A 144,179-nucleotide genomic window follows, 5' to 3' on the forward strand; every position below is an offset into this window, starting at 1 on the left:
TTGAGGACATGCCATATGTCATGAATATTTGTAATTTTTGGGCACAAGTTGGACCAGTAGAAATGTGGTATGTGGCACCCCTAGAGCATGCCATGTGAGATCACCAGGTTAAGCCATGTGTCCTCACCATACAAGTCCAATTGGAAAGTTATGTGGACCAATTGGGGTTGCCACATGGAAACGCCTACTTGGCTATTAAATTTGGGCACGTGACAATTTTTTTTGCATTATATCTCATGTCAATAATGGTCCGCTTAAATAATGAATATATATGTATTAAAAACAACAAACATGTTTTTTTAATGAGAATTGAGGGCCCGTAGGGTTTGACACCATGACCCATGAACCATGAAGTCTTAACATAGTCATGCTAACTAGTGATCTAGCCGACAAACTTTGAAAATTATACTAACCATAAAAATTTAAATCCTCCATTCAACCATCTAAGGGGGGGAGCCCATAGTCTAACCATGGAGAGAAATGAAGCCACAATAGTGCGAATGGAGAATCTGGCAGGTGGCTAAGTTGGTACAAGCTAAGGGGAAATTTGAAAGGAGATAGCATGTTAAGTTTTATGACAATTTTCAAGATAGGAATGCAATTAATAAGAGATGGTCCATCTATGTGGCACAATATACGAGGCAATGCAACCCTGAGAGATTCAATTCTGATGGTGACAAAACCATATGTTCTTCTAATCATGCTTCACATTTTTGTGAGATGAGTCCAATGATATAGACATAATATACATTTGAGAAATAGATCTTAGGGATCATCGAAGAAACCCATGTGTGTCATTAATTCTTGGCACTAATTTTGAGACAAAGATGCACTTTTAAAAAGTTGGTCATGTTTACAATCAAAAGTTGTAGAATGATTAGATAGACCTGCTCGTGTTGTGTTTGATTGGTTTTGAGCATTCAATGGAGATTTTTTGTACATAATCTAATGGAGGTCTCATGTATTATTGATTTTCCCCTTTTTGAAGGGAAGAACATGTATTTGCAGCTATTCTTCAGTTTGAGTAACAAATTCAAAGAGGAGCTTTGCAACTTGTGAAATTCCAACACCTTTAACCTGGAAATAGGTAGAACAACTATGCCACTTTATATGAGTGAGTTCAACCGCTTTAAAGGGTGAACAATTTATGCCATTTGTTTGTGAGAGTTCATTCCCTTTTTATTATCAAATGAGAATATACTCATTATAGGAGAGAAACTACCACATGAATGAGACTTTAGTCTTTGTATCAACAATGAAGAGCCTTATTGAAGTGAAGCTAATGAAGCAAATACGTAGTTGGGGAGGAGCCCAAAGATGTAGCTCTCACATTGAATTTGTGCATTTGTCCATATTTTCATTTATTCATGTGTCGCACCTTTAGTTATTTCATGCTCTTTATCCAATTCATTTTAAAGTCATTAAAGTAAAGATGCTAGATCAGGTTGCAAGTTGTGGCTTAGGCTTGCTTGATATGACTTCAAAGCTATTAATTGGCTATCAACTCCCCCCTTTCATATACAAGGTGAGAAGATGAAAATATCTCCACTACAAGGCATGACAATTGATTTGGTATTCCAATGGTACCACTGTTATCCAAGATCTTTTCTTCGTTTGTTTTGTCACTACTACAACACCCTCCAAAATTTTGGCCTGCATCCAAGTTTTAGAGCCTACTTTGACCTTGAAAACTATCCTTTCTACTAGTAGGAGACATTCCATGTATATCCTCTAAGTTTTCTGGTCCCTCTGGGAATAAAAATTAAGTGTCATATTTTTTCATGGGAAGTGTCACACATTGTAAAGTTAGATTTATGCTTCATTTCAAGAGGGAAATTTGGTACCAATGGATCTTATTTATCATATAGACATGTACTAGATGCATTCCCAAAGATTTACACACTATCATACTAGTGTCATCACTATCGTCAGAAAGTGCATCTTACATATCACACTTGGAAGAGAATGTTGCTTTATCGTTGCACTAAGGGAATCATGTTGATTCTAAGTGATGAGGGTTTATTATTGTGTTGTTGATTATTCTGAGTGTGTGATCATGTTCAATTCCAACCTTGGATTCATCTCTGCCTTACTGATCCCACACTTAGTCAAGTTCCAGAAAGTATCATGCCCGACCAAATGGAGCTCTCTCTATCCTCTTGAAATGCGTATTGGGTAGATGCAAGCCTCAAGCATGCACCCTTTCCTCCTAGAACTATGCAATTCAAAGTATCTACCTCCAAGGTCTACTCATTACGTAGTCATAGTTCCCAAGAACTGCCTCCTGTCCTCCAAAACTGTGTAATCCTACCTCCCACCCAACATCCTTCTACGCATTACGCGGTTGCAAGAAAAAATATATCTCCATGCCTTCTTGAAATGTGCAATTGCATAATCCTCTAGCCCTCTCTCTCTCCTAAATTGTGCATTATGTAGTTATCATGAGCAAGATTTCCTCATTGTGACCCTCAACTATACAGTCTTATCTCCTAGGCATTTAGTATTGTGCATTGCATAGTCATAAGCATCAATACTGCACTCCTAGCCTCTACAACTGCACACTACATAATTCTTAAGTCTTCTTCCTTGTCCAGTACTTAGTTCCATTTGAATTATTGGTTTTCATGAAGAAATATAGACTAGGATATTTTTGGACTATTGTCATCTTGTCATGAAATATTTCTAGTTGCAAGTACTATATATTGACATGACAAGATGATCATCAAAGATAAGGAGAAGGAGACTATTCTAGAAGATACTCATGAAGCTCTAAAGAGAAGTTGATCATTGAACAATAATATAAAGGGGAACTAGTTTGTGATAGAAGTTGGAAGATCAAGATCATAGTGAAGACTCCCTATCTTCAAGCCTTATGGAGAAGTAAGAGGAGGATCATGTATCATCTTTCAATAAGTGTCAAAGATATAAGAAAAAAGAGTGTCCTGATGTTGCCACATCATCATCAAGTCCATGCCATCAATGTCAATTCATGTCTCGTCAAGGTGTCACTTCAAGGTGTCATATGAGTCATCATTGGCCACATCATTTGTAGATGTAATTATGTATTTTTCAATAAAATGAGAAATAAAATGTAAAGTGGAAGTCAAAGAAGCATCTATAGAATGTGAAAATTCATGTAGAAGTCAAAGAAAATGCTTTCATTCAACATTCCACAAGTTTTTTTCTTATTTTGTTTCTAACAATCTGTTGATTCTAATGTGGGGTAATGATGCTTTACCTATCATTTTGCACTACGTATTCCATATTTTCATGTCTCTTTACATCCAAGAGTATTTGACTTACTAAATTTTCTAATCATCCTTTGATGTCCATGGGGAGGAATGGTGCTTGACCTCTACCTCTACCACCATGGAACTGACACCTTAGCTAAAATGTGGCATCCATTTCATCATATCGTCCCACTAGTAAGAAAATTTTCAAAAAACTTTGTAAACAAATTTCTTTCATAACTTTCAAATTTTTTTATAACATCTTGTATGTTTCCATGAAACTTTGAAATTGATCTTCTTTGATTCCAATTTAATCTTGTGTGCTCAAGGTTCCCATTCTACACATAGAATTATACATGTATGATGCTCCTAGAGCACCAATTCGAGCACGTTCACCCTAGAATTTTGGGTTTTAATCCATTTTCCCTTCAAGAACTCATAGATTCAAAATACAACCCTTACAAACCTAAATTTTCCCAATAATAGTTGAAATTAGGTTGTTGAGTCCCTTGGACTCACTTTCTTAAATTTCCTCTTGAAATTGACCCAATTTTACCCAGGTAATTTTATGAACATATTGAAGGCATCCTTTGCAACATTTTCTCTATGAATGTTTCTATTTAGTTGCTAGTATGAACATTCTTAACAACTGTTGAAAAATTGGTTCACTTTGTTAGAGGCTAAATCTACCTCAGGCTGAGAAAGCTAGGATCTAAGACAACATCAAACCACACTTAACCTGGTAGCTAGCCCTACCAGGTCGGGAGAGGGCTCTCTCTGGGTCAATCTCAGCAAATTATGATCGATGAGGGCTTGATATGACTGATAGAAATACTGATCTTAGGCTAGGTATATGTGCAAGAGAGTTTGATTGAATAAAATGATGTTTTTGTTGGCTCAAATGGAGAAGCAGATTTTGGGTGCGGGGAATGACGCTCAGTCTTGTAGAGATTTCAATGGGGCGAGGTAGGCAAACTGATTTGGCACTTTAAATTGAATGAGATGGAGAGATTAGACAGGTGAGAAGTTGAAGAGGGCAAGAAAGCTTAGGGATCCTCTCCAAACAACTGAAAACATCAAAAACTAAAGCAAACCCTAGGTAGAGCACTGCACTTTCAGTGGATTCTACCTTTTCCCTTCTTGTTTTAGTTTAAGAAGAAATAAGATAGATAATGGCATAAATAAAACATAATTAAATTCACAGTTACGGAAAAAAGCACTATACCAAGACAAAATGCCACATGAATCCCAAAGAGTGTTGCAGTCCCCGGTCTCAATTCCTTAGCCAAAATGTTGATATGAATATACAATGAAACTCCTTGCTTTCTCAAAATTCCAACCACACTAATGACTGAAAAAACATAAGATATAGGAAAAAAACAACTCATCCTAGCCTCCAGGGGTTGAGCTCACAAGTTCAGGAGTTGTTCCAACTAATTCTAAACTGAGAACTAGAAACTAGGCATTGAAACAGCATGCCTCTAGAAACTAGGGAACTTGTTCATTCAGTTTCAAACAACTTTTTGATAGATGAATCTACCTCCTTAAGTAAAAATTTGAGATATTTACATCATGATCCATCCATTTACATCAAATTACATCACAAGTTTGACATTGAGAAGGAGAAAACGTCAAACTGTCAAAAGCTAGGTGAAAAACAGAGTATTCTTGGTGAAACTGAGCAAAATTTACCCAATGCGCCGCGCTGATTTCCCTATGCGTAGCACCTGTTTGGAGCCACTTTTGGAGGCCTTCTCGGTGTCCAAATTTGCTCCAATTATGATTGTTGGAAAGGTCAGCTAGTCTACTTTCCATCAGAGGTAGAATTGTGGAATTTGGCCTCCATATGCCCCTCCAAAATTTAGTTCTCCCAACATTGCTTCCTGTGTGTCAAAATAGGGGCAGTAAGGTCATTTTTTTTAGTGTTTTTGACCTTTTTGAGGGCTCAAAACTTGTCAAAATTTCTTGGCCATTCGTAGGCAAGCATATTTTTCCATGTCAAATCCAAAAATGCTGAGTTGTTTTCATTTGGAGGCTCCCATCAAAAGTGAGTGCCAGGTGGCATGGTGCATAGGGCAAAAAACTCTGTTTTTTGTGCCAAAAATTCCAAAAATGCAAAAAGTGTCCCAAATTTTTTGAAATTTGGGCCGAGTATTCTCCATCAAGTGATGTGATGGCCAAGGAAGCCTTAGCCAATATTTGAAGTCTATCATGCTCCTTTCACCTCCTTGATGCCCTCTTCAGCTTTGCCTTTAAGCTCCTGATTCTCGCCTTGTAGACTTTATTTCTCGCCATATAATGATAAGCCATATACCTCAACAATGTCTTCTCCCTATTGGCCTTCTCTAGCATCCTTTCCCAAGTGCAAGTTTGTTCTCTCAAGCCAAGATTCCCAGTCATGTTCAATCTCTTGCTTATACCCATGATCACTGTGTCTTTCCATTGTTTTCCTTTGGTTTTGAAAAATGTGGTTGTATATGGATGGTTTTGTGGATAACAGTGTGAAAATATGGTGGAGGAATGAAATGGGTAGAGTGTATGGAAGAGAGTGTAAAAATGTATGTGTGAACAGAGTTTAGGGATGGGAGTAAGAGTTTTAGGGATGTGAGTAGGGTTTAGGGATATGGATAGGGTTTGGGGAGTGTAGCATTTGGGAAATTATATGTGGAGAATGGGATTAAGGGGAAAATGTATGAGGGGAGTGGGATTAAGGGGATAGGGTATACAACCATTAGTGCAATGAAGAAAACTAGGGTTTCACCCTAGAAGCTAGGGTTTAGGATAATGGGAATTGGGGATAGGGGTGAATGAATTTAGGGATATGGGGGATAGTGAAATGGGTTAACAAAACTAGAAAAGAAGTGAGGGAATAAAAGGTGAGGGAGTGATGGAAACAAAAACAAATTTACAAACCCTAAGCAATCATGTTTTGAACAAAAATTGCAAGGAGGTAGGGTTTTGAATTTTTTTCACTAAATCATCATAAACATCTTAAGACACACTTTCATTAGCATTTGGAGAGTTGTTGACTTAATTTGGACCGGAGGAAACCAAGAAAATTGATAATATGGATGAATTTATGGTGAAAATGGCTTGCAGCTCTATGCGCCGTGCCACAAATCGAATGCACTATGCCACTAAACCCAATGAGTAGGGATTTTTGCAGGAGATTTTTGGAAGCCTTACTAGTGTCCAAATTGGGCACAAGATAACGTGTTGGAAAGCTTATTGAGTCTACTTTCTAACCCAACTACGATTTTTCAATTTGGAGTTCATATGCCCTATCAAAGGTCAAATCTTCCAAGACTCGTCAAAATGTGCCAAATGAGGCTGCCTCAAGGCAGAGTGCTATTGCAGTCAACTTTTGAAGGTCTTCCTCAACTCCAAATTGAGTTCACGATAGATCATTGGAAATATATTTGTGTCTAGTTATCATTGGAATCATGAAACAAGTCATTTGGCCAACCAAGCCAGGAGAAATCGTGAATTTCCCAAGGTCACTTTAGAGGTGCGCCAATTTTCCTGAGGCAACTGTATTTTTGACATTTCTCTAAAACCATGACACCTATGTAAAAATTGAAGGAATTTTTTCTTCCTTGGCCTATTGTGGATAGAAGCCTCTCTCATTTTTCCCAAATTCATCTTTTTTTGCTCAGAAAGATCATTGAAGTAAAACCTATCCCAATGTGTGGAACAAGGGATCTGTCGAAATGAAGCGAAATGAATGGGATAAGGGGCTTCTAAATTCTTGAGAAAATTTTTGGAAGTAGGGAGGGATGTTAGGAAGTAGGGGAAAGTTTAATTTCAAAGACTAAGTGAGGGGAAGGGGTCCAAAATGGAAAACACAGGTCTAGCCTAGAAAATTGCCAAGTTGTAGCAAGAAACTAGGGTTTGTGCAAAAATGACGAATTTGAGGGATTGTTGGGTTGTGTTATATTCTTTCCACGTAGTTAATAGGGGGTTGGAAGGGCACCCGTAACCCCACTTTATGGGGTCCGGGGCAGTGCCCTGGAAAATTTTGGTTTTGGACCATATGTTAGGTTGGGCGGACCCACCTATGGTTTTGTGCATGATTTTCGCACATGTTTTTTGGACGCGATGGTTTTCGGTCCGTGGTATTGGACACGATGGTTTTTGGTCCATGGTATTGGATGCTTCGGCATGTATAAATATGTATTATAACATTGAAAGGAATATAATGAAAAATCAAGCTGGTAGTCCCGGTTTTGGAATCCAGGGAAAAATCTCTGTGCATATGTGTTTTATGGGTTATGCTCTCGCATTGTTTATTTTCTTTGTTTAAGAATTCATATGCAAGTAATTTCTGTACAGGATTAAAACCTACAGGGATATCAATGATGGGAAGTGTTTAATAAGGTACATTAAGGATAGGGGAAGGTGTATGAACATCAGGATACAAGTTTTTTCTGATGATTTGACCATCCAAGAGAAATTACCTTCAAAATGCTAGGAGAGGGAAATGAACCTTACCTAGGCACAAATGAAGCACAAACAAGGTATAAAATGACCCATTGGAACTTGACATGATGATGATAACCCTTTGAATGATAGTACACTTTGCTGAATGGTGACATGGACTGACATTTGGACAACTTTTATAGGAGTAAAAGCAAACCCTAGACCTAATACCTAGTGACCAAATTTTACTTGAAGATTCACTGAAATGATAAAATTTGACCTTGACACTTTAAAATAACTTTGTAAGAGCATGTTTGATCACTGGAGGAAGGCTGCAAAGACTGACACTAACATTGGTTCCATTGGGGATGGTAGCTCCTTGGAGCTGCCAAGAACTATAGACCTTTGGAAAGCAGACAGTGCTTTCATCCATTGGGCAATGGAGTCAAAATCTCAAGCTAAAATGCATGACTGAACACTGATGAATCGATTACACAAATTGACTCTCACTCAACTAAAAACTAACTCGATACTTAAACTCAACTGACAAATTGGAAATGATGCTCAAAGTAGAGCTTATTCATCAAAACCTACTCTAACATTTTCATTCATCACCTGATCAAGTGAAAGGAAACAAACAATGCAACCATGTAAGTATTCTAGTTGTTGTTTGAATTATTAACAAGTGCTTGCTTATGAACAAAAAGAGAGAAATACTGAAAGGAAACTCCCATGAAAACTTGTGAACAGATCTGTTGAATACTATAGATTCTTTATCCGCATCCAAAAACACTGCATAAGGATCTCGAAACTCATGCACACTGGGACTTAGCTCATCCAATGGATTACTTCTCTTCTCCTCATACCATGAATACAAACTTTGTTTTGAGCTTTGTGATGAGACTCCTACTAAAAATGACAAAGAAACCAGCTGCCAGATCAAATTTATATTAGCACATGTTTCAAGCTCACATGTAGTCAATGTAGAAGGACTTGGACTACAGACATCATCCAACACATCAACTATTGGATCATGAAAAACTTGAAAAGACTGCTGCAACCGATTTTCTATTAGTTCTGATGAGATTCCATGATTTCCTATGGGCTACTCATTTGAAGATATACTATGCAATTTACCCTTCAAAAATTGAAATGATTCAAAACAAAATGGTGTGGAATCATCTTGTATCATTTGATCATATGTGTCAGCTTCCATGTCTTCATCTTCAACTTGACAATCAATGGCATTCATGAGCTGCAAATATGGATATGAGAAGTCTTGAATAAGGTTTTCATTTTTCTCAAGGTGGTCTAGATCGAGACTTTTTGACAATTGATTTCTGAGTGCATGAATGTTGTCTCTGATGAACTAAAATGAAGCAAAACGTAAAGGCAAAGATACTTCACTTAATTCAAAATTTGCTACACTTTCCTTGTCACTGTCATAGTTGATATGCATCGGTTGATCACTATATTCAAGTTGCTGTAAGTGAAATTCCTCCTCCCAAAAATTAGCTGTTGATTTTTCTGCAAGATTAGCTTCTCTTTGGAGAACATAATCATCATCATACTGATCAAACTGAGGCAAATTGTCAATATAAAACACATCATCAAGAATACATGTCATATCAACAGATCTCTCTTCTCCAAGATGATCTACAAAATAATCATTATCAGATCTATGACAACTGGGATGACAAACAAAATGTTTAAGATAAGTAACTTGTTCTTCTTCAATCAGCGAGCCATGTGCTTGAACATCATACTCATTCCTTGTGGTGATCCTTTGCATCATCTCTTCCACTGCACTTACGAAAATTTCAAGCTTTACCTCTAGAGATGTTCATTCCTCCAGATCTATGTTTTTCATCTCTTCTTCCTTCAACTTTGCCCTACGAATCAACAAATGAGCCTCCATGTCTACTGCATTGTTCTCCATCTCTTCAAGTGTTGCAATATTCCTTTCTCTCAACATGAACTCCATTTCTGGATCAAAGGCGCCTGGGTACTGCAAGAGAGCGGATCTAAGAGGAGGTCTTATATTAACCAGTATCGGAAAATAAACTTGGTTAAATCTGGCAAAAAATTGTTGTACTATCTCCCCTGGTAGTCTTTTTAGCTGGTTATACTCTTCTACAATCAAGAAAGGGTTTTGTCTAACCACCCACCTGTCGAGGAAAACTTTGACGAACTACTCAAGATCTGAGATGCTCGCATCAAGCAGGGTTTTGAACCAACTCTTGACTTTGCCTTGCAACGAAAGAGCAAAAAGCCTAATACTGACATCTTCTTCATCAACTTCAAAAAGGTAAAGAAAGGACTCAAAATTCAATACATGTATCTCAACAGTGATATTGTCGCATTCACCATCAAATCTTGGTAGATATAGGTCATGATTTTTAGGGAAAGCATGGGATATAGGAGGTAAAATCAGAGGCTTGTATCGATCTAGAATTTTACAAGGTGTAGGAGTAAATACAGAAGGTATAGAATCAGCCTTTGTCTCTTAGAGCTCACCAGTTTTAAGACAGTCATGACAAGATTCAGAAGAAAGGTCTTGATCATGCTCAAAGGCATGCAAATATTTGGTATTCACAATCTTCAAAGGGAAAGAATCAACTGCAGGCCTGGGATCTTTTCTCAAGCATAGTATACTTTGCAAAGCCTTCTTGACATTCTTAGGAAACGAGAACGAATAATTTAGAACAAAGAAAAAAATGTCTCGGATGAAATTACAACTTGAATATCTGATCTTTCCATATTGTCCTTTCATGTTTCTGTTGGTCAGGTTCATCCTCCAGTGGAGTCCTTAGATCTGATCTTGAAACTAATTTGGAATCGCCAGGTGAATTATTTCACCCTTTCCCATGTCTGATCATTGTCCAACATCAACAATCAGATCTGAACATGATACATGTTACTGGGGCAATTTGCAAGTCAAATGTTTAGCTCATAAGATTAGACCGAAGATTCACTGAAGTAGCTTTTATCTACTTATGCACTCCCAAAGCAATGTGCAGTTCGAAGGCTTCCTAGCATAACTTCAGGCTCCATATATAGTTTATAAAGCAAGAACACTAACAAAGAAATAATATTTCTTCCCAAGTATGGTCGCCACTATGTTAGAGCCTAAATCTACCCCAGGCTGAGAAAGGTAGGATCTAAGACAACATCAAACCACACTTAAACTGGTAGCTAGCCCTATCATGTCGGGAGAGGGCTCTCTCCGGGTCAATCTCAGCAAATTATGATCGATGAGGACTTGATATGACTGATAGAAATACTGATCTTAGGGTAGGCATATTTTCAAGAGATATTGATTGAATACAATGATGTTTTTGTTGGCTCAAATGGAAAAGCAGATTTTGGGTGTGGAGAATGAGGCTCAGTCTGGAAGAGATTTCAATGGGGCAAGGTAGGAAAATTGATTTGGATATTTAAATTGAATGATATGGAGAGATTAGATAGGTGAGAAGTTAAAGAGGGTAAGAAGGCTCAAGGATCCTCTCCGAACAACTGAAAAAATAAAAAACTAAAGCAAACCCTAGGTAGAGTACTCCACTTTCAATGGATTCTACCTTTTCCCTTGTTGTTTTAGTTTAAGAAGAAATAAGATAGATAATGGCATACATAACACATACGTAAATTCAAAATTACAAAAGAAAGCACTATACCAAGACAAAATGCCACATGAATCCAAAAGAGTGTTGTAATCCATGGTCTCAATTCCTTAGCCAAAATGTTGATATGAATATACAATGAAGCTCCTTGCTTTCTCAAAAGTCCAACCATGGTAATGACTGAAAAAACATAAGATATATGCAAACAACAGCTCATCCTAGCCTCCAGGGGTCTAGCTCACAATTTTAGGATCTATTCAACCTAATTCTAAACCGAGAACTAGAAACTAGGCAGTGGAACAACATGCCTCTAGAAACTAGGGAACTGATTCATTTAGTTTCAAACAACGTTTTGATAGATGAATCCACCTCCTTAAGTAAAAATTTGAAATATTTACATCATGATCCATCCATTTACATGAATTTATGTCACAAGTTTGACATTGAGAAGGAGAAAAAGTCAAACTGTCAAAAGCTAGGTGAAAAACAAAGTATTCTTGGTCAAACTGAGCAAAATTTACCTAATGCGTCGCATTGATTTCCCTATGTGTAGCGCCTATTTGGAGCCACCTTTGGAGGCCTTACCGATGTACAAATTTGCTCCAATTATCCTTGTTGGAAAGCTTTGCCTGTCTACTTTCCAACCCAAGTGGAATTGGGCCTCCATTTTCCCCTCCAAAATCCATTTCTCCCAACACTGCTTCTTGTGTGTCAAAATAGGGGTAATAAGGTCATTTTTTGAGTGTTTTTGACCTTTTTGAGGGCTCAAAACTTCTCAAACTTTCTTGGCCATTGGTAGGCAAGCATATTTTTCCATGCCAAATCCAAAAGTGCTGAGTTTTTTTCATTTGGAGGCTCCCATCAAAAGCGAGCACTAGGTAGTGCGGCGCATAGGGCAGAAAACTCTGTTTCTTGTGCCAAAAAATACAAAAATGCAAAAAGTGTCCCAAATTTTTTGAAATTTGGGCTGAGTCTTCTCCATCAAGTGCTGTGATGGGCCAAGGAAGCTTCATCCAATATCTGAAGTCTATCATTCTCCTTTCTCCTCCTTGATGCCCTCTTTAGCTTTGCCTTTAAGCTCATGATTCTCGCCTTGCAGACTTTGTTTCTCGCCATGTAATGATAAGCCATATGCCTCAACAATGTCTTCTCCCTATTGGCCTTCTCTAGCATCCTTTCCCAAGTGCAAGTTTGTTCTCTCAAGCCAAGATTCCCAGTCATGTTCAATCTATTGCTTATATCCATGATGACTGTGTCTTTCCATTATTCTCTTTTGGTTTTGAAAAATGTGGTTGTATATGGATGGTTTTGTGGATAACAGTGTGAAAATATGGTGGAGGAATGAAATGGGTAGAGTGTATGGAAGAGAGTGTAAAAATGTATATGTGAACAGAGTTTAGGGATGGGAGTAAGAGTTTTAGGGATGTGAGTATGGTTTAGGGATATGGATAGGGTTTGGGGAGTGTAGCGTTTCGGAAATTATATGTGGAGAATGGGATTTAAGGGGAAAATGTATGAGGGGAGTGGGATTAACGGGATAGGGTATACAACCATTAGCGCAATGAAGAAAATTAGGGTTTCACCCTAGAAGCTATGGTTTAGGATAATGGGAATTAGGGATAGGGGTGAATGAATTTAGGGATATGGGGGATAGTGAAATGGGTTGACGAAACTAGAAAATAAGTGAGGGAATAAAAGGTGAGGGAGTGATGGAAACAAAAACAACTTTCCAAACCCTAATCAATCATGTTTTGAACAAAAATCTCAAGGAGGTAGGGTTTTGAAATTTTTTCACTAAATCATCATAAACATATTAAGGCACACCTTCATTGGAATTTGGAGAGTTGTTGACTTACTTTGGACCAGAGGAAGCCAAGAAAATAGTGAATATGGATGAATTTGTGGTGAAAATGGCTTGCAGCTCTATACGCTGCGCCACAAACCCAATACGTCACGCCACTAAACCCAATCCGTAATGATTTTTACAAGAGACTTTGGAGGCCTTCCCGGTGTCCAAATTGGGCACATGATAGGTTGTTAGAAATTGTATTGAGTTGGCTTTCCAACTCAACTAGAATTTTTTAATTTGGACTTCATTTTCCCTGTCGAAAATCAAATCTTCCAAGACTAGTCAAAATGTGCAAAATGAGGCTGCCTCAAGGAAGAGTGTTGTTGTAGTCAACTTTTGAAGGTCTTCCTCACCTCCAAATTGAGCACATGATATCTCATTGGAAATATATTTGTGTCTAGTTATCATTTGACTCATCGAGAAAGTCATTTGGCCAACCAAGCTAGGAGAAATCTTGATTTTCCCAATGTCACTTTAGAGGTGCATCAATTCTCCTGAGGCAACTGTATTTTTGACATTTCTGTAAAACATTGACACCTGTGTAAAAAGTAAAGGAGGTTTTTCTTCCTTGGCCTACTTTGGACAAAAACCTCTCTCAGTATTTCCAAATTCATCTTTTCGTGCTCAGAAAGATCATTGAAGTAAAACCTATCCTGATGTGTGGAACAAGCGATTTGTTGAAATGAAGCGAAATGAAGGGGATAAGGGGCTTCTAAATTATTGAGAAAAAAATTTTAAGTAGGGAGGGATGTTAGGAAGCAAAGGAAAGTGGAATTTCAAAGATTGAGTGAGCGGAAGGGGTCCAAAAGGGCAAAACACTAGTCTTGCCTAGAAAATTGCGAAGTTGTAGCAAGAAACTAGGGTTTGTGCAAAAATGAGGAATTTGAGGGATATCAGTGATGGGAAGTGTTTAATAAGGTGCATTAGGAATAGGGGAAGGTGTATGAACATCAGGATACAAGTTTTTCTGATGATTTGATCATCCAAAAGAAATTACCTTCAAAACCTTGGGAGAGGGAAATGAACCTTACCTAAGCACAACTGAAGCATGAAAAAGGTATAAAATGACCCATTGGAACTTGACATGATCATGAAAACCCTTTGAATGATGGTACACTCAGTCGAATGGTGACATGGACCGAAATTTGGACAACTTTGACATGAGTAAAAGCAAACCCTAAACCTAGTACCTAGTGACCAAATTTTACTTGAAGACTCACTGAAATGAAAAAATTTGACCTTGACAACTTAAAATCACTTTGTAAGAGCATGTTTGATCACTAGAAAAAGGCTGCAAAGACTGTCACTAACATTGGCTCCAATGGGGATGGTAGCTCCTTGGAGGTGCTAAGAACTACAAATCTTTGGAAAGCAGACAGTGCCTTCATCCATTGGGAAATGGAGTCAAAAGATCAAGCTGAAATGCATGATTGAAAACTAATGACTCGATGACACAAATTGACTCTCACTCAACTAAAAACTGACTCGATACTTAAACACAACTAACAAACTAGAAATGATGCTTAAGGTAGAGCTTATTCATAAAAACCTACTCTAACAGTTTCATTCATCACCTGATCAAGTGAAATGAAACAACCAATGCAACCAACTAAGTATTCCAGCTGTTTTTTGAATTCTCCGCAAGTGCTTGCTTATGAACAAGAAGAGAGAACTACTAGAAGGCAACTCCCATGAAAACTTGTGAACAGATCCGTTGAATACTATATATTCTCTATCCACCTCCAAAAACACTGCATAAGGATCTCGAAATTCATGCACACTTGGACTTAGCTCATCCAATGGATTACTTCTCTTCTCCTCATACCATGAATACAAACTTTGTTTTGAGCTTTGTGATGAGTCTCCTGCTAAAAATACAAAGAAACCAGCTACGGGATCAAATTTATATCAGCACACGTTTCAAGCTCACATGTAGTCAATGGAGAAGGACCTGGACTGTAGAAATCATCCAACACATCAAGTATTGGATCATGAAAAACTTGAAAAGACTGTTGCAACCCATTTTCTATTGGTTCTGATGAGATTCCATGATTTCCTAGAGGCTGCTCATTTGAAGATATACTATGCAATTTACCCTTCAAAAACTAAAATGGTTCGAAACAAAAAAGGTACGGAATCATCTTGTATCATCTGATCATATGTGTCGGCTTCCATGTCTTCATCTACAACTTGACAATCAATGGAATTCAGGAGCTACAAATCTAGATATGAGAAGTCCTGAACAAGGTTTTCATTGCTCTCAAGGTAGTCCAGATGTAGACTTGTCGACAATTGATTTCTGAGTGCATGAATGTTGTCTCTGATGAAATGGAATGAAGCAAAACAAAAATGTAGAGATCCTTCACTTACTTCAAAATTTTCTACACTTTCCTCGTCACTGTCATAGCTGATATGCATTGGTTGATCACTGTATTCAAGTTGCTATAAGTGAACTTCCTGCTCCCACAAACTAGCTGCTGATTTGTCTGCAAGATTAGTTTATCTTTGGAGAACATAATCATCATCATACTGATCAAACAGGAAAATCGTCAGTATAAAACACATCATCAAGCATACATGTCATATCAATAGATCTCTCTTCTCCAAGATGATCTGCAAAACAATCATTATCAGATCTATGACAACTGGGAAAAGAAACAAAATGTTTTGGATTAGCAACTTGTTCTTCTTCAATCAGTGAGCCATGGGCTTGAACATCATACTTATTCCTTGTGGTGATCCTTTGCATCATCTCTTCCACTGCACTTACCAAAATGTCAAACTTTTCCTCTAGAGATGTTCATTCCTCTGGATCTATGTTTTTCATCTCTTCTTCCTTCAACTTTTCCCTTCGAATCAAAAAATGAGCCTCTACATCTACTACATTGTTCTGCATCTCTTCAAGTGTTGCAAGATTCCTTTCACTCAGCTGGAACTCCATTTTTGGATCAAACCCAGGTATTGCAAGAGAGTGGATCCAAGAGTAGGTCTTGTATTAACCAGCATCGAAAAATAAACTTGGTTAAATATGGAAGAAAATTGTTGTACTGTCTCCCCTGGTAGTCTTTTCAGCTAGTTATACTCTTCTATAATCAAGAAAGGGTTCTTTCTAACTACCCACCTGTCGAGGAAAACATTGAAGAACTAATAGAGATCTGAGATGCTTGCATCAGGCAAGGTTTTGAACCAACTCTTGACTTTGCCTTGCAACAAAAGAGTAAAAAGCCTAATACTAACATCTTCTTCATCAACTTCAAAAGGGTCAAGAAAGGACTCAAAATTTAATACATGTATCCAAACAATGATATTGTCGTGTTCACCATCAAATCATGGTAGATATAGGTCATGATTTTTAGAGAAAGCATGGGATATAGGAGGTAAAATCAGAGGCTTGTATCGATCTAGAATTTTACAAGGTGTAGGAGTAAATACAAAAGGTATAGAATTAGTCTTGCTCTCTTGGGGCTCATCAGTTTTAAGATGGTCATCACAAGATTTAGAAGAAAGGTTTGTATCAAGCTCAAAGGCATGCAAATCTTTGGTATTCACAATCTTCAAAGGGAAAGAATCAACTGCAGGCCTGGGATCTTTTCTCAAGCATAGTATACTTTGCAAAGCCTTCTTGACATTCTCAGGAAAAGAGAAGAAATAATTTAGAACAAAGAACAAAATGTCTTGGATGAAATTCCAACTTGAATACCTGATCTTTCCATATTGTCCTTTCATGTTTCTGCTGGTCAGGTTCATCCTCCAGTGGAGTCCTTGGATCTGATCTTGAAAGTGATCTGGAATCGCTAGGCGAATGATTTCAGCCTTTCCAGTGTCTGATCGTTGTCCACCATCAACAATCAGATCTGAACTTGATACATGTTACTGTGGAAATTTGTAAGTCAGATGTTCAGCTCATAAGACTAGACCGGAGATTCACTGAAGCAACGTTTATCTACTTATGCACTCGTAAAGCAATGTGAAGTTCGAAAGCTTCCTAGCATAACTTCAGGCTCCGTCTATAGTTTATAAAGCAACAACACTAACAAACAAATAAGATTTATTTCCCAGTATGGTCGCCACTATGTTAGAGCCTAAATCTACCTCAGGCTGAGAAAGGTAGGGTCTAGGACAACATCATACCATGCTTAACCTAGTAGCTAGCCCTATCAGGTCGGGAGAGGGATCTCTCTAGGTCAATCTCAACAAATTATGATGGATGAGGGCTTGAGATGACTTATAGAAATATTGATCTTACGCTAGGTATATGTGCAAGAGAGTTTGATTGAATAAAATGAGTTTTTGTTGGCTCAAATGGAAAGGTAGATTTTGGGTGCGGGGAATGAGACTCAGTCTTGCAAAAATTTCAATGGGGAAAGGTAGGCAAACTCATTTGGCACTTCAAATTGAATGAGATGGAGAGATTAGATAGGTGAGAAGTTGAAGAGGGCAAGAAATCTCAGGGATCCTCTTCAAACAGCTGAAACATCAAAAACTAAAGCAAACCCTAGGTAGAGCACTACACTTTCAATGGATTCTACCTTTTCCCTTGTTTTTTTAATTTAAGAAGAAATAAGATAGATAATGGCATACATAACACATAAGTAAATTCACAATTACAGAATAAATAACTATACCAAGACAAAATGCCACATGAATCCCAAAGAGCGCTGCAATCCTTGGTCTCAATTCCTTAGACAAAATGCTGATATGAATATACAATGAAGCTCCTTGCTTTCTCAAAAGTCCAACCATGATAATGACTGAAAAAACATAAGATATAGGAAAAAAACAACTCATCCTAGCCTCCAGGGGTCGAGCTCACAAGTTTAGGAGCTGTTCCAACCAATTTTAAAGTGAGAACTAGAAACTAGGCAGTGGAACAACATGCCTCTAGAAACTAGGGAACTGATTCATTCAGTTTCAAACAACTTTTTGATAGATGAATCTACCTCGTTAAGTAAAAATTTGACATATTTACATCATGATCCATCCATTTACAGGAAGTTACTTCACAACTTTGACATTGAGAAGGAGAAAAATTCAAACTGTCAAAAGCTAGGCGAAAGACAGAGTATTCTTGGTCAAACTGACCAAAATTTACCCAGTGCGCTGCGCAGATTTCCCTATGCGTAACGCCTATTTGGAGCCACTTTTGGAGGCCTTCTCAGTGTCAAAATTTTCTCTAATTATTCTTGTTGGAAAGGACTTCCTGTCTGCTTTCTAATTCAAGTGGAAATTTTAAATTTTGCCTCTCCAGAATTCAGTTCTCCCAACACTGCTTCTTGTGTGTGAAAATAAGTGTATTAGGGTCTTTTTTTTGAGTGTTTTTGACCTTTTTGAGGGCTCAAAACCTGTCAAAATTTCTTGGCCATTGGTAGGCAAGCATATTTTTCCATGCCAAATCCAAAAATGCTAAGTTTTTGTCATTTGAAGGCTCCCATCAAAAGAGAGCGCTAGGTGGTGCGGCGCATAGGGCAGAAAACTCTGTTTTTTGTGCCAAAATTCCAAAAGTGTGAAACGTGTCCCAAATTTTTTGAAACTTGGGCCGAGTCTTTTCCATCAAATGTTGTGATGGGCGAAGGAAGCCTCAACCAATATCTAAAGTCTATCATGCTCCTTTCACCTCCTTGATTCCCTCTTCAGCTTTGCCTTTAAGCTCCTGATTCTCGCCTTGCAGACTTTGTTTCTCACCATGTAATGATAAGCCATATGCCTCAATAGTGTCTTCTCTCTATTGGCCTTCTCTAGCATCCTTTCCCAAGTGCAATTTTGTTCTCTCAAGGCAAGATTCCCAGTCATGTCCAATCTCTTGCTTATACCCATGATCACTGTGTCTTTCCATTGTTTTCCTTTGAATTTGAAAAATGTGGCTGTATATGGATGGTTTTGTGGATAACAGTGTGAAAATGTGGTGGAGGAATGAAATGGGTAGAGTGTATGGAAGAGAGTGTAAAAATGTATGTGTGAACAGAGTTTATGGATGGGAGTAAGATTTTTAGGGATGTGAGTAGGGTTTAGAGATATGGATAGGGTTTGCAGAGTGTAGCATTTGGGAAATTATATGTGGAGAATGGGATTAAGGGGAAAATGTATGAGGGGAGTGGGATTAAGGGGATAGGGTATACAACCATTAGTGCAATGAAGAAAACTAGGGTTTCACCCTATAAGCAAGGGTTTAGGATAATGGGAATTGGGGAGAGGGGTGAATGAATTTAGGGATATGGGGGATAGTGAAATGGGTTAATGAAACTAGAAAATAAGTGAGGGAATAGAAGGTGATGGAGTGATGGAAACAAAAAAAAATTTACAATCCCTAAGCAATCAAGTTTTGAAAAAAAATTGCAAGGAGGTAGGGTTTCCAAATTTTTTCACTAAATCATCATAAACATCTTAAGACACACTTTCATTGGCATTTGGAGAGTTGACTTACTTTGGACCAGTGGAAACCAAGAAAATGGAGAATATGGATGAATTTGTGGTGAAAATGGCTTGCAGCTCTATGCGTCGTGCCACAAACCTAATGCGCTGCGCCACCAAACTTGATGCGTAGCTCTTTTTGCAGGAGACTTTTGGAGGCCTTCCTTGTGTCCACACTAGATTCAGGATAGCTCGTTGGAAAGACTATTGAGTCTACTTTCTAACCCCACTAGAATTTTGTAATTTGGAGTTCATTTTCCCTATCAAAAATCAAATCTCCCAAGGCTAGTCAAAATGTGCCAAATGAGGCTGCCTCAAGGCAGTGCGCTATTGCAGTCAACTTTTGGAGGTCTTCCTCAACTCCAAATTGAGCTCATGATAGCTCATTGGAAACATCTTTGTGTCTAGTTACCATTTGACTCATCAACCAAGTCATTTGGCCAACTAAGCTAGGATAAATCTTGATTTTTCCCAAGGTCACTTCAGAGGTGCATCAATTCTCCTAAGGCAACTGTATTTTTGACATTTCTCTAAAACCACGAAACCTGTGTAAAATGTGAAGGATATTTTTCTTCCTTGGCCTATTTTGGACAAAAACCTCTATCAGGTTTCAAAAATTCATCTTTTATTGCTCAGAAATATCATTGAAGTAAAACCTATCCCGATGTGTGAAATAGGGGATTTGTCGAAATGAAGCGAAATGAAGGGGATAAGGGGCTTCTAAATTCTTGAGAAAATTTTGGGAATTAGGGAGGGATGTTAGGAACTAGGGGAAAGTGGAATTTTAAAGAGTGAGTAAGGGGAATGGGTCCAAAAGGGTAAAACACACGTCTTGCCTAGAAATTTTCCAAGTTGTAGCAAGAAACTAGGGTTTGTGTGAAAACGAGGAATTCGAGGGATATCAGTGATGGGAAGTGTTTAATAAGGTACATTAAGGGTAGGGGAAGGTGTATGAACATCAGGATACAAGTTTTGCTGATGATTTTACCATCCAAGAGAAATTACCTTCAAAACCCTAGGAGAGGGAAATGAACCTTACCTAGGCGCAACTGAAGCATGTACAGGGTATAAAATGACCCATTGGAACCTGACATGGTGATGAAAACCCTCTGAATGATGGTACACTCATCTTAATGGTGACATGGACCGAGATTTGGACAACTTTGATAGGAGTAAAAGCAAACCCTAGACCTAATACCTAGTGACCAAATTTTACTTGAAGACTCACTGAAATGACAAAATTTGACCTTGACAACTTACGCTTCAAATATACGATGAAACACAAAAAAACACTTGCAACAAAAGCTAATATGCAAATAGAAACATATAGAAACATAAATAAAAGTGTAGTAACCCACATTAGTTGAATTTTGATGTCTAAAAAAGGGCTCCTATGAAAATTATAAAATAATAGTGGAAATAATAAATTAAGATTAGATTACATCATCAAATTTTAGAGAGAAAATAAAAAAACTATTTTTTCAACTCATATTTTAAACTTATCTCCTTATGGGTTTACTTAAATTTTCAGCGGGAACACTCATTGGATGTAGAATTTGATTCCTCATCCAAGGAGTAGCCATGTTGCATAGTTTTTATGGACCCTGTCACATGAAAAACGAGAAATACATGAAAAAATGTGATTGCAATCATGTTTTTAATTGTATTTCTCTTTTTCATGTAGAAGGTTTCATCGAAAGTATGCAACATGGGTACTCTTTGGATAAAGAATTGAAAATTTCATCCAACGAGTAATCCTACTTGAAATTTGAGTAAAACATTAGAGAGATAAGTTGAAAATATGAATTGAAAAACTAGTTTTATTATTTTATTTATTTTTTACCTTTTTACTTCAAAAATGGTTAATCATCCCCCATGGTTGACATCATCATATTCAATCCTATTGTTTCTTATCAAGTTTATTTTCGTTGTACATTTTTCTTAGGAGACCCATTTTAGACCTCAAAATTCCACTAATAATGGATAGTATGAATAAGCAATTTTATTAATGAAAACGATACACCTAGTGAGGAGAATTTATAAACTTGGGTTTATATATCCCCCTCTATCGGATGGGTCATTTTTGACATGGTGTTTCAACACTGTGCTTCTCTCTCTCTCAATATGCAACGGGAGGAAAAGAAGATAAAAGGTGTTCGAAGTCAAAAGGGAGCTCAAAGGCTATCAGACAATATTGGGGACATTAAAAATGGTCATGGTCAAGAATGGAGAGAAAAATCTATATTTATAACAAAATATTGGAATAGATTAAGAATTAGAAAATAATGAATATTATTGATTAAATCAAAATCTAATCGTTGTGGATATTTTGTTATATTATTTTAGAATGAAAATATATTAAAAAATGGTCAAATATCTTTATTTAGCAAGTGGTTGAAGTAATTAACAAATAAAAATTATTTATTAATCACTTTGTGAGAATTAAGAAATAAATTATTCTTAAAATAATGGTTTAATAATTATTTGATAAGAAAAATAGGGGATAAACACGGAATAATAAATAAATAATGATTTCTTTAATTAGTCCAAGGTGATTAAGTCAAAATTGATAAAAAAAATAATTATCAAATAATGATTTAATAAATATTTCTAGAGAATATTAAATAAATAAGGATTTATTTAAGTATTCTGATGTGGTTTTTAGGATTTAATGAAAAATAATTTCAAAAAAAGTATACTAAATTATTTCCTATGGTGAAAGTAGGTTTTACCATGGTAAAATTAATCTTACATGCTATATTTCTATCCACCTAGTAAGGAATGGCTAAGTGAACATTTTTTAGGTCATAATAGATTGTCTCCAATATAAGAGTGTCAGGAGAAAATCATATGACTGAAATACATTTTAGGTTGCACTTTCAAGAGACATTAAAGGGGGGAGAGAGAGAGAGAGTTGATGAAAGGAAATGAAGGACTGAGAATGGACGGGACAAGACCTACTTAGCTAATAAAAGTCTCATTTTATTGGTAAGTACATAAACTCAAATGAGGTGGGGGAGGCATACCCATACCCAACAAGATAAATAAGTACAAATAATAATGATGTTCCCAACAATGTGGGTCCAAGCAACAAAGTACATGATATGATGGCATGATTGGGCCAGATATTGATACAATGATACAACGAGTCTCATATACATAATGTTCCTAGAAAACAGAGGCTAGGACTAGATATAATAACATCTGCTGAGCTCAGTACATGAGACCTCAAACTGAGAGGAGGGGTGAGATCACCACAAGAGAATCCTTATTGAATAAGAAAGGGATCTAAAAATCTGAATGGACCATCTGAAGGAGACAAACATGATATGGGCTCTACAAGTGGCAGAAATTGGGTCAATCAAATCTACGGAACTACATTTGAGACTGAATCACAATCTGCTGCCATGTGGACATTTGAGGGGCTACATCAAGGGCCACCCCCTCATGAGGTGCAAAACATCTCACACATACCCAGGAAATGTTGATACAATATGTTGTATCACTGGACCAACAAGTGTACAATTCTTGATCATTAGAAGAAATTCCAGCCTAAAAGTGGCCTCTTAAGGAAAAATCAAGAAATTAATAAAAAATGTCATGTAGACCTATTTTAATATTATTTTAGTTTTATCTATTTTCCAAGATATTTATTAGAACAAGATTTAATAAAGTTTTTTAATATATTATTCCTATGTTTTTACTTTTATCAAAATCCCTTAATGTACAACACTTTTATTAAAATAACTGTGTGTATATATATATATTTAAACTTAATTGTCTATATTTATATTTTATATTTTACTTTATCTATATATTTTATATTTAAGTAATTTTTTCTGGTGTTTTTTTAATGACGTTGTCTATTAAAGCCACAATTTTGCCCCAAATATATTTTTTGGTTGGAATTTGGTAATCTTTCCTTTCTGGAATACATTTTTCTTAACTGTTTAACTATTTAACTATTTTATATTTAATTATATTTAAGCATTTAACTATTTCATATTTAAGTATATATTTTATAATTTTTGGCGAGAATATGGCAATTTGTCATTTTTGGAATACACTTTTTAACTAATTTATGTTTTACTATATATTCTATATTTTTTTCCATAAACAGGTAATTTGTCCTTTTGGAATAAATTATTTAACCATTTTATATTTAAATATATTTTATATTTTTGGTTGGAATTCGGTAATTTTTCCTTTCTTGAATATATTTTTAACTATTTTATATTTTATATTTAACTATAATTATATTTTATTTTTAACTATTTACCTATTTTATATTTAACTATCACTCTCTATATTTATATTCTCTATTTAGTTGTTTATATGTATTTTATATTTAACTATTTTTCGGTGTTTTTTGGGCATGGTTATTAATATCAAATGGGCTCGCATCTTTAATTTATATTTTTTCAATAATATCATAACCTTTTTGATATTCTAATTCATATGGGTAAGGTAGGTAAATAACATTAATAAAAAAATTCACGAATACCCAAATTTCACTCATATCCAAATTAATAATAAAATATTTCATGGATACCGAAATTAAACAATTTAAAATTATTTAGGACATGTACCTGTTTTTAAATTTAAATGATTTTGATTGGTTTACATATTGTGACATGAAATTTACGTGAAAAATTCATGGGCACTTTTACGGTGAAATTTCCTCTAATGCATGAAATAATGAGCTAGACTTGAGCATGCAAGAAACAACCAAGGCAAAGGGAAATGAAAATTCCGTTTGCCTGATCCAAGGATGAAGGACAGAACCAAAGTATACTACCCTCTAAACTACTCTCTTGGAATAAATGTGCTAAAGTTGATAGAATAGGGCCTGCCAAAATTGAGGCAATGAGGATTCCTCGTCAAAGGCACGATGATCATAGTAATGTGACTGATAGACTGGCACTAGGAATGATGATTTAGGAAGATGAATAGTGGTGGAATGATGATTTCCCTTGTCAGAGAATATTATGCATGGTTGACTTGGAAGCAACTGGCTCGATTCCAGAGGGGATGATCAATTACTCAGATGGAGGCTTTTCAAAGACATGTTAAAATAACTAGAAGTCATATATGAGTGAAATGGGATGAATGTGATGCAAAGATGGATTATGTACTATAAAAGGACTCGATAGGACTCTGAACATACTCCATGGATGCAACTGCAACTCATCTATGATTCTCTGAACAAGGGTGACCCTATGATGCTGCTAGGAAAATTGACACCTATGTCAAAAAGTACAAACAAAAAGTGGTGGTAGAGTACAACTGACTCATATGAAGAGCTTCAACTTTAATGTGTTGAAACATGAGACCTCATGGAAAAAATGGATCCCTAGAAAAGTTTCAAATTACCAAGAACGAAGAGAGACCCATTATAGAGCTTGGTGAGATATTTCCAATGTTACTAATGGTTCATCAAACAGAGCTATGATTGTCTCATAATGGCTGACAAAAGAAATAGGGTTTTCCATATAAAAGGGCTTCTTGCCCCAAAATCTAATTTATTTTCACATTGAACTATTGGAGAATTTGGAGAGGAGGAGGAGACCCTAAATATTGGTGAGCTCGTAACAGATAAACTGACTATCGGAATTCGAAACTGCAACTTTCTAGTAAGTGGCCTTACCTTTCTAAGGATGGCCTTAATGCTTATTGGAAGGATGGTTCCTAGTGAAGAATCAAGGTAAGAAAGGAACACGAGAATGAACTACTAGATAAGTTCTAGGATCGCCCTCACCCACCAAGTCAAACATGGGATGGGGTGGGTAGTGTGGTAGCAAATATAGTAGAATATTTGAAGATATAGTATCAAGTATCTATAATATGTGGTCGTTATATGGCTGGCTGGAGAGGCCGGTAGAATAAAATATCCAAGAAATGAAAGGATCATTGGCCATATCTATATTACTGGGGTCTTGGATGAGACTCTCAAAAAGGGATGCACCCTTACCCAAACATTGTTTGGCAATGTAATGGCCATAAGGTGAATGTGGTTCAAATTTTTGGGTTTGAAGTAAGAGTTGATTAAACTAATCATCATCATGGGAGACATGGTTCACAGGTGTTGAGTTACAAAATGGTTATGTATTTACTATTAATTTCATCACCTTTTTCCTCATTTCTTATCTTTTTCATATCTTAATGCGCTAATATATTGATGGACTATGATAAGAAATGGATGAACTACTCGCAGTTAATATTTGGCCATAGTAACTAACTTTTACTCTTCTTTATGTAGAAAAATGATGAAACGAATAGTTGTTGTTCCTAATGATGGAACAACATTAACCAACAAACAAAGGATGGAATGCGTCGGTTACGGACAGGGCTGAGGTCGAATCAGGAGGATCAAACGAAATAGGAAAGGTGTCTAAAGATAGCAATCAGTTGTGAATCCCTCAAGATCGGGAGATCCTGAGGGATCACATTTATCTTTTACCCCTTTCTGATTATAAAAGAAAATGATTGTAGGAAGAAGGGAGATCAATCTCTCTTATTTCAAATTGTAATTTTAATTTACGGACTCATGCTGTTGGATAACGCGACCATATTGTAATGCTATTTATGTTCAATGATTAATATATAACTGAAGTTGTTGTTGATTCGTATTCTCTGAAGTAGTTCAGTACTATTCGCTGGTGGCTAAGGGCCCGACCTCTGGTGGATTAAACTACTTCCTTGTGCTATATATTTCCAATTCTCGCAAGTTTGATTGGTTTGATAATTTTCCTATTTTTCGTGAGTTAATCTTATTCGCTAATGACCATTTTTCGATATTGAAGTAGTACGTTTCCTTTACATATTTTACATCACTGTCATTTGATTCGATTTACACTTATTCCAGATTCGATTACTTATATAGTGAATAGTATTGATTTAATCAATTGTAAGCGTTTGGTTATTGCTATCGAACTCTCAGATTGATATCATTTCAATTTGGATTGCTTTATAGAGATTGAGTATGATTTAGATTGAATCAGCTATGAAGAGATGAGTTATTTCTATTGTGCTCTCGGCTTATGCTATTGTTACTTGAATTGTTTATGTGAGATTTTATTATGATTTCTCCAGAGGTTTGAGTCCTGAATCTTAGATGTCATATTTCCTTTAATGATTTCAATTTGAGTTTATTAGGTGTATTCGTTTACTCTTGTATCAAAGGTCTATACTTCCTTTTAAGAAACATTACTCTCTGGATTCATAGCATGCACATATTGTGTACACTCTTGGAATAAAAGGACTTGCCCGGGTTGATGATTAATGTGAGGTAATTAGGAGTTTTAGAAGACACCTGTTATCAGCCAACATTTTGGCACCGTTGTTATGGAGAGTGTCGCCATTTTACAAAGAGTGATGTATATATGATAATTGCTCTCAAGAAAGAATTGGGTATTGAAAACGGAAGGTAAGAACCTACGGAACAAGAAAGTAAAGTGCTTGCTCCTCCGCTCGCTTTTCAGCACGATTATAGAAATGTGAAGTAGGTGTTTGATTTTTTTTCTGTTGAGAGAGAGATGGGTATAAAAAATGGAAGGTAAGAACCTACGTAAGGAGCAAGTAAAATGCTTGCTCTCCCGCCCTCTTTCCAACAGAATTACTAGGAACATAAGGTAGAAATAAACATTTGAATTTTTGCATGAATGACTAAGAAGAAAAGAGCAGAAAACAATACAATTCCACATCCTAAACCTAAAAAATCTAAGGGACCGATGACCCTTAAACGATCAATTTTTATTGACGACATCTTAAGAAAAGTTGAATCTCAACCATTAGTAGGTCCTCAAACCATTGCTTCCGGACAACCTACTATCTCCCTTCGGGCCACAGGCTCACCATCTATAGCATACGCTGAGGTCCACAGTAAAATTGAAGGGACTGAGCAGAGTTTTCAAGACATTGACAATGCGTGACCAATTCCCTCACAAGAAGGGAATTCCTGCAACATTCGTGAAGGAGGAGGAGAAACAGGGAAATAGAGGAACCTAGATCCCCTCAGATAGTAATTGAACAAAAGACACCCAGTGTCCCAGATCAAGGGAGTGTTGTTAAGATCATTCCTACATCTTTTAGACAACCCAGGGATAATTCTCTAGATCCAGAAATCCCGGAAGGGTACTGGAATATCTTTGATCAAATGGCCAATAGTCCATAAGCACCCCAGACCTCTACATCACATTATCCTATTGTTGACACAGTTGTCAAGGCACCCATGAAAGTTATCCCTCTACAAAATATTCCCACCTTTCATGGACTCTCGTCAAAAGATCCAGATGCATTTTTGTTTGAATTTGATGTCCTATGTCGGTTTATCATTACAGCATCGATCCCCAGAAACTGAAGTTGTTTCCCTCCACATTAAAGGGAGCAACCCTATGTTGGTTTATGGGACTAGGTGGGGGCACCATAAATGATTGAGACCAAATGAAAACTTCTTTCCTTAAAAAATATCAGGATTATTGTAGATCTGGGGAACTAAAAGATGAGATATTCCAAATGGTAGCAAGACCCAGTGAAACTTTGGAAGAGTATGTGGAGAATTTCCAATACAACCTCCAAAGGTCTCCCTACGCAAATCTGCCTCTACTTGATAATGTGCTAAAAACCACATTGATTAAGGGGATGAAAGACCGATGGATAGAGACATTAAATATTATGGGTAAAGGTGATATCTATCAGGAAGAATATGATAACATTATTAATTTGTGTATCAGGTGCTCGAGGGGTAGTACAAGACTAAAATCAGCTAAATGCATTATGATCACTAGGGACATCAAAATCTCTGGTGGAAGCATTACTCATACTGAAATCGGCAACCTGTTGGAAGATTTCAAAACAGATATCCCGGGAACTTTGACAACACAATTACACATCATGCAAGCCAAGCAGAAGTAGGCCAAACCAGAACATAACCTGGCAATTTTTTGCCCTCGATGCAGGAAGAAATATAGTCATAAAGAACTCCATTGGATAAGGTACAGACCTCTGCCATATGCACCAAAGAACATGCCAAAAAAAAATTCCCATTGCTCCCAAGATTAAAAGCAGTATTCAAAGAGACAGAGGAGGAAACGAAACCAGTCCACCTATTAAATCAACATCGCTAATGGAAAGCATGACAAACAATTATGCCTACCGACCCACCTTCATTCTTTCAACCCTCACAATATATTTCTCAGCAATACATAGGGGCTACATGATAGAACCAGCCACCTTTTCCTAATTGGTCACCACAAGCATTTTCTATGCCCCCTTGGTCCAATCAATGATGTCCAAACAATAGTTGGCCAAATTCCTCTTACTTTCCATCATTCTGGCAGAACAACCCATATCCATCTCAATGACCACCCTCCACTTCACAAAACCAAAATTGGCAGTCAAACTGGCAAAGACCTACAAACCAGCGAGTAGGAACAATCCCCCTACCTCAACCTACGCTACCAGAACCTTACACGTTGCAACAGAATCCTCAACCCAACTTACGACCACAACTCCCAGCCCAGCCCAACCTGAATCCCAACAATAGACCAGTCTAGTCGGTACAAATTATTGAAGGGTTGGATCCGGAAACTGAGTTGAGAGAATGTAATGAACTCAAATTGAGGTTTGGACAGAGAATTGAGTCAGAGGAGGATAAAAATATACAAATAGGAGAACCACTACTTGTAGAACAAGCACCTCAAACAGAGAATAAATTCAAACAAAAAAGCCACGACCAAACTATTACCTCTTCTCCACCATTCTCAGAAAGATTGATTATATCTCGCCTAATCGAATATCATGACTCCGATCTCTTGGGAGAATTAAAAAACCTTTGTGTAGAAATACCCCTCCTCCAGGCAATTCAAGAGATTCCAATCTATGAAAAACCATTAAGGAATTGTGTACCAAAAAGCCTACGAGGAAAATAAAAGCAACACTAGCTATCCATGTAGTCAGAACTTTGTCTGATTTATTATCAGGCAGAGAAACACTGGTGAAATATGAGGACCTAGGAAACCCTATAGTCAGAGTAGAAATAAATGTTCCTTCCCCAATGCATTAGTCGATCTACGGGCAACCATTAATATTCTCACAAAAACAACCTGTCAAAGACTTGGCATCACAGCCTTAGATCCAACTACAACCTTGCTGGAACATGCTGACCGATCAGTTGTCAAACCAGAAGGTACATTATAGGATGTAATGGTGTCTGTAGATTCTTGGGAATACCCAACATATTTCTTGATTATTAATCCTAGAATCCGACTAGATGGACATCCTCTAATACTAGGAAGACCTTGGCTACCGACTGCAGATGCTTATAAGCTGTCGAATAGGCAGTATGACTATAGAAAGAGGAAGAAATGTGAAGAACCTAGCTTTATATCCTCCAGTGCATCCAAGCGTAACTATAATAAAAACTAGGAAACAACCTATAACATATTTAACTGAAAATATTAAATCACCACTAACTGTAGCAAATGCTCTTGAATTTAAGAATCAAATAGAAGATGACTTATGAACACTTACATTAACCACCCAACTACCGTATCTAATCTAAAATGTCACATGATTGAAGCAGCCCTGGATAACGAACTTGAAGAAGATCCTTTAAAAGATATCAATGACCAAACAATACCAACAACAATTGTTTATAACAACAAACCCATTGAAATTGAGTGAGGGAAAGTCCTAAACGTTAACAAAAACCTGACTGATGACCAGCAGCAGAGGCTTATTCAACTCCTTAGAAAATATAAAGAGGCTTTCACTTGGGATTACCTATATATGAAAGGGATTGACCCCAAATTATGTATCCACCAAATCTATACTAAGAAAGATGCGAGACCCATTCGACAACCTCAACGAAGATTAAAACCTCACGTAAAGGATGTTGTTAAAGATGAACTATAGAAACTGTTATATGTAAATTTCATCTATCTGTATCTGATAGCAAATGGGTGTCTCAATTAGTTGTGGTTCCTAAAAAGAATGGGAAGTGGCGTATATGTGTCAACTACAGAGAGTTTAATAAAGCAATGCAAAAAGATCATTTTCCCCTCCCTTTTATCAACCAGGTTCTTGACACATTGGCAGGTAAAAAATTCTTCTCTTTCTTAGATGGCTTCAGTGGCTACAACCAAATCCAAATTGCCCCTGAAGACCAAGATAAGACTACCTTCACCTGCCCCTAGGGGACGTTTGCTTACAGGATATTACCTTTCAGACTATGCAATGCACCTGCCACATTCCAGAGAGCCATACTCAGCATTTTTGCAAATGATAAATGACGGACTCAAGGTGTACATGGATGATTTTACACCCTATGGAGACGACTTCGAGCCGGCATTATAGACATTGGAGAAAGTCCTACAAAGATGCATTGATACCAACCTCTACTTAAGCCACGAGAAATGCCACATGATGATGATCGAGGGCCTCATCCTGGGTCATTACATCTCTGCAGCTGGAATTCAAGTGGATCTAGCGAAAATTCAGATAATCCTCTTAATACCTACCTCATGCACTCAAACTGAGGTATGTAATTTTTTGGGATTGTCTGGATATTATCGAAGATTCATAGAGAACTTCTCCCAAATTGTTGCACCATTATATGCTTTGAGAGGAAATGTCGATTTTATATGGACTGACAAATGTGACATTGCCTTTAAAGAGTTAAAACAACTAGTATCAACAGCCCCAGTATTATGGGGCCCGAACTGGGATTTACCATTTCAGATTTCATCTGATGCATCAGATACGACCATTGGAGTACTTCTCGGCCAAGAGGAAGATAAGAAACCTTATGCAATATCCTACATCAGTAAAAATTTAACTCATGCCGATTTGAATTACACCGTGACCGACAAAGAGTTTCTAGCTGTAATCTATGCTATTAACAAATTCAGACACTCTATAACAGGATACCCTATGGTTTTGTATATTGATCACTCTGTTATCAAATATTTAGCTAATAAACCTATTACGAATGGAAGAGTGACACGATGGTTAATCCTTTTGCAGGAATTTGACATAACAATTAAGGATCAATTAGGAAAGGAAAATCGGGTGGTAGTCTTCCTCTCATGTGTGCCAAAAATAGATGACACAGTGGCAGTAGAAGACAAGTTTCCCGATGAGCACCTATTTTCTGTAACTGTGAAAACACCATGGTACATAGATGTCGCGAATTACCTAGAAGTGGGAAAATTACCCAAGCACCTGATGCCCAGAGAAGGAAAATTAATAATGCAACGCAGCAATTGGTTTTGTTGGATTAGAGGATACCTCTTTCACAGAGGAGCATATATGCATCTCTGTAGGTGTGTAAGGGAAGACGAAATCTATGACATCCTAAAAGCCTTCCACGATGGACCTTGCAGTGGACACTTTGCAGACCGCAGGATTGGACATAAAGTCTTACAGATGGGCTATTATTGGCCCACCATTTTTAAGGACGCTAAGAAATTTGTCCAGGCATGCGATAGCTACCAAAGAATGGGCCGCCCTAGCCAGTCTAACAAGATGCCCTTGCATCCACAGTTAGTCATCGAACCTTTTGAACACTGGGCGTTAGATTTCATTGGCCCAATAAACCCATCATCTAATCAAAATACATCTATACTAGTTGCATTGGAATATGTGACTAAATGGGTGGAGGTACGAACATTACCAAGGGCAACAGAGGACACAGTAATCCATTTTCTTTTCCAATTTTTTTTGCGGTATGGTTTGCCCAGAGAAATAATTACGGATGGAGTGCCACAATTTGTAGGCCATAAGATTGTTGCTACATTAAAAAATCATCACATCTTACATAGAATCAAATCTCCATACCACTCATACGCAAATGGCCAGGTAGAAAGTACCAACAAAGTAATCGAGGCCATACTAACAAAGACAGTTGCCTCACATAAATGTGACTGGGCTACCCAATTTCCAGAAGCCCTATGGGCATATCACATGGCTTGGAGGAATACCATAGGATACTCCCCATATCTGCTATTTTTTGGCAAAGAACCTATCTTCCGAATAGAATTTGAAATTTAGACATTAAGGATAGCCCAAGAAGTAGGCCTGGATCTTAATGAAGCACATGTTAACAAACTACATCAAATTAATGAATTGGATGAAATCTGACCATTATCTCTTCAACATACTACACTGATCCAACAACAAAGAGCAAAATGGCATGATTCCCTCATCAACAAAAATATATTTCATGAAGGTGATTGGGCACTTCTGTATGATTCTAGGTTCCAATATTTCCCGGGAAAACTCTAGACTAGATGGTTAGATCCCTATGAGATACAAGAGGTGCACGATAATGGCACCCTTACATTAGCCACCATTGATGGGTCTGGCTACTCTTTTAAAGCAAATGGACATCGAGTACGCCTCTACCACAAACTTCTTACGAGGGAATTCTTTTGCCAACAAATACGTGAAGATTCTACGATACAAATTCTTGCTGAAGAGGGAAACTCTTCGATAACACCAGTCCAGTGAAGAATTTATTTTTTGAAACATGTACATAAAATTGCTTTTCTGTTTTCTTTCTATTTGATTAGATTTGCTTAGAATAGTAGATTTTTTATTAGTTTTTTTTCAGCTGCTATTCCCCCCAGCGAACAACACTTTTTCATGTGAATTTTCCTTTGTTGTTCACTACAGGGAACAACTGTTGTTCCCTCTAGGGAACAACACTTTTTCATGAGTATTTTTCTTTGTTGTTCCCTATAAGGAACACCACTTCTCATGTTTATTTTTCTTTGTTGTTCCTTACAAGGAACAGCTGTTGTTCCCTCCAGGGAACAACACTCTTTGCATGCATTTTCTTTGTTGTTCCCTAGAGGGAACAGCTGCTGTTCCTAATAGGGAACAACAATTTTCATGTGTATTCTCTTGCTGTTGCCTACAAGGAACATCACATTTTTGCTTGTTTATTCTTTGATGTTACCTACAGGGAACAATTTCTATTCCCTACAGGGAAGATCTGCTGTTCCCTGTAGGGAACAACTACTATTCCCTGCGGGGAACAGCTGTTGTTCCCTACAGGGAACAACATTTTTCTGCGTGTATTTTTCTTTGGTATTCCCTACAGGGAACAACTGTTGTTCCCTATAAGGAACAACACTTTTTTTGTCTATTTTTCTTTGTTGTTCCCTACAAGGAACAACTATTGTTCCCTACAGGGAACAGTTGTTGTTCTCTATAGGGAACAACTATTGTTCCCTATAAGGAACAATACTTTTTTGTGTGGGTTTTTATTTTTCTATTCCCTTCAAGGAACAACACCTTGTGAATATTTTTGAGAACACCCTTTTTCTCTTCCTTGCATAATCATCCCTGGACCATCCTAGTTCACTCTCTATGATCCTCTTTATGGCACAAAAGTAGAAATACATATTTAGGGACAACAAGTATGGAGTTTACTGGAACAGGAGAATGTCTTGAATATTATCATCTTTAACAAGATTTCTTTCCATTGATCAAGAAAGAAAGGAAACTGTCCTCATTTCCACTATAAATAAAACTGATTGATTATCTGTACCATGATGGTTCTCCCCTGTCCCGTATAACTCTCTCTGTTTATTATCAATAAGATTATGGGCATAGTTTTTTGTATTGATATCTTCAAACTTCTTCTGCCATCGCTACTCTTAAGGAGTGTTGAGCCACCCTCTATATATAAATGGAAAGTGTTAAAAAAATGTAAATATATATATATATATATATATATATTCACTAACAATTGTATGACTTCTTTTTCCACAGATGGAGGATAGGCGGTCTCATAATAAGCTAGCCTGCCATGATCATAAGGAAGGAGAGAAGTGGCATTCCCACTATGGCCACCACACCAGGGATATGATCCAATGGATGCATCAAGAAATAAATTCCTTGGAACAGGAGGTCTCATTATGAGCCGGCCTGACCACCTTTCACTACTTCCTAGTGAATGGAAATATGTTCATCTGGTTAACATGCTAGCACATCGGTCTCTACTGTGGATATAATAATGCACTTCCCCAACTATACATAGAGGACCATGGTTCCAAAGGGTTAGAAAGGAACTCTGTCGAGGCTATAGATGCCTGCAGGAAATATAAACTCTACTGATGGTATTGAAGTTTTATTTTACATCAATAATTATTATAATGCCCTCTTATTATGCTTTCATCTCTCTAGAGAGAGACTATGCTCCTAATTTACGTGAACCTTTATGCATGAGTTAATATTATTAATCAATCACAATAGTTAACTGGAATAACGATAGTAAAGAATTACTTCCTGCGTACGCTGTCCTTTTTCTTTATCGCATCACCTCACGACATCTTATCACTTACTGATAATTCTCATTACACCCCTTGTTTTCATCACTCTAATATCCTTTATGATCCTTTCATTAATATGCATACCTAGCCACTTTCATTACCCAATCCATCACCCTTGTACTTCGCCGCTAGTGTATTATCCTTTCATTCATTTGATCGTAGGCAACCTATTATTTCGAAGGGGGGCGAGGACCTCCAGTATACTTACGCATGTGCTATCATCATTTCATTTGATTTTGCAGAAGAATATGACATCCCATGATCATAGAGCATGTGGCATCATAACAGTCCTCAATAACGGTATTTATGCTTATAAAGTATCACTTGATAGAGCCACAACAACCATTTGTTGTTCCACCACTTGGCTCTATTCATTTCTGTGCTATCTCCACTACACTAATCATTTGTAGAATTCAGGCATCATGGGAGGAAGAATAGTGTGCCAAGAACCTTTAACATTGGCTATCTCTGATGAAGTTAGGGAAATTATAGCTCGTGTATGATGGATAGCATATTTTATGAGATTTCAACCCCCCAATGAGGAAATTGCGATCGAACTTTTATGACATTTACAGAATGGACAATCCGTTGTAAGAGGTAGGAAAATCACTGTATCAGACGCTGTGATAGCAGAAGTGTCTGGGTTTCCGGCAAAAGGACTAGTATGGGCTGGCAAGCGATTGAAGCTACATGATGCTATCGAGGCTTTTAGGGATGAAGGAAAATAGCTAATCAAGAAGGGGAAAGGCATTCTAACATCTTCTCTTGGAGAGCAATGGGGATAATTGGCATGAACCATCTAGAACTGTATTGCCTGCGATGGGCGTAAAGACGTGGTAAGGCCACGACAACTCAAACTTTTGGTAGTTCTAAAATGAAAATGCTCTGTTAATTTACCTGCATTGTTTAATTCATTACTGCATGACACTGTCGAGAGGCTGAGATGGTCCCAACATATAGAAACAGTAGTTAGCCACCATTTTCTGATCAGGTTAATAGTTAGCTATAACCTTGCCTAGAAAAAATCAACCTGGGATGATCTAATATTAGCCCTCGAAGGAGGTATAGCCTTGCCAACACCTAACCCTGTTCCAAAAAGAAAGAGGACTACTCTCTTAGGGAGCATACCTCACAAGCACAGACGATCCACAAGGTTGAGATCGAAACAGTGGGCATCTGAAAATCCTCAAGGCAGTGCTAGTTAACCCATAGAATTATCCAGCCCAGTAAGTGAACAATACTTGTAGCTAGAGTTAGAAGGACAAGATAATCCTGTTTTAAACACACATGGATAGCAATAACGATATGAAAGATAAAACATGAGAGTACAATTTTATTAACAAATGATTTACATTTATAGTACAATATGTGACTGTTGGGTTCCACATCCCAAGGTCTCTTGGACTCCTTTTGTGCATTCGGCTACCACACTAACCCATTGAGGATTAGGTGTCCAACATTCCCCCCCTTAATCCGAAGGGTTATGTATGAGTCCAAGAAGAGAGATGTAATACAAAATGTGAAAAAATGCATGGCAGCACTAGGCTGAATGTGCTCTCTAAAATTTTGGTATAAATGGTGGTGGTTTAAGGATGACCACCAACACTGGAATGCTTAGTACAGTTCCCGGAACTCTTCCAAAACTGGCAAGAAGCTGAAGCCTTCTGCTAGAGGAAGTGCTCCTATTGTTTTGTAGACGGAAACCTTCAACTATAAAAGGGAGGTCTCACCTCGCATAAAAGGGAGAAATTTAACCTAAAAAAGGAAGTCTCAACCTGTGATGGTTTAAGGATGACCAACAACTCTAGAATGGTTAATGCAATTCCTGGAACTCTTCCAAAGTTGGCAAGAAGCTGGAGTCTTTTGCTAGAGGAAGTGTTCTCAATTTTGTTCCTGGAATTCTTCCGAAACTGGCAAGAAGGTGAAGTCTTCTACTAGGGGAAGTGTCCCAGATTACCAACTGAAGGCATGTTCATGGGCATCTTTGTCTATGGCTACAACTCTAAAACTGGTGTGGTAGGTTGTGGCTCAGTCTCACTTGATGTGGCTTTGAAGCTTGTAGATGACCATCATTTCCCCCGCTGTCAGATACAAGGTGAGATGATGGAGAAAACTCAACTGCAAGACTGTTCAATACTCTGGAACAAGTTCTAACATGTGATTGGAATATCTTCTTGGCTGTTGATGCCCATTGCCAAGAAGCAATACATCCAAGATGAATCTTTGTTCTTGCAAGACATTTATTTCTGAAGCATATTTGTGAAGAAGGACTGGTTTTATGACAGTGCTTACATGGATGAAGATCAAAACAATGATCTTTCAAATGGCCAACTCGGTCACAATGTTGGCATTTTAAAATCTGTTGTTGTTGTTGTTGCTATGGAAGAGGGGCAGAATCTGGAACAATTGGAAGTGAGCTTTCATGAATGAATCCAGCACTCTGAAACTACATGGTCTTTGAGTAGTCTGGAATATGAAAGGAAAAGTCCTTGTCATATCCAAGACTGGTTCTATGCTTGTTGTGGACAAGCTGTTCCCAAGGTTTAATGATGGGCTTCGGAAGTGCAGACTAAATTTCTGCATCTCCATGTACAACTGCTGCTTTATTGGGTACTAAATCTGGACCAACTGTAACATTATTGTCTCGCTGTTTATGGGAGTCTGTTTCAATCTTCTGAATAAAAATAGGTTCAGAATGATGACTCCACTGTTGTAATTCTTCCTGCTGTAGCTTTATCTCAAGCTACAAAAACTCAATATTATCATGTGCATTTTGTAGACATATTTTAATATTGAATAGAGAGGTTTTGTTGATCTTAATCATCTCATTAATAGTGGAATGTATAAGAGTATTTAACAACTCTAATGCATTATCAAGTCTAGTCATTGTCTCCATTATCTTATACGTTAAAGAAAGTGATCACAACTATTAACCAGTGAAGAAGAAGCAACAATCACTCACAATTCAATGTCACTACAATATCCTCCATAAATGTGCACCAAATAACTAGTGTGCAATAACTCTATTCAATGTACATACCAGGACTTCAACTCAAAGACTTATCCTCCAACCAACAAACAACAATGATTGTAATGTATTCACAATCCACTCCATATGCATAACAATTCACTCATGACCAGCATATAAAATTAAATAGAGCAACCACCATACATCCACAAGATCAGGACAAATCTTAAATCATGGTGACACAGGGTATTTTTTTTTTTCTTTGCAAGTCAAGCACAACCCCTTACCCTTAGTCGCGCTGCGGAAATCAGGCCCCTATTCTCAAATCCATCAGTCAACAAAAATATTGAACAACCTTAAACATAATGTGACAACAAGCTACTAAAGCAATTGGAAGAAGAACTCGGCTTCCGAGTGTCTGGATTGTGTATACCTCTTTGCTACTGGTGATGGATTAGCTCAAAGCACAGTAAAATGGCTGCAATATGAGGTCTATTGATGCACAGTTCTCAAGATTGTTTTTACGGCAGATTGTTGACTCCTCTATGTGGTGATGATTCAAAATTCTGATGAATCAATAAACACTTAGACCCCACTGTCTAATGCTTCTTCAGCACTCATGTGCAGAATAAGAACAAGGAACCAATCCTTTGTGAGAAGACTTGGTCACAAAAGCTAGAACAAATACAAAACGTTAACTCTTTCTTTTTGGGATGAAATCTTCATCCTTCACTGAAGTCAGCTGGAAGTTAGTTTCCTCTTGCAAAACAAATAATGCAAGTCTGAGTGACTTCCAATAGCTACAGCAATGATACCAACATATCAAATATGCTACCATACAGATACATCATTGAGCGTAATTTCATTTCCAGTTCTTAAAATGAGTAGCACAGAAAACTATGCGTGGTTTGAGTTATGATTGATTTCTATAAGCATTCTTTGAGAACTTTAAGGTTTGACTCTACTCAGAAAGAGACAATTACCATAAGCAAGACGTGCTAGCACAAAATGAAGAATTCTCTCCAACATATGTTGAAATGAGTTTACTGAACTCTATTGATCAAGAACCAAGCACATTCACTAAGCCATAACCTAGATGGAGACCATTACAGGAGATGAATGCGTATGAAGGGGCCTTAACCGAGCATGAAGAATTAATATATACCCGTATTTAGAGATCAACCAATAAGCTCAAGCCTTCAGCTCATGACCCATAATCTCAAGCCTTAAGCTCATGGATGCATATCATTAATCATCGGCATTTCCTTTGATTGAATGAATGTATACTAACCAGACTATCATCTTCCTCCTTCCTTCCCTATTGGATGCTGTGATTTTACAGGATTCGGGGAATCGGGGTCAAGTTCGATTCTTTGATGTATTGTATATTCAATGCAACATCAACAACTGTCTGCGGGAGATACTCCACACTTACAACTTCAAAACAGCATATACATCCAACGTATACAGTGTATATATGTGACAGGCCAATGTATATAGGGTATACAGCTTTCAAAAGAGTGTGTCTGCATTTCTGGAGCCAACATATATGCTTTTCTGGAGCCAATCGTTCAAAACTTCCATAGTACAGAGTGGCCAGAAACTCCTCCCATTCTCAACCATGCATCATGTGCAAGATGCCCAGTAGAGAAGATAGTTTTGTGCTGCAAAATCTGGGTGCGTCATAGATTTTCTTCACATTTCATCATGGAGAAAATTTCATTCTTTGAATCAGTCGAAAAACTTTATAGAGGAATTTCCTCAGGAATTATTGCAGGCTTCTATCATATATTGATCGCAGAAGAGATTTTAACAACACCACCGCTCATGGGGGAGATATTTTTAGTAGTATAAACAACAGATTTTGAGTCGAAGAGTGAAAAAACAGTTCCAGAAATCCGCCTATGGCAGATTCCAACTAACCCAAATGAACTTGGTGACCCAAAATAAAATGGTCTGCAGGTCCAAAATTTGCAGAATAGATATATGAGGTTAACCAACCAACAAAGCTACCAAAGACTGAGATCCCAAAATCCTCCCGCGAAGCAAAACCTCAGGGAATCCAACGAACAACAGGGCAGCCTGGAAAGGCACACACAGAGAAGAAGTGAAGGGAAGCGGGAAGTGAAGGAACATGTCAGACCACTGACACCAACGTTTATGGACAGTGAATTATAGACAAACGCACAGGCACTGGGTGGAGCAGGTTACTGCATGGAGCAGGTCATTCAGGCAAGTAGGGCGCAACTAATTGTAAGGAGGAGCAGCGCAGGTATATGAGAGTAGGTAACGCAAAAGAGAGTCTTAAAATAGACAAAGTCAGGTGTAGCGTATACAGTGCCAGAGGTCAGGTAGGAGAGGAAGTAGATTCTGGCAGATAATGAATTAATGGAGCATTATAGGTAATGGGTAGAACTGGCAGGTCTGCACACAGTAAAACGCTTTATAAGGTGGAAATTCTGCTCAATTTTGATTAGGAGAAAAGGCAGAACTGACATATATATAGAGACCACAAAACAAGTGGCTCAATTTGGAGCAGGACCAGCAATCGCCTGCTCTGATACCATGTTAAACACACATGGACAACAATAACAATATGAAAGATAAAACATGAGAGTACAATTTTGTTTAACAAATGATTTACATTTATAGTACAATATGTGACCATTGGGTTCCACATCCCAAGGTCTCTTGGACTTCTTTTGTCCATTTGGCTTCCACACTAACCCATTGAGGATTAGGTGTCCAACACCCTGAATCAAAACCTAAGGAAGGAATACAGCATTCTAGAGATGAACAAAGAAATGAATTGGGACTTCCCTCAACACTAAATATGAGTCTCCAAGGTGCTTTGTTGCACGATTTTGAGATGGCCCTAGTCCTGGCCAACATGAATGTCTACATGCAGCCTAAAGGGCTGTTGAATATTAACTTAGGAGAAACCCAATCTCCTGGGAATTCTGGCCATACCAGAATTCCATCTCCCTCAAAGGATGCAAGTCGCAAAGCGGAAATAAATGTAGAGGCCATTCAGGAAGAAGAGAACCAATCTGGTGACACGCTCCCAATGGAAAATAGCCAGGTAGGCCTAAGCATAGAAAACATAGGCCAAGAAGAAGAAGTAAAGACAGAGATAATTCAGGAAGCTTATAATCAATCTGGAGACACGGTCTTATTAGAATAGAGCCAGGGTGAGCAACCAGGCTCTTTAGAAGCAGAAGCTATTAATGAGATTGTTAGCAGAATAGTTACTCCTCTGAAAAGGTATAGAGCCAAATTGAAAAAGCTAAGAAAAGAACAGCAGAAGCTTCACAAAATGGTCAAAAGGCTCAGAAGAAAAATAAAAGAAATCACAGCGGGAAAGGTTCCGGACAATACCCCGGAGACAGTAAATGCGGTTGTACAAACAGAGTTATATGAAGGTAGGGCTACAGGGACTCAAACTGAGCCCATACCTACTCAACCAGTCATCACTCAAGAGGAACATCATGCAATTTTAGTAGACATAGCTACTCAGATAGAGGATGTACCCTCTTATAGCATGGCTACTTAGACGGAGGTTTGGACCTCCCATAATAAAGAAATTTAGACAAAAAACATCCTTTCTCATAGCATAAGCACTCAAAAAAGCATACAAGCCAAGGATGTCATGACACACAATGACCCCATTATACTGAATCTTCAGGAGGAATTAGCACAAGCTCGGCTCACATTAGAATGACTTGAACAAGAAACCGTTTCCGAGCAAAAATATCAAGAACTACAGAGATAGCTTCGGGAAATGAATGCAACAGAGAGCGAGACTTTCGTCATAAGCAAAAAGGCAGAAGAGAAAATAGAGTGGATCAAGCTCAAACTAGATAGGCTCAAAGGTCGGACAAACACCATCTGCTCACTATATACAGATGTCTTGGCATGTAGGTCTCCCACCGCCAATTATGCCTTGTTTTTGTTAGAATGATACCTATTGTTGAAAATTAAAGCCGTCAGAACTGGAAAACCAATTGAAATAAGAATAGTTGAAGATTTTATAAATTGCTGCAAACACCATGGTGTAAAGGTTCAAAGGCTTCTTTGTGAATTTTACCTGCACAATTTTGTATTAGAAAACGAGGTGGAAAAGAACCCTAACCGTTTTGTGAGAGATGTTCAATTCTAGGCCTTTATCTAATTTGCCGTTAACCAACTTAAATGGTTTAAAGCTCATAACGCATTCCAAAGACAAGAACATGGATTGGATCTTTGGGTAAGAAGTGAACCCAAGAACCCTTTGTAAACGCTTTCCAACCATAACAGTCTGATGACAAGGGAAGGGGTGATTAAAATTTTAGTGCCTACTCATAAGGAGATTGTAGAGAACGAAGTATCATATTTTCACTCCATTCAAGAAAGCTATCTGGCTGCATCCAAGCTCAGGTGGATGGCCTCGACTAGTGGTGTGCATGATAGGGAGCCATTTAATTACATAAATTTTAAAGCAGCTACAACCCGTTTTGTCACCTACAACAACCTTATTTTGAGAGAAGGACCTTATTGGTTAGGATGTCGGTTTTGTAGCCCGATCATTTAGTATCCTCCTTAAGGTTATCGAGCTATCTACGAATTTCTTGAAGGAAAGGAAGGGCCTGCCTTTGCGCTCTTGGCTCAACATCATGGTTTTATACCAATTTTTGATGCTCCTTCTCCAGCCTACTCTTTAACTGCATTGCATCAAAATTACTTACTTTTCATGAGGACATGAAATAGGGTAAGTAGGGGAGTATGTTGGGTTACGAAATGGGTATGTATTTACTATTAATTTCATCACCTTTTTCCTCCTTTCTTATCATTTTCATATCTTAATGTGCTAATATATTGATGGATTATGATAAGAAATGGATGAACTACTTGCAGTTAAGATTTAGCCATAGTAACTAACTTTTACTCTTCTTTATGTAGAAAAAAAAGATGAAAGGAACAGTTGTTGTTCCCTAATGATGGAACAACATAAACCAAGAAATGAAGGATGGAACACGTTGGTTGCAGATAGGGTTGATGGAAAATCAGGAGGATCAATGCGAAATAGGAAAGGTGTCTAAAGATAGAAATCAGTTGTGAATCCCTCAGGATCGAGATATCTTGAGGGATCGCATTTATCTTTTACCCCTTTCTGATTATAAAAGAAAATGATTATAGGAAGAAGGGAGATCGATCTCTATTATTTCAAATTGTAATTTTAATTTATAGACTCGTGCTGTTGGAGAACACGACCATATTGTAATACTATTTAAGTTCCATGATTAATATATAACTGAAGTTGTTGTTCATTCGTATTCTCTGAAGTAGCTCAGTAGTGTTCACTAGTGGCTAAGGGCCCAGCCTCTGGTGGATTAAATTGCTTCCTTGTGTTATATATTTCTGATTCTTGCAAGTTTGATTGGTTTGATAATTTTCTTGTTTTCCGTGAGTTAATCTTATTCGCTAATGACCGTTTTCCGATATTGAAGTAGTACATTTCCTTTACATATTTTACAGCACTGTCATTTGATTTGATTTACGCTTATTCCAGATTCAATTACTTAGATAGTGAATCATATTGATTTAATCAACTGTAAGCATTTGGTTATTGCTATCAAACTCTCAGATTGATATCATTTCCATTTGGATTGCTTTATAGAGATTGAGTATGATTTAGATTGAATCAGCTAAGAAGAGATGAGTTATTACTACTGTGCTCTTGGTTGATGCTATTGTTACTTGAATTGTTTATGTGAGATTTGATTAAGATTTTGGTTAGATGTCATATTTCCTTTAATGATTGCAATTTGAGTTTCTTAGATGTATTTGTTTACTCTTGTATCAAAGGTCTATACTTCCTTTTAATAAACATTACTCTTTGGATTCATAGCATGCACATATTGTGTATACTCCTGGAATAAAATGACTTGCCCGAGTTGATGATTAATGTGGGGTAATTAGGAGTTTTAGAAGAAACATGTTATCAGCCAACAACGGGCACATTGGAAGAAAGGTTGGACATATGACCAATATATGTGACATCTATGAATGTTGAGACCAAAGTGTCCTCTGAAGAAGGTTTTAAAGAAGTACAATAGGAAAATCCGAAAGAGTCTGAATAGATCGATCCCATTGATGATGACTGATAGAGAATAGGGGTTGAAATATCCATCATCTTGACATCAGGAGGGGGAATCACGATGGTGGGTTGAGAAACCTCCTATCTTAGAATAACAATGGGGATAGAACATGCAAGTAGAGGGGAAGTATATTCATTACGAGTGACATCTAACTCACAAGCCACTTGAGGTATGTCACGAATATATTTGAGACAAGGACATTGATGGGAATAATTCCCATACTTATCACACAAAGCACAAGGGTGGTTTGTGCATAATTTTTTTTCTTCTTGGTAGACTCAAGTAAGATAACATGGACCTAAAGAATGTTAGGGTTGGTAAAAGTATAAGAGACAACATTCTTAATATGAGTGAGCTCAAGATAATTATTGGTGGCATGCCCAAAAACATCACACAAAGCACATGGAGGAGAAGGCTTTGGTGGTTTAGGAGGAGTGGGAGTTTCTTGAGGTGACTTATCTTTATTTCCCTTTTCTAGGCTTTTCTCTCATCACCATATGCTTTCAGATAGGAGCAACTTCCTGTTGAGGTTTTTGTGGATTTGAAACAAAGGAAGGGGTGAGGAAAGGGTGGTAGGAATTGCTTGGACCAGGGTCAAACCTACATAATATTTGAGTTAGTTGAGAGGATTTTTTGTGGGAGGATCAATGTACCATATTGGGACCCCCAAGGTGATGTTAAGAAGACTCAACATAGTGATTATAGGAGTAAATAAGATTCCTAGTGGTAGGAATAAGAAAGGTATCTCAACATAGGGTTAATGACCTAGACAGATTTCCCCTAGATGGGAAAGGCCTGGAGGAATGTTTCTTGGTGGAAACAGACCAGGAGAGATACCCACAGAAGGGAAATGGTTTGGAGGAATTGTACCTAAAGGATGACTTGAGTATTGAATAGGGGTTGCAAAGGAGTCGACTACTAGGAATATGTATCAGATTTGTTGCAAGTAGACTATGATGGTCGAAGCATGCAAACAATCAAAGAGATAGGCTTAGAAGGAGTAGGAAATGGGCCAGAGTAAGCTTAAAGTAGTGTGGAATCTTTATAGACTCCAGGGGAAGCATCGGTAAGGGTAGGGGTGGTCGTATTTCCAGTCATTGATGAGATAGTGGTATGATGAGAGCTCTGAGACCAAGGGTCATGATAAGTCAACTGATCGATAGTGAAAATATTTTTTTTATGAGGGAAGCACATCTTGTGAAAGATAGAGGATGCGATAATTGAAATGGCATATGTGTAACTACCACACAACAAGATGTTATATCGAAAGGGACATTGATGACTTTGATATCAATCAAGATCATTATTTCACACATTAGAAGAAATTTCATCCTAAAAGTTCCCATGAAATTTTCACGTAATTTTCATGTCATAATATGTAAACAAATCAAAATCATTTAAATTTAAGAAGAGGTACATGTACTAAATAATTTTAAATTGTTTAATTTAGGTATCAATGACCACAACACAAAAATATTAAACTTACCCTAATGAAGAACCACAACCACATGTTGATTAAGGACATTTGTCCTAGCCTTAAGCATTGTTTTTCTCTGTATTTCAATAGAAATGCTACCCTTGATTTGGGGATATGATACTGTTGGAAATAATACTGAGAGGGGGGTGAATCAGTATTATCTAGCAATTTACCAAATCTTCCTTTTTTGATCTTTTGAAATATTCTTGCATATCAGTACCATAAAACAATGAGCATGAATAAAGAAAATAGACAGTCACACCAAAGAACACAAGATGTAAGGTGGAAACCCAATGCGGGAGAAAAACCACCTGCTGCAATAATGTCTCTATCTTCTTTCAAGAAATTCTTTTTACAATGATTTTGTACTGGTGCAGTCCTTTACCAGCACGCAGGCTGCAACCTGCAAAGAGTTACAACTCTTTCTCGTTTTCCAGACTTCTCCTGGAAGGGAGCTACAACCCCCTACTTCTTTTCATGAAGAATCAAATGATCAACAAGTATACAACAGATACAGTCTACTACAGATATCAGATCAGTAATTACAGAAACAACCCAGAACACCTTATGAACAGAAATATACAGTCAACAGATCATCTTAAGACAGGGACGCATATTTTCTTTCTGTGGCCTGCGACTGGACGCAGTATACCTTATGCTGTTCTGCGTGCAGACGCACTGTTCCTTTTTGCTTGTCTGTGACCGACGCACACATCAACACTATCGCGTCGCGTCTTTCACTTCAGAGACGCACCCAATACCACAGTCGCGCCGCGTCCTTCGCTTCAGAGACGCACCTGATCCTTTACTGTACTGCGTCCCGGCGCACTTTCCCTTCACTGAAACTGCGTCCCTTCAGATATAGAAGATAAGAGGACTTCAGAACCAACCCAAACACTCAGATCCACAGATCTGATCATGCGCCATATAGATCGTAGTCCATTAGAAGATTCGCCCTTATAGATTTGGACTAGATCTCACCAAGAGATTATTCAACCAAGATGATACTAAATCCAAATGAACTCCTTTGCTTTATATAGGCAAGCTTCTCCCCAAAACGTGGAACAATACCACGAGCCGACACCATAGAAACACAAAACCGTCGGCTAGATACCACACAAGAAACCCCCACGTGCTTTTCTCTGCCTTGAAATGAGTGCACTGGGCGGACGCACCTCCTGAACGGCTGGCCTGCGTTCCTGGACGCGGGTTCTGTAGGGTATACCTGCGGGGACGCACTTGCTGAACATATTTCCTGCGTCCTTCTTGATTTACCACCTGAATGAGTTTGCCATCAAGGACAACACCTGAATCATAATGCCAACAAACTCCCCCTTTGGACTTGATGGCAACCACATAATCTTCAGCTTCATCATTCTCCCCCTTTGACATCAAGGGCAAAGGGTATGCTCCCCCTATGCTCATGCTTCTCCAGATCTGTAACCAGAAATCCATCATGAAGGAGACAGAGACATATTGCAGCTTATTTCAAAGATCTCCTTTTCCATAATGCCAACAATGCATTATGTGCTCCCCCTGAGCCTATACCATCAATAGGAAGATGATCAACAGTGAGATGATGCATCAACAACCCCCAGCTTTTGCCTGAGGTATTCAAAAGTGTCCCTGGGCAATGGTTTGGTGAAAATATCAGCAACTTGTTCCTTAGAAGGAACATACTCCAACTTGACCTTCTGTTCAAGTACTTGTTCCCGGAGAAAATGGTACTTGATTGGTATGTGCTTGGTTTTTGAATGCATAACCGGATTCTTTGAGATGCTGATTGCACTTGTGTTGTCACATAAGATAGGAATAGGAGGTGTACAAGTGATTTGATAATCCTGCAAAGTCTGCATCATCCAAAGAAGTTGGGTGCAACAAGATGCAGCAGCAACATATTCCGCTTCAGCTGTAGACAAGGCAATTGAACTCTGTTTCTTGCTGAACCAAGATACCAGTCTGGGACCCATAAAGAATGCACCACCACTTGTGCTTTTCCTGTCATCCACGCTTCCGGCCCAATCTGCATCTGTATAAGCATGAAGAGTGAGATCTGTATCTCTAGGATACCATAGGCCATAATTTTGAGTCCCTTGAAGATATTTGAAGATTCTCTTCACTGCTTGAAGATGAGTCTCCTTTGGATTTGCCTGAAACCTTCCAACTATTCCAACTGCATGCATGATGTCTGGTCGGGTACCTGTCAAATATAGTAGACTTCCAATCATAGATCTGTAGGTTGGTTGATGTACTACTGCAGATTCATCATTTGCACTGAGACTACATCCTGTGACCATGGGTGTACATACTGGTTTTGCATCTTCCATGCCATATTTCTTCAAAATCTGCTTGAGATACTTGGTTTGAGATAAAAGGATTCCTCCTTGCTTTTGTTGGATTTGCAAACCAAGGAAGTATGTCAGTTCTCCTAGCAAGGACATCTCAAATTCTTTCTGCATGATCGAGGCAAAGCTTTGACTCATAGCTTCTTCATTACTGCCAAAAATAATGTCATCTACATACACAACAAGTATTAGTAATTTGTCATTTTCAACTTTTATATAAAGATTGCTATCTGCTGAACCTTTTGAAAAACCTTGTTGATGAAGATATTTGTCCAACCGGTAGTACCAAGCCCTTGGAGCTTGTTTGAGGCCATAGAGGGCCTTTTTTAATCGGCATACAAGATTTGGATCGTTTCCAAGAATGAAACCATCTGGCTGTTCAATGTACACTTCTTCATCCAAGTCTCCATTCAGAAAGGCTGATTTCACATCCATTTGAAATACTTTGAAGTTCTGACAACTTGAGAGAGCAAGAAACATTCGGATGGCCTCAAGTCTTACAACAGGAGCAAAAGTTTCTTCAAAGTCTATTCCTTCTTGCTGTGCATACCCTTTACAAACAAGTCTGGCTTTGTTTCTAATTACTTCTCCATTTTCATTCAATTTATTTTTGAAAACCCATTTTGTTCCGATAACATTCTTATCCTTTGGTCTAGGAACCAGCTCCCAAGTGTTGTTCTTTTCGATTTGCTCAAGTTCTTCATCCATTTCTTTCACCCAACATTCATCTTTGCATGCCTCTTTCACATTTTGTGGTTCAGTAGAGGAGAGTAATGCCAAATAACTTGAAGCTTCTGCAACTGTTCTTCTAGTTTGTATACCTGCTTCTTTTTGTCCCATGATCTGAGATTCTGGATGGTTCTTTTGAACATATCTGGATGGAGTCTTTTCTTCTATTCTTGTTCTTTCTTCTGCTTCTTCGTGAGGTCCTTCTTGAGATTGCTCTTGCGGTTCTTCTTCTTCATCATTCTGTCTTTGAGGGTAGCTTTCATCTTCTTCAATGTCTTCACGATGTATTTGCCTAGGAATGTATCCCTTCTCATCAACCACTACATCAATGCTGTCAACAATTCTGCCAAGTCTTTTATTGTAGCATTTGTATGCTTTGCTATGTGGAGAGTAGCCAAGAAGAATTCCTTCATCTGCTCTAGGATCAAGTTTGCCAAGCTGCTCCTCAGTATTCTTGATATAGCATTTGCTCCCAAAGATTTTGAAGTGCTTTACCGAAGGAGTTTTACCACTCCAGAGCTCATGAGGAGTTTGAGTGCTGTTCACTCGGACATTTGTCTTGTTAAGAATAATAACTGCCGCATGTGCAGCTTCGCCCCAGAAGGTTGCAGGAGTTCCTGATTCATCAAGCATAGCACGAGCCATTTGCTGGATTGTTCTGTTCATTCTTTCCACTACTCCATTTTGCTGGGGAGTTCTAGCTGTAGAAAATTCTCTCCTTATCCCATGTTCTTCACAGAAATCGAAAAATTCATTTGAAGTAAATTCTCCACCTCTGTCGGATCTGAGGCACTTAATCTTGTGACCTGATTCATTTTCAGCCAAGGCTTTGAAGGATTTGAATTTTTCGAAAGCTTCATCTTTGTGCTTCATAAGTCCTAACCAAACAAACCTGGAGAAATCGTCAATAAATAATATCAAGTATTCCTCTCCTCTAGGTGTTCTTTTTCTGAATGGTCCACATACATCTGTATGTACTAGCTCAAGAGGCATGCTGGCTGATCCTTCTTTCTCTGGAAAGTTAGTTCTGGTCTGTTTTCCAAACTGACATGATCTGCACATGGTGTTGTCAGGAATTTTGATATCTGGAAGATCGCGAACTGCCTGATATTTGCAAGCTTTCCTTATTTGTGAGAAGCTTAGATGTCCCAACCTTCGATGCCATAACCAGTGCTCTTCATCCTTGCTTAGATAGCATTGTTGTTGTTCTTCATCAAAAATGTATAGATTATTTGGAGTTCTTTTTCCTTTGAGAACTGTTTTACCTGTATCAAGATCACGAACAAGACATCCATTCGATCTGAATATAACCTCAGTTCTTTGATCACACATCTGGCTTACACTTAGAAGATTATGCTTTAGTCCATCAACAAACAAAACATTTCCAGCCTTAACATCTTCTTTTAAAGGAGCAATACCTTTTCCTTTTATAGTTGCAGGAGTATCATTTCCAAAAGAGACTTTCTTTCCTTTTTCTAAATTAGAATAAGATTCAAGTTTTTCTTTATCACCTGTCATATGCTTTGAACATCCACTGTCAATGTACCATAGATTTTCTTGTCCTTCTGCATAGAATGCTATCCCACATCTTTCTGTTTGAGGTTCCTTTATTTTCCATGTTTTGGTGCCTGAGGTTTGTTCCCTTTTTTGTTCTTGTACCTTTCTTTCAGGAAACCTGCTTCTGCATTCAAAATCTTCATGTCCAAAATTATTGCAAATAGAGCATTCAACTTCATTTTCAAGAGCTGAAAAATTGTTATAGGTCCTTTTTGTAATCTCTGTCATACTTCTTTGTTTTTGAGCTTCCCTAGTCATGATTGTTTTATACGCAACACATTGAGCTGCTTTGTGACCAAAGTTATGGCAAGAAAAGCATTGTCCATTGAAGAAGTTTCTGCGATTATTGAATCTACCAGCCAACTGATTGTAATTTCTATTTTCATCTATGCTTGAACCAAATTGAGAAGATTTTACCTGTGGCTGGTTGTGGCTTTTGTTCACCCTTAAGCTGGATTGCCCCTGATAGTTTCTGTTTGACGTTTGTCCCTGCTTTACCTGATGATCTTCCTTGTGCTCTTGCTCATTTCTTCTCGCTGCATCAAGATAACTTTTTGAAGTGGATGCTTGAGAAGTTTCTCCATTATAGCCCAGACCTGTCTTATTTAGAGGAGATCGTTGCACACTGATAATCTCATTCAACGTTTCAGATCCTTTGACAAACTTGAGATTAATAGTTTTTGTTTTCTCAATTTCTTTTCTAAGACCAACAATTTCACCTTCTAATTTTTCAAGATGTTTTTCCTTTTCATCAATCTGAAATTGTAGAGTATCAATAATCATGTTCTTTTCTTCTATACATCTCTTGAGTCTAGTAATTTCATCATAAAGGTTATCCACATCTACAGCATCCTCATAATCATCATCTTCAAATGCCATTAACAATCTATATTTGTTACCTTGTTCATCTTCATCACTGTTTGATAAGCCATCACTATCTTCATGGGTGTAGTAGCTTTTCTTATTTGTACCCTGTTTCTTGTTCCATCTAACTGGTTCCTTTCCTTTATCCTTATAAGAGCATTTTGCAGCATAATGACCTACTCTTCCACAAGCAAAACATTTGAAAGGTAGCTTACCTCTGAACCTTCCAGAACCCCTTTGAAGATTTCTGACAAAATTTTATTCTTCTTCCTCTTCTTCTGGAACATGACTTGCTTCATAGTGATCTTCTTTGCCTGATGCTTTAAAAGCAGCTTCCCTTCTGTCTGATGGACCTCCCTTTCTCATTTCATAAGCAGTTAGAATTCCATGCAGCTGAGACATAGTGAGAACACGGAGATTTTCCTTTTCTTCTACTGCAGATACTTTAGATTCAAACTTGGGAGATAAAGATCTTAGAATCTTTTGAACTACTATAGTCTCTTTTATTTCTTCACCCAAATTTTTCATACAATTAACAATCTCATCTACCCGAAGAAAATAATTAGCCACACTTTCATCATTATACATCTTGAGAGTCTCATATTGAATCCTGAGAGTTTGAAGTTTAGCTTCTTTTACCTGTTCATCTCCTTCATAGCTAGTGATCATTTTGTCCCATATCTCTTTTGCTGATTTGAAGTGCATGACCTTCATGAACTCTGTTTGAGATATACTTCCTAATAGAGTACTGACTGCTTTTGCATTTGTTTCATACTGCTTTTTCTCAGCTGGATCTGTAGGAGTAACTGAAGGAAAGGCATAGCCTGATTCTACAATGTTCCAAACTTCTGTACCAAGAGATTGAAGATATGCAGTAACTCTTACCTTCCAATAATTGAAGTTTGTCCCATCGAAGACGGGTGGCCTGATTGATGCTTCTCTCTCGTAGTTGCTCATGATGAACGATCTACCTTCAAGCGATCAAGCTGTTCTGAAGGACCTGCTCTGATACCAATTGTTGGAAATAATACTGAGAGGGGGGTGAATCAGTATTATCTAGCAATTTACCAAATCTTCCTTTTTTGATCTTTTGAAATATTCTTGCATATCAGTACCATAAAACAATGAGCATGAATAAAGAAAATAGACAGTCACACCAAAGAACACAAGATGTAAGGTGGAAACCCAATGCGGGAGAAAAACCACCTGCTGCAATAATGTCTCTATCTTCTTTCAAGAAATTCTTTTTACAATGATTTTGTACTGGTGCAGTCCTTTACCAGCACGCAGGCTGCAACCTACAAAGAGTTACAACTCTTTCTCGTTTTCCAGACTTCTCCTGGAAGGGAGCTACAACCCCCTACTTCTTTTCATGAAGAATCAAATGATCAACAAGTATACAACAGATACAGTCTACTACAGATATCAAATCAATAATTACAGAAACAACCCAGAACACCTTATGAACAGAAATATACAGTCAACAGATCATCTTAAGACAGGGACGCATATTTTCTTTCTGTGGCTTGCGACTGGACGCAGTATACCTTATGCTGTTCTGCGTGCAGACGCACTGTTCCTTTTTGCTTGTCTGCGACCAACGCACACATCAACACTATCGCGCCGCGTCTTTCACTTCAGAGACGCACCCAATACCACAGTCGCGCCGCGTCCTTCGCTTCAGAGACGCACCTGATCCTTTACTGTACTGCGTCCCGGCGCACTTTCCCTTCACTGAAACTGCGTCCCTTCAGATATAGAAGATAAGAGGACTTCAGAACCAACCCAAACACTCAGATCCACAGATCTGATCATGCGCCATATAGATCGTAGTCCATTAGAAGATTCGCCCTTATAGATTTGGACTAGATCTCACCAAGAGATTATTCAACCAAGATGATACTAAATCCAAATGAACTCCTTTGCTTTATATAGGCAAGCTTCTCCCCAAAACGTGGAACAATACCACGAGCCGACACCATAGAAACACAAAACCGTCGGCTAGATACCACACAAGAAACCCCCACGTGCTTTTCTCTGCCTTGAAATGAGTGCACTGGGCGGACGCACCTCCTGAACGGCTGGCCTACGTTCCTGGACGCGGGTTCTGTAGGGTATACCTGCGGGGACGCACTTGCTGAACATATTTCCTGCGTCCTTCTTGATTTACCACCTGAATGAGTTTGCCATCAAGGACAACACCTGAATCATAATGCCAACAGATACCACATTGGCTTGAAGACTCTCTTGATTCTATGGCTTTAGAGTTTCTTTCATAAGTGGTCTTCAAACATTCTCTAACTTCCTCTCTGACATTGCCTAATCCTGCATATCGAGGTAGTTCTACCACTTGGATGGGATTCACAATGCCTTGGCCATTAACTCCTAGGACTTTTCCTTTATATCCCATTTTCTTCACTAGCTTCAATCCAATTCTTGCAGTGTAGTTTTCAAAAGCAGCAAAATCATCATCACAATGTGAACATGAAACTAAAGAATATTTGATGTCATTTACCTCAATTGTGAGTTCTGGATTGGGTGAGGACGGATTTTCTATGGTTATATTACATTGTAACTTTACCAAGGTCCCTTCCATGGATTTTAACTGAAGTTGCAATCTATTTTTCTCCTATTCTTCTTCTTGTAGCGGTCTTCTCAATTTAGCATCCTTTGCTTGAATGCTTTAGTGGTGATGATTTGAATGATGAGAATGAGAGGAAGAAGAAGAAGAACTTGATCTTGAAGATTGAAATTGAGTCTCAAGAGGTTCTTGTTGTCAAAGTTATATGTATTCTAATTCCAACATTTAGTTATCAATTCGAGTTCGTAAGACTTAGAGATGCAATCACATGAAATGTATAATTAGAGCCTAAGATAATCTAACTGAGAATACAAAAAAACCTTAAAAGATTGAAATGAAACTTTACTCTAAATCTATTAAATAATAAATTAACCAAGCACTAGTCACATTCTTAGATGTAAAATAGTTTCAAAGGTAAATGCTTCAATCACAGTAGAAATTGAAATCTCCTTGTTCTATCCTTCACACACCCTTCAAAACTAAATAACACTACTCAAGGAAAGAAATTAAAATTAATAACATACAATCTAGAAACTATTTTGTTTTTGCAAATTAACTAAATTATTTCAAGACTTTCCATTTACTAGCACATGAAGTACCGAGGATGAAACCTTGAATTTTTCATGTAACAACACACTTGAAACATAAATCTCAAAGAAATTCTGCAAGGGATTGGAAGGGAAACAATTCTATAAATTCAATAAGAAAATCTCAATAAATCTATAAAACTATGCTAAAGGAGGCTACTCGTAATGGCCTAAGAAACTTGGTGCAGCACACACCTATTAAATTCACACAAGATCAATCATATAATAGAATCACTTAATCACATATATACAAATCTAATTAACCATACACATTCAGCAATCTGCTTACATTGTATGAACTTGACTGTAACATAGGTACCAAATCAGAAAACTATATTTGCATACACAATAAAACAAGTACAAAAACAAGAAATATAAACTAATCATGTACAATAACTTACCAAGCTGGATCAATGGGCCCTTTTTGATGCCAATAAGCTAATTAAGGACTCACATCCTTAAATGCTTCAGAAACCCAGCGAATCATCAACTGATACTTTTATTAACCTTAAAAAAAAATACAATTTACAAAGAATTTCAAACGATGATTTCTCTCCCTCGCAAAATATTCAATTACAAACTCATGATCCCTTTCATTATACCTATGTGGTATTATTTATACACTAAATCTAGAGGGTAAGGATAATATCCAATCCCATAAACTCAGAAAACAAATTTACAACTTTAGAGGAAAATCTCATAAATCTGTTTTTTTTTGTAATTTTGTACAAATTCGTGTTAAAGGAACAACCATATCTTCTCAACCATGATGTATTTTGGAAAGTTGTTTCTATGGACTATAATTTTAAAGATTATATAAAAAACTCTCTCTTCTAATTTCCATATTCGATTCTATCCCCTTAGAAATTGTGAATGAAGTGGATTGTTTATATATCTTTTCCAATCTAGGTTTTGCAGCGATTTTGTACAAAATTGCTTCAAAGAACCAACTGTAAATTTTAAACGGTATTGAATTTTGGGAAACAGTTTGAGATATAAGTAAATAGCTATATTTTTAAAAAACTGATTTCGTTGATTCTTGATATTCTCCACCATATGCATGTAAATCGAGGAAACATATGGTAGTTACAAAATTGTTACCTATTTTTTATTGTAGCTAAAATCATGTGCTAAGATCACACACGTGTGAGATGAGTGTATTCCAAGGATTTTAAAAGCATATCAGGCCCATGTGGCACCTAATTTACGATGCTAGAGAAAATAAAAACATATGTTATAGCTTTGAATTATTTTCCTTCTATTCATGCAACTGTAGAATTAAGTACTAAAATGATGAACTGAATTGATACAAAGAAATAAATTCTCATAGTGGAACATGTTACTTGGACACATAAACACATTATTAAACCATCATTGATGAAACCATGTTAAAAACATATTTAACCACTAAAAACATACGAAATCCGTCTTAATTAACCACAAGGTGAAAGAGGTACATTAGTGGAAGTTGGTGGTATATTTACTATGGAAAGTGTCATAAATGCGAGGATACGAATTATGAATGGGTACTTTATATACTAAATTATATGACATATTTATAGCCGAACATTTCCCCATGCCTAATATTTTGCATGCCCTCATGCAAAAAAAATCCCCACCTATGACATTGTTTCTTGGTGTAGGTGACTAAAGATGAACATACCATCATAGATTTGATATGTTTCACAACAAGGTAGCAAAAATTGAGGACAAAAAAAATATGGACTAGGAAGGGATGGTGGATGATATAAGGTAAGGATGAGGATAAGGGTTGGAAACTTTGTAAGACCATTATTCACTTTGCAGTTCTTTTCTTAGATAAACAACAATGACTTCATCCTCCTATTGAGAGCATTTAGATGATGATTTTGTGAATGCTTTATGATGTACAAGGAGAAGACACTATAGATGTAGCTTTATTCATGTACCATGATACTCTTTTCATTCTTATGGTCTTACTAGAATATGCATTGATGGATTTAGAAATGGGGGGTTTAATGGTGGTTTAAGAAAAGTAGATATTTATGGAATAGAAAGTGGTTAATCATCAATGTTCCTTAATGTTTAATGAGTTAAAGAGCATTTAAACGTGTTTTTGAAGGAAGTTGAAGAGAATGAATTAAAGATGTTGAAATGTCCAAAAAAACACTCACCCATGCCTGAGGTTTTGCATGTCCTCATGCAAATAAGGTGAGGTACTGAAGAAGTGAGGAAGGATGCTGAGATCGCTCTAGTACAAAGGAACCTGAAAAACAAAACAATGGAACTAATGAAATGAAAACTGAAAAAAAATAAGTCATCACAGATTTATTAAAATTATGGAAAACTAATAAAATCATAAAAGAAATTCCAAATCACTCATTACACATGATTTCATCAATTCTTAACAATTTTATGCTCAAGAAGATAATACTTTTATAAATTTAGTGGCTCTCATTCTTTGTAGGTAAAAAGAAAAAAAAGGAAAATCATTTCAACTCACTTTTTTCAGTATTTGGAATTTAGGTTTAAGGCTCATCTATGGTTAGGCAATGTTATTATAGAACTCGGAACCTTCAGGTGAGGATATAGACACTTGACCAATAGAGCTAAATTAGGTTTTGGGAAATCCATTAATTAGTTTATCATTTCCCGTATACATCGTAAATTTCAAAACTTAATCCAATACTTTCCTAATCGGTCAAGTGTCCATCTATGTATTTATCCAAGTACAAGGAAAATGAATGAATTTAGACTAGACCGCTCGACGAATTCCATGAGTCAAACATCTGTAAGAGAAATCCAACTTTAGTTGCACAGTCTAAGGTGAAGTCTTATGTTTCTTCACTTAATTTTAAATCTCCACATGCACTTTACATAGATGCAAGTCTCTATACTATAACGAAATGCATTGGAACCCTAAATTTTGACCTAGATGAAAGCTCTCTAGTGTACCAAAGTTCATTGGAACCTTAAATTTTGACCTCTTAAGATGATAGTAGTATAAAATTTGAAAAATATTCTTAGCTTCAATTGAATTTGAACACGTATATATATATATATATATATATATATATATATATATATATATATATATATATATGTTTTCCATTTTGAAAAGAAATTATAATTTAATTGCAGAGTAAGAGGTACACACTTCAAAATATATATATTTTAAATAAAAGGTGAACTAATTATATTTCAAATAAAATATATTTTCTAATACATATATTAAAAATTAAAAAAATAAATTTTATAAATAAGTTGAATTTTTTTATAAAGACTAATAATAAATATGTTTTATTAGTCAAAATTTCCGTAAAAATAATGATAATAAATATATTTTGTAATTTTCAAAGATAATATTTTGACCTGTTTATATGTATGTTAATAATAATAATAATTTATAATTATTGAGAATTTCAAAATTTTAATGATGACTATAAAATTTTAATCACGATTACAAAATCAAATCCTCTCACGAATATTGATATCAAATAGAATGTAATCTATGTAGGAGTTCTCTTTAATGTGAGTTTTTGGACATTCGGCGGTGGCATTTGGTGGAAAAAAATGAGATGAAATCCTCATTTGTGTTATTTAAACTGGTTTTTTGACATACCTGGGAAATATATCTTATGCTCATATTTTGAGCATGTGAGTTATATTCATTTTAGATCTTATTACCAAACAAGAAATTGTAGTAGATGTTGAAGCTTTTGTTTGAAGGTTAATAATATTATAACAATGTAAATGCAATAAAGAGACCCTATTTGCATTATAAGCCTTTACATCTATGATTTCATCCATTTCTTACTAATATCTTTATGATTTGGAACTTACCACTATTCATAAAAACAAAAAACTAAATGGAATTACTCCTTAAAACCAGCCATTATGTTAATTCTTATTGAGATATTTATTCTTGACTTTATCTCTTGAAAATGTATGAAATAGTGGGATGGGATGTTGGAGAATAATACTAATGCATAATTTTGATGAAAATAAAATTTATGTTACCTTCTTTCGATATTTCCCAGGAATCTTGTGTAGTTTCATAAATGTTGTTCCAAGCCTTAATATTACAAAGGATATGTATCCTTGATCTTGGGGTTGGGATGAGGTAGGGAAAAGAGAGCTATGGGCATTCGCAAAATAATTTCATAGTATTCTCATAGTAATATAAATGTTGTTAAAAGAAAGAGGAATATAACAAAGGAAATGTCATTGTGGAAAGTGTCGTGGGATTCAAAAACATGATGTAAACTAAATATGTTACCAACTCCAATATTGATGAGAATCAACAATGCTCATAACACATGATTCAAGTGGGCATTCATAAAGGCAAGGTGTCTAATATTCTTTAGTAAGATTTTATTAAGTATTATAAAAAATAATGTCTATTCAACATGGTGGTAAGATATTTATCTAGGTGTGAGCTATGTACTGGATTTAAAGTTCTGGAAGGTTACACTGTATAAGTCTACATCGTATCAAGGAATAGAGAAGAACCAAATAGAATAGAGGTGATTGTATTCTTTAGATTCTAAAGAAAAGTATTGTGTGATGAGCAAATGCTTGTTGACAAACTAAACAAAGAAAATAAGGACATTGATGGTTTCCTAAGAATGTTACCCTTCTTTTGACATTTTATAATATTTGTCGTCCTTCATAAATGACAAGTGATTTAAAATATTTACATTTTTTTAAGCATATTTTTTGAATTACCCTTCTAGGATTTATTGAAAGGGCTAGGAAGGGTTCAATTTTGATCATTGGATGACAACATCATAAATCGACAAGGTGCAAAGTTGTTGGTCCCTGACCCAACCTGTACTTGAATTTATTCCGCCGAGAGGTGCTCTACAACATAGTATGGGGGAGATGTGTAGGTGTTAGGTGTAATGTAAGAAAGATTGTCTCAACATTTTTAAATGTTGAATCTATAAGACATACAACATATTAATATTAAATCAACATATTAATATTAATAAGATAGAATGTTGGATTCAACAAATTAAATTTATTTATATATTAAATTAAGAAAATTAATATACAAACTCATCACTAAAAATGGAAAAAGTTAAGAAATGTAGTTTCACTTCAATAAAAGATATCCCCACATTTATTTTATATAATTTCAACAACAATGTGAACTTAAATTAAATTTTTATTAATAATTTTGTGATAACTCTAAAAGTCTGTGGTCATCTCCTCCATATATTAAATTTATATATATATTAGATCAACAAAATTGGTATACAAACTCAAATATGATGAAAATTTGGAAACACCTACGACTAAGATGGAAACAGTCAACAAATGCAGTTTCATATAAAATATTTCCCCACTCTATTATGAAAATTCTTAATTTATAAATAAGCTTTGTAATAATACCATAGGCTAATACCATGACTTACTAATACCACATGCTCAAAAAATTATATCTCATGTTTATATAACATTTTTCTTAATTAATTAATTAAAATAAAAGGGAAAATGAATATAACTACTTTTGAAATAAAATTTAACCTACTAATAAAAATATTTTAAAATATTATGTGGAAATTATTTGGTTATCATCCATCTAATAATTATTCATAATTAAATTACAAAATTAAAAACCTTATTAAGAAATAAACACAACCTCCACCATAAACTTTTCCTTCAAAAATTTAAACCCATTTAAAAACAACATTTCAACTTTTAAAAAATAACAAATAAAATAAATTACACTTTAAGCTCATCACATAGTATCTCAATGATTGCATTATCAATTTTTTTTAAATGAACTAAATGAGCCTAGATCCATCTTAACTCAGGATCTGCATGTTGAGAGGGATCAAATATCTTTTCACTCTAATTGAGGTCTTCATCTCAAGAGATTTTATCCTTCTCAGCACTCGATAAATCAGGAGTTAAGGTGGATCTAGGCTGGTTATTAATGATTCAATATAGATGAGATTAATTATTGTGAATTTTATTTATAATGCTTCAATTATATCTCCTAAATGTTGATTTTAAGAAGTACAACTCTGAATGCATGCATACAAAGCTAAGCAATGTGAAGATGTATTTAGAACATTATATCACAGTGGCCACTACTAATATCCTCAAATTGCTTCTATGATATGACAATTACAAATGAATACATATGGTGATTTGACACTAATGCCATGAATTATTTGTTTCACTTGGCATAGATTATGTCATGTTAAGGGAAAATTATACAAAAGCTTTCAAGGGTCTTAATTTTTTCATCATCGGTCAAAAAACCATAAAATTAATACTAGGTGATATGACTAGTTCAAATTATTCATAGTTAGCCGCCATATTATTCATTAATAATTAAAATGCATACATATATTGGATAAAAATAGATACATCTATTATAACCAAGATTCCAATTATCTTGACTTTGTAAGTACCAATAGTCTAACAACCTGCTAATTATTTACCTCTACAATTAATTCTATCATTCCCCCTTAATAGAGAAATGAAGTTTTCTACAAAACCTAGATTCTCTCTACATATTACAAATTTAACCTTTTTGTGGAGGCTTAATAAATAATACATTATATCAATTTATTTTGATTGGATTATTTCTTTCACAAAGTGACGCTAAGTTTCAAGGTGCCTTGATATTGCATGATAAACAAGATCATTTTCCAATTTGATTAAGCTTTGATTATCACATTTGATATATGTAGCTACTCCTCGACTTTCTTCCATCCCTTCAAAAACAAACCTTATCCAAATTGTTTTACATTCAACATTGTACAATCCCTTATACCTAGTTATAGTTGAAAACAAAAAAACAGTTGGCTTCTTCTTACTACTGTAAGACATAATTATAGATTATGTACTTATTGCATATCCAATGGTAGATTTTCTACCATGTGGATCTTTTTCCAAATCAAAATCTGAATAACTTATCATGTCAATATTCAAATGATCAATTCAATATAGATAAATATACAATCCCTTTCAAATATTGAATGATTATTATCTAATTTTCAATGATTGTCACCTGGTTTAGCTGTGAATTGGCTAAGTATACTAGCTAAATATCCAATATCAAATATGTTGTGGTTTAATAGTGTATACTTCTCACAAACTATTCCTAAAAAATACCATTTACTTATTTTATATCATCATCATAGTAAATATTAACATTTTCATTTAATGGAATGGACATTGGATTGCATTTGTTCATATTGAACCTTTTAATTAGTTCCTTTTAATTTGAATAATCAAAGCCTTATCATACTCTCTCCAAATTCCAATGCCTTAATAGTAATGCATCTATTTAAGATCCTTCCTCTCAAATTCCTACAATAAATTCCTTTCGATCTCATCATTCAATTTTTTAGCACTTCCTACTATGATTAAATAATCAACATACAATGAAATCAAAGAAAAATTCCATTTCTATCTTTCTTTATGTAAATATTTACATCAATCTTGCTTTTGTCGAAACCTTTTTCGAAGAGGAAAGTATGAATTGTCACATACCATGACCTGGGAGCTTATTCGAGACCATGAAAACACCCCATATTTTGTAATCTGATTATATATAACTGTTATATATGATGGTGAAATGGATGATATGCCCAATGGAAAAACTAAATATTGTAAACAATGATACGTCATAATGATAATAATATATAAATGTTGGTTACATGACAAAAGGAAAAAATAAATATGGGGGCGATGACTCCATGAGATGGGAGGAAGAGGTGAATAATGGGACACAAAAGGGAAAAAGTAAAAGTCAACATATAAAACAATATTTTTATTATATTCTAAAGTACCTTAACCTTGAAGTAGATCAAATTTGGGTAGTCATTCCAAGTAGTTTGGAAAATACTTCTTATTTTCTTAAGTGGTATGTTACGTGCATAGAAATGTGTTAGTTTTGGGAAAGGAGAGTTAGGAATTCATTGAGTCTTCCATACATTTCAGGGATAGGATATCATTCATTCTTACCATATCATAGGGATTTCCAATATTGGGGGGAAGACATTATAAAGGAGCTAAGTTACATAGAAAACTACTCTAAAATGACCATAGAAAAAACTACTCTAAAATGATCATAGAAGCCTAATTGGTCTCCCAACATAGATATTCTCCTTGCCAAACCCCATTGTAGCCCTAATATGAGGTGAAATAGCTTCAGGTACTACCTTGTAGAGAAGTAGGTCCCCTCTTGGGTTGTGTGAGGTAAGGAGACGAAGAGAGATGGTGAGTGGGATGAGCACTTGAGTAAATAAATTAGGTCCCCTCATGGGCTGTGTGAGTTAAGGAGAGGAAGAGAGACGGTGAGTGGGGCGAGTGCTTGAGTAAATAAATTATCTACCAAAGAGAATTGGGTTCAGAGTTAGAGTTATTTTGTTACCCAATGTGGTATCATATCCACAAATCAAGGGTAGCATTTCTATTGAAATACATAGAACAACAGTGCTTAAGGCTAGGACAAATGTCCTTAATCAACAGGTGGTTGTGGTTCTTCATTAGCATAAGTTTTATATTTTTGTGTTGTGGTTCTTGATACATAAATTAAACAAATTAAAATTATTTAGGACATGTACCTCTTTTTAAATTTAAACAATTTTGATTGGTTTACATATTATGACATGAAAATTACGTGAAAATTTCATGGGCACTTTTAGGCTAAAATTTCCTCTAATGCGTGAAATAATGAGCTAGAGTTGAGCATGTAAGAAAAAACCAAGTCACAGGGGAATGATAATTCCCTTTCTTTGATACAAGGATGAAGGCTAGAACCAAAGAACACTACCCTCTAAACCACTCTCCTGGAATAAATGTGTTAAAGTCGACAGAGGAGGGCCTGCCAAAATTGAGGCAATGAGGATTCCTCATTAAAGGCATGATGATCATAGTAATGTGATTGATAGACTGGCACTAGGAATGATGATGTAGGAATAGGACGACTGGTGGAATGACAAATTCCCTTGTAAGAACATATTATGCATGGTTGACTTTGTAGTGATTGACTCAATTCTAGAGGGGATGGTCATTTAATTAGATGAAAGATTTTTCAAATATAGGTCAAAATATCTTGAGGTCACATGTGAGAAAAATGGGATGAATTTGATGCAAATATGGATGATGTACTATAAAAGGAATCGATATGACTTTGAACGTACTCCACGGATGCAAGGGTGACTCATGTATGACTCTTTAAACAATGGTGACTCTATGATGTTGCTACGAAACTTGACACCTAAGTGAATAAGTGCAAATGAAAAGAGGTGGTAGAGTACAAGTGACTCATATGAAGAAATTCAACTTTAATAGGCAAAAAAGTGAGACCTCATGGAAAAAATGGCTCCATGGAAAAGTTTAAAACTACCAAGAACAAAGAGAGACCCATTACAGAGTTCGATGAGATATTTCTAGTGTTACTAATGGTTCGTCAAACTGAGCTATGATTTTGACATAATGGTTGACAAAAAAACTAGTGTTTTCCCATAAATGGGCTTGTTTCCCCCAAATATAATTTATTTGCACATTGAACTGTTGGAGGATTTGGAGAGGAGGAGGACACCCTAAATATTAGTGAGCTCATAATAGACAAACCAACCATTAGAATTTGAACTTTTGAATTTTTAGGTAGGTGGCCTTACTTTTCTAAGGATGGCCTTAATGCTTATTGGAAGGATGGTTCCTAATGAAGAATAAAGGTAAAAAAGGAACATGAGAATGAAATACTAGAGAAGTTCTAGGACCACCCCCACCCACCAAGTCAAACATGGGGATAGGGTGGGTAGTGTGGTATCACATATAGTAGAATATTTGAAGAAATGGTATCAAGTATCTATAATATGTGGTGCCTATATGGCTCGCTGGAGACGATGGTAGGATAAACTATCCAAGGAATGAAAGGATCATTGACAATACCTATATCATTGGGGTCTAGGATGAGAATCTAAAAAACGGATACCCCCTTACCCAAACATTATGTGGAAATGTAATAGTGATAAGGTGAATGTGGTTCAAATTTTTGGGTTCAAAGTAAGGTGTGATTGATCTAATCATCATCATGGGAGACATGGTTCACAGATGCATCGTAAGAAAGGTTGGAAAACTGACTAGTATATGTGACATATATCGATGTTGAGACCAAAGTGTCCTTTGAAGAAGGTTTGAAAGAAGCACAATAGTAAAATCCTAAAGAGTTTGAATAGATCGATCCCATGGATGATGACAAATAGAGAATAGGGGCTAAACTATCCATCATCTTAACATCAAGATGAGGAATCACGATGGTTGGTTGAGAAAACTACTATCCTGGAAAAACAGTGGGGCTAGAACTTGCAGGTAGAGGGGAACTAGATTCACTACAAGTGACATCTAACTCACAAACCACTGAGGTGTGTCACAAAAATCTTTGAGATTGGGATATTAACGGTAATAATGTCCATACTTATCACATGAAGCACAATTTTTTATTTTTATTAGTATAATGGGGTAAGATAACATGGATCTAAAGAATGTTAGGGTCAGGAAAAGTATAAGGGACAACATTCTTAGTATGAGTGAGCTCAGGCCAATTATTGATGGCATGCCAAAAAAAATCACACAAAGCACATGGAGGACAAGGGCTTGGAGGTTTAAGAGGATGGGGAGTTGCTTGAGGTGCCTGATTTCCCTTTTCTAGGATTTTCCCCCCTCACCATATGGTTTTGCATAGGAGAACCTCCTGTTGACGTTTTTGTGGACTTGAAGCAAAGGAAGGGGTGAGAAAGGGTGGTAGGAATTTTTTGGACTAGGGTCAAACCTGTACAATATTTGAGTTAGTCAGGAGGAGTTTTTGCAGGAGGATCAATGTACCATACTGGGACCCCCAAGGTGATGTTAAGAAGACTCAACGTATTGATTATAGGAGTAAAGAAGATTCCTAGTGGTGGGAATAAGAAAGGTATCTGAATAGAGGGTTAATGACTTGGACATATTGCTCTAGGATGGGAAAGGCCTGGCGGAACAATTCCTAGTGGAAAAGGACTACAAGAGATACCCACAAAAGGGAACTGGTCTGGAGGAATTGTACCTAAAGGATGTCTTGAGTCTTGAGTAGGGGTGGCAAAGGAGTTGGCTACTAGGAAGACGTACTAAACTACTTGCAAGTGGACTATGATGCTTGAATCATGAAAACACTTGAAGAGATAGGCTCAGAAGGAGTAGGAAATTGGCCATAGAAAGCTCCAAGCAACATGTACTCTTTATAGACTCCAGGGGAAACATCAGTAGGGGTAGGGGTGGTCTTATTTCCAGTCATTTATGAGATAGTAGTATGGTGAGAGGTCTAAGACTGAGGGTCATAGTAATTCAATTGATTGATAGTGACGATATTTCCACTATGAGGGAAGAACATATTGTGAAATATAGAGGATGTGATAATTGACATGGCATATGTGTAACTACCACCCAAGAATATGTTATCATATAAAGCGACATTGATGGCTTTGACATCAATCAAGATCGTCTTACCTACAATAGTGATGGCTAAATTCCCATAGAAACCGAGGGGTTGCAAGGGGTGTCTGTACAAAGCATGAAGAGTGATAGTGGATGGTGACAGGTCAATGGAACCAAGTTGCTTCCATATGATATCATCCATCACGTAGGTGGAGGCGCCTTCATCTATTATGGACCACTGAATAGTGGCATTTGTTATGGACACTGGTATCTGAAAGGAAATGAATGAAGGAGGAGGGATATTCCACTTTACCATCATAAATGATAATCATATGATCATTAGAAGGACCCATAATGCTTTTTGTAGATAGTAGATCTTTTTGTTGGGATGGGCACATCTAGATGACTTCCATATTCGACATGGGAGAAGGAGTGGGTGCCAAGTCATCTACTATACTATATGTATGGACATCTTTAGAAGAAGTAACATTTCAACATAATGGACGTTTGGTGATCTTAGGGTGAACCTCTATCTTAGGGTGAGGGATCTGTAAGGTACCATTTGTTGAAGAAAGAGGCTTAGTGGAAATTTTGGGTTGGGAATCATTTGTTGACTTATCAAGAGGATTGTCATACTGGGACAACTGAGTCCAGAGGTTGATGTCTTCAGAATTCATTAAGAGGAATTGGTAATTACCATTTCCAAATTTTGAAAGTTGGGGGGCTACAGTACTCAGGGTGGTTTGGGAAGTGACGTATCCTTGATGAGGAAATGGATTATTAAGCACAGTCAGATGTGAAGAAGAGGGAGGAGGATGTGGAGCCATGGGGTTAGGTCCTTTACATGTAGTTTTTTGAGCTTCCAATGCATGGCACATTTAATGTAAAAGGGGACACTCATGTTTATAATGGACAAAATTCCCACAAAAAGCACAATGGTTGTTAGTTCTAAGAACTTTTTTCTCCATTTGTTGTCTGCCCTATTGTTGGGTTGCAATATTAGGTTGATTAGCCTTATTGGAATTAGGTTTTCTACCTTGGTTTCCTTTGTTAACCTGAGGTTGTTATTTTTGGCTACCTTTACCCTTATTCCTTCTCCTAGGGCTAGGGGGATTGGTAGTGCTCTCTTGAGCATAGACTTGACCCTATGGAGCTGTTTGGAAAAGGAGGTGGAGGCATGGAAGGTTGAGGTGTTGGTGCTGTTGGTTTTGGAGCACAAGGTGGTGCATAGGGATAATAAGGATTCACAACAACATTCAGATAATGAATTTGAATAAAAGCTAGCCCTAAAATTGACTAATATAGATGGGGAAATTGTAGGTTTTAACCCCGTACAAAAATTACCTGCATACGAATTCTAAAACACAGAAAATAAACAATGCGAGAGCATAACACATAAAACACACATACACAGAGATTTTCCGCTGGATCCCAAAACCAGGACTACCAGCTTGATTTTTCATTATGTTCCTTTCGATGTTATAATACATATATATACATGTCGTAGCATCCAATACCATGCACAAAACCATAGGTAGGTCCACCCACCTAATATAGGGTCCAAAAAAACAAATTTCCTCTGGGTGTTGCCTCACACCCCATAGAGGGGGGCTAACCACCCCCCTCAAACCCCTATGAACCCCCTGCTATGCAATCGGTGCAATGAAGGGGGGGCTCTGGCCCTGCTCTAACACCCCGGTTATGTAGGTAAGCTAATCATCGAAAGAATATAACATAACCCAACAGAAATGCATATGATGTCCTTGTACCTTGGTAAGACTTCACACATGAAGGATTAGGAGGGGGATAGCAGTAAGAAAAACTTGTCCCCCCTCGGGTTGACCATAGCTCACAGGAGGTTGAGGATATGGTGATGGTTGAGGGTGGGAAAGAGATCTAATGATATTTTCATCAATAACAAGATGAGACAGGTCGAGGAGAACAATATATACATAACCTCACTTTGCGTAGATTATATCATATTTCAAGGCTATCTAGAGGGATTCTTCCCCAATCTGAGGGAAGTGGGGGGGAAAATATTTACCTATGGGGGCTAATAGGGTTTCTAAAAACGAATCCATATAGAAAAAATATTCAAACTAAGGGGTTTTAAAAAATCTCCTCCTTTTGTGCCATTCTTGTACATGGTCAGAGAGGCAGGAGGAAAAAGTTTGATGAAAAGAGGTCAATAGTTTGGTATGAGTGTTATGTCGAAGAGGTAATTGGAAATATGAACAAAATGTGCTGGTGAGAGTTGCAAAGGTGGAATGAGAGGCATGCGATTGATCCACATACCATTTGGTAGTAGCTCTAGTTAGGGTGTGTTGGAAGAGATGAAGACAAATGGAGTCCTTGGTAATGGAATTTAATGAAAACCACATGTGAAAGAGTGAACATGATTGGTGGGGTCTTCTCCAGGATTACCTTCAAACTTGGGAATGTCTCAAGGGATTTTGGTGGTTATGGGAAGCTAATTCTGGTTATGCAGAATATGATTATTGATGAGCTTGGTTAAATCATGCAGGATCAAATGAGCGATATAGGAAAGAAATGATGCATTAGTGGGAAAACCTACACAGGTTTTGCTAATAGGGTTACCTTGGTTAAGGGCTTGGTTACCACCTAGGTTTTGACCACCCACATTAGTGCCTGACATGGTGCTGATGTGGGGTTTGGAAGATGTGGAATCAGAGGAAGAACTAGAAGAATCAAAAGAACTAGAGTCTATATGTGGGCTCAACGGAGGACTAGGAGGATGGGTCTGAACTCGATGATCAAGAGTAAGAGAATGTCCTAAAGGAAATCGGGGGTGAAGGCCTTGAAGTATCCATCAAAAACACTTAGGGGGCACAATGGTGTCAAGAAAGAGATGATTCAAGAGGTTAAATGGTGATGATAGGAGAAAAGAGTAACACAAAGAAAGAAAACACCTAGTGTAGTAGTTCTAAATGTAAACTAATTATAATGATATGCTACTCTAACTCAAGTAAACACATCCTATCAAATAAAAATGACCTCTAGTCTAAAGTTGATCTAAATCCTCATACAATTCATAGTTCTACTATTTTAGATGGCCTTCCGAGGGACTTCTTACTTGATAGAAATTGATCCCCTCAAGCAAACTTGTCTAAAGAAAGGTGGCATAGAGAACTAACTTCTTTTCCCACAACCAATCCTATAGGGTATTTCCCTAAGATTGGAGACTAAGGTTACATTCATCCCACAAGGGTGGTTGAATCTTAAGCTTCTTCGTGATCAACAACAACACGAGATTCCCTACCATTTGTTCAATAGCCTCATAGAGAACCACTCGCACGAAGACCTAGCCTAATCCCCTCGGATCGGGTTTCTGACATGATCTAGATTTGGACCGTGGGATGGTGAATGATTTTAAGTTCCCTAAAATTTCAACCTTTTATGTCTCAATGTAAGTGACTAAAGAATTTTATTGGAATCCTATCCCATTGATCCTACACCTAACAACAAAGATTGTTTTGGTCCTCATGCCTATGTGGGATTAATCTATGTGAGTTAAGTTATTATTATGATGGAGTGTTTCAAGTCTTGGCTTGGTGGTGATAACCAAGCTCATGTTTTCTTACAGTCTGTGTGTGAAAAATGCATCAACTAGATGAGTTAAATTAAGCATGTTTTGATGATTCCAATTCTTCTAAAAAAAATTGCATAAAATATAAATAGTACTAAAAATGAACATGAAAATAAACACAAACTGAAACACAGAAACCTCCCACCTAAGAAGGTAATTAGGAATCAAGAAAAATAATGAGAAACAAGTAACTTAAAGACACGAAAAGGCCAAAATATCTAATGTTTAAGGGACTGGGATCTAAGGGAAATTGTTTTCTAAAAGTAGTGTAGAAAAACCAATGAAAAAACAAAGGTGAAAGTGTTGGAAAAAGACAAGAAATAAGCTACAAAAAAAAGGTTATTCAAAAGGGGATCCTAAGGAGGGAAGAAAAAAAAATATTATAAAAGGACTAAAGTGTTATAAAAACATGTCTAAAATGACCGCGAAACAATGGGAAAAGCACTAAAAAATAGTGGCTGAAAATATTGCACACTAGACTCCTGAACTCAACAATTCTCTTCCTAAATGATAGAGGTGTACTCTAACCCTAGGGTGTTTTTCCTTCCTCAGTGAGAAAAATAATAAGTGGATCCAGGAATGGAGGTGAATCAAGAAAGAAGAGAAACCATTTCGAGTGCACACGCAACACTCCCAGCAAAAACCGAAAAAACTAAAAATTATGGGAAAATGTAGAGTGTAGAAACTAACCTAGAAAGTGCATTCACATGCAGTTTTTGAGCTGAAAATTACATTGGGGAGTGTAGAAAAGATGCCAAAAATTCCATTATGTTCATGGTTCTTTTGCTTGGCAGATCTAACCCTCATTGTGTCGTCACTTGTTAAGTTGGTACTTGTGACTTGCAGAAAGACGCGAAATCCTAACATAAATAGAGAATTTTCTAGAAAATAGAAGAAATAAAAAAATAGAAATTGAGAGGAATAAAAAATATAGAAAAACACTAAAAATATCTAAAATAGTAGTCACCAAGGTTCTGAATCACTACACCAGTGGAGTTGCCATTTGTTGACGACTAAAGTGCTAAAGATCAAATGGATTCATCATTTGTTACTATGAAAATTCTTAGCAAGTGTACAAAAAATGTTTCACTTAAACTATTGGTGACATGCAGTCCAAACAACAAAAGTATGGTTGAATCTATGCTTTAGACATGCAACGAAACATAAAAAATACCTTATAGCAAAAGACAATATGCAAACATAAACATTTAGAAGTAGAAATAAAAGTTTAGTAACCTAATGGATAATATGAATAAGGAACTTTATTAATAAAAATGATACACCTCATGAGGAGAACTTATAAACTTGGGTCAATAGAGCACCCTATGTGGAATATGTCCTTTTTTACCTTGTGCTTCAACAACATGCTTCTCTCTCTCTTAATATACAAGGGGCAGAAAAGAAATAAAAGGTGCTTGAACTCAAGTGGGAGCTCAAATTCTATGAGATGATAATAGGAATGATGAAAATGGTCATGGTAAAGAATGGAGAGAAAACCCTCTATTTATAACAAAATATTGGAATAGATTGAGAATTAGAAAATAATAAAATATTATTAAGTAAATCAAAATCTAACCATTGTGGATATTTTATTATATTTTTTGAGAGAGAAAAGATATTCAAAATGGTCAAATATATTTATTTAGCAATTGGTTGAAGTAATTAACAAATAAAAATGATTTATTAATTACTTTGAGAGAATTAAGAAAGAAATAGTTATTAAATAATGGTTTAATAATTATCTCACAAGAAAATAGGGGATAAATAAGGAATAATAAATAAATAATAATTTATTTAATTATTCCAAGGTGATTAAGTCAAAAGTGATAAAAAATAATTATCAAATAATTATTTAATAATTATTTCTAGAGAATATTATATAAATAATGTTTTATTTAATATCCTTATGGGGTTTTTTGGATTTTATTGAGAAATAATTTAGAAAAATGGCTTACTAAATTATTTCGTATGGTGGATGTGGGTTTTACCATGGTAAAATTAATCCTACATGATGTATTTAGATCCACCTAGTAAATAATGGCTAGGTGAGCAGTTTTTTTGTGATGTCATCAATGGCTATATTTTGCCCATGCAAGCTTGATGTTGTAGCTCTATATTATACGTCTCTTAATGTACCCTGTCATTACTAGGTGGGTTCACACTACCATCAATTATCTATGAACCCTTTAAATTTCAATTTCTTTCAAACAATTGTCTATAAATTTCAAAATTATGAATTTGATATTAAATAATGAGTATACCCTACATATGTACAAATATGCAAGTCTAAGATTCTAAATATACATAATTAATGCATAATTGAGATATAAGTAACAAGAACCCAAATGTATCATATACATTAAATATCAAGGATAATCAGCATAAAAGTTACTCATAATTAGTTATATTACGATAACACAAAAATAGAAAATGTATGCTAATGAAGAACAAAAACCACCTGTTGATTAAGGACATTTGTGATATCTTTAAGCATTGTTGTTCTATGTATTTCAATCGAAATGCTACCCTTGATCTCAGGATATGATACCACATTGGCTAACAAAATAACTCTAACTTTGAACCCAATTCTATTTGGTAGATAATTTATTCACTTAAGCCCTCATCCCACTCACCATCTCCCTTCCTCTCCTTAACTCACACAACCTAAGAGGGGGCCTACCTTTCTACAAGGTAGTACCTCAAGCTATTTCACCTTGTATTAGGGCTACAATGGGGCTTGTCAAGGAGAATATCTATGTTGGGACACCAATTATGCTTCTATCGCCATTTTAGAGTAGTTTTCTATGTAACTTAGTTCCTTTATAATGTCTTCCTCCCCCAATATTAGAAATCCATATGATATGGTAAGAATGAATGATACCCCCCCTGAAATGTATAGAAGACTCAATGAATTCCTAACTCTCCTTTCCCAAAGCTAACACATTTGCGTGCACATAACTTACCACTTCAGAAAATAAGAGTTATTTTCCAAACTACTTGGAATGACAACCAAAATTTGATCCGCTTTAAGGTTAAGGTACTTTATAATATAATCAAAATATTATTTTATATGTTGACTTTTACTTTTTCCCTTTTGTGTCCCATTATCCACCTCTTCCTCCCATCTCATGAAATCATCACCCCTATATTCATTGTTTCCTTTTGTCATGTAACCAACATTTATATATTATTATCATTATGATGTATCATTTTTCACAATATTTAGTTTTTCAATTGACCATATCATCCATTTCACCATCATATACAACACTTATATACAATCACATTAGAAAATATGAGATTTTTTCATGTTCTCGAACAAGCTCCTAGGTCATGGTATATGACAATTGATAATTTACTCTTCGAGAAAGGTTTCGACAAAAGAAATATTGATGCAAATATTTACATAAAGAAGGATAGAAATGGAATTTTTCTTTGATTTCATTGTATGTTGATTATTTAATCATAGTAGGAAGAACTAAAAAATTGAATGATGAGATAGAAAAGAATTTATCGTAGGAATTTGAGATGAAGGATCTTAAATAGATGCATTACTATTAAGGCATTGAAATTTCGAGAGAATATGATAAGACTTTGATCATTCAAATTAAAAGGAACTAATAAAAAGGTTCAATATGAATGAATGCAATCCAATGTCCATTCCATTAAATGAAAATGTTAATCTTTACTATGATGATGATATAAAAGAAGTAAATGGTACTTTGTAGAAATAGTTTGTGAGAAGTATAAACTATTTAGCCACAACATATTTGATATTGGATATTTAGCTAGTATACTTAACCAATTCATGGGTAAACTAGGTGACAATCATTGAAAATTAGATAATAATCGTTCAATATTTGAGAGGGGTTGTAGATTTATGTATATTGAATTGATCATTTGAATATTGACTTGATAAGTTATTCATATTTTGATTTGGAAAAAGATCCATATGGTAGAAAATCTACCACTAGATATGATATAAGAACATAATCTAGAATTATGTCTTGGAGTAGTAAGAAGAAACCAACTATTTTCTTGTTTTCAACTGGATAAGGTGTATTATTTAAGACATGGAAGAAAGTAGAGGAGTATCTGCATATATCAAATGTGATAATCAAATTGGAAAATGATCTTGTTTATCATGCAATATCAAGGAACCTTGAAACATAGCATCACTTCGTGAGATAAATAATCCAATCAAAATAAATTGATATAATATATTATTTACTAAGTCTCCACAAATGGTTAAATTTGTAATGTGTAGAGAGAAGCTAAGTGTTGTAGAAAAATTCATTTCTCCATTAAGGGGGAATGATAGAATTAATTGTAGAGATAAATAATTATTAGGTTGTTAGACTTTTGATACTTACAAAATCAAGATAATTGGAATCTTGGCTCTAACAAATGTATCTATTTTTATCCAATATTTGTATGCATTTTAATTATTAATGAATAATATGGCGGTGAGAAAAAAATTCTCTCTTCCTCTATCTAACCTTTGGGTGAACCATGAAAAGTGACATTATGTTGATGGTTAAATGATGGAACTATTAAAATATTAGAAACCTTTTATAATTTGAGATAGTCATATCACCTAGTATTAATTTATGTTTTTTTTTACTGAGGATGAAAAAATTAAAACCCTTCAAAGATTTTGTATAATTCTCCCTTAACATGACATAATCTGTGTCAAGTGAAACAAATAATTCATGGCATTAGTGTTAAATCACCATATGTATTCATTTGTAATTGTCATATCTTGGAAGAAATTTTAGGATATTAGTAGTGGCCACTGTGATATAATGTTCCAAATACATCTTCACATCGCTCAAATTTGTATACATGCATTCAGAGTTGTACTTCTTAAAATCAACATTTTGGAGATATAATTAAAGCCTTGGAAATAAAATTCACAATAATCAATCTCGTCTATATTGAATCAATAATAACTAGCTTAGATCATCCTTAACTCCTCATTTACTGAGCACCGAGAGGGATAAAATCTCTTGATATGAAGACCCCATTTAGAGTGAAAAGAGATTTGATCCCTTTCAACATGTAGATCTTGAGTTAAGATGGATATAGGATGATTTAGTTTATTAGTTCATTTAGAAAAAAATCGATAGTACAAAGTTTGAGATACTATGCGATGAGCTTAAAGTATAATTTATTTTATTTGTTATTTTTTAAAAATAGAAATGTTGTTTTTAAATGGGTTTAGATTTTTGAAGGAAAAGTTTATGGTGGAGGTTGTGTTTATTTTTTAATAAGGTTTTTAACTTTTTAATTCAATTATGAATAATTATTAGATGGATAATAACCAATTAATTTCTACATAATATTTTAAAATATTTTTATTAGTAGGTTAAATTTTATTTCAAAAGTAGTTATATTCATTTTGCCTTTAATTAAATTAATTAATTAAGAAAAATGTCATATAAACATGATATATAATTTTTTGAGCATGTGGTATTAGTAAGTCATGGTATTAGCCTATGGTATTATTACAAAGCTTATTTACAGATTAAGAATTTCCATAATAAAGTGGGAAAATATTTTATAATGAAACTGCATTTGTTGACTTTTTCCATCTTAGTAGTAAGTGTTTCCAAATTTTCATCATATTTGAGTTTGTATACCAATTTTGTTGATTTAATATATAAATAAATTTAATATACAGAGGAGATGACCACAGAATGAGGCTTTTAGAGTTATCACAAGATTATTATTAATAATTTAATTTAAGTTCAAGTTGTTATTGAATTGATATAAAATAAATGTGGGAAGATCTTTTATTGAAATGAAATTACATTTGTGGACTTTTTCCATTTTCAATCATGAGTTTCTATATTAATTTTATTATTTTAATATATAAATAAATTTAATTTGTTAAATCCATCCTCCTATCTTATTAATATTAATATGCTTTATGTCTTATAGATTCAACATTTAAAAATGTTGAGACAATCTTTCTTACATTACACCTAAAACCTATACATCTCCCCCATACTATGTTGTAGAGCGCCTCTCGACACAATAAATTCAAGTACAGGTTGGGTTAGGTACCAACTACTTTCACCTTCTCGATTTATGATGTTGTCATCCAACAATCAAAATTGAACCCTTCCTTAGCCCTTTCGATAAATCCTAGAAGGGTAATTCAAAAAACAACTCTTAGAAAAATATAAATATTTTATATCACTTGTCATTTATGAAGGACAACAAATGTTATAAATGTCAAAGGAAGGGTAATATTTTTAGGAAACCATCAATGTCCTTATTTTCAATGTTTAGTTTGTCAACAAACATTTGTTCATCACACAATACTTTTATTTGGAATCTAAAGAATACAATCACCTCTATTCTATTTGGTTCTTCTCTATTCCTTGATACGATGTAGACTTATACAATGCAACCTTACAGAAATTGAAATCCATCACATAGCTCACACCTAGATAAATATCTTACCACCATGTTGAATAGACACTATTCTTTGTACTACTTAATAAAATATCACTGAATAATATTAGACACCCTGCCTTTATGAATGCCCACTTGAAATCATGTGTTATGAGCATTGTTGATTCTAGTCAATATTGGAATTGATATTGTATTTGGTTTACATACTTCATTTTTTTGAATCCCAAAACACTTGCCAGAATGAAATTTCCTTTGTTATATTCCTCTTTCTTTTAGCAAAATTTATATTACTATGTGTTGACAATGCTAGAACCACCAACATGTAAGGGGATCTCCCCGGTAAGAAGTCCCAATTAAACCTCAGACCATTTGGTGTAGGAATCCCAGAAGTGGGTCGTAAAGAAATGAATTGACCACGATATCACACAGAGGCAAGTAAGATAACTCTGTCAGTAGAAGGGTGTGACTGCTGCAGTGAGTCAAGGAAGGTGTATGAGAGGTTCTAACATAGGCAGGTGAGATGAGGGTGAAAGTGAGTTCCAGGTTGAAAGGGATTAGTCCCAACTCAGCTAGGAATGCACAACACACATGACATACATAGCTTCCGGTAGAGTAGTTCACTCAGATGCGGTAGTCACAACATACAAGGTAAGATAACACATACAAAATTCATAGATAAGTTTGAATGAGTGCAACGGTTGTTACAACAAGGTTGATTTGAAAGGTTTGTTTGATGCCCAACAGAGCAGTCAACACGGATGGGAAAACATTAACAACATATACAACACACTCCCATTAATAGATTATGCATTAAAACAAATGAATTAGTTCAGACGCAGAGCACAGGTTAAAGCAACGTGCATTACAAGTGTTAAAGATCAGTCTTACAGTAGATACAATACATGTGTGAAAACGTGTTGGCTCTTATTATATAAAGAAGTGTAAGTTCCAATCATATAATACATCCATGTAAACCTACTAGCCCCAACAGTGGAATGTTATAGCCACATCCACATGCTCCTACAAAGAGATGAACTAGCTTCATGTAGTGGAGAAGCCAAGGCGCGTTACGATATTGTCCAAGCTTTTTCCAAGATAGTCTTATCAGAAGCTTGGCTGACAAAAATCCTATACAATGAGTTATGAGGGACTATTTATAGCAAAGGGTGGGGTGACCCTTCACATTCCCCTTTGTGACAGTTCAATTACCCTCATGACTCTTCACCTACTCTATGACTGTTACATCCAACTATTGACACTTGAATTACACTTCACATGACTGAACATTACAATGCACATGTACTCATGTGAGACAACATGACTTGAGAAAGCCTTACAAGACATCACTAACGCTCGGTCTCCTGTGATGAGACCAACTCTTTAACATGCTTGTGATGGTGAAGGTGGTGCACTGATGCCAATCTTGGTCTTCTGTGATGGTGTGCATACACTGCATGGTGACATCATGCTGAAGCGGACTCTTGCCTCTCTTGCAACTGGTGCATTAGTTCAACCCCTTCATCCAACTCATTTGCAAACATGCGCATGGTCTTCTTCGGTGCGACTGAACTAGCAACACAATGATGAGTGGTGTCTGTGTTGATCTTCAAGTGTGTGTTGGTGGTCATGTGCATCAACTTGCCAAAGTATATTTTCAACTCCAGTTGGACTTTCTTCTTGTCTTTGCCTTGGTGAATGTGTGGAATGGGTTGGATTATATGCATGCGCATAATGACTTGCATGCTATTGAACCCCTTCCATGTGATCAAAAACACTGCTCACCATGTCTACTCTGTGTCAGCTATTGGGATGGATCATTAACTTGTACGGACATAGTTTCATCTGTGAGTGCATGTTGCGCCCACTTCTATTCATGTTCTTGCTGCAACTCATTCATCTATCTATGCAACTTCATGTTCTTCCTAAGTTGTTGCTTCAACACATGCAACTCCTTCTCTGTTCCATTCTCTATCTTCGCACGATCTTCACATTGTGCCGTTACCTCATATCTTGAGTCTCCATAGTTACTTTCATTAATAGTGGATTTTCTTGATCTTGAAACTTTGTTCCACCTTTGTGTTGTCAAAAACCTTCCTCTTGCATTCATTGCATCCGTTGCATTCGCTGCATTCGTTGCATTCACTGCATTTGCTATGTTCGCTGCATTAGGTGTGTTTGATGCATTCATTGTATTCACTGCGTTCAGTATGCTTCCTTGAGCTACTATTCATGATGCTTCTTGCTGTGATATCTTGATGTTCTTGTCTACGAACAACTTGATATGTTCGTGACTAGGCGAGCTCATAGAGATTTGTTCGACTGTATCTCTAGGTGTTCTTTGAATGGTGTCTTCGACTCCGCTCTCTTGGAAACCATTGTACCTGCACTGCTGAGAGGCAGATGAACACTTGCAATACCTAGAGACATGGAAACACTTATGGCAAGAAATCTATCAGTTGAAAACCAAAATGAACATGAGAACAGACTTGCAACATACCTGTGTGATAGATTATGAAGGTTCCCCAATTTTGAACGGGAGGTCGAGAGATCAACTACCAAGACTACACAAGGCACAATCTAAGCTGTTGGGAGACTAAAGGACTACTAGAATTGCACAATGCACAGTCCATTCTGGTTGCATACTACTGGAATTGCATAATGTGCAATCTCAGCTAGAAATGGTTGTAGGCTCAGTGACTACATTACGCAATTTTCTTGTCCATCAGTCACTGTCCCTCAGGATTACACAAATCAGGCCTGGCAAATAGCTTCTAGGAAGAAATGCACATTTTTTTAGAGGAAGGCAGTTCCTTCCCTGTCAAGATTGTGCAATGTTGTCTTAGTGAGGCAAAGTCCGGGCCGAGGTTGGCCAGACACAACGACGCAAAACTAAAAGTGAATTTGAGTGTGAATGCATGTTGATACTGAGTGTAAGCATAAGCAAATGATCATGCATCCAAATGGTGAATGATAGATTCAGAAATGGAACAAAATGCATGTGGGTGAGGTAAGTAGCCGAATCGGCGATTGTTCGTGAAAAACAATTTCATGCATGGAAAATAGTGAGATGTTGACGAAAACTGAAATGGTACTAGCACAAGCTAATATACATGTAAGCTACAGAAATGCTTCAAAGAAATCAAGAGAACAGTGCTCACACAAGTGAAAACACAAAAAGCGACAGAAATGCAACACAAGGCATGGAAAGTGGGCTCACCCAAAAACAACTGAGTTGAATGTATCAACTATTCCTAGATGTGATGTGGGATGTCAGAGCTGTCAGGTTGATGTGAGTAATGATCTTTGCAATGTCTAGCTGATGAGTTTTGATAACATTGAGGTTGTGACGCGCATGCCACAAATCTAGGGAAAGCGACACTTGGTGGGAGGTTTTCTAAAATGATACTTGCATCTAACCTCCAACTGCTAAACATAGATCCTTGAAAAAAGGGATGCCTTTACATTCTGCCTTGAGAGAAGCAAAACATGCATGCAAGTCCGTTTTGCTCAGTCCCGGAGGGAACTAGTCAACTTAGCTGCACATGCAAGAGACTGCTCGACTGGTTGAAGGAAATGCACATTTTTGGCTGGGATCTGGGCTAACTGTCTAGGAGATTTGTGCAATTTTTGGGTAGAGTAGATGAATTCTACATAGATTTGTGCAAACTATAGGCTGAGTAGCCCTGCTGGGGAAAATTGCGCAATTCCTATTACTAGTATTGACTGGTAGGATTGCAAAATATTGGACCCCAACAGGCTGCGAGACAGGATTGCACAATTTCTAGAGGGAAGGATAGTTTCCCTCTATAAATGCACAATTTTCTTAGGGAATTTGCTCAACCTACTACTGGACCAAGTCCGAGTGAATAGCATATGAGGGGAATGGATCAAGTTGTGATCAATAGGTTGCCTTTGTGTAAACAAAACACTGAAGCTTGTGAACTTGATGAAGCAAGGCAAGATGTTGTGAAGGTTGGAAGGGAGGCTCCAAAACGAAGCTAAGGAATATTTTTGGAGGGTCGTTTTAGCCACTACAAGACTTGGCAACACACTGGTGAACTCCAGCTCTCTGAATGGACCTGTTCCTGAAAGGCAAGTCTAACACCTAGGGAAGTATTGTTCAGTTTTCAACTCCTCTTGGTTTCCACACTAGCTGGATTGTAAGATGTATCATCTGCCAAGCTCTTGCTTGACTGACACACATTCCAAGCCAAGGCAACATAGTTGTTTTGATTGGGGTTGATGGGTATATTGACGCACAAGCAGTATAGTTGTCAGTCTTAGTTTCATCTTTGGTGTTAGTCCGTTATGAGTAGGCCTAGGTAGTACCCCAGCAGAGTCACATAGTAACACAATCATGGCTCTGCTACCAGTAAGCTTAGATAGTTCCCTGGTGGAGTTACTTGCATCACCTTCCTATGCAGGAAGCCTTTCTCTTCTTTCGCCTTACTCATTTTTCATTTTGATTTTTTTTTATTTTCATTTTTTCATTTTTTAACTCTAGATAACACTTATTCATTTCATAGGAAGAAGAGGGATCCCAATTTATTGGGGGAAGAAGAGGTTGTTCCTACAGAGAAGTAGTTTATTATACCTCTAATGTGCCTATTAAGGTTTTTCTCCTCACCTTACTCTACTTGACTGAGCTGACAAGGGTTAACCCAAAAACAACTGACTAGAGTAGGTGACATAGTTAGTGTGCAAGCATTATGTTTTCACAAAGGTTCACTTCAAATAGTACATATTTTCCATCGACGTATCATGGATTGAAAGTAACAAGTTCTTCATACAAAGGTGGGATGAAAAATAACCAAGTAGTGATAGCAGCACAAGGCCTCTTGTAATTTACCCAGCGTGCTTTAAGAGTCATACACGGTTTCATGTGAAACTATCCAATGAAACGAAACAAGAAAACTAACAAACAACAAAGTAGAGCAAAAGCAGAAGCAAAAGCGAAAGCAAAGCAAGTAAACAAAGAAGCAAGTAGACAAACAAACAAAATAAAACACTACTCCTACTCCTAAGTGTTATAGAAATATTTGGGCAGTACAACCCCAATCACATATGTCCATAAACCAAGGGCTTCTAAGTCCCTAAAAGTGTTGTTTCATACCCTAAAGGAGCAAGGTCAGCTAATTACATCATCTCCCAGAAGTTTTCCATGAAAAACCACTCAGAACTAGTCAAAACAGGACCATACAGGCTGCCCAGTGCAAAGGGTGCGATGCATCTCACCTGCCACATGCAAAAAGTGCGATGCATACTAGAAAGCCCTTCTGTAGGGTGCGATGAGCAAGAGCAGACAAATGGCACAAGTAGTTTGCTAAGTGGAGAACCTGCGAATCTTCTAGAAGCTGCTCATTTGACACTTGCCTCCCTGAGTTCGCCCAAGGATGAGTAAGACATCATGAAATCTCCAAGTGCAACCAAGAACTATCAGAGAGATGACACTAATCAAAATCTCAGAAGTTGGCTCACCCCCTTGCAAATATCTATAAATGGATCCCTCATCCCAAAGATCCAAAGGTTGGAATTTGGTAATTTGCAAAGAGGTGCTTCTGGTTTTTCTTTGAAGACATTGTTGGGTGATCTTGCTTTGTGTGAGGTGAAGAGGGCTTTCAAGCTGGGAGGATGGCACTAGGTCAGACCAAGTGGTTGTAATCCTCTCTGCTACTACTTTTACTAATAAAGCTATTTGATTTTTCCTCCATATTCTTGTGTATCTCTGAATATTGTGTTGATATATGGATTTGTATGGTCAATATATATTTGATCCTATATTGTTTATAGTGAAAGATCTCTATGCTTTGATGGTATTATGCTACTGTGAATCTACAGGTGCTCTTTGAAGCTAGACAAGTAAGGAAGTAGTGGCGAGATTCTGTCAAAGGGGAAAGGAAACAAACAAAGAGCCAAGTGGAAGACTGAGGTTGGTACTCTCTACTTCTTTCTCATCTCTCTCTCTTAAAGGAAAAAAAAGTGACTTTAATCTGTTTGTTTCTAAGAAAGCTGCCCGTCTTAGTGGGACTAGCAGCTCTAAATAGACATTATATTTCTCGATAACAAAATGGCGACTCTGCTGGGAAGCGATTAGTTTGATTTCTTGTCTCTATTTGTTTGATTCATAAACCATAGATGAAGCCTGAAGTCAAGCGAGCTAGCCTTCGAACTGCGTTTGCTATGCAAGTGCAAAGTAGATCAACGTTGCTTCAGTTAATCTCTGAGTTTGTTTATGAACTAAACAATTGACTTGCAAACATCCTAAGTGCCCTAGAGGTAGCTTGAGTAACCTCATTAGATCAAACTATACTTTTTAGTTACTGACTATCATTTTCTCAGCCTAAACCCTTGGACTAAACTATAAACTGTGACCAAAAACCAAGTTAAAGTCTCGTCCCTAGACCATCGCACCCTGTCTTCTTGGAAATCTAGATGCATCGCACCTCTCGTGTGCTGTAGGTGGGATACATCCCTGTCTCCCTGTGTTACAGGTGCGATGATCAGAGAAGACTAAATCTACCTCCAGATTTTGGTTTTTTCTTCACTCTCTTCAATTTTATTTAGGAGTTTTGCTGTCTGTGATCAGTAGACCACTATTGAAACCCACTTTCTTTGCATCATCCAACCTCCATTTTACAAAGAATTGTGAATATTTTTATGTATTGTGCGCCATTTACAGTTCTCTTTTACAAAGAAGTAGCTTAATCGAACTGTCGTCTTTTGATTTGGAAGTGTCGCAAGTGTCATTTTCAGTCAAACAAAAGAATCCTACTATTTTTGATAGTTGATTACACTATTACTCTTGTATTTGATCTGAATTGATAAGTATTTCAAGTGTCAAAAGTAGTTTTCAATTCAAAATCGCAAAGTCTCATCTTGCCTTCCTGTCGTTTTTTGAAAAGAAAATTGTTAGTACTGTTGCTTTGAAAGAAGGGATAATTCAGATTTGTATTTATCATTCTTTTTGTCATTCATACATTAAGAAAGCGGAAAACAAATACATGCACATGAATTTTCATTTAGACTGCTTGATTTTGATTTAGGACAGTGCATCTAGTGTGTGCTCTTTGCTCTATGTTGAAAGAATCTCTTTTCTCTTTCCTTAGTAGCTAGGATTTTCATTGCAAAAAGAAGATTAAATGACTGTTTATCATCTTAGATTGCATTTTAGGAATTATATACCTACATCACGCGGTGAACTGGAAAGGAAAATTTCTTAAGAAAGATCAACTGTAAAATAAATTCAATGAACATAAAAACGCTTTGGAACCTAACGCACAACATCTAGAAGTCTAGGCTAGAGACGTATTCTGGCATCGTAAAGCCTGGTAACTATTGCTTTCATCATAGGTTGGGTGATTCCTCCTCTTTGAGATGATAAGTGCCAGTATGGACTTGTGCTCCCATGTACCATCGAGTATATATTGGGAGACCACAATAGGCTATATCCTTTATCCTGAGGAAGCCGTGTCTACCGCCCTATCGTTTGCAATGCACTGAACACAGCATTCAGGAAGATTGAGTGCCATACCGTAAAAAGTATTCTGCAGTTTTTCTATTGGTTTGGTAATCCCTCTATCTAGATTTCCAGAGTAGTCTCTTTTGTTCCTTTTTAGACTCCTTAAAGAAAATTTCCATCTGAGCACTTGTCACTTTAGGCTCATTAAAAATCAAAGGCGACTAGAGTCATCTTTAGCTTTTTCTCGCCTCTTAAAAATTGAAAAAGCAAGTTGTGTCAAAGCGTCTAAAATTTATTTTAATCGAAATAATCTCACTGTTCCCTCATTGGTCTTAAGTTGAGAAAATGGAGTCCACCAACCAAGGATTTCCCCTTGGGGGAAGTCCTAGCCCTTTCTCCTCTTGGGGAGATGTTGGTGCACCTCATATGGCCACATTGTCCCTTCCACGACTCACAATTGGCCTGCCGGCATGGCTTTTCTCAACCTCTTTCGTTCAAAGCACCATGGTTCCTGAACAATCAAATCAGCAACTAGATGATACCAGAGTTTCCCCTCGACCTTCTACTTCATTTGTCTCTTCCTCTCCTTCTTCCTCTTTGCTTGGTAAAGATAGTAAAACTAAAAACCAAGTAATTGAGTAGAAGAAGAAGGGGAAGGCGAAGAAAAAGAAGGAGCCAACGGCAAAAAGGGGCAACCGTGCATCGTTTAGCGAAAATCCACACACTGCACGTCCAAACCTAAATCTCCATGTTTCATCTACAAAGGATACCACTATCACCGAGATTGTCCTTACATCCCATGGATCCTAAGGACTAGTCTCCCCGCTTGCACAATCTGGTGTCGTCAACCTCTGATGATCATGTTGAAAGTACACCGTCAACTAGTGAAAGCGAAGTCACCGGACAAAAGGGAAAATCTAAATTTCCCTGCAGAATGTGTGAAGGCAATCATGCCCTCCACTGTTGTCCCTTCCTAGACAAAGCTAAAAGGTTCTTGGATAATCGTCCTGTATCACCACAGCAACTCCCTCCTGGGTACAAGAAACTCTTGCTGAATCCATTGCCAGTTGAAAATCTGGCTGACCCACCTTTAGAGTCGGTCGAAGCATCTATCATTGAAGATAGACCCTCTGAGTCCACATCAGACCAAGGTCAACAGGTCAAGATGGCAGTCTACCCCATCTTGACTTCAGAAGATTTACCTTCAGATGATACAATCATCGAAGAGAATGAGAACGAAACCGTTCAAATTCTTTTCGTAAACACAAATTCCGATGAACATGGGGGCAATCTGCCCATTCCTTTACCGCAGGAAGGAAATTTGTCAGATTTGTATCCAGCTGTTTGTTTGGTCCCACCTCCAAGCAACCTAGTCATTTCCTTCGATTAGAATCTACTAGGCAGACCTTGTTTACCATCTAATGTACCATTTCGAATCATAGTGCAAACTTACAAAATGGTCATGGTTGGTACCATCATAGATGAAGGGGCTTCTGTGGGTATCCTTTCCTCAACTTCCTGGAAATCGCTTGGTTCGCCATTACTTCTGCTTGAGATGCGAAATCTAGCAGGCTTCGATCAAGGAACCAGTCGGCCATTAGGGATCTTCCAAGTTTTCCTATAACTTTGAGAAGGAAAACTGCTTATCTGAATGTGATGGTAGTCCAAGGACCTTTAGATTACAATCTACTCCTTGGGTGCGACTACATTTATAGCATGGGAGCCATCATCTCCTCACTCTTTCGAGTAATGTGTTTTCTACGTGAAGGCGGAGTGGTCCAGCTCGTAGACTAGCTTTCATTCCCCGGTTCACACATAGCTAATAGTCAAATGCCATCCCCAACAGGTCATTTTGCACAAGGAATGTCTCATCAATCTCCAGTCCATCCACTTGATGAGTACGAGTGATTCGGTGGTCAAGACTGAAACCCAGGGTACATGCACCCTCGCCTGCTTCGATAGGAGAACTTCAGGTATAGGGTAGGTTTCCGCAAAGGATAAATGACTGGTCTTACACACCTATCCATTTAGGAAAATGGTATTAGACCGGAATAAGATACCTCTGTTAGAAGGTAGGCCTTTCCTGATAGAACAAATGTTTTGTCTACAAATTGAAGGGTAACCTAGAAAGGTAGGCATTTCCCAATAGAACAAGTGTTCTGTCTGCAAATTGAGGAGTAACCTTGGAAACTCTACTTTGCTATACCTAGGGGCATGCAAACTTTTTGCGTGATATTGAAAAGAGACCATTTAGTTTCTTAGTTTGTAGGTTCTTAACCCTTTAAACTCGTAGGATTGGTCATTCCTAGCTTAGATAATAAAAGGAGTCAGAGCATAATTCTGAATGGTGCAAGATCCTTAAAAAATGAACCTATCGATGAGACATCCTTATTATACGACTGGCACAAGCAGTTTTACGCAAAGTTCAAGCTCGTTAAAAATTAAACCTAGCAATGAGCATATGTTCCACCAGAGTTTAAGCTCATTAAAAAATGAAACCAGCTCTAGTAAATAACCATTGTGAATGCATTATCATCATCTTTTGAGCCTTGGTCGTGTTCTTACCATCACCTCCACTCTGTTGTTGCCGATCATTCGCCTCCATTTGATTGTTTACCACTTTTGAGGAACAACTGCGACGAGCGATACTATTAGCCACCTTTTTACACTGTCGTGATTGGAAAGTTACAAACCTTACCTGGAACTAGCTGCTATCTGAAAACATCACTCGTTCCTCAAAAAATGAGTCTCCTTTAAGCTCTTTTCATCTGACTCGTAAAATATGAAAACATTGCCAAGCGATTGGCCTCTCCAGCTCGTTAAAGTGATTGGAAGTGCTATCCCTCCTCTAGATTTTAATCTTTTTGGACTTGAGGGATTATTACATAAAAAGATCGAGCGTTTTTCTTGTTCGGCTCATTAAAACTATCGAAAAGTCATCCCTTTCATATTGTTTTATACTTTTTCGGAATTAACGGATTATATTATGGAAAAGGAATATCAGAGTCTTCTTTCTGTCTCTTTTTAGAATCTCTAAAATTGAAAAGGACCGAGTTATCCTTGTCGTTAAACTCATTAAAACAATAGCGACAAACTTGTCCATTCAGACAAGAGTGAGTTTCACTGTTGCTAGGCTCGTTAAAACATAGCAACGGGTTTGCCCGAAGGGCAAATTATAGAACAAGCATATGCTATCCTCCTCAAGCTTGACAAAAATAAAGAGGTATTGGTTAGAAATGACTGGGGAAAATTCGGAAGAAAACTTAAAGAAACTTTATTGGTAGCAGCTCGCTCTTAAACATGACACTTTCACTCCATCACCATGATTGAGTCGGGTTGGGTTATTTCATTCACTGGTCATATCACCATTGGTCCACCGTACCATCCACTTTTAGGGTTAATGCTACCAATCCATTTTAGTGTCTCTGATATGTTCAAGAGAAGTCACTCAGAGAATTCACCTACCCATCTTGTGTCTCATCCGCTACAATACCTTCATGCTTCATTCTTTCGTGACCGCCACCCTGAACCTTGTATCATCAATCGTTTTCACTTATACAAAATCATTTTCTCCATTCCATGTCGTAGATGTGGGATCCATTAATGCCCTCCTATGATGGGTCACTTCTTGTCGACATCAGCTCATTATCCAAGAAGCTGACCTAGGGACAACCCTTACAGTACATTGAAGCTTGCATGCCTCAATGGCAAGTTTCTCACTTCCAGCGACAGGTTTACACTAATGGCCTTCGACCGAAAGATTTTGCGTGGTGTTCGACATCAATTCATGTATTCGTACCACGTGAATTGTACTGCAGTACCTTGAGGTTCATTATCATTATTGGTGATTCCTCTCGCGCCTGTTAACAGCTCACATCATTGGCTGGTAATCAAGCGATGTCCTTCCATGTTCGACATCAAACCATCTTTTCACATGGATCGACTTGTAGGTTCGAGTGAATATTGAACGAGTTTTTTGAAGACCCCAGATCTAGTTTCATCCATCCGGGCTGCGATATATTTAGGAAAATAAAGACATCAAATTTGCATTATTGCTGCATAGATAATCATCCAAACTAAGGGATGATGGCTCTACTAGAATCATCAGTCTGCACACAGAAGGTTGTTTGTCCTATGTACATGAAAATGAATTTATCAAATCTCAGCATGCAAATGCCCGCCTCAGCTAGATCATGAAAATATTGTGAATATAATGTATTGTATTGTATCTTATTACACGTCACCTTCCAGTGCGAAAAACCTCGGATCCTCATTATAAAGCATTTCACCTGACATCAAAAGATTTACGACCTCATGCTTTAGGGGGAAACTATTCTAGACATATTTGGGCACTACAACCCCAATCACATATGTCCATAAACCAAGGGCTTCTAAGTCCCTAAAAGTGTTGTTTCATACCCTAAAGGAGCAAGGTCAGCTGATTACATCATCTCCCAGAAGTTTTCCATGAAAAACCACTCAAAACTGGTCAAAAAAGGACCATACAGACTGCCTAGTGCAAAGGGTGCAATGCATCTCACCTGCCACATGCAAAAAGTGCAATGCATACTGTAAATCCCTTCTATAGGGTGCGATGAGAGAGAGTAGACAAATGGCACAAGAAGTTTGCTAAGTGGAGAACTTGAAAATCTTGTAGAAGTTGCTCATTTGACACTTGCCTCCCTGATTTTGCCCAAGGATGAGTAAGAGATCATCAAATCTCCAAGTGGAACCAAGAACTATCAAAGAGATGACACTAATCAAAATCCTAGAAGCTGACTCACCCCCCTGCAAATATCTATAAATGGATCCCTCATCCCAGAGATCCAAAGGTTGGAATTTGGTAATTTGCAAAGAGGTGCTGCTAGTTTCTCTTTGATGACATTGTTGGGTGATCTTGCTTTATGTGAGGTGAAGACGACTTTCAAGCTCGGAGGATGGCATTGGGTCAAACCAAGTGGTTGTAATCCTCTCTTCTACTACTTTTACTAATAAAGCTATTTGAGTTTTCCTCCATATTCTTGTGTATCTCTGAATATTGTGTTGATATATGCATTTGTATGGTCAATATATATCTGATCCTATATTGTTTACAGTGAAAGATCTCTATGCTTTGATGGTATTATGCTGCTATGAATCTACAGGTGCTCTTTGAAGCTGGACAAGCAAGGAAGTAGTGGCGAGATTCTGTCAAAGGGGAAAGGAAACAAGCAAAGAGCCAAGCGGAAGACTGAGTTTGGTACTCTCTGCTTCTTTGTCATCTCTCTATCGTAAAGGAAAAACAAGTGACTTTAATATATTTTTTTCTAAGATAGCTACCTATCTTAGTGGGACTAGCAGCTCTGAATAGACACTAGATTTCCATATAACACTAAGCTAACAGTACATGGGTCATCTCACATGAATTGATACTTCCAATGAAGCCATCGGTGCATTGGTTCACCCATGTCGATGAAGGCATGGTTGTTGAACAAGGCAGCTATGTGAACAGGCAAACAAGAAAGATATAACAGTGAAGGCAAACACACTCCGAGCTTATAAGTGACCATAGAAAAAATATGAGTGAAAGTGCATGACATGCATTCTGTGGTGCCGACATAATGTTGTGCTACACCACTTGTAGATGTTCAGTGTATGCATTCCCTTGACTATGACATGAAAGCAAATGTGAGAAAGGTAGACCGCTTTTATTGTGTATGTGTTCTTTCTGTGTAAGATTCCTCCAATGCATGAGCGATGGGATCATGTAGTCCGAGTGGAGGAAGTGAAATATGGGTGTGTGGTTGATCTTTAGTGCAAAGCAGAGAGTGATGAGGAGTCTTGAGTGTTTCAACAATTTCCTGACTAGAAGTGAGACCAACCTCAGGACATCAAGGGCCTGACACAACCATCAGCTTGGGCTGAAGTGCCTCAACAGTCTGGGGGTTTCGACCTCATGGATAGATAGATCATCATAGACCAGTGCCTTGTATAGATTAACAATGGTTGAATCAACATCGTGATCAGATGAGGAAGTGAATAGATCACAACAACCAAGATCAGAAAATTCAAGATGTTTGTTGGCATCCTCATGATTTTATTAACTGGGCAGAGGGGCAGATGCGAAGCAAAGATGTTCACCCTCTGTGTTTTCAAGAAGATAGATGACAAATTGGATGGATTTTCTGAGGAAGATGTGTCCTCTCCGCACTGTAATGAAAAACTGACATTCGAGGGGTCCTTTGGATTATCGGAAGTAGAAGCATCTCGAAATGAGTTTTCACAAGGGAAATCAAGAGTGGAAAAATCACAAGGGATGTCAGGATTAAACTGATGAGTCACAACTAGAAGGGAGTCATCCTTCACCGTGGGTTCTTCTTTATATTCCCGCACACACTCATCATTAATGGTAGCACAGGTTGGGTACATAACACCAACTTCATGAGTAGCTTGATCCTCATTCACAAGAGGTGAGGAGTCTGGAATGGGAGAACATAAGACAGTACAATCCGGAGGATCAACAGAACAGGATGACAGAGGTCGAGGGAAAGATTCCACATGACAATCAACATGCTTGCTAGCCAAATCTGCACAAATCTCAAGAGCACGTGGGGTGGGAGTGTGTGACAGTTCAACAGAGGCATGTGCATGATCTCCCACATCATTTCATGGTGGTTGAGCTATTTGGTGAGGTGAAGGCGAATAGTCACTTGTGACAGCGACTGTGCCTGCTTGTGATTGCGCAGATCCATCACCGAAGTGTGCTAAGTGGGGTTCGGATATGTGAACAAGATAATCAAATCTTCCATCAAGAAATTCCCAATCAATATCATCTTCCGGGAATCGTTATGCAAGATTACAAAAGCACATATAAAATTGTTCAATAGATTCATCGAGTGCTTTTCATAATTCCATAATTTCTTTATTGAGTGCTTGACATTGAAGTGATTGAAAGCATGATTTATCTCTGCGACCAGATGAGCAAGAGAATGAATGGATTTTTTGGGAAGCGTGGAACACCACTGCATGGGGTGCCCTTGAAGCATGCAAATGAATAGTGCACGACTCATGTATTCCTCAAAGAATCCATGTCTTTCGCATGAGCCTACAATGCCGAATGCGTGCCTTACTAAGACTACATAGCCTCCACCATCAAATGTTTTATGAGACAAGTTATCTGGGATCTTTTCCGAGATAGTGAAGTCATTTCCAGAGGACATGCACTCCGTAAGAGCAACTCGGTTGGTAGTCACGATAGATGTGTAGAGATTGAAAAAAGATGTGAGGAATCAGCTTGTCATCTGGCCCTCCTTCTAGAGCAAAAATGTTGATGGTGTTGGACCCACCAAGATGTAAGGGAATCTCCCCGTAAGAAGTCCCAATTAGACTTCAGACCATTTGGTGTAGGAGTCCCAATAGTGAGTCATAAAGCAATGCCTTGACCGTGATGTCGGATAGAGGCAAGTAAGATAACTTTGTCAGTAGCAAGGGTGTGACTGTTGCAGTGAGTCAAAGAAGGTGTATGAGAGTTTCTAACATAGGTGGGTGATATGAGGGTGAAGGTGAGTTCTAGGTTCAAAGGGATCAGTCCCAACTTGGATAGGAACAAACACAACACACGACATACACATTTTCTGGTGGAGTAGTCCACTCGGATGTGGTAGTCACAACATACAATGTAAGATAACACGTACAACACTCATGGATCAGTCCGAACGAGTGCAACGGTTGTTATAGAAAGGTTCACGTGAAAGGTCTGTCTGATGTCCGAAAGAGTAGTCGACACAGATGGGACAACATTAACAACATATACAACACATTTCCATTAATAGATTATGCATTACAACAAATGAATTAGTTCAGATGTAGAGCACAGGTTAAAGCAACATGCATTATAAGTGTTAAAAATCAGTCTTACAACATATACAATACATGTGTGAAAGCGTGTTGGCTGTTATTATATAAAGAAGTGTAAGTTCCAATTATACAATACATCCATGTAAACCTGCTAGCCCCAACAGTGGAATGTTACAGCCACATCCACCTACTCCTCCAAAAAGATGAACTAGCTCCGTGTAGTGGAGAAGCCAAGGCACATTACAATACTATCCAAGCTCTTTCCAAGATAGTCTTATCAGAAGCTTGGCTGACCAAAAGCCTATATAATGAGTTATGAGGGACTATTTATAGCAAAGGGTGGGGTGACCCTTGACATTCTCCTTTGTGACAGTTCAACTACCCTCATGACTCTTCAACTACTCTATGACTGTTACATCCAACTATTGACGCTTGACCTACACTTGACATGAATCAACATTACAATGCACATGTACTCATGTGAGAAAACATGGCTTGAGCAAGCGTTACAAGACATCACTAACACTCGGTCTGTTATGATGAGATCAATTCTTTGACATGCTTGTGATGGTGAAGGTGCTGAGCTAATGCTAAGCTTGGTCGTCCATGATGGTGTGGATGCACCTCATGGTGCCATCCTGCTGAAGAGAGCTATTGCCTCCATTGCAACCAGTGCATTGGTTCAGCCCCTTCATCCAACTTATCTACTAACATGTTGATGGTCTTCTTAGGTGCGGCTGAATTGGCAACACAATGATGAATAGTGTCTGTGTTAATCTTCAAGTGTGTGATGATGGTCATGCACATCAACTTGCTGAAGTACATGTTCAGCTCTAGTTGGACTTGCTTCTTGTCTTCACCTTGGTGAGTTTGTTAAATGGGTTGGATTGTATGCGTGTAGACAATGACTTGCATGCTGCTGAATCCCTTCCATACAATCAACAAAACTCCTCACCATGTTTGCTCTGTGTCAGTTGTTGGGATGGACCATTAACTTGTACCAACATAGTTTCATCCATGAGTGCATGTTGCGCCCAATGTTGTTCTGGTTCCTACTGCAACTCATTCGTCTGCCTGTGCAACTTCATTTTCTTCCTGAGTTGCTTCTTCAACACATGTAACTCCTTCTCTGTTGCATTCTTTATCTTCGAGTGATCTTCATGTCACGTCGTCACCTCATAGCATGAGTCTCCAAAGTTTCTTTCATTATCAGTGGATCTCCTTGATCTTGCAACTTTGTTCCACCTGTGTGTTGTCAAAAACCTTCCTCCTACAGTCATTGCATCTGCTCCATTCACTGCGTTCCCTGCATTCGGTATGTTGCCTTCAACTGTTGTTCACGATGTTGCTTGTTGTGATATCTTGATTTTCTTGTCTACGAATAACTTGATATCTTCATGAGTAGGCAAGTTCATAGACATTTGATCAACTGCATCTCTAGGTGTGCTCTGAATGGTGTCTTTGACTCCACTCTCTTGGAAACCATTGTACCTCCACTGTTGAGAGGCAGATGAGCACCTGCAATACCTGGAGACATGGAAACACTCGTGGCAAGCAATCTGTCATTCAAAAACCAAAATCAACTTGAGAACTGACTTACAACATACCTGTGTGACTGATCATGAATGTTGTGCAATATCAGGTGGGAGGTCGGGAGACCGACTGCCAAGACTACACAAGGCAGAGTGTGGGCTACTCAAAGATTGATTGACTGCTCAAACTGTGTAATGCATAGTCCAGTCAGGTTGCTGACTGCTGGAATTGCGCAATCTGCAATCTGAGTTGGCAATGGTTGTGGGCTCAGTCACTGCATTGCACAGTTTTCTTAGCCATCAGTCACTCTCCCTCAGGATTGTGCAAAGCAGGCCTGGGGAACAACTTCTAGGTAGAAATGTGCATTTCTAGAGGGGAAGGTAGAGCCTTCCCTCTTAGGATTGCGTAATCCTTTCTTGGTGAGGCTCTTGGTGAGGTAGAGTCTCGGCAGAGGTTGGCCAGACTCGCCGACAGGCAACTAAAAGTGAATGTGAGTGTGAATGCATGTTGATACTGAGTGTAAGCATAAGTGAATGATCCTGCATGCAAATGGTGAATGACAAATTTAGAAAATGGAACAACATGCATGTGGGTGAGACAAGTCACCAAATGGTCACGAAAAATAGTTTCATGCATGCGACAACAGTGAGATGTTGGCGAAAACTGAAATGGTGCTAGGACAAGCTAATATACATGTAAACAACAGCAAGTGTTCAAATAAATCAAGCAAATAGTGCTCACACAAGCAAAAACACAAAAAATGATAGAAATGCAAAACAAGGCATGGAAAGCGGGCTCACCCCAAAAAAACTAAGCTGAATGTGCCAACTACTCCTAGATGTGATGTGGGATGTCAGAGCTACCAGGTTGATGTGAGGAATTAGCTCTACAACATCTAATTGATGAATTTTGATAACATCGAGGTTGTGACGTGCATGCCAAAAATCTAGGGAAAACGACACTTGGTGGGAGGTTTCTAAAATGATCCTTGCATGTAACCTCCAAATGCTAAACATAGATCCGTGAAACAAGGGATACCTTTTCATGTTTCCTTGGGAGAAGTAGCCCATGCATGCGAGTCTGTTTTACTCGGTCCCAGAGGGAACCGGTCAACTCAGCTGCACATGCAAGAGACTGCTTGACTACTTGAAGGAAATGCGCATTTTTGGCTGGGAACTGGGCTGACTGCCCATGAGATTTGCACAATTTCTGGGCAGAGCAGCTGACTACTGCCCAAATTTGTGCAAATTCTGGGCTAAGCAGCCGTGATGGGGAAAATTGTGCAATTCTTGCTCGGAGTGTTGACTCGTAAAATTGCATAATCTTGGAGCCGAGGAGGCTACGATACAGGATTGCGCAATTTCTGGAGGGAACGCTCATTAACCTCGAGAAATGCGTAATTTTCTTGAGGAAGCTGCTGAGCATTCAGTTGGACCAAGTTCGGGTGAACAACCTGTGAGGGGAATGGATCAAGGTGTGATTGAGAGGCTGCCTTTGTGCAAGAAAAACACTAAAGTTTGTGAACTTGACGAAGCAAGGCAAGCTGCTGTGAAGGTTTGAAGGGAGGCTCCAAAATAATGCTAAGGAAAATTTTGGGATAGTGGTTGTAGCCACTACAACACTATGAGAATACTATGAAATTATTTTGGGAATGCCCATAGTGCTCTTTTCCCTAACTCATCCCAAGCCCAAGATAAAGGATACATATCCTTTGTAATATTAATGCTTTGAACAACATTTATGAAACTATGCAAGATTCCTAGGGAATATGGGAAGAAGGTAACATAATTTTTATTTTCATAAAACATATGCATTAGTATTATTCTCCAACATCCCATTTGAGTATTTAATACATTTTCAAGAGATAAAGTGAACAATAAATATCTAAATAGGAATTAAGATAATTGGTGGTTTTAGTGAGTAATTCCATTTAGTTTTTTGTTTTGATGAATAGTGGAAAGTTCCAAATCATAAAGATATTAGTAAGCAATCAATGAAATCATGGATGTAAAGGTTTATAATGCAAATAGGGTCTCTTTATTGCTTCCACATTGTTATAATATTATTAACCTTCAAACAAACGCTTCAACATCTACTGCAATTTCTTGTTTGGTAATAAGATCTAAAATGAATATAAATCACATGCTCAACTTATGCTCAAAATATGAGCATAAGATACATTGCCTAGGTATGATATCTATACAGTGAAAAAAACCAATTTAAATAACACAAATGGAGATTTCATCTCAATTTTTCTGTGAGATTCGAGCACGGAATGTCCAAAATATCTCATTAAAGACAACTCCTACATAGATTACATTCTCTTTGATATCAATATTCATGAGAAAATTTGATTTTGTGGTTGTCTTTAAAATTTTATAGTTATTCTTAAGATTTTGAAATTCTCAATAATTATGAATTATTATTATTATTAATGTATATATAAACAGGTCAAAACGTTATTTTTGAAAATTGCAAAATATATTTATTATCATTATTTTTATAAAAATTCAGAGTAATAAAACATATTTATTATTAATCTTTATAAAAAAATTCAACTTATTTATAATTTTTTTTTATTTTAATCTTTACAAAAAAATTCAACTTATTTATAATTTTTTTTTATTTTTATTTTTTTTAATATATGTATTAAAAAAAAAATTGACTAAGCAGTGTTTGAATAGTTGTCTTTTTTTATGGTGAAAATGGATTCAGCACCATCAAAAACATCTAGCACACCTAAAATGTTGAAGTTTAACAACTATAACTTGGATTTACAAAAATCCTTGCCACATTTTCTCTAAATATAACCTTAATTTCCACAACTTTCTAAGAAATTCCTTCAACTATATTAGTTTATCTTTTATTTAAAATAAATATATTTTGAAGTGGATACCTCTTACTCCGCAGTTAAATTACAATTACTTTTCGAAATGGAAAACTTACGTATATATATACACGCGTTCATCTTCAATTGAAGCTAAGAATATTTTCCAAATTTTATACTACTGTCATCTTAAGAGGTCAAAATTTAAGGTTCCAATGAATTTCGGTACACTATAGAGCTTTCATCTAGGTCAAATTTTAGGGTTCCAATGCATTTCGTTACACTATAGAGCCTTTCATCTACGTAAAGTGCATGTGGAAATTTAAAATTAAGTGAAGGAACATAAGCCTTCGCCTTAGACTGTGACACTGAAGTTTGATTTCTCTTACGGACGTTTGACTCATGGAATTCGTCCAGCTTGTCTGGTCTAAATTCATTCATTTTCCTTGTACTTGGACAATACATAGATGGACACTTGGCCGATTAGGAAAATACTGGATTAAGTTTTGAAATTGACGAAGTATATGGGAAATGATAAACTAATTAATGGATTGCCCAAAGCCTAATTTAGGTCTGTTGGTCAAGTGTCTATATCCTCAACTGAAGGTTCCTAGTTCTATAATACCATTGCCAAACCATAGATAAGCCTTAAACCTAAATTCCAAATACTGGCAAAAGTGAGTTGAAATGCTCCCTTTTCCCTGTTTTTCTTCTCGTTTTTACAATTTCCATTGCAATTCATATACCCAGAGATTTTAGAGCTGAGCAGTGCGCTTTCTTTAAAATTCCCATATAGTATTTTTCTTGCTTTTATATCTTCTAGTGCATTTCATATAGCCTGAGAGTTTGGACCTGCAGCATTGCCCTTTCTTCAAGAATTGTGAAGTGGGGAAAGGCAGCCGCCTGGTCTGGTGGGGAGTTCTGAAACATGATGTTCAATCAAAGTAGTATTTTGAATTGCATAACCTTGATTGCAATCCTTTGCATCTGTCGGCGGGCGCCTCATTGTTTGGCAACAAAGGCATTTGGAGAAGCAGCTGCTGCCAATATCAGCAGCCCCACCTCCGTTGCAGAAAAAGATGGACACGGTGCAGTGCAGACGGTCGAAAAGTAAGTAAAACCCCAACACCGCTACCTCTACATTTTTGATAGGGTTTAACATGAATTTTCTCCCATGATGCTGAATCGTTAAACATTTTATGTATTGTTTGAATTCAGTTGTTTCTTATTTGTTTGATATAACACAATGATCTATTTCTAATTCCTTTCTCATGTGATATGTCATTGCAGAAAGATTATTAACAGCACAAGACGAGAACTGACGTTTTTTTCACCCGCAACGGGTAACCCTATCGATGACTGTTGGATGGGGGACCCCAATTGGCGCCGAAACAGAAAAAGGCTAGCAGATTGTGGCGTTGGATTTGGCAAGGACGCCATTGGAGGCCGAGAGGGAAGGATTTATGTTGTTAGGGATCCTGGTGACGATCCCATGAATCCATGGCGAGGTACTCTGCGTTATGGGGTCATTCAGGAAAGGCCCCTGTGGATTATTTTCAAGAATGATATGGTGATCCAACTGAAAGAGGAGCTAGTCATGAACAGTTTCAAAACCCTAGATGGGCGAGGTGTCAACGTCCACATAACAAATGGTCCCTGTATCACCATGCAGAATGTGAGTAATATCATCATTCACGGCATTCACATTCATGATTGTAAGCCGCCAAATCGAGTAGGAAACGCCCCGGTGAGGGATTCTCCGACTCATTATGCGTTGAGATGGGTAGCAGATGGTGATGGGATTTCCATCATAGCTTCAACCCACATTTGGATCGACCATTGCTCCTTATCTAAATGCAGAGACGGTCTCATTGATGCTGTCAGTGGATCCACAGCCATTACAATTTCAAACAACTACTTCACTGATCACGACGAGGTTCCACATTCCATCCCATCTTAGTCTTATTTTCAGTGCTTTCTTCTTCGCGAACTATAACGCTGGTTATTTTGTTCTTATGTGTGTGTATTTGAGCACTGCAGGTAATGTTGTTAGGTAATGATGACAATAACATTCAAGACAAAACCATGCAAGTAACGATAGCTTATAACCATTTTGGAGAAGGTCTCGGACAAAGAATGCCAAGGTAAATAATGATATTAAATGGCATCTAGATTTTTAGAATATTTTGGTATCGGATTGATTGTTTCTATAAATGGTAAGTATCAACGGTAAATCTTTTAGAAGAATGTCAAAACAATAGCTTGTAGATTTTTGAAATATTTTGGAATTCAGTCTATAAATTGTAGTTGTTTGTATAAAGCTTTCCAAATCATATCTATTTAATCTCAAAATATTTACCAAATCTACCCTAAAGATAACACCCACGAAATAGTAATTGTGAAACATCTTGAATCTCAAGAATTGTTAATAAACCTTATTGATCATTTGAATGAATGCATGTAGGTGTCGACTTGGACACTTCCATGTTGTTAACAATGACTATACCCATTGGCAAATGTACGCCATAGGGGGAAGTGCAAACCCCACTATACTGAGTGAAGGAAATAGATTCTTAGCATCGGCAAATCCATATACTAAAGAGGTAATATTAACATCAATATTGTTTCTCTCAATGTTCATTTTTGGTTTTTGAAATGACCTTAAAATCTATAAATACATTATCATAAATTTGATTTGGTTTCAGGTGACGAGGCGATTAGCTGTGAACGCTAATGAAGGACTGCAATGGAACTGGATTTCGAAAAATGATGTGCTTCTTGACGGTGCTTTCTTCAAACAATCGGGACTATTTACTCAAACTTTAAGTGCGCAGAGTCTAAAACCGATGCCTGGGACCCTGGTAGGAGTCATAACTCGGAACGCAGGTGTACTCCGATGCGGGAAAGGGAGACAGAGTCGCTGCTAGATTCTCAGTTTGGTAAATGTCCAAGGCCACCATTCCCCTCAGCAATCTCAGTGACTTGGAACTGGATACAACAACAATAACAAGTCTGGATTTGCATGATTTAGTAGGTATTTTCTATTTCTGTGTTGTAATCATGTCAGTAGCGAGCTCAGAAGTGTTGTGGAGGCTCTGATTTGTGAAATAAAGAGGCCTCAATATACCATTAGCGACCTCAGTGGCTTGCTACTACATATGACATCGATATCAATTTATGATTACAGTAAACAAATAGTTTTTTGCTATATCTGTGTTGTTTTCATCATATGAGGAACAAGTGTAAAATTGTTGGGAGGCTATTGATTTTTTGGTTGTGATTAAAAATGTTTTGATGGTACGTTAACTTTGCTACTTTATTAGGTCTATGAGTACTAATATTAGGTCTATGCGTACTCATCATACCTTTTTCTTTTTCGAGGAAGAAAAATGCATTATTTTCCATATATAAAAGAAGTACATTTACATAGTTTTTGCAGTCTATTTCATTGGGTCTCTACAAAGAACAAAACAGAGTTTTACCAAAAAAGGTCTAAAATCTGAAACTTTAATACTATCATCCTCTATCCTTCATCTATTGTTTAGCATATAGACAAAATTTAAAAAGCCAAGTGCTTTCATTACAAAATATTATAAAATAGGAAAATCTAAGAAGTAGGAATGGTGCAAGTAGTAGTTCTGGAGTAGTGGTTATATTTGGCATAGTGAATGACCACATGTAGTTCCTTTTACCATAGTAAGTCAGGAATGGTATTATGCTCTCTGTAGATATGTTTGAAGTGGTTGAGTTGAAATGTTCCAATCATAATGCCTATTCCCTTCATCCAATATGCTAGTAGAGGAGGTTGAAAGCATGAGAGACCCTTTATCTAGTCTATGCAACCTTTAGAATCTCTGAATAGATGAAATATATTGATGTTAAGCCAGTTAGCAGGTAATAGTAGCTCCCATAATGCAATGATTTCCCCCCTATTATTGGTACCTCTAAAACCCTCCCACTAGAAATGGTGATAGTTGTCTAGCTAAGTAACAATGAAAACACCACATCCACATTGTCCCTTATTACAGTCCCCATCAAATAAACTGATAGGGAGTTTATCCCAGATGTCATGTAAAATGATCTCTAGCTGAGTTATAACAAGTTCCATCTGTTTAAAAAAAAATAACATATCCCCATGACAGAGTGCCTTATGTCTACTTGCTTGTGCTCAAATATCTTATGGTTCCTACAACCCCAAATGCCCCAAATGATGAAAAAGGACAAGGTGTCATATTCTTGTTCAGACACAAACCAATATTTTAAAAATGCCATCATAGAATGATGATTCCAGTCACCATCAATCTGTAGAGCCTGTAATACAGAATCCCAAATTTCAGTTGCAATAAGACACCTCAATAAAACATGATTGACATTCTGTGAGTATTGCATACCAGATAAATTCTTCCTGAGAATTTTATCATGCAAGGCTAGCCAACCAAAGCATTTGAGCTTTAGAAAAAACTCCCATTTCCAAGATTTGTGATACCAAGAATATTCCACAGCTGAATTGTTAGAGATGGTTATGGATTTATAAGTGTGGCTCACAAAAATCTGAGTCTTACGTAATTGACCAACCAATCTCATATCCAAGATAAATATGCATGCAGCCTCAATCTCCCTAATATATTGGTTCTGGATTTATAAATGTCGCTCACTAGAATCTGACTTATATAATTGACCAACCCATCTCATTTTATCCAAGATAAATATGCATGCAGCCTCAATCTCCCTAATATATGAGGTCCACTCTATAGCCAGACATCCAATCAAATCAATGTCTTCTGCCTCCAGCCAAGAATGTATATTAGGTGAAAGAGGCGTACTGATTAGACTCTTGCCAGTTATGTGAGTGGATAAATTTCATATTAATTATTTTTAAAATATGATATCTTATAGATAACAATGATATGGAAGGACTTATGAATAATGTACCTCTATTAGGTAAATTTAAAATTAATAAATGTAATATAAAAAATTAAAGTTTTTATTTTTTTATTATTTTTAAGTATTTATCATTATCAAATTTTAATTTAAAAATATTAAATATTTAAATTATAGTATTTTAAATAATTTTTTTTTTTTAAATATGTAAAATGTTACTTTTTAGTATTATTATTATAATTAGAATTTCACATTTATATATATATATATATATATATATATTATTTTTTATATTGATTTTTTTTGTTCTTCAAGCTATATGTGATCTTCCAACATTTATATGTGGTTTGATGAGGTGAGACTGAGGGGTATCTAAGTCATCAAAGTCACACAGGGATCACACCGGCCACACGAGCGCTTAGCTCACTAGATGGCCACACCAACCCTTAGGTGACTAGATTTTTAGCATGTCTGTTCCTTCTAACAGTGCACAACCACCCCTCTAAGGACGTGCAGTCCTTGTGCGCACTCCGGCTTGAAGTGCAATGACAAACAACAAAGGAACGAGCTCACAATTTCATGTGCGACTCTGATATGTTATAATGCGCACTAGGAAGAGAGTGTGGAGGTTTTATATATGCATGGGAGCATGGAGGAACAACCACAGGCTGACCAACAAACAAAGTAAGGCCGACCTTACTTGAGAGCGTTTGGAGGATGGCCGAGGAGGTTTTGAAGCATATTTGCAATGGCATTGAGGGCATGGGCAGGTGGGTTGGGTAGCGAAGACCTCGCCCTACCACTCATATATATTGGAGTTGCGTTGGAGTCAGTGGCACCATCACTCAACACACAACGACTTCGCTCATGAAGAAGAGGAAGGCGTAGATCTAAGAGGTGGACGCAGCAAGATAAGGAGGCGCAGATTTTGGTGATGCACCCATTCTTGGGCAAGGCCACATGGAGATAGTGTTGTTTCTTAGTTTTGGGTGAAGGGCGCAGTTAGAGTCGCTTGCCGGTTGGAGTACGGTGTGCACAGGTGTGGTGCCCGGTTTGTGCAATGACTTGGCACGAGTTCTTGGGTGACTCAGGTGAGCGTCCGCCCCTCGTGAAAGTGTGCACGGTGTGACTTTTGGTGAAGTGTTGAGATTGTGAATAAAGGTGAAACTCGTGCAAAGGTCCCTGTGTGTGGCGAATTGAAGGTGCGCCCAAGTTGGACAAACAACACGATCGTGCGACGAGGTGAATAAAGGGTTGGTGATTCGTGGAGTGACCGTGCGGAGGCAGCGACGAGCTAGGCAACCGAGTTTGCCCAAGATTGTAAATTTGGTTAAGTATGAAACTTGGTGTTTCCAAGTATACTTGTAAAGCTTTGTAATATTGAAAGACTGTATAATATATTGTTGGGGCAGACTCATTGTTCAGGGAGTTGCCCCTCCCTTTATACTGTGCAATTTTGTTCTTCATGTATAATTGCTGATGATAATGAATCTGTATGGGTGTTCATTGGTATAAAGGAAACATTAATAATACTTTGTTGCGAAACAGAAACTAAGTAGGATAAGTGGTTAGGCATAGTCCACAAACATAAGTATTGGTGAAAAGAAAGTGTTCGGTGGTGCTGCACCTCACCTAGAGCAGTTAAAAGACTACCGCAGGCTTGGGGGCATGAGAGTTGGCATCAGAGCTAGTCTGAAGACTTGGAGAAATCTTGTAGGAAGCCAAAAGCTCATTCAAGGTTAAAGAAGATTGACAATTGATGACAGTGGAAGTAGGTACTTGTAGGTGAAGGAAGTTGTTTCACATACAAGTGGAACAAGGGTTGGTTTAGGTTGCAGGCATCTTCGTAAAGTTGTTGGATGGTTGAAACTAGATTGCAAAGAAGAAGGAATCTATTAGCAATGGCAGTTGAATCTCATGGTGGGTCTAGTCACAGTGTGAAGGATGATACTATGGCATTCACTGAAAAAGTGTTGGAGAGGATGGAGGACTTAGAAGCTTTCTGGACTAAGAAGATGGACTTGATCGAGAGAGATTAAGAGGCCAATTCGAAGAAGAAGGAAGAGCTCGATGAACTCCAGACTCAACACGAGTACATTGATCTTATGTGTATACAACTTGAAGTAAGGGTCAAGGAGGTTGAAGAGGCAAGAGACCAAGGTCTTGCAGAGATCGTGGGCTTGCGAAAATCTCTTAACCAAGCAAGAGATGAGATTGCGGTGTTGAAGAAGGCCGTGAGGCATAACTTAGGTGGAGGAGTGCCTCATGTGAAAGTCAAGGAACCAGAATCTTACGATGGTACAAGGAGTGCAAAGACTCTTGGCAATTTTCTATGGGACATGGAACAATACTTGGAACGATTGGGTATATCTCATGATGAGACAAAGGTCAAGGTAGCTGCTCAGTTCTTGACAAAGGATGCTAAGATGTGGTGGCAAAGGAGGTTGGATCAGATTGCCAATGGCAATGCTGGTGACATTACTTCATGGGATGAGATGAAGAAAGCTATTGCAGGCCCATTTCAGTCCTCAGGATGAAACGTGGGAAGCAAGGATGAAGATAAAGTTCATAAAGCAGACCGGGAACCTTCAGACATACCAGCGGGAGTTTGCAAGTGCAGTTCTGGAACTTCTTGACATGGCGGAGAGGGACAAGGTGTTCAATTTCATTATTGGATTGAAGCCTTGGGTATGCAATGAAGTGAAGAGGTAGAGGATTAGAACATTTGAAGAAGATTTTGCTGATGTTGACATGTTGGTGGAGCATTATGATGAGACTTCTGATGATAAGAAGAAGAATTCCGATAAGCCGAAAGAGAAGAAGAAGGATGATGCTTCAAAATCGGATGATAAGTCGAAGACGAAGAAAGCCTTGAAGTGTTGGATTTGTGCTCAACCACATACGGTGAATAATTGTCCTTCAAGACCGAAAGTGGCTGCTATTGCACAATATAATGCAAAGAATGAAGAAGCTTCTATGGGGATGATGTAGATACTTGGTGCTACTGCTGCTACAGAGGTGATATCTCGGAGGGATCCTGAGAGGAACAATTTGGAGTATGTTCGGATGAAGTTTGGGGGTGCTGATATACTCACTATGGTGGATAGTGGAGCTACTCACAACTTCATGGGCAAAGATACTACGAGAAGAATTGGGCTGAAATTTGTACCGGTGAGGGCATAGATGAAGACAGTCAATTCTCCTCTCGATAGTATTCTTGGTGTAGCTGAAAAGGTGGACACAACACTAGGTGAATGGACACGGAAGGTCGACTTCACTATAGTGCGAATTGATGACTATGAAGCTGTGCTAGCAATGGAATTCTTGAAACAATTTGATGCTATGATTGTTCCACATTTGAAGAGGCTGTACATTTACGATGGAAGGGAAGATGTACCCATTGGTGTACCAACCATTGGAGTGATAAAGCCTAATTGTATGTTGGCAGTAATGCAAATGGAGGATGAGAAGAGAATGGAATACATGAGTAAGCGGTTGTCTATGGTTGAGACAAAGCTTACCGAGCAGTCATTGATCATGAGGACACTTTCTCATAGTATCTTGGATTTGTCAAGAAGGGTAGAAGTGGTTGAGGATGATGATGAGGCATATGTGAGGCTGAATGTCTTGGAGGAGGATCGGGTCACTTATCTACAGAGGATGGAGATAGAGAATCCTGATAGATCGATTGAGATGATTAGTGAGGGTGAGCCTTGAGGCTCTACTCCCTCCACATCTTCTTAGATGACAAAGAAGATGGAGCTCACTGTTAGCTGCTCATGGCAGTGATTCCTTAAAACAGGTTGAGTAGGTATGGCAGATGGTGCAGGGATGGCTTGGCATCAAGCATCATGACATGTTGTAGATCGGATGGAGTTTCCATGGACCTGAGCATGGGTGAGATTCTTGGTGAGTCTGAGATGTGGCAGAATCGAGATTGACTGATAGAGGCATAAGGATGTTCACTCTCATGGCTTGAGCATGACAGTTGGATTAGCTACCCAACTAGTTCAAACATGGGGTTCGGAAGTGCACAGAGAGATGTTGGCATCAGCCAGGCGAGGAGGACAGTTCCCAGGATGGGGACGACACATGATGGAGATGGAGTTCTACATATGTTGCAGGGATGTTTGTAGTATGTGGAGGAGTTCACATTGTGGACCGAGGATGAGATAGATATTGTTGATCTTGGTGGATGGCTATTAGGATGGTATGTTGTCGAGGAGGACAACGATTTCAGGTGGAGGAGGATGTAAGGACTTGCAATCCTTACGCGCGCTCTGGCTTGAAGTGTGATGACAAACAATAATGGAACGAGCTCACGACTTCATGTGCGATGGTGATATGTTATAATGCGCACAAGGAAGAGAGCATGGAGGTTTTATATATGCGTGGGAGCGTGGAGGAACACCCACGGGCCGACCAACAAATAAAGTAAGGCCGACCTTACTTGAGAGCATTTGGAGGATCGACGATGAGGTTTTGAAGCATATTTGCGATGGCATTGAGTGCGTGAGTAGGTCGGCTGGGTAGCCAAGACCTCTCCCTGCCACTCATATATATTGGCGTTGTGTTGGAGTCATTTGGCACCATCACTCAACACACAACGACTTCACTCATGAAGAAGAGGAAGTCACAGATCTAAGAGGTGGACACAGCAAGGTAAGGAGGCACAGATTTTGGTGATGTGCCTGTTCCTGGGCAAGGCCGCATGGAGATAGTGTCACTTCTGGTTTTGGGTGAAGGGCGCAGGTAGAGGTCACCCACCAGTTGGAGTAAGGCGTGCACAGGTGTGGTGCCCGGTTTTTGCGACGACTTGGCATGGGTTCTTGGGTGACTTGGGTGAGCGCCCGCCTGTGGTGCAAGTGTGCATGGTGTGAATTTTCATGAAGTGTTGAGATTGTGAATAGAGGTGCGACTCGTGCAGAGGCGCCCATGTGTGGCGACTTGGAGGCACGCCCAAGTTGGGCAAACAACACGATCATGCGTCGAGGTGAATGAAGGGTTGGTGAGTCATGTGGCGACCGTGCGGAGGTGCTGACGAGCTAGGCAACCGATTTTGCTGAAGATTGTAAATTTGGCTAAGTATGAAACTTAGTGTTTCCAAGTATACTTATAAAGCTTTGCAATATTGAAAGATTGTATAATATATTGTTGGGCAGACTCATTGTTCAGGGAGTTTCCCCTGCTTTTATACTGTGCAATTGTGTTCTTCATGTATAATTGGTGATGATAATGAATGTGTATGGGTGTTCATTGGTATAAAGGAAACATTAATAATACTTGGTTGCGAAACACAAACTAAGTAGGATAAGTGGTTAGGCGTAGTCCACGAACATAAGTAGTGGTGAAAAGAAAGTGTTTGGTGGTGCCACACCTCGCCTAGAGTGGTTGAAAGACTACCGCAGGCTTGGGGGCATGAAAACCCTAGTGAGGTAGATTTTTAGCATGTCTATTCCCCCTAGCAAGGGCACAACCACTCCTGTGATATTTGATCCTTCGTAGCCTTGGTGACTGTGCCCATCCTTAACCGATTTTTCTAGCAAGACTTATCATATTGATACTTTTTATTAATTTAATAATTAAATTCTGATTTTATTATCCATACTTTTAAAAATTGAAATAAATAAACTCTTCACATTAGAAAATTAGTATAACTAGAAAGAAAATATTTTAAAAATTGTTATTCAACTTTACTTTATTTAATTAATTTTAAAAAATAATATTTAATAATAAATCATGTAATCATTTTATTTTTCAAGTTATTACATAAATTGGAAATACCATTTTTTTAAATTATTTCTCTTATTATTTTATTTTATATATGTGTTATTGTTTTTATCGGAAAACTTTTATTAAAGTGAAAAGAGATTTGATTCATCTTAGTGTTTGGTAGATCAAGAGTTAATATGAATTTAGGTTGGTGTAATTATTAGATTTTAAATGAGATACATTAGAGAAGAATACCATAGGAAAACCATGACTTAAGAATACCATGGAAAGAATAGGTTACCTTAGAGAAGAATACCATGATAAAAACAATGACTTAAAAATATCATATGAAAAATAAATTTATTTTATTTTACTTTCATTTTATTTTGTCTTATTTTGACTTAGCCAAAATTTTAAACGTTACGCCATTTCTACCATATTGGACTATAGAGTAGCCAAAATGTTAAACATTGCACTATTTCCACCCTACTCGAGTGAGGGGCAATAGAAAGTGCCTTTGAACACAATCATTAAATTACATCCTTATCATCCATCTTCTACTATAAAGATTCCTTGGAATTTCAAAAACTACCTAATAAATTTTGAAGATATATGTTTGAAACTGTAACATTAATATTATGATTCTTTAGTTAAAATATATATATATATTTACTTACTAAAATTTTATCTATTTAGATATTTTAATAACAATTTAAAAGAAATTAGATTATAAAAAATATCTTGAAAGTTAAACATTTTTTTGTAAGCTTGGTGGGATTATATCTTCATCATGCGTAATATATAAACCTTGATTAGGGTAGGGAATTGAACTTCTGACTTCACATCAAGGAGTACCTTAATAGAGCATACTATCACTGTCTATCAGAAACCCCATGGACTATCTTAAAAGTTAATATGAATCATATGTTTAGCTCAAATTATAATATAGATAAAATGATTAGTAAAATATGGAAGTCCATTTTAATTGTGCATTGGTGGAAGGTATACACACTTGGCATATCTCATGAAACCCTCCAGTTGATGATGAGGTTATGTATGGATGGGGAAGAAGGTTAAAGACATTTTAATGAGATGGGGTGAGGGAGCTTTGACTCCCTTTAAATTCTATTGTAATCATTATGTAGTGAGTAATGGCAAAAATTCTCTAGTTAAGAGGGTGAGTCCCTAGCTCTTGTGGCTTCATCATTTGATAGACATTGTTGAGGGCAAGTTCCTGCCTTAGAAGGGTGGCTTGGAAGGTGGTTGGGTGCCTCTGGTTACAAAGAGCACCTTGTGTTGTGGATGGGGTCTGTTATTGCCCGTTATGGTTTTGAGTACTTTAGTGTCACGGTCCTACGATTTCTTTTGGTGTGCTCAATGGTAAAGGAGGCTCAGTCTTTGGTTGAGAAGGAGTTTTCCATTTCCTTGCTTGGTGAGTCTTCGTTCGAAGTCAATTATTGTGGCCAGTGTTTTGGTGACAGCGTTATCTGGTGGTACCTAGGTCTCAACAAAGATGAGTCAAGTTGGTGGCTTTGTCTCTTTGTAGGTAGAAAAGGCCCTTTCAAGGAAGTGGAAGAACCCTCCTATGTTTCCATGATGCAGCCCAGATAGAGAGGGAGTAGTAGGATGGGAGGAGGAGCTAAAGCCATCGAGGCCTACATGGTGCCAACTTGCTTTCTCATGACTCTGTGGTGTGCTATTTTAATGCCATTCCTCCAAAGACATGTCAAGAGTGTCACAAGATGGAGACTAAAGCAGGTGAAGAGAGGCAATCTCTCTCAAACTTGGAATTGTTAGAAGACATGTCAAGATGGTTTGAAAACCCTAGCAATACCGAGGGAAGTCACAAGCAGTACTTGAATTCAGTGGCACTCCACTGGAAGATGAAAACATTGTTGGGGTTGGTGTTAAGAGATAAGCAAGTGGAGAAATGTAATATTTTCATCTCTATTGAAGATGTGAATAAAATGTTGACAAATGTAAGGCTTTGTGTGGAAAATATAGCGACTCACTTGATGCATGTGGAAATCCACATACCATGTGATTCTAAAGGAGGGGAGAAATTGGATCCTTTAGGTTTTAGAAAGTAGGCTCCAATCAACATCTCTTCTTCATAGAATGACTAGAGTGGAGAAAATGTGATGGGTTATTGATGGGTTTTTCATTTTCAGTGTAATGCATTTTGGGGAAGTCCTCTTGCTCATGGATTATGGTGAATTAAAGGGTATGCGGCCGCGGGTCTCAAAGTCTTGTATGTTCTCTCAAGTCTCAATTGTGGAGGTTGATTTATGTCTTCAAAGCAATGAATTGATGAAGTATAGTTATGGGTATGAGGCTTTGGGTGAAGGAAAGTCATTCTTTTTGTTGGCCCTCAATTCTTATCTTGCATGGAACGTTGGCCCTCCTGGCATGACATCTGAGCCAAATATCTATGTTTCTTTTGTGTTGGTGGGCCTACAGCCATGGCCCTTAGTATTTTATTTAGTTTTTCAATGTAAAGAATGTTATCCATATCTATGGCGGGATAGGGGATTATATGTTCGGGACTAGTTTTTAGTGGTAGTTGTTATTTGATGATAGTGATCGAGATGCTCTTCCTCCCTTGAGCCACTAGGATGCTTATGATGTACTATAATCTCCAGAAGTAATATAACTATTTTAATTTACGAAAAAGAAAAAAAAAGAGAATTAAAATTGAAAGAAGAAAAAGAAGAAAAAAATAACTTTAAAAAAAGACTTTTTATTTTTTCATTCTTTAAAAATAGCTATTTTAATTTCAGATAATTAATAAAAATTAAAAATCATTTTAGCATTATTTTGAATTGTTGCATCTAGAGGGGTTCTACATGAGAGATATTATCATCTAATGTTACATTTAAAAATCGTAGTCTAACGATTATGCTTTTTTGACCAGAAAGTTATGGAAATTCTAGCCATATTTCAAAGTAAAAGTTGTTATACCTCATAATTTTAGGTGTCCTAGAAGTTTTTGGTGGTGCTGAATCCATTTCCACCATCAAAAACATGATTCAAACACTACCTCTACAAGATTTTTTTGAATTTTGCTTGACCAGATTCTGGTCACTTTTGGCCATCCATGCAATTCCTCTGCCTAATATTTACATTGAAAAATTAAAGTTATTAATAACAAACAAAATTAATGTTGACCATAAACAACATACTTCAAATTCTACTTCGTCTTTATTTCAAGTTTATGTAGAGCTATAAGGTAATTGAAATTAAATGTAAATTAATTTACTTTTTAGCATGAGAGAGATATGTAATTTATTCACTACTCAATATGAAATTGATAGAAAATAATATTATTGATATTACTTGATGTGTATTTCATTCTATGTTCAAGTTACATGTAATATTTAAAATAAAAGTATATCCATGTTGAGTAAAAGACTTTAACATCAAATATTTAGAGAGAATAATTGTGGGAGAACTCTCATTTTATTAATAGGTGCTTTCTGATTAAAGGTTTGAGAGAGAAGTATATATTTTTTTCCCAAAGAGATAATTATGTATTATATGTAATATATATGTAATAATTAAAAAATATATATATTAATAATAACCATAAGTAAAATATTCCTAGCTCCATATTAAATAACATAATTTTATATGAAGAGAAATAAAGTAATTTAAATTAAAAATTTCATTTATATTTTCACTTTCCATTTCTATGGAGATGTGTAATTTATTTCATTCTTAATATGGAGTTGAAAAGATTTAAAATATATTAATAACAAAGAAAAGTTTAACGTGGGTTATAAATCAAATATTTCAATATGCATGTTGAGTAAAAGATTTTAACATCAAACACATAAGATAATTCTTATTCCATTAATAGGTAATTTCTAATTTAAGGAATGCGAGAGATTTGTAATTATCTTAGTGTTTAATATGGATTTGATAACATTCTAAAAATGTTAATAATAAAAATAATGCAACGTATGTATCCACACACATACATATTATTAATAACAAAAATAATGAGAGAGAGAGAGTATTTTATAGATATATGTTTTCTATTTGTAAATATAAGGGGTGTATATTAACATTTTAATGTGGAGAATGTGAATAATAATTGAAATATTTCAATGTCAATTATATATATATGGGGAGCACGCAGTGAAGGGGTTACTGACTAGTAAAAAAGGGCAGTCGCGGATATCCTTTGGGCAGGAAATTTATGGGTAGGAGGCAGCAACCGTTTCTAAGCGCCTTCATCGAACTAATGCACCATCCATTATTAAACGTCATTATCATGGACGAAGAGCTAGTTGACTACTCTATTGATTCAATGAACTCAACACCAAAATGGAAAAATGATCGACCTGAGCGTCCAGCCAGGCATTCACCAGAGAACGCCCATGAACCAAATGACCAGGTTGGAGGGTATATATAATTGATATGGAGTATGATGTGTCCACCCTCAATGAACTAGGGTTTGCATAACTGACCCCTACAGTAGCTTCAAATTTTGATTACAATCTACAGAACGATCAGCCCCAATCGGTACTTAAGATATCGTCTCCTTCCGAGCTACAATATTGGGAATTTGAATAGGCTGCATATGAGACATCTAGTCCTGGAGAAACATTTGTGGCGGCTTGGGGTTTACTTGGTCATGAAGCAACTAAATTTGGCCTCGATAGCCTAGGCCTTAACATATATGGCAACCCAGGTGCCGACCGAAGGGTTTCTCACCCACAACACATGGTTAGAACCTCCAAATGTTTCGAGGGTATTTCCCAAAAGGTACCAGCCGAAGAAAAATACAGGGTATCAGATTCGAATGATAACCAGCGAGAGGCACCTGAACATACTGTGGAAAATCACTCCCAGAGAATGGGTGGAAAGAAGACTAAGTGTACTAAGGTGAGGGAGTGTGGAAGACTACTAGTATTTGGATAAGGAATCATTATGGTGCAGGTAGTAGACATAGAGAGCATGGGTGATCGTCAGCAAAGTTAGAGGCCTTAACTATTCCACAACAAGGCTAAAACGATGGACAGTCGAAATTTGGGGACACGTCCTATAGTAATTTCTGATAGTCCTCACCATGACACGAGGATGGTTTGCCCTCACTTTCACAAACCCCGACGAGGAAAATTGGGTACTTTCTAAGTTCTAGCACATTGAGATGATCTCGGTTTTGCTAAAGTGATTGGCACTAATATTTGACCCTAACAAAGAGATGTTGGGGGCAGGACCAATATGGGTCAGGCTACGAGGACTACCTCTGCAAATCTGGTTAGAGGATATATTCAGGTGTATTGGGGATGATATGGGGGTATGCCTAGATCATGACAGATCATACATTGAATCTGGGAGCATCGCCATTGCAAAAATATTAGTACACATGGATACTAGAGAATGACTCATGGAAAGTATCTGTTTGCAATATTGTGAATTCATGAGATGGAAGATCCTGGATTATGAGGGGGTTCCATTCCAGTGCTGGCAATGCCATGCAGCTGGCCATTTATACAAGGATTTGTGTTCATCATATATGTTAATATCGAGTCTCCGAAGAGACAAGCGACTGTGGGCACACAAACTCAAATAGATATTGGATTGACCCCTCCACAAAATCCATCAACAGGACCCCCAAGGCAATGGAGGGATACTGGGAAGACTCTTTGACAACCGCCTACTCAGCCTTCTTCATCAAGGGTCACAAGACCTTACTCTTCTAGAACTGGTTTGATACCTGCTATTACACTCTCATCCTCTCCTCCCATACCATGTCATGTTTTTAATTCAGTATATGCCAATTTACCTCTTGTTGCATCGGGTTCTAGTCTATCTGCATGGAATTTGAGTCTCATCACTTGTCCTGTTGCATCGACCCATGCACCAACTGAGCTACTAATCCTACCACTATGGAGGGTTCCCTATCCTCTCATACAATATGGGATGAATCATTGGGCAATAGCTCCCAGCATAGATATAATCTCAAATCCTTCACCCACCCCAAGCCTCAAATTACCTTCGGCCTTGGAGATGACCCCCCCCCCATAAACCTCAGAAAACTCCTAGGGGAAGGCAATCCTACATATCGAAGGCTATCCAATGGGATGTGATTGAGGTTACAATTGGCATACAAACCTCCATCGATTGGGTTCTTAGAGCATAAGACAACCTTGAATTGGTTACCCCATGAAGTGCCCATCTTTCAACTGTAGGGGTTTGGCCAGCCTAGACAAAAAATTGGCCCTAAGGAGACTTTTTCAATCTGAAAGATTAGATGTAGTAATATTCGTACAAGAGACATTGGGATATGGATATGCGATCAACACTATTCTGACATCCATCCTACCTGGATGGACCTTTCATACCCTTAATGTGAGGATGATTGGGGAGATGTGCTAATGGCTTCAATAACAGAAATATAAAGATTGAAAACATTTGGTGATGTGAAGGAGTATTGGGAGAAAAAATCATATATGTTGAACATGACACCCCACTCCACTTGATCAATATATATGGGCCCTGTCACAACTGTGTAGGCTTCTGGGATAAAATGATAGCTTCACCATTTATGAATAAGGACAATATCATCATTGGTGGAGATATGAACTTCTCATTGGGACATGATGAATCATGGGGCTAACAAGCTCATACTGACCCCCTAACTGACTACTTTGAGCACCTATTGGACTCACATAGTCTCCTTCATGTAGACATGGCCAAAATTCAACCCACTTGGTGCAATAGGAGAATCAAGGATGATGCACTCCCTCGAAGATTGGACCAATTTATCATTAAAGTACAATTGGTGGATCATTGGACAAAATAAGACATTAGGTGGGATCTAGGGGAATTTATCATCATTTCCTAATTTTATCTGAATTCATGAACTCAAATTGTAAGCCAAATACTCCTTTCAAATCCAATTCAACTTGGCTTGAGGAAACTGAATTACAAAATATTCTTAAGTGTTGACACCTAATCCTCACGATTGGGTGAATTCATGTAAATAATTAAAATAGGAATGTGGATAGTCATCAAAAGATGAACTGAACTGTCACATCCTCTTGTATATAACAATAACATGCCTCATGGAATAATACGAATTAGTTTTCTGCCAAAATGGAGTTACTCCAGGCCTGACATGGTATCAGAGCTAGCTCTTTTTAGCCTTTGTGTCCCTTGTAACTCCCTGTCGGCTCTCCATATAGCTGAGAAAGTTCTTCATAAATTAGTTGCCCCACTGTCTGACTGTTCAGCTCTCTGACTCATTCATAAACGTTTCTGACATGGTAGCTGCACCTGACATGGTATCGTTGCATACTATGACTGTCCAGATGACTGATTCATAAACGTTTCTGCCATGGACGCGGGCTTTGCCAGAGAGTTGCAGTCTACGACCCCTTTCTAGATTCCAATCTCTGTGTAATATATTCGTCTCTCTATTTTTGCTGTTTGATATGATTATGAGGCTTTGAAGTCTATCGCATACAAATCTTGAGAAATGAACTGCTGTCTCTCCAAGCTGTGATGGAAATGCTTCCCGATCCAGATTACAAAAGTTCTGAGTCTCAATTCAATTCAGAGCCAAACTATCAAAGGTAGTCTCCATATTTTCGTTTCTCCTTTGAAAATCCTCTGAGAGCGAGACTGTAACAGAATTATTAAACGCAGGAATTTTAAAGTGTTTGAGTTCATATTATCCTGTGCTTCAAATTTCAGACCGTTTCCATGAATCTCACTTGACAATTTATATTCTCTGGCCTGGAATAAGGTTATTGATTTCTAATGGTTGACTGATGCAAAGATTGTTAAACACGAGAGGTAATTTACTGCGCGTAGGATTTCTGGCACCAGAATATTTTTGCAAGTGAAATAGACTATAAATAAATAAATGAAAGTTGGGGCCGAGTCTTCGCCATTTCTTCCCAGAAAACCTCACATTACCCCGTGCTGTCAGCAGAACAACACGACTGAATGATGATCACCAGCCTTAAAAGCTTTCTCAAATTCTTCTCAGTGGGGTACTAGAGAATACCGCCTTTTGTTTGCATTCGGGTGTTGGAGTGAAATTCCATTCTAGTGACCGCCAAGAATCTCAATCTGAGATTTCAAGAACAAAACCAGGGGGCTAATAAAGAGAGAGGGAAGGGGAATTTTTGAATGCAAGAGGGAGCGCGCATTAATAATAAGATCACATAATATGTAGCACAATATTTGGTGGAGGTAGAAATGATGCGTTGAGCCCTTTTAAAAGAGACTGTATAGCGTGTGCATTGAATGATTTTTATTGGTAGCTATGTACATTTTTATTGTATATTGGCAGAAGTATTTTTTCTATCAGCAAAACTAATTTTTTACAGAATGCATTCAATCATATCCATGGTGGGAAAAGTTCTCACTGGCAAGGAGAACTATCCTGAATGGTCCCAGACGATAAAACGCACCCTCATTTTCAATGAGTTGTGGAAAGGAGTGTGTGTCGGAGAAGGAGGTAATGACCCAGTATAGCCTACCTCAGAGAAAGAGCTCATCAATTGGGAAAACAAGAACAGCAAAGCTTATGCATTAAACGCAGCATCTATAAATGAAGAGGTGAGTCGCCATATTTCATCATATTCAACTGCCTTTGAAGCCCTACAAAAGCTGAAAGAACTCTATGACTCACATTCTGAACTTGAAGTTGTCCAACTCATGATTAAACTCTTCACTCTTGAACTGCAAAATAATGATCCTCTTGCTCTTGCATCTGAAGTAAAGTCTATAATGCATGATATCAAATCCACTAAGGTTGAATTGGATATTCCTCTTATTGCTTTTCTCAAGGCACTTTGTCCTACTTACTCCAATTATCTTGAGTCATTGCAAGCAAATGGAAATCTTAAAGATATAACCTTTGACTCTCTTGTGAAAATGTTTGCTGAAAGAGAGAAAGCTTTCCAAAAGAAGACAACCCCTGAATCTTTTGAAGAGACTGTGTGCCTTACTCATAAAGAAAAGCATCCTGCTCAAGATTCTACAAGAGGAAGAGGTGGACGAAGAGGAAGAGGAAGATATTTCAGAGGCAGGGGGGCTGACATTCTCAAGGAGAAAAGGCAGATCTGCATTGCATTCACTGCAAAAGAAATGGATCACATGATGCCTCTACATGCAAGCTACCATGGGAAAAAATTGAGCAGAAAATAAACCAACAGAAATGTAAAATTGATGATACAGACAAAGGTAAAGCACCTGAATCCGCTCACTATATTGAGGCACAATGTAACATTGGAGTAAATGAAGATATGTTTAATGCTTCACTTGCTTCTTGGAAAAACGATTGGTTGCTTGATTCAGGAGCAACCTGTCACATGACTCATAGAAAAGATTTTTTTGAAGATTTCACTGACAATGTTGATGGAGCAGTATACATTATAGATCAGTCAAAAATCAATCCATCAGGGCTTGGCACAATCAGGCTTAAACTGCTTGGTCTTCCAGACTTTCTTCTGGATCATGTTCTATATCTCCCACAGCTCAAGAGAAACTTGTTGTCCTTGGTCCACATCTACCAGCAAGGTCACTCCATCCATATGTTTGATGGCAAGCTTGAGGTAAGAAAAGCATCTGAACACTCACTTGTCATGAGGGGAATAGAAGAAGAAAGGCTTCTCAAACTGCAAGGAACCTCTACTCATGCACAACATTTCTCATATATTTCTCATCATGAAGAAGGTACACTTCCATCAAGTTTATTATGGAATGCTAGATTTTTACATTTAAACTATGACAGTCTCCGCTTATTGAAGAAAAATGGTGTTGCTGGTTTGCCTACAATTCCTAGGAAAGATAAGCAATGTGATGCTTGTATTCTAGGAAAGCATAGCAAACAGTCTTTTCATGATTCACATTCAAGAGCACATAGGAAGCTTGAACTCATTCATTCAGATTTCTGTGGTCCAATGCATGTTCCTTCTGCAAATGGAAATAAATATATCATGACATTTATTGATGACTACACCAAAATGTGTTGGGTTTATTTATTGAAGAACAAATCTGATGCTTTTCAAACATTCTAGAATTTTCATAAATGGATTGAAGATGATGCACAATCTCATATTGGGTCTATTCACACTGATAATGGAAAAGAATATACATCAAATGAATTTGAAAACTGTCTTCGCCAACATGGGATCAAACATCAAACAACTGTGCCTTATAATCCTTAATAGAATGGTGTAGCTGAAAGAATGAATAGAACAATCTTGAATATGGTACGGTCCATGCTTTTCTTCAAAAATGTAAAGATAATGTTTTGGGCTGATGCTGTTCTATGTGCTGCATACATAAAGAATATATGTCCATCTAATGCTATAAGAAACAAGACTCCTTATGAATTGTGGTATGGACATGTTCCTTCGGTAAACATCTCAGGGTCTTTGGTTCCACCTATTATGCTTTGATACCAAAGGTACATAGAAACAAACTTGGTGCTAGAAGTCGTAAGTGTATCTTCCTGAGGTATTCAAACACCTCCAAAGCATACTGCCTCTATGATGAAGTAAATAAGAAGATTGTTGTATTCTAGAGATGTAATTTTTCATGAATCATCCAAATCTAACAATGTTGTTGAGCGGCAACTTGATCGCTTGGATAGATTCGCAAAAACAAAATCATTTCAAGAATTTGATAATCAGATTCCACATCTTGAAGGGTGGATTCCTATACTAGATCAACATGTGGAATCTTCTTCTGAAGAACACTCTCCCCTGCATGAAACTCCAAAAACGGATGATGCTTTAAGTGATGTAATTGATAGAATTGGGAGACTTAATCTTGATTCAATCCCAACTCAATCAACAGAGCAGCCTAGACCATCTCAGAAAGGTCCCCCAAAGTGGCTGACGAAGACACTTGAAAGTGTTCATCCTGATGAATTTGGAAAAACAGGAACCAGAAATTCAAACCGACAAAATGGAGGTGATGTAGATGACTCTAATTCACCTGTTGATATGGATGTTTCTTATGATTGTTAATTGAACTTGTCTACATATTTTGAACCAACTTCCTTTAAAGAAGCAGCTTCTCATGATGAATGGAAAGAAGCGATACAAAAGGAGTATGATGCCCTCATAAAGAATGGCACTTGGAAGCTGGTTGATCCTCCATTTGGAACCAAACCAATTGGCTGGAAGTGGGTCTACAAGAACAAGTACAAAGCTGATGGCTCACTTGACAAGCACAAAGCTAGGCTTGTGGAAAAAGGTTTTTCATAGAAAGAAGGGTTCGATTATGAGGAGACTTTTGCCCCCACAACAAAATGGGCCACCATCTAGACACTCTTTGCACTAGCAGCCCAGAACGGTTGGAAAGTCCATCAAATGGATGTAAAAACTTCTTTCGTGAATGGAGATCTAAAAGAGAATGTTTTTATGTCCCATCCTGAAGGATTTGCTATGAAAGGACATGAACATAAAGTATGCAAACTTGTGAATTCCTTGTATGGCCTCAAACAAGCACCGCGAGCCTGGTATGAAAAACTAACTGAGCATCTTCTGAAACTCAAGTTCAATCATTTTGATCTTGACGATGCAACTTTATTTGTCAAGAAAATTGGCAAAATAGTTGTATATCTTATGGCATATGTAGATGATCTTTTAATGACAGGGAACAATGAAAGCTACATTGCATCCATAAATAAGGAATTGGGGAAAAGTTTTGAAATGACTGATTTGGGCTATGTTCATTACTATCTTGGCATTGAAGTAACCCAACATCCAAAGTCCATATTTCTTTCTCAAAAGAAATACATTGGAGATTTGTTGAACAGGTTTGGCATGATAGAGTGCAATCCTCTTACTACCCCAATGGAACAAAACTTAAAGCTCACATCTATTGAAGGAAAGGAATTTGAGGATGCAACAAAGTATAGACAGCTTGTAGGAAGTCTCAACTACCTAACTACTACCAGACCAGACATTTCATTTGCTGTTGGAATCCTCTCCAGGTTTATGCAAAAGCCTTGTGAGGGACATTGGTCTGCTGCAAAAAGAGTTCTAAAGTACTTGAAAGGAACTCAAGACTTTGGAGTCAAGTACACACAGGTGGATGACTTCAATTTGATCGGATACTCTGATTCATACTTCGATGGAGACAAAGAAACTAGGGTATCAACTTGGTTATGCTATGAGTCTTGGATAAAGAGATGTCTCCTGGAGATCACAAACAATAAGTTCCAGCAGATTCCACAACAGAAGCAGAATACATGGCAGCAGCTGAAGCAACAAAATAAATTGTGTGGCTGAGGAAAATTCTTGAAGATTTGCAGGTAAAACAAGTACAATCAACTCCACTCATGATTGAAAACACCTCTGCAATAAAGTTGGCCAAGAACCCAAAATTCCATGATCGAACAAAGCACATTAATACTAAATATCATTTGATCCGACATCATGTTAAGGCCAAAACAATCCATCTCCATCATTGTTCCACAATCGAGAAAATTGCAGACATCTTCACCAAAGCGCTTGGAAGGGAAAAGCTTGAAAGATTCAGAATGATGCTTGGACTCACCAACATCCCTTCAGATTAAGGGGGGGAATGTTGACACCTAATCCTCACGATTGGGTGAATTCATGTAAATAAGTAAAATAGGAATGTGGACAGTCATCAGAAGATGAACTGAACTGTCACATCCTTTTGTATATAACAATAACATGCCTGATGGAATAATAAGAATTAGTTTTTTGTCAAAATGGAGTTACTCCTGGCCTGACGTTAAGGAATCATGGATCCACTGCTACCAAGATTCCAACTCTTCACCAACCACAGTCATTGATGAGAACTAGTATTGTAGAAAGAATGTTGCAACTCTTGGGGATACCAGCTTTACTTTATCAACCCGGGGTTCATACAAACTTGGAGGTGACAGTCCTAACACAAGTAAAAGTGATGGTTCTGCCCTTTTGTCACTGTTCAGCTGGTGGGGTACCACTAGGGTTTTTCAAGCCAGACATCTATGGATTTAGAAGAATCTTGATTATTAATGAGGAAAAGAAAAATCTTGTCTACTGCACTAAGGAAAAATATTGAAATCCAATGCTAAAACACACCATTTCCTAACTAACTTCTAAGAGACGATGCTTCAAGAAGAATGCTAAGTTAACATGTATGAAATTCTACTGTCCTAAGAATGTAAGTTCAAAACATCAAACATTACTACTGTGAATGTAAATGTCTAGAATAAATCTATTTTTCTTTTTATTTTTTTATGGAAGAGTGTGAAAGTTGATCACTTTAGGTGATGTGGTAGGTGGCTTAGGAATGCTGGTGAATGTTTGGAAGGTTTGGGAGACCCTTAGGTCACCTTGTTTGGCTTCCTAGAGGCTTTTCCCTCAATTCAGCCTCAAAACAGGCCACTAAAAGATGTCGTAAAAACCTACAGGATTCCCTATATTTCTACAGGAGACAGCTGAGAGAGAAATGATGGGTGTTGAAGGTGATGGAAGGCTTAGTGAAGGTGGCTAGTGTAGGAATTTACAGGGTAAGTTCCTCATATAGAACTCCAGAGGACACTACTCATAGATAGATCATAGATCAATACACTAGTATTATTGACATGGTTAAAATCCTCAAAGAGGCAAATAGTCCACGGCCTGAGCCAACATGGCCACTTCAGGCAATTTATTAATAAAACAATAAAAAATTACATAAGCTTCTCTCATGAATGGTCACCTTACAAATCACCCTCCATGATCTTTAAATAGATATCATGGACCAATTGGGTGTTAAGCCATGGATCAAGTGTCAGTAATACCGAGGAGAGAATGAACCGTCAGATCACTTCATGTCTAGAACATATCGTGACTGTCAAATTGTAAGTTACAAGTACATAGTAAAGATACACACTTTGCCTAACTCTACACTAGACAAAGCTATACTTAACTATTTCCTATGTGTCAGAATATCCTGACATCCGCCCTTAAGAACAACTTGGGATAGGATTGAAAGATGTACAAATATGACACAATAGGAGAAGGAAGGAGGCAATAGAGCCTATCCCCCCTTAGTGACAACTTCCTGAATTCCAACCATAAATCGAAGTTTAGTAAACTTCGCCTCTAGGAGAGCCTTTGTAAATATGTATGCAACTTGATCATCAGTTGAACAATATTGCACTACAAGAACATGGTCATGAATGAGCTTTCTGATGAAGTGCATGTGTAGTTCAATGTGTTTTCTATGCTAATGTTGGACTAGATCTTTGCATAGTTGAATGGCACTTTGATTATAACACCAAAGTGTAGTCGAATGTTGCTGCTGAAAGCCAAACTTTGAGAGGGTCTAATGAAGCTACAAGGCTTGCTTACTAGCTTCTACACTGCCACAATCCTCTGCTTCTACTAAAGAAAAAGAAATGGTACTTTTTTTCTTGCAAGCCCATGTAATAGGTCCATAACCAAGAGTGAAGACATAACCTGCAGTATGTTAGGGCCTAAATCTACCTCAGGCTAAGAAAGGTAAGATCTAGGGTAACATCAAACCACGCTTAACCTGGTAGCTAGCCCTACCAGGTCGAGAGAGGGCTCTCTCCTTGTCAATCTCAGAAAATATGGCCAATGAAAGCTTAAGATGACTGATGTAATGACTAATTTTAGGCTAGGTATGTGTACAGAGGTGTTTTATTGAATTTGATGATGTTTTGTTCGCTCAAATGTGAAAGGCAGATTTCGGCCTGGGGAATGAGGCTCAATTTTGCAGAGATCTCTATGGGGCAAGGTAGGAAAGTAATTTGGTACTTCAAATTGAGTGAGATGGAGAGATTTTAGACAAACAAGGAGTTGAAAAGGGCATGAAGAACTCAAGGATCCTTTTCAATTAGCTGAAAACATAGATAACTAAGCCAACCCTGGGTAGAGCACTGCAATTTCAATGTATTCTACCTTTATCCTTGTTTGATTTAGTTAAGATGAAATAAAGAGAGAGATGGCATACATAAAACACATGTAGACTTACAATTACAAAAGAAAACACAATACCAAATCAAGATTCCACATGAATCCCATAGAGTGCTGCAAACCACTGGTCTATTCCTTAGCCAAACTACTTAAATGAGTATACAATAAAGCTCCAAGCTTTCCCAAAAGTCCAACCATGCTAATGACTGAAAAATTACAAGATATATGCAACCAACAACTCATCCTAGCCTCTAGGGGTCAAGCTCATAAGATTATAATTTGTTCCAACAAAATCTAAACTGGGAACTAAAAAGTAGGCAATGGAATAGTTTACCTTTAGAAACAAGGAGACTGATTGATTCAGTTGCAAACCACCTTTTCATGTATGAATCTACCTCTATGAGTGAAACTTTAGCATAATTACATCAAAATCCATCAATTCATATTAAATTACATCATGAGTTTGACATTTAGAAGAAGAAAAGTCAAACTGTGAAGAAACTAGGCGAAAAACAAAGTATTTTTTGTCAAACTAAGCAAAATTCCTCCAATGCACCACGCTGATTTCCCTATGCATAGCGTCTTTTTGCACCTGATTTTGGAGGTCTTATCGGTGTCAAAATTTTCTCCAAGTGGACTTTTTGGAAAGGTCTACCTGTCTACTTTCCAGAACGAGTGGAATTTTTGAATTTAGCCTCCATTTGCCCCTCCAAAACTGATTTCTCCCAAGACTTCTTCCTGTGTGTCAAAAAAGGGGCAGAAAGGTCATTTTTGGGGTGTTGTTGACCTTTTTGGATGCCCAAAACCTATCAAAATTTCTTGGCCATTTGTGAAAATGCATATTTTTCATGAAAAATCCAAATATGTTGAGTTTTCCTCAAAATGATGTCTCCATCAAAAGCGAGCGCCAGGTGGCGTGATGCATTGGGCAGAAAAGTCTGTTTTTTAAGCCAAAAATTCAAAAATTACAAAAAGTGTCCCAATTTTTTTTAAATTTGGGTTCAGTATCCCCCATTAAGTGCTATGCTAGGCCAAGGAAGCCTTGGCCAAGATCTGAGGTTTATCTTGCTCTTTTTGCCTCCTTGAAGCCTTCTTCAACTTGGCCTTCAAGTTCCTGATTCTTGCTTGGCACACCATATTTCTTGAAAAGTAGTGATATGCCATGTTTCTCAACATATTTTTCTTGTTGATGGCCTTCTCCAAAATCCTCTCCAAGTGGATATTTTTCCTCTCTAACCAAGACACACAATCAACATTGATTTCTTGTTCAAGTGTGGTGAACTTGACTTGCCTCCTTTTGGCAGCTTGCCGATTTTCTCGTAGGTTTCTTAGCTCCATTATGGTTTGTTGATCCTCTTGTTGTTTTTTTATTTGCTCCAGATATTTGACTATCCACTTGGCTCTTTGTAGGTTGAGAGACAAATGCTTAATGTCGGCTTGTTTCTCCTGGATGATCTCTCTAAGCTTTGAGCTTTGTGAGCCCGAATCGGTGTCATCATCCTAAAAAAGAATAAAATCTGTCTCCTGCCCTCTTGAAGGCCCCTCATCCTGTAATGGCCACTTGCCCTTGTCCTGTACCTGCTCTGCTGATGGAGGAAGTGAGACCCCTTCCACTCCGGGTGGAGATAATACTCGATTTACTGCTACAAACAACCTTCTAGTGCCCTTTTGGCAGGTGACATATACTCGCACACTAGCGGTTTGTGTCTCATGAAGCTCCTGCTGATGTGAAGGTTCACTCGTCTAATGAAAGGCTACTAGAGGTAATTGAGGAGCGGTGAAGACCTCATGTGAAATGAAATCCTCCCATGAGATGTGCTGTAAACCAAGCTGATGCATGACCACAATCTTGATTAGTGCAAAATGATATATGTTGTTATATTGTTGCTGAGGAGTCTTCTTGTGCACTAAGGTGGTCATCTTTTCAATGTTCTGGCAAATAAAATAGGGGAGGTTCATCATTCTCACCCTAGTGAAGTGCATCGACAATATAATATGGTAGGCATACAAGCGAGAAAATTGGTCGTCACAGCTATAATACTTAATTATGAGTTTCATCAAGGAAGCATATGAATCTTTCAGATACCGGAAAGGAAAAACTCTGCTGAGATGTCTTAAATAGCTAGCCTTGATGTAAGGCTCATAATGTTCCCTGTCAATCTGTTGCCTCTTATTCCACTGCTCACGAACATTGGGAATGCCAGTTTCTAGAGAAATAGACTACGGTGTCAAAGTGAATGTCACACCTACTATAGTGACTTGGCCATTTTGAAGATGGAGGATAAACAACCTAGCCAACTCATGATGGTACTGGACTCTCTCGACCATCTCACAGAACTGATAACAGGATTGGTGTTGAAAACATGTGACAACAAGAGGACAGGCTTGCAACTCGGCAAGTGAAGTAGGTTCCTCTGGTATATGTTTGCCACCCTTGTGAGGTATTCTTGGTGCATGCATTTCTCTAGGAGAATCACTGTGTGTCTCCTCATCTCGGTCATAGGAGGGATCAGACTCCATGTTTGCTAATGTGTGAGTTTTCTTGATGAGTATGAAGAGATTTATGGTGTTTTCAATTTTCTGCTACCAAGGATGAGAATGTATGAGGGACTGTGGGGGGAGAGGGTACGAGGGGTTTTGGGAATGATATTGACAAGTTTTTTAGGAAATAGGGGGTTTAGGGAATAGTATGTAGGCTTAGGGACAACAATTAGGGTTTAGGAATTTGTAACTAGGGTTTGGGATAGTGGGAGTTAGGGATATGGGAATTAGGGAATTTTAGGAATATGGGAATTAGGGAATGAGTGGATGAAACTGAAAAATGAATGGAGGAGTCAAAGAGTGAGGGAGTGAAGGAGTGGACTTGGTAGCAAAAAACACAAATGCAAACCATAGGCAATTATTTTTGAGCAAAAATTTCAAAGAGGTAGGGTTTGAGTTCTATCACAGTAAACCACCATAAATTTTAAGAAAAACTCTTTCACTAGCAATGTAAGAAGGCTTGACTTACTTGCCCATAACTTGATAAAGGTTTTAGTACTCCATCAATTGAAAGAGAATAACATGACATGGGACACCTTCATTGAGGCAGCCTTGAAAATGCATATAACCACTTCACCAAGCCAGCACCAAACCATGTCAGTACAACCCATGGAGGTGGGGTCATCAAGCAAACATGATCAGCCTAAATTTTCCAAAACCCACCTGAGCCTATCTATCTAGCCTAAATTCCTTTACATTCCAGTCATCTCTTGGTTGTGATTTCATGGAGAGAGCCCTCTTTGGCTTGGTAGGGCTAGCTACCAAACTAAAAGCTTGCCCTTTGGTTACCTCCATCGATATCTTCATCAACCTGGGACATTGTGTAAGATAATGGAGGGCATGACAACTAGGGAGTGCTAAGGTGTTCTAGTTAATGTAAGGTTCCGAACTCATGGAAAAATGTAATGCTAGTTGTGAGGTCATGACTACCAAGGTGTGTTAGGGAATGCTAGGGCATGCTAACATGTGCCAAATAATACAAAGACATGTCAAACAAGCTAAGATGTGCCAAGTGCTAAGGCATGCCAAGATGTACAAGGGTGTGACAATGCATGCTAGGGACTGTCAAGGCAACAGAAGGGAGGAAAATGTTAAACTACAAGGAAATGAGCACATAATATGGTTAATAAGTCATCAATTTACCATTTCCATGAGGGGCGTGCTAGCCACACCAACACTATGTTTGTTGTTGGGAAAAGTGTCCATTCAAAACGCCCCTATCCCACTCTAAGGTGTGATAGTGCCTTAGCAACAAACAAGGAAAACTATTTTTGTATTCTTCTTTATGAAATGTAAACGAAGAGGAAGGATGTAACTAACCTGTGTCTTTCGCTAGTTTGTTGATCCAATCGCTCTCCTCTTTGTTTGCTTCCCGCTGCCTGCTTCCTCACTGGTCCAGCTTCACCAAGTTCCTGCAAGATCACAGAAAGGGAAACTACACAAAAGACATAGATTTACATTCATAAAAAGCTTAGGATCAGATTAAGCTAAACATGCAAATATAACAAAACATCATTGATATACAAGCATATAGGAGAAACTCAAATAGTTTTATTGATATGATAAGAAAGTCCAAGAGGAGATACAACCAAGTGAGTCCCGATCCAGCATCTACCTCCCAGCAAAGGAGTCCCTTCCTCTCCTCCAACAAAGCATAAATCACCCAATGTACTAATCTCAATCTCAAACCAACAGCAATTCTCTGCAAAGTACAAAATTCCAGCCTCTGGATCTCTGGGATGAGGGATCCATATATAGATGTAAGCAGAGAAGATGAGTCAGCTTATGTTTTGACTTGTGGCTTCTCTCTGTCAGTTCTTGCTTCCACTTGGAGACTGAGAGCCTCTTACTCATCATTAGTCGAATTCAGTGAGGCAAGTGTCATTGGAGAAGATTCTGGAAGCTTCCATTGTCTTTCCACCTCGTTGAATGAGCTTGCCATTTGTCATTTCCCGCTCAATGCACCCTAGTAGTGCATTCACCTGTGTTGCAACGCACCTAGCTAGTGTATTTGGGTGCTTTGCAACGCAGGCAGCTAGTGGAGCCTCTGAATTGATCCTGATTTGACTAGTTTTGAGCAGTTTTAGGTGGAGAACTTCTGGGAGAAGCTGTCATTGGTTGACCTTGTTCCTTTAGGGGCAGGAACAACACTTTTAGGGACTTTGGATCCCTTGGATTATGGACATTTCATGCTCAATGTTGTAAGGCACAAAAATGTCTATAACAGTTGCCCCCTAAAGTATGAGGCCGTTTATCGGGTGAAATGCTTTATTAGGAGGATCCGAAGTTCTTTCAATGCTGGGAGGAGACCTGTAATAAGATACAATACAATACATTATTTTCATACTGTTTTCATGATCTAGCTGAGGTGGGCATTCCCATGCTCAGCTTTATAAATTCATTTTTATGTACATAGGACAGACAATCGTCTGATGGTAGACTGATGATTCTGATGAAATCATCATCCTTTTGGTAGGATGATTATCTGTGCTGCAATGTTGTACATGTCAATGTCTTTATTTTTCCTGAATACATATCGCAGCCCGGATGGATGAAACTAGATCCGGGGTCTTCAATCTCGTCCGATATTCACTCTAAGTACAAGTCGATCCATGTGAGAAATGTTCTGAAGTCGAACATGGAAAGACATCGCTTGGTTACCAGTCAATGATGTAAACTGTTAACAAGCGCGAGAGGAATCACCGATAATGATAATGACCCTCAAGGTACTGCAGTACAATTCACGTGGTGTGAATAAAGGACTTGGCGTCGAACACCATGCAAAATATTTCAGTCGAAGGTCATTGATGTATACCTGTCACAGGAAGTGAGAAACTTGCCATTAAGGCATGCAAGCTTCAAAGTACTGAAGGGGTGTTCCTAGATCAACTTCTTGGATAGTGAGCTGATGTCGACAAGAAGCGATCCGTCAAAGGAGGGCCTTGATGTATCCCACATCAATGACACGGAACGGAGCAAATGATTTTGATGGAGGTGAAAACGATCTGATGATATATGGTTCAGGGTGGCGGTCATGAAAGAATGAAGTATAATGTATGGTAGTGGATGGAACACGGTTGACTTCTCTGGATGACTTCTCTTGAACATATCGGCGACACTTGTATGATGGATTGGTAGCATTTACCCCAAAGGTGGATGGTATGGCGAGACCATGGTGATGTGACCGGTGAATGAAACAACCCAACCCGACTCAGGCACGGAGCGGAAGTGTCATGTTCAAGAGCGACTTGCTACCAATAAAGGTTCTTTGAGTTTCTTCCCAATTTTTCCCCAGTCATTGCTGACCAGTACCTCTTTATTTTTGTCAAGCTTGAGGAGGATAACATATGCTTGTTCTATAATTTGCCCTTCGGGCAAACCCATCGCTATGTTTTAATGAGCCTAGCGATAGTGAAACTCGTTCTCGTCTAAAGACAAGTTTTTCGCTATTAATGTTTTTAACAAGTTTAATGACAAAGATAACTCGGTCCTTTTCATTTTTAGAGAGTCTAAAAAGGAACGAAAAGGTAACTCCAGAAGTCCTTTTTCGTCAACTAATCCCTTAAGTCCGAAAAAGTATAAAACAATACAGAAGGGATGAATTTTCAATAGTTTTAACGAGCCGAACAAAACAAGCACTCGATCTTTTTGTACAATAATCCCTCAGGTCCAAAAAGATTAAAATCTAGAGGAGGGATAGCACTTCTGGACGCTTTAACGAGCTGGAAGGCCAAAACCCGACAATCTTTTCATATTTTACGAGTCAGATGAAAAGAGCTTAAAGAAGACTCGTCTTTTGAGGAACGAGTGATAAGACGGGTAGCAACTGATTCCAGGTAAGGGTTGGAATTTTCCAATCACGGCAGTGTCACAAGGATGGCTAGTGAAATCACTCTTCGCAGCTGTTCCTCAAAATGGGTAAACAATCAAATGGAGGTGAATGATCGGCCAATGGAAAAGTGGAGGTGACGGTGCAAACACGACCAAGGCTTTAATGGCTGATAATGTTACATTCACGGTGGTTATTTACCGGAGGATAGTTCATTTTTTAACGAGCTTAAACGCGGGTCGAAACACTTGCTCGATTTTATGTTTATTTTTTAACGAGCATGAACTATATGTTAAATCGGCTCGATTAATCCAGTCATATGATAAGAATGTCTCATGTAAGATGCCATTTTTTATGGAGCTTGCGCCTTACAAAGCTTTGCCCCACATCCTTTCGTTATGCAAGTTCGGAAACGACTAATCCTACGAGTTTGAAGGGTTAGAGGTCCTAAAAATTTAAAAAATAAATAGCCGCCCCTAGCTTGCATTCCAAAAGGTTTGCATGCCCCCAGGTATAAAATATGATTTCAAGGTTACCCCTCAATTTGTAGACAAAACATTTGTTCTATTAGGAAAGGCCTACCTCTTTCAGGTTATTCAAAGGTTGTTTTATTTGTGGTGCAAACAAAACACTTCTTCGACGATGTCTACCGAGATAAACAAAGGTAAGCGGCGCCGACCCAACTTACATGACTTTGACAAGAGAATCTTATTCTAGAATAACCCTCTTCCAGCATGGGCGGGGTATAGACTAGTCATATTCTCCCGCAGAAACCTACCCTATACCCAAAGTTTTCCTGCCGAAGCAGACCAGGATGCATGCCCCCTGGGTTCCAGTCATATCCCTCCGAATTACTCGCGCTCATCGGGAGGACGGACCGTGGGTTGAGACATTTCTTGCGTGAAGAGACCATTTAGGGATGGTATATGACTATTTGTGATGCGTGATCCGGGAAATGAAAGCTGGTCCACGAGCTTGACCACTCTTTCTTCATGCAGAAAACACATTACTCTAAAGAGTGAGGAGACGATGGCTCCCATGCAATATATATAGTCTCGTCCAAGGAGTAGGTTATAATCCAAGGGTTCTTGAACGACCATCACATTCATTTGAATGGTCTTCCCTTTCAATGTTATGGGCTCATTGGGGAGGATCCCTAAAGGTCGACTGGTTCCTTTATCGAAGCCTGTCAGATTTCTCATTTAAGGCAAAAGCGATGGCGAACCAAGCGCTTTCCAAGCAATAGAGGAAAGGACACTCATAGATTCCCCTTCATCAATGATGGTGCCAGCCATGACCATTCTGTATATTTGGACGATAATTCTGAATGGTATGCTTGCTGGTAAACGGGGTCTGCTTAGTTGGTTCCAGTCGAAGGATACAACTAGGTTGCTTGGTGGTGGGACCGAGTAGACGGCCGGGTATGGCTCTGACGAACTTCCTTCCTGCGATAAAGGAATGGGTGGATTGCCCCCATGTTCGTCGGAGTCTGTGTTGATGAAGAGAATTTGGACGGTGCCATCCTTATCCTCTTCAGTGACTGTATCATCTGAAGATAAAACGTTTGAAGGCAAGACCGAGTCAACTGCCGCCTCGACCTTTTGAATTTCGTCTGGTATGGATTCAGTTGGTTTATCCTCAATGATAGATGCTTCAGCTGACCACTTGAGCGGGCCAGCTGGATTCTCAACTAACGAAGGACTCGGCAAGAGTTTTTTATATCCAGGAGGAAGTCGTAACGGTGAAACCGGACGATCTTCCAAGACTCTTTTAGCCTCGTCTAAGAAGGGACAATGGTGGAGGGCATGGTCGCCTTCGCACAATCTACAGGGAGGTCTAGCTCTCCCTTTTTGTCCTGGAACTTCACTTTCGCTAGTTGACGGTGTACTTTCAACATGGCCATCAGAGGTTGACGACACCGGATTGTGCAAACGGGGAGACCAGTCCCTTAATATCCGAGGGATGCAAGGACAATCTCTGTGAAAGTGGTCTCCCTTGCAGATGACACATGGCGATTTAGGCCTGGTCAGTGATGTGTGTGGATTTTCCTTAGACGACACTTGTTTTCCCTTATTTTCCTTTGGCTCCTTCTTCTTTTTCTCTTTCCTCTTCTTTTCCTTCTTCTCCTTAGGAACTTGGTTTTTAGTTTTACCAGTCTCGTCAGACGAAGAGGAAGGAAGAGAGGAAGAATTAGATGAAGTAGAAGGTGGGTGGGAAACTCTGGATTCGTCTAATTGCTGATTCGACTATTCAGGTATAGTGGTGTTCTGAACGACATTGGTTGAGAAGAGCCAGACCGGCAAGCCAATCGTCAGTCCTGGAAGCGACAATGTGGCCATATGGGGTGCACCAACATCTCCCCAAGAGGAGAAGGGACTAGGATTTCCACCAAGGGGAATTCCTTGGTTGGTAGGCTCCATTTTCTCAACCTAAAGATCAACGCAGGAAAAAGGGGTGATTATTCCGTTTAAAATAAATTTTAACGACGCTTGGACACAACTTGTTTTTTCAATTTTAAAGAGTCGAGAAAAAACAAAAGATGACTCTAGTCTCCTTCAACTTTTAATGAGCCTGAAGTGACAAGTTCTCAGATGGACCTTTTCCGTTAAGGAGTCTGAAAAGGAATGAAAGGGACTGCTATGGAGTTCTAGGTAGAGGATGTGCCAAACCAATCGCAAAACCGCAGAATACTTTTTAGGGTACGGGCGGTCAATCTTCCCAAATGTTGTGTTCAGTGCATTGCGATCAGTAGGGCGGCCGACACGGTTTCCTATGGATAAGGTTTTATGCCTATAGGGGTCTCCCAATATATACTCGACAGTACGTGGGAGCACAATCCGTACTGGCACTTATTGTCTCTCAAGAGGAATCACCCAACCATCAGTGAGGCCAACAGTTACCAGGTTTTACAACGCCGGAACACGTCTCTAGATTAGACCTCTATGTTGTACGTTAAGTTACAAAGCATTGTTAAGTTCATTCAATTTATTTTAGGTTGATCTTTCTTAGAAGTTTGCCTGTTTGGATCACCACGAGATGTAGATACAATTCCTAAATGCAGTCTAAAGATGATAAGCAAGCTTTTATCTCTTTTCAACAATGAAAATCCTAGCTACAAAGGGAAAAGAAAGACACAATCGTTTCTCAAAGAGCATAGAGCACACTGTAAATGCACTTTTCCTAAATCAATCCATACAAACTGTCAAAATGGAAATGCACTTGTGCATGTATTTGTTTTCACTTTCTTAATATTGATGCCTAAAAAGAAAGTTGTTGTACAAATTTGAATTTGATTTCAAGTGAAAACAGAAACAAGCTTCTTTTTGAAAAAAGACGATTACGACACTTTATGATTTTGAAGTAAACACTTGTTTCGACACTAGAAATTCATAAATTCAAACCAAAAGACAAAAGTAAAAGCATAATCATCTGTCAACAGCAAACAAACTCACTCCTAAGATCAAAACGACACTTACGACAGGTCTAGATCTAAGGGCGACAATATGACTAGTTTACTTTTGTAATGGGAAACTGCAAATGATGTAACAAATACACAAAAAAAAATAAAGTTTCTTTTATACAACTGAGGTGGAATTAAGGCAAAGAAAAGGGGTTTTCAGATAGGTACACACACTGATAACAAGCTGCAAAAATCAGAGATAAAACTGAGCAAAATGAAGCAGAGAACCACAGCTGCACAGGGCAAAGGCTGATCAACGCACCTGTTGCATAGAGAAACTGAATTGCAGTGCAGGTAGCCCTCTCGGGACCTATGTTGAAATGCAGAACCTCTTCACAGAGCCTGCGCTGAAGCAGAAACGAGAATTGTCTCTGGGTTCTGGGTCACGATTTGCAGTTTAATCTACGGTTTTTGGCCGGATAAAAGCTATTAATAAGGTACAATTAGAGGGATGATTTAAAGGAGGACTAAGAGCTATCATAAAGGGCAATTAGCACATTTGTGGATCAGCTGTTCAGATCATAAACAAGCCCAGTAAATGGACTAGAGTAGCAGATCTCTACTTTACATTTGTAAATGGCAAATGCAGTTCGATTCTCCACTCCTAAGTTTATGAGAAGAACAACAATAGAAACACAAATAAACTAACTAGATACGATCCCCAGCGGAGTCGCCAATTTGTTGTTGGGAAAAGTATCCATTCAGAACGCCCCTATCCCACTCTAAGGTGTGATAGTGCCTTAGCAACAAACAAGGAAAACTATTTTCGTATTCTTCTTTATGAAATGTAAACGAAGAGGAAGGATGTAACTAACCTGTGTCTTTCGCTAGTTTGTTGATCCAATCACTCTCCTCTTTGTTTGCTTCCCGCTGCCTGCTTCCTCACTGGTCCAGCTTCACCAAGTTCCTGCAAGATCACAGAAAAGGAAACTACACAAAGACATAGATTTACATTCATAAAAATCTTAGGATCAAATTAAGCTAAACATGCAAATATAACAAAACATCATTGATATACAAGCATATAGGAGAAACTCAAATAGTTTTATTGATATGATAAGAAAGTCCAAGAGGAGATACAAACAAGTGAGTCCCGATCCAGCATCTACCTCCCAGCAAAGGAATCCCTTCCTCTCCTCCAACAAAGCATAAATCACCCAATGTACTAATCTCAATCTCAAACCAACAACAATTCTTTGCAAAGTACAAAATTCCAGCCTCTGGATCTCTGGGATGAGGGATCCATATATATATGTAAGCAGAGAGGATGAGTCAGCTTATGTTTTGACTTGTGGCTTCTCTCTATCAGTTCTTGCTTCCACTTGGAGACTGAGAGCCTCTTACTCATCACTAGTCGAATTCAGTGAGGCAAGTGTCATTGGAGAAGATTCTAGAACCTTCCATTGTCTTTCCACCTCGTTGAATGAGCTTGCCATTTGTCATTTCCTGCTCAACGCACCCTGGTAGTGCATTCACCTGCGTTGCAATGCACCTAGCCAGTGTATTTGGGTGCTTTGCAACGCAGGCAGCTAGTGGAGCCTCTGAATTGATCCTGATTTGACTAGTTTTGAGCAGTTTTTGGTGGAGAACTTCTAGGAGAAGTTGTCATTGGTTGACCTTGTTCCTTTAGGGGTAGGAACAACACTTTTAGGGACTTTGGATCCCTTGGATTATGGACATTTCATGCTCAATGTTGTAAGGCACAAAAATGTCTATAACAATGTTCCAATAGGTGTCAACTGCCAAGGGTCAATGCATTCTAAGTGCCAAATCTTCCTCCATTTATTCTCATTTAATTTCCAATAATTGATCTCAAATAAATTTAATATTAAACCATGCCAAAGCATACCAAGTCATCTCAACACGCGCCAAACATGCTTATAATACTTTCTAAGTGCCAACATGTGCCAAGTGATAATGTGCGTCAGTGAGTGTGATGCATGCTATGAAGTGGTAGAGCATATTGAAGAGTGCTAAGGTGTGCCAGAGAGTACCAATGCATGCTGAGGAGTGTTAGGGAGTACTAGGAAAACACAAGGGAGCACTAGGTAAAAATGCATGGAAGTGCAATAATATGAGGGTGTCTTGGTGAGTGTCAGTGAGTGCTAACTGTCATGCCAAGGAGAGAGTGACAAGGTATGCTAAGCATGAGTAAGGCATGCCATGGAATATCAGGGAATTTCAAGAAGTGCTAGATTGTGATAGGTAGTTTCGGGGTGTGCTAACATGTGCCAAATAGTGCCAAGGCATGCCAGGTGCTAAGACATGTTAGGATGTGTAGCATGCCAGAGTATGCCAATATGAGTCAAATATTTTCAAGGCAAAAACAGTAATAACCAAGCTAAAATGCAAGGAAATGAAGACATAATAGGGTAATAAGTTGGGACTTTATCTTTTTCAAAAGGGGCACGCTAGGCACACTAATAATATGTTCCAATACATGCCAAGTGCCAATGTGTGCCAAGTGCTAATGCTTGTCAATGCAATATTATGCCAAGGTATGCTAGGGCATGCTAGGGACTACATCACATGCCAACAAATGATAGGGAAGTGCTATTCTATGCTAGGGCATTCCAACATGTGCTTGGGCATCCTACTCATGCAAAGATGTTCTAGGTACATAGATGTTCCATGTACAAAGATGTTCCAAGACATGCGAGGTGCCAAGGAATGTTAGTGTAGTGTTACAAAGAATGTTAAGGTGTGCCATGAGTGTTGAGGAGTGATAGGTCTCTCTCATTAATAGAATTGACTGATCTTGATTATGTATTAAATAATATAGTTCCTACACACATTAGTGGAACTTTATTTAAAGGAAATTTTCTTGATAATAAACCTAATAGAGATGAATCATGTGTTGACTCATAGGACAACTATATTCTTATGACTTGAGGGAAATGATACACACTAATTACTTCTTAACAAATTGACTGAATATTATAACCACCATGACGTTGGACACATAATGAAAATTACTCCACAACAATGGTCTTAAATTGTTATATTTTGACAAAAAAATATAGTAACAAGTACATAGCATCATCAAAAACTCATTTGAATTATCAATGATGGGAAACATTTTTTGACTATCACTAAAAGTAACCAGAAAGATCATTGGTGAGGGTCAATAAAAGATCGTCACTAGAAGTGTCACAAAAGAGAGAATTAGTGATGGGTCTCTAATAACCCTCACCAAAAGTGTCACCAAAGAGAGAATTAGTGACGAGCCTTTAACGACCCTCACCAAAAGTGTCATTGAAGGTGGCTTTGGTGACAAACCTTAAAGGACCATCACTATGTTCACTTAAAACAATGATTTTTTAAAGATTGTCACCATATGTGACATTGGTGACGGACCTTAAAGGTCTATCACAGGCATGAAGCATCATCAAAAAATCATTGGAATGATAAATGATGACGAACATTTATTGACCATCACCAAAATTAGCGAGAAATGTCATTAGTGACGGTCAATAAAATATCATCACTAGAAGTGTCACCAAAGAGAGAATTAGTGATGGGCCTTTAACAACCCTCACCAAAAGTGTCACCAACAAGAGAATTAGTGACAGGCCTTTAACAACCCTCACCAAAAGTGTCATTGAAAATGGCTTTGGTGACAAACCTTAAATGACCATCACTATATACTCTTCCAACAATGCTTTTTTAAAGACCGTCACCATATGTGACATTGGTGACAAACCTTAAAGGTCTGTCACAGGCATGACCATCACCAATGACCTTTTTTGTTGTAGTGAACTCACCTATTAACATGCACATGGTTTTCTTGGGTACAGTTGAACCAACAACACACTGATGCATAGTGTCTATGTTGATCTTCAAGTTTGTGCAGTGGTCATGCACATCAACTTGCTGAAGTACATGTTCAACCCTGGTTGGACTTACTTCTTGTGTTCACCTTGGTGAGTGTGTTGAATGGGTTGGATTGTATGCACGCGCTGAATGACATGCATGCTGTTGAATCCCTTGCATACGATCAACAACACTACTCACCATGTCCTCTCGGTGTGAGCTGCTGGGATGGATTCTTAACTTGTATGGGCGCAATTTGATCCGTGAGTGCATGTTGCACCCACTGTTGTTCCTGTTCCTTTTGCAACTCATTCATCTATCTATCCAACTTCATGTTCTTCCCGAGATGTTGCGTTGGTACATCCAACTCCTTCTTTGTTCCATCTTATGCCTTCGCGTGATCATCATGTCACGCTGTCACTTCATAGCCAGAGTCTCCAAAGTTTCTTTCATCATCAATGGACCTTCTTGAGCTTGCAACCTTGTTCCACCTCCGTGTTGTCAACAACCCTTCTCTTGCATTCGTTTCATTTGGTATGCTGTCTTTAGCTGTTGTTCATGATGCTACTCGTTGTGATGTTGATGTTGTCATATCTTGATGTCCTTATCCATGAACAACTTGATGTCTTCGTGGGTAGGCAAGTCCATGGACACTTGATCAATTTCATCCCCAAGCATTCTCTGAACAGTGTCTTCATCTCTGCTCTCTTAGAAACCACTGTACCTGTACTTCTCGAGGCACATGAACACCTACGATACCTGGATACATGGAAAATCTCATAGCAAGCAATCTATCAGTCAAAAACCAAAATAAACATGAGAACTGACCTGCAGCAAACCTGGGTGATTGATCATGAAGGTTGCGTAATTTTGACCGGGAGGTCGGGAGACCGACTACCAAGACTACACAAGGCATAGTCCGGGTTGCTAAGAGACTGATTGACTATTGGGATTACCCATTGTGCAATTCCAGTTGTGAATGACTGCTGGCCTAGGGACAGATTTATGCAATTTCTTGGGCCAAGCAGCCACTGTCCTCCAGAGAAGTGCAAAATAGTCCTGGAGGCCAGTGTCAAGTAGGAATGCACAAATCTCGAGAGGAAGGTGAGCCTTCCTTTCCTAGATTACGCAATGCAGCCTTGGTGAAAGTAGAGCCCGAGCCAAGGTTGGCCCGACTCGCCGACTGACAACTGAAAGCAAGTAAGTCAATGAATGCATGGTGACATGAAGTGATAGCAGAAGTGATTAACAATGCATGAAAAACATGAATGAAAGATTCAACAAGAAGATCAACATGCATGTGGGTGAGATAGTTCATCGGTTGGACAAACATCAATGCAAAACAGTTTCATGCATTCGACAGTAGTGAGATAGCAACGAAAGCTGAAACAGAGCTAGGATAAGCTACTATACATGTAAATGACAGCAAGCATTCAAAGAAATCAAGCAAATAGTACTCCCAGAAGTGAAAACATAAAAAGTGACAGAAATGTAGCAGAAGGCGTGGTAAGCGAGCTTACCCCAAAAGAGCTGAGTTGAATGTGTCAACTGCTCCTAGATGTGATGTGGGATGTTAGAGATACAAGGTTTATGTGAGGAATGATTTCTACAGTGTCTGATTAATGAGTTTCGAAAACATCAAGGTTATGTGCACATGCCACAAATCTAGGGGAAGTGACACTTGGTGGGAGGTTTCTGAAATGATCCTTGCATGTAACCTTTGACTGCTAAACATGGATCCTTGAAACAAGGGATGCCTTTACATGTTGCCTTGGGAGAAGTAGCCCATGCATGCAAGTAATTTTTTCTCAGTCCATAAGGGAATCGGTCAACTCAGCTACACATGCAAGAGACTGCTAGACTACTAGAGAAAAATGCGCGTTTGTGGCTGGGAGTTGGGCTGGTTGCCAACACAATTTTCATAATTTATGGGTTGTGTGGCTGACTGTTGCCCAGATTTGTATAGATCCTAGGGTGAACAACCTACTATTGGGAAAATTTGTGCAAATCCTACTGGGAGGGTTGGCTCGCACGATAGCACAATCCCGTAGACCAGTAGGCTGCCAGAGAGGATTGCGCAATTTCTGGAGGGAAGTTTGGTTGCCCTCCAAAAATGCACAATTTTCAAGGGGAAGCTACTCAACCTATAGCTGGACCAAGTTCGAGTGAGTAGCCTATGAAGGGAAAAGATCAAACTGTGATTGACAGTTGTCTTTAAGCAAGAAAGACACTAAAGCTTGAGGACTTGACAAAGCAAGGCAAGCTATTGTGAAGGTTGGTAGGGAGGCTCCAAAATAGGCTAAGGAAAAATGTTGGAGGGTGGTTGTAGTGGCTACAACACTTGGTGACACACTAGTAGAATTCCAGCTCTCTGAATAGACCTTGTTCGTGAAAATGAGTCCAACACCTCCAGAAGTATTGTTTAGTTCTTCGCTCATCTTGGCTTCACACTAGCTTGATGTAAGATGTAGCATCTTCTAGACTCTTAGTCTATCAACACACATTCCAAGCGAAGGAAACATAGTTTTTTTTATTGGGGTTGAGGGGTACATAAGTGCATAAGCAGTATAGTCATCAGAGTCTTAGTTTCATCTTTGGTGTTGCTCCACTTCCAGTAGGACTAGATAGTACCCTGGTGGAGTCACATAGGAACACAAGCATGGCTCTACTGCCAGCGAGTTTGGTCAGTGTCCCAGCGATGTTACTTGCATCCCCTCCCAGTGCAGGAAACCTTTCTCTTCTTTTTCCTTATTCATTTTTTATTTTTGATTTTTTTTTTCATTTTTCACTGTGCATAACACTTATTCATTTCAAAGGCGAAAGGGGGATCCCAACTTATTGAGAGCAGAAGAGTTTGTTCCAGCAAAGAAGTAGTTTGTTGTATCTCTGACGTGCTTATTAAAGTTTTCCCCCTCACCTTACTCTACTTCACTGAGCTGAAAAGGGTTAACCCAAAAACAATCGACTCGAGAAGGTGACACTAGTTAGCACGCAAGCGTTGTGTTTTCACCAAGGTTCAATTCAAATATTACGTATTTTCCTTCGACGTATCATGGACTATAAGTAACAAGCTCATCATACAGAGGCAAGAAGACAAGTAACCAAGTAGTGATAGTTGTACAAGCCCTCTTGCACTTTACCCAGCTTGTTTCATGAGTCACACATGGTTTCATGCAAACTAACCTACGAACGAAACAAGCAAACGAACTAAAAATCAACAAAGAAAAGCAAGAGCAGAAGAAAAAATGAAAGCAAAGCAAGTAAGCAAACAAGCAAACAAACAAATTGGCAAACAAATCATGTAAGAAAACAAGCATGCAAGAAAACAATTGAAATCAAACACTACTACTACTCCTACACTAACGATGCATGGACCTAATCACCTGAAGTGATACTTCCAATGCAGCCACAGGCGCATTGGTAGACCCATGTGGGTGAAGGCTTGGTCTGCGAGTAACCCAGTCATGCAGACCAGTATACAAGAAATATATAATAGTGAAGATAGCCACACTTTGTGTTTCAAAGTGCCCATGGGACATAAGTGAGTGCATGTGCATGACAGATAGTACGTGGACTTATCCTAGTGATCTGTGACACTTACATGCAACTTTAAAGCAAAAGCACACTCTTGACTAAGACATGCAAGAAAACGAAAGAAGCAATGATAACTTATGTCGCAAACGAGTGCTTGCAATGTAAGACTCCTCACGACTATTAAAATTATTCCCATATAAATTAAATTAAGGTTTTAATAAAACTAAAAATGAGAATACTTTTATATTTAAAGATGTGAAATTTATCTAATACAGATATTAGTATGAACCAACATAGATCTATCTTAACTAAGGATCCAAGTGATGATAGCAAGCAAAGTGAAGGGAAGAGAGGGGGAGGGAGATAGTGACAAAGATGGAGGGTGGAGAGAGAGAGAGAGAGAGAAAGAGAGAGTGAGAGAGTGATGGGGGGAGACGGAGAGAAGGAGGTAGGAGGAAAGAGAGGGGAGAGAGAGAAGAAGAGAGGGGGGGGGAGATATGGAGTTGGAGGGGGAGAGAGAGGGAGGAAAGAACTAAGTCATAGGAAGATAGAGGTGGAGAGAGAGAGGTAGTGACAAGGGATATATGGATAGAGAGAGAGGGAGATAAGAACTAATTCATAGGAAGATAGAGGTGGAGAGAAAGACGTAGTGACAAGGGATATATGGATAGAGAGAGAGGGAGATAAGAGAGGAGGGAAGAGAGAGAATAGGTGGGAATAAAGATAGGGAGATAAGGGAAAGAGAGAGAGGGAGGCATAGAGATGGAGGGGGGAGAGAGAGAGTGATGGGGGGGGACAAAGTGAGTTGAGATAGAAAGGGAGAGAGAGGACTAGGATAGAGGAGAGAGATGAAGTTGGAGGGGGAGAGACATGGAAGGAAGAGGAAAGAAATAGAGGTAGAAAGGTAGAGAGAGAGAGCGAGCGTCAAGGGAGAAATGGAGAGAGGAGGGATAGAGGGAAGAGAGAGAGGCAGAGAAGAAGAGGGAGGGAGAGAGAGATAGATATGGAGAGAGAGTGTATGTTTGGGGGGTGAAATAGAGAGAGGGAATAAGAAAGAGACACATAGATACAAATATAGATATTATATAGTATTATACAACCAACCTAGATCCATCTTGACTTGGATCTATCAAGCGCCAAAAAAGGGGTTTGCACATCAAGAGATTGGATCCCTCTTGACACTTGATATGTCTGGGTTAAGATGGATCTAGGATGGTTTAATAAGTTTGTAGTTGTATTTGAAAAACTAACACTTTTTTTTTATGGTTGTGTTTGAAAACATTTTTTGCATATTTGGTGTATTTATCATAATAATAATAATCTAATTTTAATTTAATTTTAAGCTTACCATTTTTATGCAATGATTTTGTTGTTAGTTTATAGAGATAGACATGTTATACTTTTGGAATTTGAAAAGGAAACATGTGCTCTTAACTTGGTTTTATTGAAAACATTTATGTAAGAAAGAAACATGTCCTCTTAACTTGGTTGTATTAAAAACATAAGTGTTCTTGTATACTAGGTGGGTGGAAATAGGAGAGAGTATATGGTAAGTGGATTAAATAGTTAAAAACAAGTGTTAGTTAAGGAGAAAGTTACAAAAATTTTAAAAATAGGCTATATTGGGTTAGGATATTATTGTTTTGGGACATCTAAAGTTAAAGGTACATTTTATGGAGGTGTAGTCTAAGCCCTTGGGTGTAGAGCACATCTTATGGGCATGTTGGACTTTTGGTGTGTGTTAGTGGTGTCAACCAGTGGTGGAGAGTCCAACCAATGAGTAGGAAAAGTTGTTCATTTACAAGGTTGGCATCAATAAATTATTCTGCCTCTCTACCCAACTCTAAGATGAGGAGTGTGCATAATGGACTTATAATTGTAACAAATTGAAAATATTTGATTTTCTTGAAGTTCAAGGGCTTGAAGTGGTTGCCTCAATCTTCAAATCTTTAAAGGAACTATGTGTTTTTCAATTAAACCCTTGTGTTCAAGGAGCTGCAAAAGAGGAAGGCCTTATGCCTATTTTTAAGGGGTTGTAATAACCCTGGTCTTGTGGTAAGTATGTAGATATGATGCTAATGGTCATGATATTAGTACATTCACATACATATTGTAAATATTTCCTATCACCTTGCATTGTATAAATATGATAAATATTTTGTGGTTACCCTGATGTACATGTTGAAGTTCCACTTGCATTATTATGAGAAACACTTCTCAGTTATCCTTGTGTACATGGGGGAGATAATAATTACTCTATACCCACAAATATAATAGTGAATAACGTCTAATTGAATCAAAACCCTAACCATTGACCCAATCTCCATTGATGAGGCTTCAACCAATGGTCCTTCCTTAAGCTAACCACTTATAATTATTAATGGCACATTTTTCTAACTCAATGAACCTTGTATTAACGAGGGGGAGTTAGATAGAACCTCAATGTCTTGACGGTGAGCGTAATAACCAAAGTTAAACATATACCATAATAAGCTATACATATAAATTTATACCAGGGGCATGATACAAGTATAAGGAGGGTGTCACACTTGGACATTGTGGGGTTTGCACCACGAAGATAACAAACTGGATTTTGACATTAGAGGTAAGCCTCCATCATGTTTTTGAAATGTACATTTGACATTTATTGCATCAAACTACCACTTCTCTGCATCTAATTAACAATCGAGATCTTTGATTCAAGAACCTTATCGTCATGCTTGTGGCTTATCCACCTTCCAACTAATGCAATAAAAACACCTAGTAATATTTTCACATTGAACATTATACGATAAACTTTATCCTAATATCTTAGTGAAGAACAAGTAACTAGGTAGACTCTGGAAGGCTTTTGGGATTGACTGTTAGTGAAACTCATTACAGTTAGGTGTGCCAATGTGTGTTGAGTGTTACCAAGTGCTAGGGAAACACAAGGGATCACTAGGTCAAAATGCATGGAAATGAATGAATAAGAGTGTGTGACAGGGAGTGTCAATGAGTTCTAGGTGTGGTAAGAGGGGAGTGACATGGTATGCTAAGCAGCGCTAAATCATTCTAGCATGCTAAAGTAACATGCATCCAATATGTGCTAGGTGCCAAGGTGTGCCAAATAGTGCTAGGAAGTGTTAGGGAGCGTTAGGGAAACACAAGGGAACACTAGGTGAAAATAATGCATGCAAACGAACGATTAAGAGTTTGTGACAGGAAGTGTCAGTGATTTGAAGGTGTGCTAAGGAGGGAGTGACAATGTATGCTAGGCAGTGCTAAGGCATTCTAGAGGCCAAGGAAAGATGCCAAGATGTGCTAGGTGCTAATGTGTGTGAATGCATGCTAGGGAGAGTTATGGAGTGTCAGGTAAAAACAAGGGAGCACTAGTTTCAAATGCATGGAAATGAATGAATAAGAGTGTGCGACAGGGATTGTTATCAAATTCCAGGTGTTCTAAGGAGGGAGTGACAAGATATGCTAGGTAGTCCAAGGAATTCTATAGTGCCAGGGCGACATGCCAAGATGTGCCAAGTCCTAGGGTGTGCCAATGTGTGTCAGGGAGTGCCACGAGAACACAAGGGAGAACTAGTTCAAAATGCATGGAAATGAATGGATAAGAGTGTGTGATATGGAGTGTCAGCGAGTTCCAATTGTGTTAAGGAGGAAGTGACAAGGTTATATGCTAGGTAGTGCCAAGGAATGCTAGAGTGTCATGACATGTTAGGGAGTGGTAGGGTCTATTAAGGAGTGACAAATCATGGCAAGGAATGCAAGGGATGATAATGTGTTCCATGTAGTGCCAATGGATTATTATATGTGCCAGATGTTATGGTATGTGAAGGTGTAAACTATGTTGCTTAGTTTTTTTATGGGCACAGTTGGATGTGAGCCTTAACTTTCTAAGTTGTTAAGTGGGATGAGTAAAGATTGGACATGAGAAGCCTAAGATGAGTTATAGGCCATTAGGGTAATAAGGCATAGTCTAGTTGTAGTAAATGTAACTTGGTTAAGTTGTTGTAGTCGAGGCAGGACTTAGTAAATTTGTTGTAGTCTCTGTTGTCGAATGATGGACTAGCATCCAGTGAGTCCTGCGAGTGATAAAAAATGGTTGCATTCGTGGATGAAGGCACACATGCAAAATCATGGATGGTAGGTTTACCAGAAAATCAAGGAAAGAATGGAGGGGGCTCAGATGGAGGGGAGTCATCCTTTGCCAAGTGTTGATGTTCAAGCTCCCACTCATAATGTTCATGAATGAGAGCACATATTGGTTATGCAACACTAACTCTGTCAGTGGGTTTTTCCTCATTCACAACAAGTGAAGAGTACAGAGTGGACGAACACAAGACAAAATCATTCGTAGGAACACCTGAGTGTGAAGATGAAGGCCGAAGAAAAGAATGCATATGGGAACTCGAAGGACTCACAGCCAAATTTGAGTGAAAATTGAGTGGAGTGATGTTGGCATGGTGTGAAGGATTAACATATGTGCAAACATGATCCTCAGCATCACTGGGTGATGGTGGATCTATTGAATGAGTGGGAGGTGGACAGTCCATTGAGAAAGTACCTACTCCCACATGGGATTGCGCAACTACCAAAAATCCATAACGGATTCATGTGGAGCCCTCCGTTGCTATAAAAATTTTCTGTCAATATGGTATGGATCAAAATGATAGCACCTGTCTTCAATAAGATCACAGAAGTTCTCACATGAGTGCATGGTGCTAGCCAGTAGGCTGAGCACCCAACAAAATGGAGACTCAAGAAGTGTGTATGCAACCAACAACCCAAACTATTCATGGAAAGAAAGTTATGTAAGTTCTCAAGCCAGGCCACTTCACCTTCAACATCATAGATGTGAGTGGACAAGAGATTAAAAATATTCCCCGAGATGGAGGCACCTTCATGATTCGAAAAACACCTCGAGGGAAGAAGAATGCAAGACTCTATGAAAGATATGCAAAGGTTCAAAAGTAGATGAGAGGACACTACTTGTCATTAGGCCCTCCTTCTAGTGCAAAAAATGTTGATGGTCTTGGAATCGCCAACATGTCAAGGGGATCTCCCTGGTAAGAAGTCTCAATTAGACCTAAGACCATTTGGTGTAGGAGTCCCTTCAGTGGGTCGTAAGGTAATGCCTTGACTGTGGTGTCACATAGAGGCAAGTAGAATAACTCTGTCAGCAACAAGGGTGTGACTGATGCAGTGAGTCAAGGAAGGTGTATGAGAGGTTCTAACACCTCGAAAGGGGGACGAGGTGAAGGTGACTTCCAGGTTGTAAGGGAATAGTCCCAACTTGGATAGGAACACACAACACAAAAGACATGCACAACTTCTGGCGGAGTAATCCCAATTCAGCTAGGAACACACAACAAAAAGGAATGCACATCTTTCGACAAAGCAGTCCACTCGGATGTGGTAGTCACATCATACAAGTTAAGATAACACGTCCAAAACTCATGGATTACTCTGATATAAGCATGACATTTGTTATAGCAAGGTTCAAGTGAGAGGTCTGTCTAATGTCCGGTAGAGCAGTCAACACGGATGGTGACAACATTAACAACACATGCAACACATTAACAATAAGATTCATATAATTTCATGTGAATCAGTTCATACACAAGTACATAAGTTGAACAAAACATATCATTAAAGCAACAGGAGGAGTCCAACTACAATAATAGCATATGTATGAAAATTTGTTGGCTACTATTATATAAAGAATTGTAAGTCACAATCATACAATACAGCCATGTAAACCAGCTAGCCCCAACAATGGAATGTTATAGCCACATCCGCCTGCTCCTCCAAAGAGATGTACTAGCTCGATTTAGTGTACAAGCCAAGGCACGTTAAAATACTGTCCAAGCCTTCTTCAAGATAGTCTTAGTAGAATATTGGCTAACCGAAAGCCCATACAATGAGTTATGAGGGACTATTTATAGCAAAGGGTGAGGTGACCCTTGACATTCCCCTTTGTGAGAGTTCAACTACCCTCATGACTCTTCACCTACGCTATTACTGTTACATCATCCATTGACAATTGACTTACACTTGACATGAGTAAACATTACAAAAGACAACATGGCTTGAGCAAGCCTTGTAGGACATCACTGACACTCGGTCTGCTATGATGAGACAAAATCTTTGACATGCTTTTGATGGTGAAGGTGGTGAGCTGATGCCAAGCTTGGTCGTCTATGATGGTGTGCATGCACCTCATGGTGACATCTTGCTGAAGCAAACTCTTACCTTCGTTGCAACTAGTGCATTGGTTCG

General features: G+C 37.9%; 1 protein-coding gene across 1 annotated transcript; it reads left to right on the forward strand.

Moving 5' to 3' along the window:
• Positions 1–40,701: 40,701 nt before the first annotated feature.
• On the forward strand, positions 40,702–98,142 carry LOC149232853 (pectate lyase-like). Its single transcript, XM_089382017.1, has 7 exons — positions 40,702–40,914; positions 41,017–41,358; positions 90,857–90,909; positions 96,521–97,151; positions 97,256–97,359; positions 97,680–97,818; positions 97,921–98,142. The coding sequence occupies exons 1-7, from the start codon at positions 40,702–40,704 to the stop codon at positions 98,140–98,142; spliced, it is 1,704 nt and encodes a 567-aa protein (XP_089238143.1).
• Positions 98,143–144,179: the final 46,037 nt, after the last annotated feature.

Source organism: Pinus tabuliformis, chromosome J (assembly GCF_031772625.1).
Source record: "Pinus tabuliformis cultivar Carrire ecotype Pingquan chromosome J, CPIR1, whole genome shotgun sequence".
Classification (NCBI taxonomy): domain Eukaryota; kingdom Viridiplantae; phylum Streptophyta; class Pinopsida; order Pinales; family Pinaceae; genus Pinus; species Pinus tabuliformis.

Bases quoted from the DNA above. Each gene is read 5' to 3' on its own strand.
- LOC149232853 (XM_089382017.1), top strand. From the start codon at position 40,702: ATGGCCCTAGTCCTGGCCAACATGAATGTCTACATGCAGCCTAAAGGG. The intron at 41,359-90,856 runs GTACCCTCTTAT...CAAATGAATTAG, and splicing joins TAGCTACTCAGATAGAGGAT to TTCAGATGTAGAGCACAGGT. The intron at 97,819-97,920 runs GTAATATTAACA...ATTTGGTTTCAG, and splicing joins CAAATCCATATACTAAAGAG to GTGACGAGGCGATTAGCTGT.